The sequence below is a fragment of the Silurus meridionalis genome, chromosome 27 (assembly GCF_014805685.1).
Source record: "Silurus meridionalis isolate SWU-2019-XX chromosome 27, ASM1480568v1, whole genome shotgun sequence".
Lineage (NCBI taxonomy): Eukaryota > Metazoa > Chordata > Actinopteri > Siluriformes > Siluridae > Silurus > Silurus meridionalis.
Window position 1 is genome coordinate 3,874,768 of NC_060910.1, and position 136,656 is coordinate 4,011,423.

The following is a 136,656-nucleotide window of genomic DNA, read 5'->3' on the forward strand; positions in this document are numbered from 1 at the left end:
TTGGCCTTCCGTCCACAAAGAGATGGTGTTTTTATTCAGTGAAAATGTAGCTTTTGAAAAGCTCTACAGACTGGATACATTTCAAAACACCGTTTTTGTGGCACAGTGTGGACCGTGAAAACCGAGGCTTTCGAAAATGATGGGTTTTTAATCATTTCTGCGACATTTCAAAGAGCCGGAAAGTAAATAAACGGCAGGAGGAAATGACGCAGGTCGAAGCGTCTCATGTTTTGCCAGTTTGCAGTACAGGGACGAAAACGAAAGTTTGGATGCGAAGCGTTTTAAAACCGATTAGGATTCGTGTAGACGTAGCGGAAAAATACCTTAGCAGAACCCATTAACAGCATCTCCAAAGTTTCTGAAGCAGTTCCTTTAGTTCTGTTTATCGACATACATGCATTTTTTTTTTTATTCTATTTAAGAAAAGGAAGTGTGTTGTCAGATTTTAGAGATTTGTTTTAGTTACTCCTCTCTAAAACAAAGAAATGGCTGTAAAAATGAATGCTTATTGACAATGAAAAGAGAAGTACGCATTTATCCTCTACATGTCAAATTGAAATTACACGTAATCCGTTCAGTGTTTGTGCCTCAAGTCATATGATGCCTAAATATGAAAATGACCAAAAATTCACCCAATTCAATTACCGTAATTTCTGGACTATTAAGCGCACCCAAATATAAGCCGCACCCACAGAATTTAACAAAGATTTTTATTTTATTTCGCACCTGTCTATAAGCCTACACTGTCTACACTGAAACTAATGAACTTTACACAGGTTTTAATGAAAGACAGTGTCTGTTACACGGCTTGTATCTAAACAGTAGCCTACCAAGAAAGTCATTGTTCACTGTCTTCCTCCTTCCTTTCACAACAATTTCTCTCAGGAGTTTATCTTTTGGCATCGTCGTGCGTTTAAAAATCACCATCGGTGAAGCTTTTCTCCCGATGCCGTGCAGCTCAGAACACAGGTGAAGTGTGTGTTTTCATGCCCGGTTGTTTTCAGCGTGACGAATGATTCGCATTTCCTGTAGACAGTCCGAGTGAGCAGCAGGTCAAACGTCAGAGGAACCTCATCCATATTTATGATGTGGTGCGGCCTGATTCAGTGGGAGCGCATCTGATTTAATATAAAGAGTTTCATTGGGTTACCTGAACCCGTTCGCCAATTTCATTGGTCTAATGTTATGGGGTTCAGTTTTTTGGCTTGAAGGTTGTGAAACCGGGAAAACCCAGAAAAATCCATAAATTAGCCGCTTCGTTGTTTAAGCCGCGGGGTTCAAAGCGTGGCGGCTTATAGCCTGGAAAATACAGTAGATTATTTATTTATAGCTATAAATAAACTATAATCACAAAATGTATTAAAGCTGTCAGCATCTATTGTGCATGCTTAGTTGGACCTGCAAATCCTAATTGGGCAGTTTTTTTTCAAGGAATTTTTTTTCCAAATCAAAGCTAACAAGAATTACAGGAATAAAAACAAGAGCAAAAATGAAATGTAAAATGTTCCGGTGCAGAAATCAGCAGGTCTTCTCTTCTCTAAAGTCCTTAAAAGTCTTAACGATTCTTTCTTGTGTACTTCCTGCAGTTCTGAACACTAATGAAAGCACTCCCATGGTGTTTAAGCATTTTCATGCAAAAAAAGAATTCTACTACATGTTAAAAAAACGAGAGCAATGTCCAAAATCTATAGCTGCACTTTCAGCATGATGGCTGTTAAGTGTTTGAGAAAAAAAAAAGAGACACAGGTGAGGTTACGAAAAAAAAGCTCCAATGACGGCAATCAGAAGAGTCTCGGCTCTTTGCCTGCTGGTCTAATGGGCTACTAGGTGATGCTTTTGCTTGAGACTTCACAGCTGTGTGAAAGGCAATATGATGATTATAGTTAGCCATTTACCGTCTTTATATCCTAGGAAAATGTCTCAGAGCTTCGATTTTATGGCCTCACTTGCTTCTGAGTGTTAAATTTTGATGCTATAATGTGACTAAGAAGTTGCTCATTTGAGAGTGAAGCCTGATCTCTGACTCTGAAAATGTATTGTTGCAACAAGATTCCAGAGAAATAATACAAATTAAAGGAAAGGAATTCACTCAGAATGTTTTGGTAAATAAAAATGTAGTATTAATGTGCCGTCAATGTCCACGTACGTTCTGGTCATTCGGGTTTCATCTTAAAAATGAAAAAGAACCATTATTTATATGTTCTTCTAAAACTTCAGAACAAAATAAAAGGGAAACCAAAGAGGGAAAAATGCTGAAGCCACACGTCGCAGCAATTTCACGACAGTCGCGCTTGGCCAGCAGCTTCCGATCTGAAGTGGGCGGAGCTTATACAGGAGAGCCGCAGTGAGCTAGTCGTCGACCCTAACAAGTCTACTGGACTCGGGCCAAGGAATTTATTTTTTATTTTTTATTACTTAATACAAAATATTGTATACAGTATTTCGATTATTTCGATTTGTTTTAGTATATTTAATTGTTGATTTGAAAGTATTTATAGCTCTTACATCATTAGGAGATATGCGTAGTCAATAACAGTAACAACTTACAAACAAATTCATGGTATGAATGGTCGTTCTGGGATTATTTTATATAATTTTTACTTGTAGTGCACCTACACGGATTTTTTTTTTTTATGTGGACTTTTATTATTGGAATTATGATTTATTATTATGAGTACATTATAAGTACTAAATATATTTGACAATGGAGAAGGTTAAAATAGCAAAAATGTTTTTGTATGTGTATTTTATATATACAGTATATATATATATATATATATATATATATATATATATATATATATATAAAATCACTGTAGCTTGATAATAGAATCAGGGAATGATCTTTGTTCTGCTACCATGCAGGCCCCAAAGCCTGAAGCTGATTATGGGAGCGGGCGTTACGACGTGACTGTTATTAGCTCCTCGTCTAGCTTTCTATTTGTCAGTCACATGTTATCGATCAGCAGCTCGTTGTGCTCTAGGCTGGGATGTTCTGTGTTATCAATGTGCTCAATAAGACATCACACTGCTCTGTACTAATGCCTAGTTGCACAAGAACACGTGCATTGAATAAAGATGATGCAGCCGTTTTGATTCTATCACAGGGTATATTAGTGTTCCTGACAGCTTGGGAGAAAATAAATAATCCAAAGATATGTTAGAGAGGGTTTTTTTTTTTTAGTGTACGTGTAATTTTGTTTTCAGATACGTCACACTTCATTGTCAAGATTCTCTGTGTGCTGCCTTATAAACAACTTTAATCATAAACAATTACGATTGCATACACGTTGAGACATTTATTGTATGCACATAATTATCTCCTAATGTTTTTTTCTGGGAAGCAGGGGTATGGTCAAGTGCTGGCTTGTGAATGGAAGGTGGAGCCAGAGGAACTGGGTGGTCAAACACCAGTGCATCATTTTGTTCATGAATGTGCTCTCTTCCAGTGAGCAGTGCAAAGTAAAAAAAAAAGAGCAACACAGGAGCTGTGGAAGAGGAATCTGAACATGCAACGTGTGTATGTATGTGTGTGCGAATGTGGCGTAATACAGCCTTATTAATAAATAAAGTCTTTTTTCTTCATTTGTTTTCGTGGGTAACGAAATCATCTGCCTCCCATTTCCTTTTCTCGGGGCCAGCAAGCTCTCTACATCGTCGCATATGGCACTTTTGATAAATGGGCCTTACAATTTGAAAAATTTGGAAGAAAAAGAAGGAATGGTAACAAAAAAAATGTTCCAAGGAGTTAACAGCTTTATTATTACTAGTAAGGCACAGATGCAAGAAATTCGTACACACCTCTTCCTCCTTTATTTCAATCTATCATAATCATTTTGTCAAATTCATTCAATTAAATGTAATCTGATTACACAACTGTATGATTTCGAGTGGGCAGAATTATGGATCTAATGATAAAATATGAGAAAAAAAAAATCTAGGCAGGATAAAACATGATTTTTCCATATTGTTTAAAGAAACACACACACACACACACACACACACACACACACACACACACACACAAACCCATATTGCATTTAAAAAGAATTTTGATATAAGCAGCCTATTAAAAAAAAGAAAAAGAAAATAATAAAAAGAAAATCAATAAAGCAGCATGACTTGGCCCTTTTTTGTTGCAATAAACTAGTCTGGAAGATCAACCCCTGTCAGCCATAATCCACTTCTTCTTGACCACTAAACTCTGACAGCTTGATCTCCAGACACTTTATTGTATAACACAGATTTATGATTTCACAACGGCAATACATCATTACATAAAACACTCTCGCAGATTGTAGGTCTAATGTAGACACAATAAAAATGTGTTCTGTTCTTGGCTCAAAGAAGATTTAAAGGCTGTTTTTTTTTCTCTCTCAGTTTTAACCTTGGGCAAGAGAGAGAACAGGTGAATGGGATAAAAACGTAGAAATGAGAAAAACCGAGACCGTCTCGTCTCGCTATAAGGGCAACCTCCCACATCTCTAATCTCATCAATACAATCAGTCTGCTACTCTATGAGTAGGGAAAAAAGCTATGAAATCTAGAAAAAAAATCTATTACATGACCAAAATGCATCATTTTAATATAAAGATTCAGATCATTTTTTCATTCAGTTTTTAAAACGAGTGTATTTTTGTAGAGCATCAGCTTCATGGGAATAAATGCTTAGTTAAGCATGTTTTCTGACGTTCTTCCGCAGCGCAACTAATGAGCTGACAAAACATATGCTGATCGCATGTTTTTAATACTCTTTTTTTCCATGTACAGTCATTAACTTTTAGTCTTCGAGCGTTTTCCTCTTTCTTTTTTTTATTAATCACTCTAATTAAAAATCTGTCTGGTAAATAATAACATGTATTAAATTCAAGAACGTGAAAAGTACTTTATTTCTGGCTAATTTTATCTCTGTGATCTTCAACACAACACGGTGAAATGATAATGATGAACTTATCCAAATCTGGCCACCAGCCAGCACTCTTTAATAGGACCACAACTCCAGCATGACATGGACAGTCTTACATCTTGAGAACCTTTCGCTGCAGATATAGCTGACATGCTGGACCAGGCACAGTCAGTATTGGTAAATAACTAGCCCTGACTGGCTGCTAAGTAATTGACTATCTCAAAATTTCAATCCTTCAACGAAAGATCACCAGTAAAATAGAAGGGGTCAATAAAAAGCCAGATGGTCGCAACTCTGCATGTGTAATGTGACAAAGCTCAGTGTATTAAAATAGTGCAACACCCTATAACTAGCTGTAGATTATCCTGCTTATATTTTTATATATTTTGTTTGTTTGTTTGTTTATTTTTAATTACCTCCATACATATCTGTTTATAGACTTTGAGGCAAGCAACTATAATAAAACTTTGATTTGTAAAAGTTACCAAAACTATAGAGTACAGTATTTAATGTGATGTTTTTCCATCCACTTGCTGACACGCTTGATTTTTTTTTTTTAACTGCATTAAACTTTCTTTCGGCTTCTCCCATTAGGGGTCGCCACAGCGGATCCTTCGCATGTTTGATTTGGCACATGTTTTTACACTGGATGCCCTTCCTAACGCAACCCTCCCCATTATCCGGGCTTAGGACTGGCACTGAGAGTGGCTGGGGTTGGTTCCCTGACCAGGGATCGAACCCGGGCCCCAGCGGTGAGAGTGCCACATCCTAACCACTAGACCACCAGGAAACCTTAAACGGCTTCTCCCATTAGGGGTCACCACAGCGGACCATCCGCATGTTTGATTTGGCACATGTTTTTACGCTGGATGCCCTTCCTAACGCAACCCTCCCCATTTATCCGGGCTTGGGACCGGCACTAAGGCTTGTGCAACCCTAATGGCTGGGGTTGGTTCCCTGACCGGGGATCGAACCCGGGCCGCAGCGGTGAGAGCGCCGCATCCTAACCACTAGACCGCCATAAATCGAGTTTTGGGAGCAAGTTAGTTTTAGTTAGTTAGTAGCCAGTTAGAACTAGCAATGCCTGGTCCAGCATGGTCCAGGACATGCTGGAGTTTTGGTTCTATTGAAGCTGAGTGCTGGACTGTTCTGGTGGCCAGATTGGGATAAGTGCCTCGTTATCATTTCACTCTGATGTGTTTGCCTGGCAACAGTGGTAAGTGTGGGCTGACTCTGGGCCATCATTCATCTGCGATCTGGGCACCCACACATCTAGTTTGTCCAGACATTATCGAACTCAAATTAGGAAATTTAATTAAGTCATGCTGCTTGCATATTCATGCAAATATTGTTCACGAAGTAGACAAAACCTGGTGGCTTCCAAACCATATAGGATCTGATCATCTACTGTACTTGCCTAGACCTAGCATTAAGAATTAGCTATTCTTCATCACCACAACTTTTGTAGCCATAGTCATCCAATTTCTGTAATTAAATACACAGATTTTAAAATGTGATCTGATCAGTGCTTCAAATATACATATCTCCAGTCAAATAGTAGTTGTGGCCTAAAAGTATTTTTAAAAATAAAAAATGACCTCTACAGTGATCACATTGGTAAAATCATGGGGAGAAAATAAATCATAGTTAGAAAAGCCAATGACTTTGTCAGCATGTTGTATAAATTCAGGCTCTGACAGTTTTTCAACCTCGGCTACATCTCTCAAGTTCAAAACTACAGACGTGTGCTTACAAACACCAGTTATACAGTTAATATTATTGAATGAATGAATATGGTCGTTATTCATCAAGCCTCATTAGAGCAAACCAAGTTGCCCATGCGAATGTAACAGATGCCAGATGTAGCAAACTAGCAAACAAAAAAAAAATTGTATCAAGAGGAAATTGTCCATTCTGAACAATGTACTTGTCATTTTCATACTGAGACTCAGTGTGCATAGCAGCTCGCGGCGCTATGGTACATTCCTTCATGTTGTCGTATGTTTGTTCACATTGCTACGTGTTTTGTTTTGAATCATCTTGTCTCCTTTCATGTCTTGTCAATGGTGTCTCCCACATGTATCCTCCTTCCTCTCCCCTGTTTTCATTTTTTTTGCATTCACCCACTTGTCTTTATCAAGCCTTTTGTTTCTGTTTTTCACTAATCCGATTTTGACTTTTTTTTTTTGTACCTTGCCTGGTTAATGCTTTCTGATCTTCGCCGTATTCCTGTTCTCAGTAACTGTATCCACCTCAGCCTACCTCTACTTTACAGTAGTGAGTTATATTCCAATAGTTTTTCCATCCGTGATCACTTCTCTCATAGAAAGACTCACAGGGTAGTTGTTCCAGACCAAGGCAGGATGTCGGATTAGGAGATTTATTTGACATGGCATCAATATATTTGATATAAATATATAATTAATATATTTAAATATAAATATATTATAAGAGTTTTGCAGAAGCACCCACTCACTTTTGCAGATACTCAACGTCAATGGAGTCAGAAGGAATTTAGAATTGGCAAGAGCTTCGATTCTGCAGCTAGGACATGGTTTTGGAGGAAAAAGTCCTAAGGTTTTGCATAGATTTTCTATTTATAATGCTTCCTCTGAATAATAAAAAAAAAAATACATTGAATAGTGTTCTTCCTTTCAGTTTCCCTTCCTTATTACCCCTCGCACTTAATACATGAATTCAATCGATTATTTGAGGTGCTTCAAAACATCTCTTAATCGTCCAATTGTCCAATCGTCCTCTTTCTATTCTATTATAGAACTATTCAAATATATGTTAAATAAATGTTGTATGAAATATATTCCATATAAACCAAAACCTATTTCAAAATATATTTTAGGGTCAAGAAAATTTCAAGTATCCATAAAAAATATTTATATATATATATTCAGCCGTTCCTTCTCTTTTGGCACAAGTAGCGCTGTGCTCCATATTTTTTCCTCACAGCCTGTGCTGTAGGAAGAGCTCCTGGAGGTAGCGATGCTGGCCATGTCCAAGTTAGCAATAGCTTGTTAGCAGTGAGCTGGAAGAGTTTTTACTGTGCCCCACCTCACAGCCTCCATGCCGGGGCCTACCATTCTTCCCCGACCTGCAAACCGAGGTGTCCAGTTCCTGGGAGACCACTTTTCCCCACAAGCATCATCGCTAAGGCCTCGCTACTGCCTACTGAACCATTGAGACGGTGCTAGTAGGCAATGTTTAGGCGCAGGCGGGTCAGGCTGCGTGTTGCCTCCACCCAATGAGTGTGTTGCAGACATACCAGGCTGACCTACTACAAGAGAAGAGGGATTCAGATCTGGGGCTGATCATTTAAGAAATTACATCGTGCTGCGACCTAACCCTTAGGCCCACCAAGGAACGGCACAGGCCATAGGTCAGTCCATGTCAGCTCTAGTAGCCACAAAAAGGATCTGTGGCTCACCCTGTAAGTGGAGATCCACACAGGGACAGGAGTTTCCCTCTGAATGTCCCGGTGGCTCCTTCTGGCCCGTTCAGGCTCTAAGCCCAGACGCTCTAAGCCCAGATTGAAGAAGCCGGCCAACCTGAGGGTGGTCCTCTCCTCGAACAAACAGACAGTGGTGCAGCGGCCCTCACAATCAGAGCCTACATCGAGGAGGGCGGTGTACACCTCATTAAACGGTGCCCGTACGTCCTCAACACCACCAGGATGCCATGCTGTTAGCGCTGCCACAGGATGGGCTTTGGGGTGCAGCCTCCCTCCAGCGGGTGTCTCCCTCCATCTTTGCCCGAGAGATTGCTGCAGATGGAGGAGACCCGCCGCCTCAACGGCTGCAGGGCTGCAGGGCATTGCTCCAGTTGTTCTGAAAGGGGCAGAAACCAGCCTCGAGAGACTTCTCAGACTTCCTGGCACAGTTGGCCAGGCTGTTAGCCCTGCCACTGGAAGCTTCACGACTTGCCTATTGGCCGGATTTCACACGTGATTCAGAAAGTGGACAACACAAGGTGTTCCTAAAGCGTTGAGACGCAGTGTCCTGTTCCCTCAGGGACTAGGGTTACATACGTAACCTAGAGACAGTTTTTATTATTGAGGGAAAACAAAATCCAAAACTACATATCCCTGTGTGAAAAAGTGTTTGCCCCCCTTTTAAAACTGTGGTTTATTACACCTGAGTTGAATTTCTCTCACCACACCCAGGCCTGATTACTGCCACACCTGTTTGCAATCAAGAAATCTCTTAAACAGGACCTGCCTGACAAAGTGAAGTAGACCAAAAGATACTCAAAAGCTAAACATAATGCCGAGATCCAAAGTAATACAGAAACAAATGAGAAAGAAAGTAATTGAGCTCTATCAGTCTGGAAAAGGTTATAAAACCATTTCTAAGGGACTCCAGTAAACCACAGTGAGAGCCATTATTCACAAATGGCAAAAACATGGAACAATGGAGAACCTTCCCAGAAGTGGCCGGACAAAAAATTACCCCAAAAGCACAGCGACGACTCATCCAAGAGGTCACAAACGACCCCACAACAACACTCAAAGAACTGCAGGCCTCACTTGCCTCAGTTAAGGTCAGTGTTCATGACTCCACCATAAGAAAGAGACTGAAAATCAAGAAGGGGGCAAACACTTTTTCACACCACTGTATTTTAGCAAATATATTTATTATCCATTTTTTGTATATTTTGAAATAATATTTATTTTTTTTATTGTGTAGGTTTCACACACACATAATCCAATGCCAGACAACAACCCAGTTCCTGTCATCGAGTTAATTTTGTTTGTCGTGATTTTTGATAGAATGGTAGGCTGATGATGGTGATAAGATTATAGATGACTGTGGAGACAGATGAGATGAGTGTCTCAGTCCCTCTCTGTCTCGTACGTGTTCCATTCTACTGAAGATTAATGCTGCGAAAACAACTTTAGGCGTTCTTTGAATCTTTCATTGCTTGGGAAAAAATTCTTTATTTGTATCTATAATAAAATAGACAGGCTGTGTCTGTTTGTGTGTGTGTGTGTGTGTGTGTGTGTGTGTGTGTGTGTGTTAGTTAAAATAAATAACTGCAGCCTCACGCTTACCATGCACATGATGTTGATGAACGCTTTTGATTACTAGCACATGTTATAGTGATCAATATGTGCATTTCAGACAATTCAAGCTTGAGTTTTTAGAAGTTGTATCTCAGTGGTTGACTTCTGATTGGAAGGTAATGAGATCAAATCCCAGCACCACCAAGCTGTCACTGCTTTTCCTTAAGCATTTCCCTAATCATAACCCTAATCATGTAACCAAAAACTAAAATATAAAGAATTTCATTAAAGTCTATCATATCAGTATATTTACTTATTTTGGTGCTTGAAAGATGCAGACGTAACATAAAAGATGGAATGTAAAGTAAAAGCATATTAAAGGAGCATTTAAAGATTGATCGGGTTTGTGCCTTGTTTGAAGATTTGGCTCATGCAGCTTTGCAGTGGGAATATGTTCTTAGCACTGTTGGAAATGCTATGCTGGGAGTGTGAGTCTATTATCAGTCGATTTTTCGGTTTTTTTTTCCTGTCACCTTTTTTTGCCCAGTGCACTTTTATTTGATCTCTATTCTAGGGCTTTTATCTTATATTTCTTAGAAAATGTATATGAAGAACCTAAGGCCCAGCTTTGAGCTTTTTTTGTGTGTGCTAATAGCAAGGGAAAAAAATAGGATCTGGGTATTAAAAGACAACAAAAAATCATTAATTATAACCTTTTTTTTTTTCTCACACATATCTGAGTCAGTAGACCGTGACCCTTGCAAGACCGTCATATTTTTTTATCCCTGATCTATCTACACTATATGGGCAAAAGTGTATAGGCTTTTCCAGCCATATGAGGTTCCTCCTCCAAACTGTTACCACAAAGTTCAAGGTACACAATTTTATAGGACGTCCTTGTCATGCTGGAATAGGATTGGGTCTCCTGGTTCAAGTGAAGGGAAAATTCAATGCTACCACATCTAATGATCCTGTGCACGAAGCCATCCAAATGAAGTTTTACGGTGGAAGATCTTGAGTGGTCTGCTAAGGAGTCTTGACCTCAAACTTATTGAACACTTTTAAGATGAATTGGAATGCTGACTGCAACGTAGTCCTCCTCACCTCATCCACGTTAGTACCTCACTTTACTCATGCCCTTGTGGCTGAATGAGCACAAATGTCCAGCACCAGACTTCAAAATCCTGTGGAACAACTTTCTATAAGAGTGGAAGTTATTATAACAGTGAATGGAAACTAAATGTGGAATGGAATGTTCAAAAATAATTTGATGGTCTGGGGTCCACAAACTTTTCTTCATGTAAGGTATATTATAAAAATCTATATGTACAAGTTGGCTAGATAGACCCCTTGTTTATTTAGTTTTTTAGATTAGTTGTACATAAATTGTACATTTATAAATTAGACTTTAAGTTCATCCCTAATAAGTGAACCAGTCACGCCAGTGGCAAGGAAAAACTCCCTGAGATGGTATGAGGAAAAAACCTTAAGCGGGAACCCATCCTCATCTGAGTGACACCAAACATCCATTTATTATTGTTGCATCATTGTTGAGGTAATAAATTGTTGACTGATGGAGATTTAAGTGTAAAACTGTTCATTGTGACCATTGTAGCTAACTCTTTATATACTCTTTACAGTCCAAATCCATTTTCATGGTTTCTGAGTTTAACCGTCCACAGAAACATCCATGAATGTTCACGTGGAAGCATTCTCAGCTGCAGCGAGTGGCCAAACATCACCTTTGTTCAGTCGATTATTGAAATGTCTGATGTTGTGTGAATCTTATGGAGTAGAATATTTATAAATAAGCAGAGGTGATATAACGAATGCTGTGTTTAAGCAGTAAAGTGAAGTGGAGTTCTCAGGTTTTTAATGTTGAGAAATATCATTGCTGTGGATAAAGAAAAGGAAAAAAAGGAGAATAGGAAAAATATAGCAGGAAAGAGAACAAAAAAATAAAATGGTTTGAGAAGTAGAAGAATGGAAGCAAGCAGAGAAGAAAAAAACAGTGACTGAGAAGATGGTGCGTAGAATTACCTCAGAAAATTCACTTATTAATGCTAACTCAATTTTAGTCAGTGTGAATGGAACATAAAATCTAACAAAAATGATGTTTAGCTGGTGTAGTGTTAGCTTTAAAATCTGATTCTGTAGCATTACTTTAGAATGCTAGTTCACTAAAAGGCTAACAAAATCTGAGAGGAGGTAAATCTTTACTTGGTGATGGACAACAAAATAGATTTGTATCTTAATTCATTTTAGGAGAATTTTTGATGTTTTATATGAAGATTTTTAACTCTGAGGAGATCACATGTTCTTCCTTACACCTCCTTAACAAGGATCTGTATTTTGTATTGGTGATCATATTCATACTCATCGTGATAACTTCCAGAATCTTCTGAGGAAAATGATGGAGTATAATTAAATTATACCATTTATATATATATATATATATATATATATATATATATATATATATATATATATATATATATATATAATAAACTATTTACCTTGACTTCATTTGATCTGTTAATGCTAATCAAATAAAAATTTACATCCCAACAGCAGACAATCAAAAAACATGCAGATTCTCAGTAATTAAATTTCACGACCCAATCAAAATAAAGCAGTTACCTACTGAACGTCTACACTTCGGGTGCGAAATGTCTGACACGGTAGCGACAGATGTGCTTCGCACAGCCAATTATTCGGGTACCGTATCTTCAGTTGAACATTCTCCGAATGACGTATAACATGAGCGTTGACCTTTCATCCGTTGAAAACTGTTGCAGGGGTTATGAATGTTTTACAGCAGAGAATTGCGGATGTATTTCCTGTCATTTTAAAATCAATAAAAACGTACTTGTCGTATTTATTAGTTCTAATCTACAATTTGTTATGGGATTAGCACCTGGACATATCATTAAAAAGAAATGAAAAAGGAGTACAAATGTCAAATATTTGAGTTTCCCCCCTTTGAGTCAACACTGTCCATGGTGCATGTATCTAATGGAGTCTGGGTTCTGGCCTGATTTACAGCAGGAAGGTAGGTAGCAGGAAGCCAAAGGAGAGTGCAGCGAACACCCACAGCCCTGACCCCTGGGGTCAGGTAAACACGCAGTACACCTGCATTTCTATTCTATCTATTTCTCAGTCACCAATTGCAGCCTCGACCAAAGGCACGACTGTTCTCGCTCCTGGGCTATTACTGCGTCTGCTTATCTAGAAGAGTTCACACAGAGCCTGCAAACACGGGGATGCGCGAATGGAGAAGGCTTCCAGCTTATGAAGCTATCTGAGCTGCCTTTAACAGACGGAGCTCCTGAGAGAAGGATGCGTGCGACTGTTGAAGTTTTTTTTTTCCTTTCCAATTCTCGTCAAAGATAACGGGAAGAAAGGCTTACTCCCATGCGTCAGATGTCTGTCCTTTTGAACAAGCTCGAACTCCAACTCCTCGAAGACTGAAAGAATGACATGCAGGAGGGTGGAAAGAATTTGGATGCATTATGTTTGCCTCTGTACCTGCATACACAATTTACACACATACACACAAATACACACTCCATCCTGTATTCATATCTACCTACACCAAAGCTAAATTTTTCTTAATGAAAACTCAAAATAGTCATGTGCTGCTATGAGACCGTTTAGCCCTTATGACATTAGGACACAATAGATACATGATATGGGCAAATGTTTGTAGACACCTAAGTTTTGGATGTGCTTTTTGAGCATACTGTTCCACATTTAGTTTACTTTTAGAATAACCTCCATTCTTTTGGAAAGATGTACCACTAGATTTTATCATCCCAAAGGTGTTCAGTAGGGTTCAGGTGACTCCAGGTTTTCCACTCCCAACCCATGTAAACTGGATTTTCATGGAGCTGGCTGCATTGCGCACCAGAGCATTGAGATGCTGGGACAGGTTTGGGTCTACCAGTTCAAATGAAGAGAAACCCTCCAAGGGTAGTCTATACACTGTGGTAACAGTTTGGCTGGAAAAGACAGGTGTCCTAATACTTTTGCCCATATAGTGTATAAAGACCGAAAGTCGCTCAGAGATAAAACACTAATTGTATTGGACACAGTCAGATTTGTACCAAGACAATTCACCACTTGCTGTTTTTTACAGGAAATGAAAATACAACCAGATCTTGTGTGCACAAGACGGAGAACGTGAAACAGATGCAGTGAAACAAAAAGAAAACATGCCTTGTGTGTAGCATGTGACAGATTTTCAAGCATCTAGCCATGTGACAGTGTGCTTCTTCCTGTGTTGTGTGTTAGGAAATTGATGTCTCAGGGCTGTAATCCTGTGTGCTACATTTCTCCTATTCATCCTACAAAATTAATCCTGATCAACCGATGCAACACATTCACAGTCCTGCTTGAAACTACTGAAGTTTTTCCAGTAAAAAGCTGGAAAACCAGGAGTGCCCTCTACTGATGTACAGCTGTAGTGCATCTATGCTTCCTGCACTATGGTGCAGGGATTTACTGTGTGTGTGTGTGTGTGTGTGTGTGTGTGTGTGTGTGTGCTTGTGTGCTTGTGTGAGTGTGTGTGAAATCACACGTATGTGGCACGTGTAAAGGGGATTCAGCTGTGTGTGTGTGTGTGTGTGTGTGTGTGTGTGTGTGTGTGTGTGTGTGTGTGTGTTTGTGTAGATGTACCCGGAGTACTTGAAAAATAGAGATTATATACAATCAATGAAGATTTAGAAAGCATTAGATCACCACTTTTATGATGGATTTCACTTAAGCCATAAGTACTATGAGAAAACACACACACACACACACACACACACACGGCCTTTTGCGTTTTAAAGCAAAAGGCATAAGATGCAGTATGACCTAATAAATGGTATATTTGAGGATTAAAGAAATACTAAAGAACCCGGGTTTTTCAATCTAATCTCTATCCATAAAAAACTGCAGTGTATATTTGATTGCTCTGGACATATATTTCGAAAGAAAGAAAGAAAAAACTACTATAGTAAATGTGAAGAAAGAAAGAAAGAAAGAAAGAAAGAAAGAAAGAAAGAAAGAAAGAAAGAAAGAAAGAAAGAAAGAATAACTTAAAACCCACTATATAATGGATGTCTATGGGGAGTTTAAAATGTGGGTATATAGAAGTACTATAATAATTGTATTATTAAGACGTTCCTTTAAACATTTATGATCAAGTTTATTTAAAATGTCTTTTTTTTTTTTCAAATAAATTGTAACAGAATTTTATCATGTCAGAAATTAAGCATAAAACCTAATTAATCAGAGCCTAAATTGGTCCAACTGAGGTTTTACTTTATATTATGCTTTATGGTCAACCTCATTATCTTATTATCAAGCCTCCGCATCCTTATGAATGATAGGTAGAGGCTCATTTACAAATCATTTTAACTGAAGAACAGAAGAAAAATTTGCAAGTGCCCCCTAGACATCCATTACAGGTAGCTGAATAGATTATGGGTTCTTGTCTTGGCACAGAAAAAGGTGTCAAGTTTCTTGTGTCGTTTAATCACACATACACTATAGATGCAAGAGATAAAGATTAAGTGTAACAAAAAAAAAGGAGAAAAAAAACAGTATTCCTTCAATGGCTCTGCTGCAGATTCGCTTGATGGATTTAGTTGTTCCTGTTTTAAGTCACACACCCAGTTTGTTTCAATTTGTCAAAAAGCCCCCATAAGAGTTGTGTTTGAGCACGGGGTCCTGATGCTGGCTCTCTATCGACATGGCTCACTGCGGGTAAAGCCGCATTAGGTCAGTCGATAATAAAGGCTGCAGTTACAAACGCCTGACCTGTTTTAGCCAATTTACTTTTCACCACTGAATGAAAGAAGGTTGGAGCAAAGCAGGTTGGAAAAAAGTCATTTACCACATCAACAAACGATAAACTACCTCAGAGACTGTGGTGTACAAAAGCTTGACTTGTCCTCAGCCTCTGCTTTGCTAATAATGACATTTTATTCAGCTAAATATAATAAAATTCAGTGAAGTTTGTGAAAGAAAACAACTTGTCCTGAAGCATAAATGTGAAGGTTTTGAAAGGATTACCACTTCTCCTGAAGAGGAACGTAAAAGATAGCAAAGGACAAGTATTTTTCATAAAGCAAAATATGAAATTTATGATGAAATGTTAATGACTGCATTATCATATTCAGAATTAGCAGTATATTTTGCCATCTTAGCATTAGCTAAAGTAAACAAACTAGCATCCAGTGAAACAAAACAACTTTACATAAGAGGAATATACATTTATTCGTGTATTAATCTCATAAATAAAATCCTCAGCTATAGTTTTTTTCCTCAGTGTTCCCAAAAAAATGTGCAAGCACACTTGCTAGTAGCTCTTTGCTGCTAAGCCTAGCACATGTATAGTAGGTTGAGTATAGTTTCCTTTTCTAGATAGCGATGGCGGTTATTTATACTTTAGCTATGTAGCTAAACAAGGCTATATAAAATAGAATGCTAACTAAATGTCACAATCAGGGTGGTTTGTGCTACAGTGCTTTATGAAAATTAGCCTCCAAAGTGCTAAACTGGCTCAGTTAGCATCTCAGTCACAGCTTCATATCTACACACCTGGTGTTTTCTCTCTTTTTCTCTAAACACCTTCCATTTAAATAAAAGAGAGAAAAAGAGAAGCCATTGAAAGACCCACACAGTCGAAAAAAACTCTTCCATGATGAATAATAAATGAAAAAACGAACACCAGACTGTTGGGGGTGAAACAGATTTTCACACTCATTGTTTTAGCATTCCTGTCAGAAACGGCTGAGGTGGCCGGTGAGCAGAAATCGAATTATATGGGGTAGCCTCAAGTGTCTGTCGAAACTTAAAAGAAAATAAAAGGTAATTAATTCTTGAGAATTCCTTTTAAAGACCTGCCTGTCAATGCTAAAGAGAAACAGAAGGAGGGCTGTCGAGGGTTATATTGTCAGCAGGTTTGGCTACCAGGTTTTCACACGCCAGGTTCTCTTCACAATTGTTTTTTTTTTTTAGAAAATGCTGCACTCACCCTCCAATATAACGAATACCACCTTGGAACATTTCTTATAAATACACTACAGTATACGGACAAATGTATTAAGTCATCTGGCTTTTACAGCCATACTCTATGTGGTTCTTCAGTTACCATAAAGATGGAGGCACATGATTGTAGTAAATATCTTTGGATTTGTTAGCAAATGCTAAATGCTTCACTTAAACTAGGAGACCCAAACATGACAATGAGCATGATTATGCTCCTGTGCACAAAGCCAGCTCCATGAAGATATGCTTTACATAGGTTGGAGTGGACCTCAAACCTACTGAACACCTTTGGGACCCCAGGCCTCTTCACCTCACCTACATCAGTACCTGGCTTTAACACCCTTGTGGCTAAATGAACCTCCACAAATTTCCACAAGCACGCTCCAAAATCTAGAACGTCTTTCCAGAAGGTTATTATAACAGCAAACTGTGGAATAGCATGTTCAGAAACCACATACTATACCAGTCTTATGGTTAGATGAGATGGAATCTTGAGTGTGACATATCATATCATTCAAACCAATGCCAGCTTCATTTTTTTTTTTCAACTGCTCTTTTCCACATGTATCATTAGAATGTTAACTTGTACATGGTCTTACCCTTCAGAGAACTACATTTTCTAACTATTGTTCCTCATCGTTGCTCTTTCTCTTTTTGTTTTTTCATTGGTTTTCCTTGCAATTATTTCCTACTTTTTTTTTTACTTTATTAAATATTGTCTGCTCTTGCATCCACTTCCTCCATGTTTCCACAGCTGTATCGAAACCATTCCGCATGTCTGAGGTACAAATGGTGTACCATCACTATAACACCTTTTTCCTCTGTTTTCACCGTTTCCTGTTTTTTCTGCAAAGTAAAGCGTACAAATGATATTTTTTTCTGAATTGTATTTGTTTGATGAATTTAACTCCACACATCTGCTTGCTACTTGCAGAAGAAAACACCACAGTCCCTCAAAATACAGTCTTAGGACTCCACTGGTCAAAGATCATTTCGATAAAGTTGCTATGAAAGCAAAAGAACTGCAACCAGAAGCAATAATAATAAAAAAAATCCTTTCTCGCTCGTCCTTTACACTTCAGTGATTTGACTATAATCTTTGCTGGGGGAATTTTATTCGTAAATTCGGTCAATAAAAACAGCATACACAGGTTTCAGGTGTATCACATAGCAAAGACTTAAGAATCTAAAATGCTATAGATGAATCATAAATGTTGGCACCCATTTGATTTTGCAGGTGTGCTAGCAAAATGTGTTTGGATACATCTGTCAAACTCTATGCACAGACAATATGTGCAAGAACCAGTGATGGACAGTTACGAAGTAAATATACTTTGTTACTGTACTTACTTTATGTAAGTACTTTAACTTTACTACATTTCAAAGTCAAATATCGTACTTTTTCCTCAACTACATTTTGAGAAATCGGTCGAAAAAATTAACTGGTAAAACCAAAGCAAACCACCAATCAGGGTCGAACGTGCACTTCTGACTCCACAACACGTGGCCTTATTTGTTGTTTTTTTTTTTTTTAGTTGTCCAATAAAAGGTTTTGGGCTCATGATAATTTTAATAGAAATCAACCAGTGTTTGAGTCATTAATATCATTCAATTAATAGATCAGTGTGAGAGTCACATTCGAGTCTTTTCACACAAACTGAGTTGATGAAGTAAAGAGTCTTGTGATAAAAATTATAATAAGAACATTCTAGTTATAATAAATCATAGCACTTTCGATACTTAAGTACGTTTGAAAGCAAATACATTTTGTACTTTTACTCAAGTAATTTTTTTACCGAGTGTAACTCTACTTTAACTCAAGTACATGGTTTGTGTACCACCACTGCCAAGAACATCTTGTGAAAGCAGACAGATTTGTTTCTCAAAAATTAAACTGTTGGCAGAAGCTTTGGAAGTGAAACAGTGCCATGTTGAAGGTTAATTCCCTGAAGTAATGCATCAGGTATGTAAACGTGTGCATGTGTGTTTATGAGGGAAAAAAAGAGCGAAAGAGAGATGAAGAGAAAAAGAGTGAGATACTTTGAACATTTCCTTTTGGTTTTTTCCTGCACCTGACATCAGTTCCTGAGGTATGTGTGATTTATTGTAATTCAGTTGTGATGTCAGGAGCGTGACACTTGGGCCATAGGGAATTCTGATGATGACAAACTGACACACACACACACACACACACACACACACACACACACTGTCTTTAGCAATCAGGGCACTAAACAGAAAAAAATGGTATTATGTTTGTTATTTTGTTTTGCAGCCTACTGTAGGTTTATAATTATATAATACTATACCCACGGGAAAAGACGATAATTAATGTCTTGTATGTATTGCAACCATGAGCATGATGTAAGCTGGGAGAATGCGACTCATAAAGGCCTTCCACATGCTGGACAGCTCAGTCATGGAGGCGGCAGATAAATTTAGCATTTCCACCTACACCGAACATGCATGCACAGTGATGGGGAATGTTATTAGGACACACATGATGAGATATTATTCATATCACAAAATTGCTCATTTCCCCCCCCAAAAGTTGTTATATTGCTATTTTTAATATTCTATTCATACTTTAGAATGACTACCAATTTCCATGGATCTGCTAAAACTGGTTCCTGTTTTAACCAGATGGAAGACAGTGTGAAATGAACATTATTAGTAATTCTTACTTTTTACTTACAATCTTTTACTGCACGCATTCACGTGTGAGCATGAGAAACAATTCTTCAGACAAACTAGTGAAATTTCGAACCAAGGTAGCTGTGGGTCCTTTGTTTGGTGTACGCCTTAATGGAGCACTCAAGGGAACATGACAAGCCGAATTCCTTGGTGTTCACCTACCGGAGAACCTCATATACATTTATTGCAGTTTGGCAGACGCCTTTATCCGAGCAACTTACATTTATCTTATTTATACAACTGAGCATCTATGGGGTTAAGGGCCTTGCCTGGGGGCCCAGGAGTGGCAGCTTGGTGTGACTGGGATTTAAACCCATGACCTTTGGATCCAAAGTCCAATGACTTAACCACTGTGCAACCACCTCTCCCTCACCTCACTTGCTTCCTCAACACCAGCTCTATAATAAAAACCAATCAGCATAAGAAAGATTAGAAACGCCCAGCTCTCATCACCCATCCTCACCACATTCTGCAGAGGGACTATCTAGAACATTCTGAGCAATGTTTGGGAATCGTGCCTTCTCAGATCACTAGACTCTACTGTTGATAGTAAGGAGAGATGTTATTGAGGTCTCTCTTCCACATATAAAGGACATTTTCACCACACAGTGCATCTGAAAAGCCAGCAGAATTGTGGCTCATCACACATACACCTCTCACACACACTTTTCATCCTCCTAAAATAAGGTACAGAAGTATTTGGGCCTTAAGTCTAGACTGTATAACAGTTCCTTTCCACAATCAACAGTGCAAAGGGGACTGGACTGGTGTGCACAAGCACACACACACACACTTAAATGAACACCTTCATTGAAACTCTTTGCACAAATAACTTCCGCTGAACTACCAAATCTTTGCATATAGAATACTTAGACAACTTGAATACACTAACGCACATCAATTGTAATGTTTTGTGCTGCACTGCCACTGTGTTTGTCTTGTGTTGTTTGCACATTTCTTTTGTATTAGTTAGTTTTGTGTTTATCTTTTGCTAATTTGTGTTTTTTATGTAGCACCTTTGTCCTTGGTGTATTGTACTGCATAAGGCTGAAATGACAACAAAAAGCCACGTGACTTGACTTAATTGTCAATAAAACACAATTGCGCAGTTATACAGCAGGTAGAGATTCGATGTTGGTGCTGCTAACTCAGTACCAGCACGTCTTCACCATTTATTCTTTATATAACACAATTAATAATAACAAGGCTGCAAAGAAAGCCTGCGGAAAATAATTACAGTGACAAAACAGGACAAAGGAAGAACTTCAAAAGAAGTTCGCCAGCCGATGTACAAGTATCACATACGCCCACTTTGACCGCCGCATTCATTACAACAACCCGCCGATACACTGAGCCCATTCCGGCACGCTCGCACTGGACGCTAAGCACATCTTGGCATGACAGACATAACAGACTGTGAAGAAGATAAAAAAAGTACATCCATTACATAAAACAATGCTGTTTACTGCAGGCCAGAGCATCTCGTCTCGTCCTGCTGCTGATAACAGACCAGGCTTTATTTTAAACAAACTTCTATAAACACTGTTTTTTTTATTTTTTCAAAAACACAAAAAAATATTTTTCAAGCTCTTTGTCTCCAAAATTAATGAAACTCTGCACTCTGAATACAATCCTCAATAATATATTAATAAATGTCATTTTATTGGCACACAAACTCACGATTTAAAAAGTATTTTATTAAGAGAATCTCTTTAACAGTGGTGTTAAATTTCCAGTGATTGGAAAGACATAAAGAGGCATTGAAACTGTAGATCACAATAAAGAGGTCACTACTTGTGGAGGAGGCGTGGTCTGTCTGCTTGTGTCAGTGAAAGAGGCGTGGCCTATATACCTTTCCATGTGTATCCTCTCTGACTTTCAGTCACAGCAAGAGAGGCCTTGAAGGCATTTTGTCCAGTGTAGCTTCTCTCCTTTTCAGTCGAAATTCAGTGAAGGAGGCATGGCCTGTTTAGCTACCTCAGTCTCAAAAACAGAGGTGTTGCCTCTGGGTCAGTCTCAGAAAAGGGGGTGTGGTCTCTAACAATCAGTAAAAGGGGACAGGCTTCTACAAAGGTCAGTCTCACTATACAAGGCATGTCCTTATTCCTTATCATTCCAAAAAATGTTCACGGTGTGTATTATTATAGTCGTAAAAAAAGCACAAATCAACATGTCATTCATAAGTCCATTTGACGAGTGAAAACTAGTGAGCAAATGTTATGGAGTGATAACAAAAAATACAACAGTATGAATTGAACATCTGCTACATCAGTGTGTTTAAAATGAAGGAATCATTAGCCTGCTCACACCTTATACGTACAACTCATACATATGATATACAGAAAAAGCAGATATACTTATGTTCATGATTTTTTCTATACAATCAGTAGTGCAAAAGAGAAGGTTACCGAACACCAAAAAGCACCTTAATAGTAAAATACTTCTAAGCCTTTGGCCTGTAATGTGCATCAGTGCAGTACTGAACCCTAATACGTAGTTACCCTTGAATTAAAAATACCATTATCAGCAAAATATCGACGGGCGTTCTCGCTGCCGATTTCTTTTTATTATTTTGTATTATTGTTGTCGCACTTGATGAATGATGGCAGCATATAAAAGTTAGCTGCAAAACTCGTTGGAGCGCTCTGACATTTTAGGAAGCCCTCTCAGCGTCATAAAGGTGCCGGAGAGATGGATGAGGGAGAAGGAGCTGTGCAGGGAAGAGTAATGAGGCACGGACGAGGAGGGAAGAGGATCGAGGTAGGAAAGTCGGAGAGAATTAGGTTGGGAAGGATGGGAAGAACAAGAACTCATTCGAGGGAAGATGGGAAGATTGAATGACTGAGAAGTGTACATTGGTGTGTGTGTGGGGGTGTCTCCGATAGAATTGAAAATACAGTAAATACAATAAATACAATCATTTTTGCTACAATTCTTTTGCACTTGAACTTGTATGTTTTGGCCAAAGAAAACCAAAAAAACACTTAAAAGACAAATCTCAGCTTTGAATAAAATCACAGGTATATCTAATGTGCCAATATTATTGTTACTATATAACTACATTGTGACGTTTTCAGCAGAAAATCTGTTTTTTGATCCAAATGATGAAACTCGTATCACGGATGTTCCACGACCTACAATGTAACTATCAATAAATAAAATCTACTGTATGTCAACATTTTATAAATAACAAAATATAATTATTGACATTGTTTCAGTGACCGTGTGTAATTCTCCAACAGCACATTTTAAATACAGCCTGACAACATCAACAACAGAACAGTGGGATTAAAGCAAAATATATTAACCAGGAAGTGATTTCATCTCTATTTGTAAAGTTTTGTTTTAATCTTAGACAGAATTTCTGCTTCTCTGTAAAAAAATAAATAAATAAAATAAGGAAGGACGGAGAGGAGGTGAAAAAAAAAAGAGAACAGACGTGTCTAAACCCCCCGAGATGTTGAAGTTTATTCAGTAACTGTGTAGGTGTCTAACTTAGAAAAAAAAAAAAGCAAAGACGGAAGAAAATATCCCGAATAAACCACAGTGTGTTGGTGTCTTTTACACAGAGGTGGCGAGAAGTTCTCCCCTCCTGAGTCTGCGTTTTAGCTCTTTCCATAGTAGAGCTCGGTCCATCTGGGCTCCCTTCATTATGCCTCGGTTCTCCTCAGCACGTCGAGACAGGTATGGCATCACCTCGTTCACCGGCCCGTATGGTACGTACTTGTACACTGGGAAGCCTGCCTGACCTACACACACACACACACACACACACACACTGAAAAATCTGTAGAACCAGCCAAAATAACATTTAAAGTCATGTGTGTGTGTGTGTGTGTGTGTAAGTCTGGCTTCAATGTTACACTTGGATTAAAGTCTACTTTCAAGAACTATATGTTAAAACTGAGGTCATGTGATGCTCTGATGTCATAGGAAGACAAAAATGGCATGTGATAGAATGGTGTTGGAAGCTGGGGTCAGATACAGGGTCAGCCATTAAACAGCACCTTTGAGGCAATGAGGTTTAAGGGCCATGCTCAGGGCCCGAACAGTGGGGGCTTGATGATGCTGGTGCTTGAACCACTTAACCACTGATCTACCACCTCCCCAAAACACCTGCAAGCTTCCAAAATATATATTCGAAACAATTCATAATCTAAATTCTATATACATCATGCATGTCTATATGCAAGCATTTAACTTGAACGCTTAAAGCAGTATGTCAGCATTTCTACCACAATATTAAAGGCCCTGATGTTCCAGAAGCACTGAACAAACATTTCTTGCTTCATCAAATACATTGAGGAGCATTTGTACAATCATAAATAAATGTGTGTTTGTACCTAATGGAAAGCTGATCTGGTCACACATCCCGAGCAGCTGCCCGAAAGACACCTTATTGTCCGCTGGTGCAAGGTTAATTTCGTTCATCCTGCAAAAAAAAAAAAAAAAAACAGAATGTAACATAATTAGAAAGCAAACAGTGGGCTGAGATTACGTCCACGCATCAACACCGCTGAACTGGCGATACGTCAGCTGTTGCCGTAAATGTTAAAATGACTAATGCCCTAAATACGGAAGTCGGAGTGGCAGCCTTTATCTGTTTTTTGTAAACACTCCTGACTTTGTCATTGACATCTGCTCTGGTAAATGGAGTGGAACCCTTAAGGAATGATGGCGCCACGTTTAATAAGATTACTCGGCAGCGGGGTTTATTTTTTTTTCTATGGACTATAAGTCTCTCGCCAGGGAGCATCAATCACTGGCCTTATTTTGGAAATTGTTTGATCTAATAGCTGCCGCGGGTGATGGATTGTCGTATCTGATTGCTAAGACTCGGGCTTAACTACTTCACACTGAATAAGAGAGAGAAAGAATGTTAGAGAGGAGTGTGTGTGTGTGTGTGTGTGTGTGTGTGTGTGTGTGTGTGTGTGTGTTTAGTGGAGCACATCATTCTGGACTGAGACCAGGTCAACCTCCCATTTATTACGCTTCAGATCCAATTCAAATCTGCTGCTAAGTCAGCGTACGTGCGCTACCTCCAGAGCCTGTGTTTTACCATATCTATATTATGTATAAAGGAAATGACCATAAAATTTAATCCTGATTGCTCACCAGGGGGAGGAAAACTTCTTGAATTTTAAAAAGAAAAGGAAGCACACACCGATGCTCATGATTTCATGTGGTAGATTTGGGCAGATCTGTGCAAGATTAAAACCAAAATCTCTGATGCAGCATTAAATTATCTACTAATTTAACTAACAGTGGGAAAAATGTATATATATATATATATATATATATATGTAACTTCAGTGTGTGTGTGAAACTTTTATCTGTCAAGGTCAGAAAAGAAAAGCACAGCTGCCTATAAGCCGTGTTTCTGAAAAGACTTCTCGAGTGTGCATTATGTTCTAGTTTTTTTGTAATCATATGCTAGACATGACGTGGGCAGAGATATCATTGTGTTTGTTGTTCAAGATTAAAATGCCATAATAATGCAGCACTTGCCCTGTAGAACTCTGTGCATATACACACTATACAATAGCACTTCATTCTAGGTCTGGTTTGTATTTGAAAAAAAAAGTTCCCATTAAAGATCACCATTTGCTGGCATCTGTACTGAAAGCTAACGGATGATAACTAGATACATGTCAGCCAAGTCGAACATGCAGGAAGATTTCGTTGCATCCGATCACTTTATACACGTTTTATTTCTTTAGAATGCAGACAAAACGCGAATGCGCCGTGTCAGCGAATATTTCGAGGTGAAAAAATTTGAGAGGAGACGAGAGATTACTAATATGAGACTGGGGGAAGGAAAAAGGCTTCCAAGAGGGTCAGTTAATATCAGAGAGTTCAAAGCACTTATGCAACTGTCAATCCGTCTAGACTCATGTCAGGTGGCTCATCTGGGCTTTTTATTAGAGTGGAAAAAATAGACAGCTTAAATGTTTTTTCGTAGGTTGGGGGGGGGTTTAGTCCGATAAGAAAAATGGCAAATACTTGTGCAAAATATATTATATGGACACAACTGCTGGCACCTGACTTTTACAGCCACATGTGGTTCTTCCAATGGTACCACAAAATTAAAGGTGCATAATTGTATAGTGGATGCAGAAGCATTAACTTTTTCCTTCACTTGAACTAGCAGACCCAAACCTGTTCCAGCATGACAATGCATTCACGCCATTTGGAAGACGCCTTTATCCAGAGCGATTTCTAACCAAGCAGTTAAGGGTTGAGGGGCCTTGCTTGGGGTCTGAACTTGTGCCCTTCCGATCCAAAGTCTAAGTTACCACCTCTCTTGATGCCACTGTGCACAAAGTCAGCTCCATGAACATATGGTTTGCATGGTTGGAGTGGAAGATCTTGAGTGGCCTGTTAAAGAGCTTTGACCTCAACCCTAATAAACAACCTTTGGGATGAATTGGAATGCTGACTGCACCCCAGGCCTACTCACTTCAACTTACATCAGTATCTGACTTTACTACACCCTTGTGGCTGAATTAACACAATTCTCCTTCTTCTTCTTTGGCTGCTCCCATTAGGGGGCGCCACAGCAGATCATTCGTCTCCATACCCCCGTCCTCTACATCTGCCTCTTTCAAGCCAACTACCTGCATGTCTTCCCTTACCACATCCATAAACCTCTTCCTTGGTCTTCCTCTTTTCCTCCTTCCTGGCAGCTCCATCCTCAGCATTCTCCTACCGATATACCCCATGTCCCTCCTCTGCACATGTCTGAATCATCTCAATCTCACCTCCCTCACCTTGTCTCCAAAATGTCCTACATGCGCTGTCCCTCTAATAAACTCATTTTTAATCCTGTCCATCGTCGTCACTCCAACGAAAACCTTAACATCTTCAGCTCTTCTACCTCCAGCTCCACCTCCTGTCTTTTACTCAATGCCACTTTCTCTAAACCATACAACATCTCAGGTCTCACCACAGTCCTATAAACTTTCCCTTTCACTCTCACAGATACCCTACTATCACAATGAGCACAAATCTCCATGAAATATAGTGGAACATCTTTCCAGAAGAGTGGATGTTATTATAACAGCAAACAGGGACTGAATTTGGAATGGGATATTCAAAAAGCACATATTATGACCAGGCGTCCATAAACATTTTTCCTTAGAGTGTACATTGACTCAACATTGATGTGTCAATGAGATTGAACTCTGGACAGTAGTAGTATAATTGTGTACATACAGCCTATTACTCTGTTAAGTATCCACTCAGATATAAATAAAGTGTAAATCCTTTTAATCATCCATTAAATAGTGTATTAAACCGATAGCCATTTAAACATTTTATATCTGATTACTCACGTTACTGGAAGCCATGCGTGCATTGAGTATTTGTGCCCAAGTCACAAAGTGCAAGCAAGCAGTGCTGCAAGCAACACAGTTCAATTTACACATTTGAATGTATATCAAACAGATGTGACACTGGAATGGTGCTGGGGCGGGAGGTGATATAACGAGTGTCAAACTAGCATTCTTTTGTAGACAGGGTACGGATTAAGCCCAGTAAAATTCAATATTCGCCATAAATTTTGCGAGGATGCAGAATATTCGGTTTGGCTTGTTGCCATAGGAACTGTCGCGCACAATGGGGAAGCTGTTATAGAATATCAATAAGAAGTTCTATTTTGCGAGAGATGTAACCATCATGCTGAGCCTACATGTCTTGTAAATGAAAAGCTAATAGCTTGGATATATGATCTGTTTGTGCTTAGGCTAACGATCTGCCCATCCCTGATAATACCAATAGGTTTACTAGAGATTGCATTTGTACCTCTGGATTGTTTTACAGTGTCTTTGTTGTGTGAAGCCACCATGTGGTTTTCTGAACTAGTGTGTCTTTATTTGGGGGAATTTGGGCAAAGTCTTGGAAACATTTTGTTTATGCGTGTGATAAGTGGACAAGCAGGAACCATCAGGGGAAAGTGGAAAATTGGGTCTCGGCTATGAATGGTTGGTCAAGTTTTGGCTACATTTGCGGTGAGTCTATGGTTAAGTCTCGGCTACACTTTGGGGTAGTGGATGGTCAGGTCTTGGCTACACTTGGAAGTAGTGTATGGTCAGTTCTTGGCTACACTTGGGGGTAGTGGATGGTCAGGTCTTGGCTACACTTGGGGGTAGTGGATGGTCAGGTCTTGGCTACATTTTGGGGTGGTAGATGGTCGGGTCTAGTTTACATTTGAGGGTAGTTGATGTTCGGGTCTTTGCTATATTTGGGGTAATGGATGGTCGGGTCTCAGCTACATTTGGGGTAATGGATGGTTGGTCTCGGCTACATTTGGGGTAGTGGATGGTCGGGTCTCAGCTACATTTGGTGTAATGGATGGTTGGGTCTCGACTACATTTGGGGTAGTGGATGGTTGGGTCTCTGCTGTATTTGAGGGTAAAGAATATTCCCAACATTTGGGAGTAGTGGACAATTGGGTCTTCGACAGTCAGGAAAACATAGAAAAAAATAGATGATAGCTTTGGCTACTGTATGTTTAAAGAAATTGGATAATTGAATCTTGGCTACATGTGGGAGAAATTTACAATCTATATGATTGCTCTGGATAAGGGCGTCTGATAAATGCCTCAAATGTAAATATGACCATCATGTTAAATTTACTTCTCTAACTATATATAGATAAATAATATTTTGTGCTTGGTTGAACAATCTGCCCATCCCTGATATAGCCATTTGTTTACTAGAAATTGCAATCTTACCTCTGTATTGTGTATTTTACAGTATCTAGGTTGTGTGACGCCACCATGATGTTGGCTTTCCTGTTACTGTTGATCTCCTCCAGTAAGTAGTCCAAACACCTGCAAAAATGTAGAATGTAATTCAACTACTTAATAGTTTAAACTATTTAATTGTTCTACACAGTATGACTTACCTTCTGCAATGCAATGAAAAAGCTGATACATATTTCTACCCCTATATATAACTCATGGATTGATTGGTTTTAACCCAATACAAGGAATTATTGGACAAATCTTATTGTCAGAAATGATGCTAATATGAGACCTGTGGTACATCCGGGTTGTGGCTTCATAATCTGGGTTGATGGGATCCTCGTAGCCGATCTCCTGAGCTCGGCTCCTCTCCTGGTGCATGTACGCCCCACGTACAAGCTTAGCTCCTAAACACCAGTCTTCTCTCTTTGACAGCTCGACGTCTATGCACACATTCTCATATGCTTCCTGAAAAAGACAAACAGCTGTGCTCAGATTCAATACAACAGCTGGTTTGTCATCGTCAAGTCGAGACATGGACGCTACGAACAAAATATCACGTCTGAATACCACAATTCAAAGCTAGATGAAGGGTGTCAAGAGTGAGACAGGAGCTGTGTACAAAACTCGTTTTCGGTATAACAGGTGCAATGATGCAAAGTGAAGTAAGTGGTACTACAGCGTCGCTGGAAAACAACAGATGCTTAACAACTAATGAACCACACGATTGGTTATAACTATACACACTATCTAAATGAATGGAGTATCTGTGAACTTTGAAAAAATCAGCGTGCCTTAATGGTCTAACGTGTGTGTGTGTGTGTGTGTGTGTGTGTGTGTGTGTGTGTGTGTGTGTGTGACTCGCCTTCAAATAGCACTGGAAGGTGTTAAAGACGACCGGTTTGTCTTTGTTAAATATACGCTGCATCTCCAAAGTCAGGCGGCTGATCGAGGGTTGGAAATACGTTTGTTCTGCATCCATCAGCAGCCGGACATTGTTCTCCACTGCATGCTACACACACACACAACACACACAAACTTAACATTACACACTGCTGAAGACACTTAAATCTATAAAACGCTATTAATACTAATACTGATAATGGGAACGACTAAATGTTAATGCTACCACAACTACTGAATCTATCAGCATGGTTATAAATTATTAAACATTAAATTCATATTTTATGCTTTAAATATATTGTTATTTTTATAAAAATGTAAAGTTTAAAACATTTGTATATACACAGCAAGTAAAACTATTTCAAATGCTGATTCACTTAAATAAGCTTGAAACTAATATTTTTTTCAAGGTTCATTTCAGTAAAAAAAAAAAAAAAAGATTATTGTATATGACAAATGACTATATTCGCTTAAATAATATTGAATAAATGTGGTAATAAATATATTTTTTGGTATGTTTCAAAAAATATTTATTGCATTTCTTTTCCTTATATTAGCCAGTTCTATTTTTTTTCAATTATCCCCCCCTTTTTTATGGATCAATCTGGCACTATCTAAGCGTTAAATAAGGAGGTAAAAAGTGTTAATATTAAAGGATTCCCTAAAGCCAAGTCTGGAGACGAGCTCGGGGTCAATTCCATTTCGGCTAATTCGGTTCAGTTTCAGGTCTTCCGAGGAACTGCAATTCATCTGCCACTGACTTTTACATTTTTAATCAATTTTTAAATAATTTATTTTCATCCGGTGAATTTAATTTAGCTCCAGTGATGAACTGCAGTCTTGTCTACAGAAGTCTTGTCTACAGAAGCCACTCTGTATTTCTGTATATGCAAAAGGCAGAGTGGTGACTAAAGCTGAACCCAATTTCAGCCTTAAATACAGTGCACCTCGACCCTGTGACCTTCTGGTGGAAGCCTGTCACTAAAGGATCATTAAAGTGAGCATTAAAGAGGTGGTGCTTAAGTGGTGCTTTCATAAAGACTTACTTTTGCAAGTACATCGAGTCTCTGAAGCATCCTCTTCATCTGGTTTTCCTCTTCATTAGTGAATTTCTTCAGCAAAGGCTCCAGGTAGCATTTCTATACAATCAGGAAGAAGAAAAAATTAGACTGAGACATGTTAATTTTAAAACAACACAATGTTGTCAGTGTAAATAAGTGGACAGTGACATCTTGGCTCGATTTAGGGTAAGTGGGGAATTGTGTCTTGGCTACATTTGGATAAAACAGTGGTTTTCTTTTTTTTTTTTTTTTTTCTGCCATTCCTCACTTTAGAGGTTTTAAGCCCCACCTGTCCTCTATCACCCAAAAAATAGTAATAAATAAAATACAAATAATGTCAAATTTATGGAGATTGACACTGAAATTCTAAATCAATAACATCAAATAGAAATAAGTTCAAAAATAGAGAAATAGAGAGAATGTTTGTTCGTGGTTGCTTTGAGTGTATTCACTTTATTTTTAATAGAATAAAGATAAAAATATATATTATATGATTTTATTTAAATCCTGCTGATCGTTGCAATAAAAAGGCCATGTTTTTATTTCCCACACTGAACCACTAGGTTAAAGTAAATACAGGTCTTGGAAAGAAATACATTTGGAGAGAAATAAATCATCGATTCCTGGTTGCATTCGGGAAAGTGGACAATCAGATCTTAGCTACAGTTAGGGAAAGTGGAGAATTAGGACTTGGCAATATTGGGGAGGAGTGAATGATCGGGTCTATGTTACATTCGAGGGTGGTAGATGATTAGGTTGTGGAAAATCAGGTTTTGGCTATGTTTGTGACAATATTCAATTAAATTCAAGTTTATTTCTATAGCGCTTTTCACAATGGTCTCAAAACCGCGTTATTTTACTATTTAATTATAGAACAAAAATGTGTGTATTTATCACCGATTAGCAAAGCCTGGGGCAAAAGCAAAGCAAAAACTGGTACGAGGAAAAAACCTTGCGAGGAACCAGACTCATAAAGGGGGAACCCATCCTCATTTTGGGTAATAGACACTTGGCAACATGCCTTGGAAACATTTAATGGAACCGTCTTCTATACCTTTCAGAAAAATGGACAGTTGTATTGAATATCTGGGGTTGTGTAGATGATCACATTTTGTGGTCATTATTGGGGACTGTAACGATCATATCCTGGCTACAATAAGGAGAACGAACGATCATATCTTTGCTACATTTGGCTAATTACGCACCATCTAGATGAACTGACCAAGTGTGTCTTTGCTATATTATACATAACTGACCTATTGTGTTTTAACTACCTGTGGTGTAAGAAACCACTTGTAGCTACGTGTTGGTATATTGCTAACAGTTGTGTGTATTAAACTTTAACTAGCATTCTGGAATCAACAAGAGCATTTGGCACTGGGACCGAAGAGGCCTTGCCAAATGCAGAGCTCTAAAATTCAGTAATAAACTTTCAACATAGTATTGAACAGAATCCAGTGAAGAAAAGGCTACTCTGGGGAAGATTCCGTACCAGGCTGTAGGTCTGTGGGTGTTCCTTTCTAAAGGAAGTGTTTTTGTGATGAATGATTGATGTCAAGGTCCGCTTACTCATGCCGGGTTATGTAATCTTAAAGCGAGGGTTGTTACTCATTGAAGCTTGAATACCTTACAAAAGATTGGACCTTGGCTTAAACACATACAACACGACCTTCATTCAAGGACAATCCAATTCAGTAAGTATTCAGTGAATTGGATTTCCAATCTGAAGCTGTATCTACTGACTGCTCCCATTTAAACTCACCCGTACATAAAGTCCAAAACTCTGTATTGCTGTCTTAATTTGGGTAGATTTAAAATTATTGGCACCCTCCATTAAAATAAGTGGCAATGTTTAATTCTAATACTTCCAATACAGTGTAGTTTGAGCTGAAATGATATAATAACGCTGCAGTTCTATTTTGGTGTGGTGTCTTTTTCGGAAAGTAGTGCACTGTTTGGACTATTTCAACCTTGCGATGTGAACATATTTTTTTGAGGCTTGTAGCACTACCAACACATTCCTCACACCTGGCTTTTTTTTTTTTTTTTATGCAAATGAAAATGTACTGATGAACCCGGAAGACTACTATTTCAGTTTCCAAAACAAAAAAAGAACAAATCCGAGGACTCGCCATATCAGTAATCAGACCACATCAATGTGATTACTTTAAAAGTCTTAGAACTGTCAGATGGCTTCCCCAAAGGCCATTACATCACCAAACAAAATCGATGATTCTCTTTATTTCGAACGCACTTAAGATATCAGTGTTGCTCGTACCTCAATATTGGGCACCACAAGAAGATCGGATATCTTGGTCCTCTCGTCGATCAGATTGTTCCAGTCCAGAATGCCGACGCTGCTGATGTGAGAAAAAAGGTACATGGATACACTTCAGTTTCCGAACAGCATTTTTGGTAGGTGAAATTTAACGTTTGTTTAGTAAATTGTAAAAAAAAAAAAAAAAAGGATAGAAATTATTTTATTTGGGTTCGGAATAAATTTTGATCTAATCTACTCTATTTGGACAAAATTTTATGGACACCTGAAGATTTAAATGTGATTTTTTTGGAACATTCCATTACACATTTAATCCCCATTTGCTGTTATAATAACCTCCACACGTCTGGGAAGATTTTATACTAGATATTGGCGTGTGCTTGAGAAGATTTGTGCCCATTCAGCCACAAGGGTGTTAGTAAAGTCAGGTACTGATGTAGGTGAGATGAGGAGGCCTGGGATGCAGTCAACATTCTAATTTATCCCAATGGTGTACAATAGGGATGAGGTCACCACTCTATAGCAGGCCCCTTGAGATCTTTCACTCCAAACTATGTACATCATATCTTCATGGAGGGACATCCAATTCAATTGTATACCTCCAACCTTGTGATAACAATTTGAAGAAGATCCACATACGGCGGGAAAAGTCAGGTGTCCCAATACTTTTGTCTATATAGTGTAACTGGGAATCTAAAATATTTGCAATGCTAATCAGATAATGCTGATTTTAAATGTGTAGAACATATTCAATATGCACAGATATTTTAATACACATGATTCTTTATGATGTGGAATTATAAATGCTAGGAATTTGGAGAGAAGTTCTTACCCTGAGGAGCACTGCTTATAGTTCATCAACCAGTTACAAATGTTCCCTGTGGCTCCTATCTCTGTCATAAATGTCTGTAAGAGAAACCCAGGATCAGGTTAAAACCTCAAACAGAAATGTCTAATTTAAATTTATTTATCATATTCCCATTCTGGGTGCGTTCTCCTTCATTCAGAGGAATACCTGCAGCTTCTCGAGGTCCAGTTTCTGCTTTAGCACATCTTGGCCATTTTCCCCCAAATGCTCTGCCAGGTATCTGAAAAAGTTTTTCCATTTCACCAGCACCTCAGAAAATTGCATCTGGATGACAAAAGTAAAAAAAAAAAAAGACATTAAGATTCACTGAGGTGAGAATCTATGAATATATGTTTTTTTTTTTTTTTTTTTTATAATATATTACCAGAAATTGTGGGCGTCCTAGGGCAGTCATCTTAATGGCGGAGAAACCATTATCAGAACTTTCACCTGAGAAGCACAGAAGTGTAAACGTGAGTTTTCCTTTTTTTAAGTTCAATCTTATGTTAACCAGCATCAGAAACCATAAGCACATGTCCCTTATCAGGAAAAGCAGAAATGTAAACCTATAGTGAAATATTCAAATCCACCGACTACAGAAAACTAATAAATGGATGAAACTGGTATATAACTGATGCTCTATCTGTCTGTCTGTCTGTCTGTCTGTCTGTCTGTCTGTCTGTCTGTCTGTCTGTCTGTCTGTCTATCTATCTATCTAGGAAAAGGATTTCCAACAAGTGTCATTTTTTTCTACTGTTCCAAACAATTACATGTTCAGCAAAAAAACAAATGGAAATCAAACAGTTGTTCATTAGTCCTTGTCATCACACCATTTTTTTTCCTTCTCTTTCACTCTGCAGTCTCGCCAGCATTCTCTACTATGACACAATTTTAATCATCAGATCAATCCAATCTCTCAGATCAGGGTTTTGGGCGTTTCCAATTGCGTGAGATTATCCTGGCAGTTGTGGTACAGCCATCTTAATTAGGGTAAATGCATCTTTTGCTATGTTTGGTACCATGGATCTATCTCAAAGAAGGTGCATGGTGTATTTTTTTTAAATGCAACCTCAGATTAAAACCGGCAAAACCTACCGAACCTTTACCCCACGACCATTTTTTTTTTTGTCTCCTTTTGAATGGATGTGTTTTGTGAAGGTTCTTAGTTTCAGCGTATAGGTGAGTCGAGGCATCGTTTCCAACAGTGACGGAACTGAACTGCTTACCTGACGCCTTGATGCACTGAAGAAATGTTTCCATGTGCTGGTCACATTTGGCTTCGTCGGCGTAGAAATATGTCCGAGCGCTCGTCACACGGTCCCTGCGATCACCAAACTTCCGATGGGCGGTGTACTTCTTTTCCCGGTGATCCTCTCCTGAAAGCCCAAAGCAGACACACAGTTCACACTTACCGTACATCAGAGAACATTTACCAAACATTTATAATTGCATGTACTGTATTATACACTGTTTGAAAGATCAGAATTGTATTTTTCGGTCGATTCAGTGATTGCTATATTTGACGAATCAGTGATCCTGACTATTCAAAACCAACACGTCCCACTTCGACTTGTATGATGCCTAGTTAAATACCTAAGTACCTAGGTTATGGTTCCTATAGAGGTAAAAAGCCAGTCAAATGTGGCGTCTAGCGTAATTTTCCGATCCAAAATATACCACAAAAAAAAATTTTACTTTACGGTTGGAACCTCACAAATCACAATATCGTGCGGTTCACATTTTTTACAAGAAAGCGAAGTTGTGCCGTGTATCGTGTCTATCGCTCGCTCTGATTCACTTTTCTCGTTGTATTAACAAACTACGGATGAACAGCTGTGAGTACAAAAGTATCTTTTCTCACAGCATCGCTAAATCAATAACAGCATGCCTGCAAGTGTACACATACTTGTGTTAACGTAGGCACAGCAATAATTAGCTATTGTTTAAATAATTACGTTCGATGACGAGTATGTCAATTAATATGCTGTTTTCACAGGAGAGCAAATTGTGTGCGTGTGTGGTGTTTTTTCGTGAATTTGTTAGGAACAAAATGTCCTGATGATTGAATAAAGCGAACGAGAAACACACACACACACACACACACACACACACTACAGACTACTCTGGCACAGAATGCAGGATAATCTTGAGCACAAAGTATTTTTTTCCTGAGGTCAAGGATAGAGTTGGACAAAAATTTATACTACACATACAGTAAATGATTAAAAGCAAACAAGTGCCAGAAAAGCCGTCTTGTGGATGTGCTATTTGTTATAGTAAAATATCTATATCTATCAATGACTAAATGGAAATTTGAATCCTAACACAGCAGTAAACAACCCGATATACGTTTTATCCAGTTTAACAGTTACAGTGAATGTTGTGGATGGTAGTTATTTCCAGTTACTGCTTGTGCTCTAGCAGCTACCATCAGCTGTTCTCTCACATACAGAGTACGACATGCAGTCAAATGCTTGTACGACTGTCCAAAATTTAAGCATAAAAAAGAAACCGAATTTAAGGATAAAAAAATGAGGTAGATAAATAAAAAGTAAAAACTATAGAAAATAAATGAAAATATATGTATATACATGAATTAGTATGGCAGATATTGGAAGTACAAATTAAAGTGATTGTCCATGTGCAGTATGGTGTGATATAAAGTGGCACTGTGCTGTTTAAGTCCAGAGTTAAAGTGACAGTCCAGAGTTAAGGCTTCATAATAGTGCAGAAATGAGTGACGATGGAGAGGGAGGTCCAGTACTAGATCTTGGGTTTCCTGGTTTAAACTTGGTTTTGATAAAACCAAAAAATACATGTCATGTGATCGTAAAACTGTTTCAAAGCACAGAGACTGGTGACAAACTTTTTTCTAACTTATTACGAGGAAGGGTAAAAAAACAGAGACCCATGGGCCAAAAATAAATCACTGATACCAAATATTGTATTAGAATTCAAATGAAATTATTCAAATGAAAGTTGCCGTGGTTCTTCTTACCGTGCTTTCCGGACTATAAGCCGCTACTTTTTTCCCAGGCTTTGAACCCCGTGGCTTAAACAACAAAGCGGCTAATTTATGGATTTTTCCTGGGTTTTTCCCGGGTCACAAGCTTCATGCCAAAAAACTGAACCCCATAACATTAGACCAATGAAATTACCGAACAGGTTCAGGTAAACCAATGAAACTCTTTATATTAAATCAGATGCGCTCCCACTGAATCGGGCCGCACCACATCATAAATATGGATGAGGTTCCTCAAATGCGAATCATTCGTCACGCTGAAAACAACCGGGCATGAAAAAACACACTTCACCTGTGTTCTGAGCTGCACGGCATCGGGAGAAAAGCTTCACCGATGGTGATTTTTAAACTCACGACGATGCTAAAAGATAAACTCTCGAGAGAAATAGTTGTGAAAGGAAGGAGGAAGACAGTGAACAATGACTTTCTTGGTAGGCTACTGTTTAGATACAAGCCGTGTAACAGACACTGTCTTTCGCTAAAGCCTGTGTAAAGTTTATTAGTTTCAGTGTAAACACCTGCGGCTTATAGACAGGTGCAGCGTATTTATGTTCAAAATAAAAATCTAAAAATTCAGTGGGTGTGGCTTATATTTGGGTGCGCTTAATAGTCTGGAAATTACAGTATATATAATTTAATAATATTTTAAAAAATATATACAAAAATAGAAAACATGACTGTCATTTGTTCATCAAATGCAGTTTTATTCTAAAAGTGTTGGTTCAATGAAACGTATAGTATGAGGAGAAAAAAAAAATGTATTGTACAATAGAGTTCAGGGCCTAATAACAGCTATTCAGTGACGTCTAATGAGAGACATGAAGCTGGTGCTTATTTTTCAAAAGTTTTTTCGAATGCCATTTTTCTTACCTTTTTATATTGTACATGGCAGCAGACCAAATTAAAGGTCACCACAGGCCAATTGGTTTTGGCATCTCTGCACTAAATCTTACACATAATCAAAATAGTACATAAGAACAACACTTTTAGCACATTTTTATTGAGAGACAGAGAGACACATGCAATAGCAATGCAATTTCTTCTCTAGTTCTAAATCCGTCTTGTGCCTTGACCCATTATCAAAATCACTGTTTTCACCAGGGAACATGAACGACACAAAAAATAATAATAAATCTAGCTAAAAGTAATTGAAAATGTTTACAATAGCTGTCTCGCTCTGTATGAAACTGTAACTGTATGTTACTATGGAAACGTTTAGTGATTAAACTGATTGTGTGTTTAACGGTTTGAAGTTGTAAATTTCAGCCAATCAGATTCACTCAGGTCATGGAATAACTGAAATGATTGTTCAGTCATTTGTTTCAGGTTTGTGTGAAAATCTTTAAAATTATTATATTACTGTGAATGTTTGGGGGAGAAAAATTCTATAATATTATAACCACTATTTTTATAATGTTTACAACACTAAAATCCTGAACTCTGAATGATTAAGAGCCGTCATTTTTTTCAGAATTGTTTTAGTGAAGAGTTTTATTCATTTCCATGATGCCACGATCACAGTACAGAATAAAGAGACTGATTGAGGGCTCTTTTGCTTCTCATGGCCGTGTGTGATATCATTATCGTGCTCTGTTCATGCTGAGCTGTATGAAAACTCAACACTCGCCAGCGGAACGTAATAATCGTCCGATTTTCGGGTCGAACTGAGACGTTACGGTATCTCCGATTTAACATGTTGTAAAGTGTCTCACACTCACTCACTAACATGATTCATTTTCCCAACAGCACTCTGAGGTTCATTTACACCCGAGTGGATTTTTTTCTTTTTTACTCGAGTGAAAAGTCTGAGAGCTTTCGGCATTGAAAAAAACATTTACATTTTTTGATTAACTTTTTTTTCTCTTATTTTCTTTTGCTGAACTTGCTGCACCTTTTTCTACTGTTTTCTAAATTTTTAGGAAACCTCTACAAATGCTCAGTGGTGATCTAAAAAAAATAAAAAAAAATCACCTTCTAAAAACTTTTTCAATGTTTTAAAGTGTTCTGCTCAGAAAAAGTAAATAAATAAATAAATAAATAAATAAATAAATATAATGTTTACAAAGAAAACATTTCTTTCAAGAAAGAAAGAAAGAAAGAAACAGAGAGATTTTAAAGGGTTTTAAATATGTGCTTTTCTGAAAACACTTGTTATTTAACAGTTTCCTTTGTTTCTATTTGTTATATCTTTTATATTTAATTTGATATTTAATACTAATATTTGCTGTCATAATAACCTCCACTATCTCTGTCTCAATAGTCATTTAGTAAATAAACACTTGTTTCTGACTATTGGTTTTTACACTTAGATACAGTCTAATGGTTTAGACCTAGTACCTAAGTTATGGAAACAATATAAGCCTAGTTTTGCCACATTGCATTCAGCTGTAAAGCATTATTCACACAAGCACCAACAAGTAAATGTACAGAACGTCCGTGGTGTTTCAGCGATGAGAGTCAGTCAGTCAGTCAGCCGGTGAAAATGCTGTGTCTAGGCTGGCCGGCTTGGCAGTCTGGCAAATAATTCAATTGTGTACACTGGCTTTCACGTGAATGAATTGCCATGAATAAACACAAACTGTTTTCATACATCCAACATGATTTGCTTTTGGGGTTTCAAAGCTCTGAATAAAATCACTAAATAAAAAATACTGTTCAATTTAAAGGAGCATGTTTTTCCCAGTGGACGAAAGCAAATTCCTTTACTATTCCAATTATCATGACTTAATAATGAGAAATGTAATCAAACTGTATATAACATGATGCCTTAATACTTAAAAACTATCTTTCTAACTATCTATGATGCCAACTTTTGTATATAAGTAACAAAGTTTAGTTCCAGTTTCTGGCGTTTTCTTTGAGATCCAAACTGACTGCTCCGATTACAACTAGTTAAAAATAGATTTATTTGCATCGGATTTCAATTCAATTTCATTTGTATAGAGCTTTAAATAATTAAAACTGCCCCAAAGCATACTTACAGAAATAAATCAACTGTGAAATTTTTAGCATCATAAACTTGTCCCTATATATTTATCCTAATTATGCAAAAACCAGTGGTGACAGTTGCAAGGAAAAGAACGTCAACTCCTACACTTTTAACAACAATCTGTAAACGTCTGGAAACTGAGGAAACCAGCTGCCGGAGCTTTGGAAGAGAAAATGTTGTCCCGTTCCTGATATAGAATCCCAACTGCTTAACAGTCCTGGGTCTTCTTTGTCGTATTTTTTGTTTCAAGATGCTCCAAATATTTTTAATTGGCGAAAGGTGTAGATAGGCCATTGCAGCACCCGGACTTTTCTACTACAAAGTCATGCTATCGCAATAGATGCAGTATGCAGTTAGCATTGTCTTGTTCAAATATGCAACAGCTTTACTGATATAAGCATTTGCTTCTCCAAAACCTGTATATACTATTCAACATAGATGGAGCCTTTCCAGATGTGCAAGCTGTGCCCATTCCCATTTGTGGATCATGTTCATATATAGCTTCTCCTTTTCACTTGCTAGAGCTTTAACTTGCATTTTTGGATGCCACGGCAAAGTGTGTTCACAGACACAGATTTTTGGAAGTATTCTATTACCAACTTTACTTCTGAGAGACTCTGACTCACTAACATGCTTATTTTATACCCTATCAAGTTACTGACCGGCTGCCAATTAACCTAGTTAGTTGCAAAATGTTCTTTCAGCTCTTCCTTGTAAGTAACACTTACTTTTCCAGCTTTTTGTTGTCTCTGTCCCATTTTGAAATGTGTTGCTGACCAATATCAAAATTAAAAATTTTTCCATAAAATGTAAACATTTCAACATTTGTAATGTTTTCTATGCTCTATTGTGAATAAAGTGTGGGTTTATGAGATTTGCAAATCACTGCATCATGGTTTTATGTAGATTTTACACAACTTCTTTAGAATTGGGGTTGTACAAAGGGTTGCACAATTCTAGAAATTGTCAAGGCTGGAAACTTTCCTGAATATACAAAATTGCAGGTTAGCTTATAACAGGGAACTTGAATGTGCAGGATAAAAATTCACCTGAAATTGCATTAAATCTAGTTGTTTTATCCAAAATTATCCTGCAAGATCTTTACATTTTACATTTACTACATATATCAATCTTATGCACACACTGCATTCCTTCATAAAATAACACAATTTCTTGAATCCTGCACACAAACTAATGTCAAAAATGTCCATCTTTGTGAGTATTCACATAAATTACATAAATATTACACAAATTTGTTTAAAACTTCCCTATGCTGTGTGTAAGTTAAGTCAAAAATGTAATTTTCGAAATCTTGCATGATTGTCGGCATATGACCAAACAAAATGTTTATATTTATGTTTGTATATGATAGTTTATATAAATTTCCTCAGATTTCTAGGTAATAAATTCCTGTAAATTCCGATAAATTACCTGGTAAATTTCTAACTTGGATTATTTACAAAAATTTTGCAATCACATTCCAATAGAAAGTTTTCTGGAAATGTACTGGAAATTTTGCATCCCTAGTTGTACACACGTCTTCATTTGATGTCTTATACAATCCACATCCAGGTTACATAAAGAGATTAAAAAAACTCACCGGGATTTTCTTTTTCTGATGCTGACACACATGATCTGGACAAAGAGAAAAAAGAAAAGAAAGAAAATTAGAGAGGGCAAAACTTCCAGATTAAGCGATTTCATGGTGAGATTTGGTTTTAATAAATGGACAAAAAATGTACGTTTGAAAAGGATTTGTGAAACGAAAATTGGTGCTCTGGCAATCGAACCCCCTGAAGGATCAGTGCAGCCATTTCCATTTTTGTTTGTATTTCACTGAGCTAATGGGCTTCACGCCAAAAACTAATGCGCCACACTTTCTGATGCTCGCTGCCAATTTTTCCGGAAGGTTTCGAAAAGTTTGACTAGGCAATCGGCCTATCGGGTGAACAGCAGTTGACATTTGGGTGCGTAAAAGTCTAACACGGATCAACAAGGTAGGGCGATATCAAAAAGTAACACTAACGCCATCTTCTAAGGAAAATATTTGTACAAATTACAGAATAAATCACCCCCTGCCTCACAAAACAGCCTGCTTTCCCTTAGGTGTAATTTGTTTTGAAGCACGGTTGTCATGGAAACCTGTTTCTCACCTGTTTGATCATGCTGCTTTTCTATTTCTTCCTGCTCCACTCTCATTCTAGTCCCATTTCAAAACCGGCCCCGGAACATAAATCCCTATTTCGAGGTTTCCTCCATTCAAACACGGCTTAAAACGCAACAACAACCACAGAACCCACAAGTCTACGATCATATCCCCCCATCCTTTACTGACACAGGGGGAAGTGTTTGCCAGTACATGTTGATTTGTTGAGCCACTTTTAAGGTTGGGAAACTTCCTCCAGATTAATGCTTGCATTGTAACACCTAGAAACGCTCGATCGCTCATCAAACCTCACTTTGGTTCTCTTTCATGAAGAATAGACAGAGGTTACAAAGTTCTGAAACTGGAAACTCCTTCCATTATTTGGAAACAAACATTACATCAAGAATGTCGTAAGTATCTGATAAATATCTGAAGTGTGACAGATTATTATTAGCAAGCTGCCAAAAACATCACGAACGTGTCTTGCGGAACGTCAATGTGATAAATGTGATGTTTAATAGCATCATTAATGCAAAAAAAAAAAGAAAGCTCATGAGTTCTTTGCATCTGATCACAATGATTTCAGCAGAATAGAAAAGCAGGCCTGGAAATCATAATGCTGCAAAACACAGGTGGAATTTCCACAGCTCAAAAGGCCTGCATATTGAATACCAACTCATGCTCTGATGCCACATCCAGCCTCCTCTGGATATTGCACTCTTGGTAATGCTGAAAAGCTGAGCACTCACTTCCGTGTAACGTTGTTACCCGGTCCACAGGGGTGGACAGTAATGCAATACTGATAGAGGCAGAGACTCTAAAACACACACACACATGATGAACATAAATTAGCTTTTATTAGCCAATGGCCAGCTTGGGTCTTCTGTGGTCGTAAAAAGCATTTCCAATAAATGCTCCATCTCGAGCTGAGGACGAGACGGCAAAGTGGTGGAGGAGCGCCTTCTACAGGCCAGCTCATGTAATGTCACACAATAACTTAACACTATGTCTACACTAAGTTGCTCTTATTGCTCTTATTGCAAAATAAGATACACAAAAAAGATTTAGTGTCTTCGAAAAAAGAAAGACGCTTTATGATGGCACAATGAAATTTTTCCTTCACATATCCCAGCTGGGTCCAGACATTATAGAGCACCCCTGGTGCATGGAGGGTTAAGGGCCTTTCTCAAAGGCCCAAGAGAGGCAGCTTGGGGAACCCAGGGCTTGAAACCTCGACCTTTCGATCAGCAACCCAGAGCCTCAACCACTGATCTACTTACTCATTCTGGCATGTCTTCTGGTAAGACATTAACAGGACAAGAACACACTTGAAAATCTAAAAATGAATAACTAAAAAGAAGATACCATGCACAACAATCATTGAAAGAGACACAAACACACATATATAAACAAACTGAGGGAAGCAATTCATGGGAATTCATGAGATATGAATGAGACATCCAGAGACTTCTTCTGATGCTAAACTGACTGCTGCTATTGTGAACAATTTGCAGGTGCAAAAAAACTCATTTCAAATATACGCATACTTTCTTATATTTCGTATCTGACTTTATTCGTGCAAGTAATCGTAAATAAGAATACATGCGCTACATTTTGCATCTTAGAAAACCAAAACCGTGATGTGAACACATCCTAATCATAAATACTACAAGTACTGTACCGTATTACTACCTGTACGTACTAATCAAACACAATTAAAGAACCTATGCAACGTCTTACATCCAATAGAAAACTAATTTAATTGTAATCATTGAAGTTGGGGCGGAGCTAATTTATGGGCCAGAAAAATGTAAAAGCAAACAAATAAACAAATGAATAAGGTGATCCATTGCATTGCAATATATTGAATCAAGATTGGTCAAGATGGCAACCTTAATATAATACAATTACTGCAAATCTAGAAGTAGTTTTAAAACTCAGATACGCCATTTACGACTTTTGCAGATTGCTTTTGGGTACAAAAGAAGAAAACAGTAACTTGTAAATGAACTGCATCACTAACCTCTCCCTTGTGCACACCATGTGACTGAATTACTAAAGTGTGTGTGTGTGTGTGTGTGTGTGTGTGTGGAGACAAAATGTTCCAGCCAATCAAGCACAATGGGCTTTGACTAGCCTGGCCAATCAGGTGCCAGTGCTTTATTTACTCCTCCAGCTCTCCAGCTGTGAGTCCTAATTTAAAAGCCTGGCTGTTTTTTGTTCTGAGGATAGTGACTGCTTGCCCGATAGCCTCGGATCATTACAAAAACGCGTCCTGAGCACCCACTCCTCCTGCTGCAGATTATACATCTGCACTTCCAGCCTTATTGGAGTGTAATGCTGTTTGGGTAAACGGGAAAAACATCGAGGAATCTTCATAATGGCCCATAACTGCTGTCTGCTGCCAGAAGGGCCTTTTTTCACCACCCCCACCACCCACTCCACCCCCTTCACCTCACATATGCTGTGAATTACCATAGAGTGAAGTGTTAGAACATTTGGAGGCGATGTGCGCCGTGAGGCACTGTTTCTTAACACTTGAACAAACTGCACCCCGATTCTCAGACGCAATTTCCATGCCCTGGTTTCATTGCTTCTGAGACGTGAGTGCTACTCTAGTGTGAAAAACTGCTCGGTGGAACACCTGAGGGACGTTCGGCGAATTACGTTAAAGCTGAAGACCGGTGTACATCAAACCTGAACTTCTCAGAAACCCTTTATGTGATGCAAGCTGCTACCAGAACTAAGCTCATCCTCTCTCACTCAAAGATCTAAGAAGCCATGATGGAACATGTCAAACGTGTGACTGATATTCACAAGAATAAAAATGAGTGGAGGGGCTTACAAAGATAATTGTGGAAAATACCAAATACTAAAATGCAGTACTACTACACACTAGAAAACTATTGGGACACATTACTTTTTTAACCATAGTCTGGTTGTCTTAGGTAGCATTCCATTTTCCCTTCTCAGAGCAAACCTGTACCAGCATGACAATTCCCCTGAGCAAAAAACAAGCTCCATGAAGATATGCTTTACATGGATTGGAGTGGAAGATCTCCTGCTATAAAGCTCTGACCTCAACTATAGTGAACCCCAGGCCTCCTCACCTTCTCACCTACATCAGAACCTGACTTTACTCACACCCTTGTGAATAAACGAGCACAAATCTCCACAAACACACTACAAAATCTAGAGGAACTTCTTCTCAAAAGAGTGGAGGTTATTAGTGGCGGTTGCTGATTCATTAACCAACAGCAGATGAGCACTAAATCAGAAATGTTTCATTTTTTTAATTATACTCAAGCACAAATGATATTTAACAATGAAATATTTTTCAAAATAGTATTTTGATCTATTTGAGTTTGAAATAAATAGGACGATAAGTGCTTTGTTAATGTGTACAGCAGTGCATTTTTCTGCACTGAGAAACAGAACGAATATTAGGAAACTGACCAAATAAAATAAAAAAGAAAGTGAAACTAAAAGAAAATAATTAAGGAAAATAAATTCCCAACTGGAACTGGAAAAAAACCAGAAGAACAAAATACTGTTTTTATACAGTTTTTTTCTATATATAGCTAGTCAACTTTACAGCTAGTCAACTCCGTCACAGCAATGAGTAACGCTGGATTTGACATTTCGCGATATTAATATGTTTTTTAAATGGTATGAGAAGTTCTGATTTAGTTTCGTTTTTTTGCCTTAGATAAAACATAACAAACGTGTATTTCCACTATTTTCTGGGAGAAAAGCTAAGGGTGTGTCTCTAAAGAGTTTTTGCGAGTTGTATGTAACAGATAAGCATGTTTTCTAGAACGATTTTTTTTACTTGAAAGCATGAAAGAAGATTCGGATTTCAGTAGAATGCGATTGTCGATACAAATCACAGGTTTGAGAGAATTTTATTTTAATTACACTTTTGGGACTTTTTGATCTCATGATTGTAAGAAGAATGCTGTAGTTGCATTGCAGTATCTGCAGTTTGATGACACTCATTTCCTGTTTGCTTTGTGTTGTTTTTTTTTAAAGGGTTGCTATGCGGTTTCAGCATGACCAGAAGGAAAATTTACAAAGCTGCTGTATGACATATAAATCTGTCTTTTCTAGCAATATCCATGTTGCATTCCAGTTGTAATGTGACTGCAGCTGATTCTTAGACACGCTAAATCACAATAGGCTGTATTCAGAGTTCACATAAATCTAGGGTTAGTGGGGATCTTATATTAGTAAGGCTCTAATGAAATTTCGGACCTCAAGCCTTTGTTCCTAAATGATCTAGGGAGTATTTTGATAGACAAAATTATAACCGACACATTTTTTTTTTTTGGGTGTTTTCTTTTGCCTCCCACTGTTTTTTCGTCTGCCATCTTTGATTTGTTAGAATTGCCTTCTATATTAAAAACACTTAAATATAATTGCATCCTTTTCAAGCTTAAGTGCACAGAGATTTAAAAAAAAATGCAAATAATGCCACCAAATACAACATGACTACCTCCAAGCTAAGTCAAATTCAGCAGAATAATCTGAATATGCAACCCAAAGTCAACTCAAGCCTGTGCATAACCTGATCCTGAATACGTGTAACTTTCCATGCATCAATATTAATGTATAAACTGGACTTAATAAAAATGACTTACTCCATTTCTTTTGATTCAGCCACTTCTTTTGTGAAGTCTTCTTCTACACTGTAGTCTAGCACGGATCCTACTCCGAAAGCGTTGTTCTTCTGAATCAGGGGTTTGATGGTCTGGATGTCCTCTCCAGCCACGAACTGACCGTAGAACGTCATTTTCATCAACTTCTCAAACCCAGTCTGACCCAGCAGCTTCTTAGTCAGGCCCATTATCTGTGAAGAGAGAACCACAAGACATTAAGGGATTGCATTGGACAAATGGAGGGTTGTGATATTGACAGCTATGTTTGTTTTTGTCTTATAGTTTTTAATACACAATTTATAGATATTAATATATATATATATATTTTTTTTTCAGGTCAGGCCACTTCTGCACATATTCCCATAATTTACTTTAACTATAACTGTATATGTGACAATTTAAAATTTGTAAAAGTCTACATAAAACTTTAAAATTAATAATTGTTTATCAATTTTTTGATATCAGGATGATGAAACCCTTACACGTACCAAATTACACACATCTGATGTAAGCCATTAAAAATATTATGCAAGTTGTTGTCTGTCACTGTGACTACGTTGGTGTCCTATATAAGGTCGTATACACTACAAATCATTTTAACAAGCAAAAATGTCTAAAAAGATCTTAATCTTGTTCTTTTGCTTTCGGTTTCTCCCATTAAAGGTCGCCACAGCGGATCGTCCCTAAACAGATCTTAATATTTTAACTTGATATAATCATTTTATTACTATTTTAAAATAAATACTGTAAATATCTGCCGGTTAAAAGATTCCACCATCACAACTAAATATTAACTCATTATTAATTAGATAAACACGGCTAAAAATAGGCTTTAAGGTCTAATTACATACTTATAATTACAGAATTGTAGACCTGTAATTGTCTAGATATTTTCTTGAATCAAATCTTTTATTGTTTCTATAAAAGCAGCCAAATCACTTGGATTTTATCATTTATCTGGACAGAATTTGCTGATCTAGAGTTCCCAAGAAAAAAAAAACAAGTCCTAAAAGAACACCTTTCATGCACATCTTTTCAGCTCCACTAGAAGTTCTTCAAACTACCAATCATTTATGATGCTTGGCTGATTTTTGGGCCTAAAAGATCACATGACTGTGTGTAAAAGATCAAAAAGAATTATGAATGGCTATATATACAAAATATGGCTTTTGTATGCCATATAACAATTATCCACTGTTTAATAATACATGTTGGAGACAAAATCTCTACAGGGACAGAGCACAAGATGTGTCTCAATTCCAACACTTGGGATTAATACTACTACTACTACTACTACTACTAATAATAATAATAATAATCAGCAGCAGCAGAATCAGCATCATAATCCTAATTCCTAAGGGGAATGGCATGCATTTTGTTTGCATACACAATCATATTTCCAGATGTGGGAAGTAACAATGTACAAATACAGTAATCCCCCGTTTATCGTGGTGGTTACCAAAAATTATATTTGATGTATACAGTACTGTACTGTATTAACATTTTACTTCATTTTACAAGTAATAATTATATTTTTATTAATAAATGTCACTATTTTAACGTAAAACTCCATAAAAACAAATCCCTCTAAGTTTTTTGGTCTGGCCAAACTAATTAGTTATATGGCAAATGCAGTTCCGCGATTAAACCGAGGAGGTGCTATTCCCCGGCATAATAATAGTAATGTTTTGTTTTGTTTTTTTACATTTAGAAATGTGTCCTATGAAGTCACATGACCTCAAAAGAATAACACTTTCTTTCTTTCTTTTTCTCTCTTTCTCTCTGTATCTATCTGTACCTCTTTATTTTTATCCACCAAGAAGTCATAGGAGCACAGTTTGAAGACCACCAGCCCTCTGAGCAGCTCCGCGGTGCTTTTGCTCTTGAAGGCCTCTTTAGTTTGCTCAAAGTCGACCTGGGTCTCCACCCCGACCTGCTCGCGGTCCGCGGCACGGAAATGCGCCAGCGGGCTCTCCGGTGGTCTTCTGAAGACGCTGTTCAGCGCAGTTCGTAGGACGTTTCTGCGGCAGGACATGTTTTACTTTTAGCCGAACCAGTAACAGAAATGATGGTTTTATAAATAATCTAAGCCGGGTGCAAAAACACAAGCGCGCGCTCGTTTGTGTCACTTGTCTCGAAATGCAAAGTGTGTGTGTAAATCCGCCCACTGTGTACACACCTTCACACTAGAGCCGCGCTGATTGGGCCGCCTGTGTGACGTCACAGTGTGTTTACTGAGGTCACAGGCACGTGGTGTGGAAACGCTCCGGATGATGAATCGAGTCCAGCGTTAAGATACTGATACTGAAACTACTCTTTAGAACTTAAATATCATCTAAAGCGCCTGAGACTTCATCATCTGCTGTTTTACAACAAAAATATGAAATAAATAAGAATAATAAGAGGAGATAAGAAATAAGAGTAAAATTAATGCAGCAAATATACACAATACATACAATGTACATATTACATCCTGTATTTAATTCCCCTCATTCTCTACATATATTGTGTCTTCATACATCTGCTCTATTATTAGACTTATGTGTATTCATCTATCTATCTATCTATCTATCTATCTATCTATCTATCTATCTATCTATCTATCTATCTATCTATCTATCTATTGAAAGAATCACTCTTTGAGTCGACTCGTTCTTTTGAGTCATTGTAAAGACTCGATTTAAAATGAACGAATCATTCATGAACGACCCGTCATAGTTCATTCATTATATTAATACATACATTCATATTTATTTCATCTAGCACATTTTCATGATTCAATACCGTTTTATATTTTTATTATTTATTTATTTTTGTATTTAAGTTAAGTGCTATTTTACATTGAGTGTTGTGTGTGTGTGTGTGTGTGTGTGTGTGTGTGTGTGTTTTCTTTTAAGGTTATCGGCAAGTACGATCCAACCTAGCTATCGGTTTGGGAAAAATCCATTATCGGTCGACCTCTACTACAAATCTGCTCTGAAGCAAAAAATAAATAAATAAAAAATAAAAAAAAATAAATAAATAAATAAATTCGTGTGTTTACAATCCTGTCTTTTTGACTCAATGTGAGCGTCTCCTAAAAATCGACCAGTAGGGGGCGACATTGTACAAAACATTTTTGCTACTTTTCCTAAATCAAAGTTAAGAGAACAATCTCAGGAAACACACACACACATACACACACACACACACGTGATCTAATCGCACACATCACACACATCTAATGCAGTCATTTACAGTTTGGGGTGTGTGTGTGTGTGTGTGTGTGTGTGTGTGTGAGCTCTCTGTTGGAGGGCAGTCCTAGGTACAGGACGCGCACTCACGCACGCGCGCGCGCACACGCACAGACAAGGCTGAAAGTTTCTGAGTTGCTCCTCAGGCTGAAGGTAAGCAGGGAGAGAGAACAGAACCAGACACTTTCAACACATTAACAAACGGAGGGGAAAAAACGCAGGATGAGGCCTGATTGCTGTATTTATTCCACAACTTTTGTCCAAAATCAAGTATGACGCACTGGATGCCCTGAAAGCGGATTGTACAGAAGGACATGTTGGAGAACGCTGTTTTGATTTGTTTAGGGGTTTTTCTTTGCTTTTCTTGGATTATCCAAAAAATGCGCATTTTATTTTGTGATGTCAGAAAGTCGGCCGACATCTGGGGCGCGAGCGCGAGAAGATCCTCTGCTGGAGTAAAAACTTTTTTGGAGATTTGCGTCCAGATCTAGTCCTCTCTCTCTCTCTCTCTCTCTCTCTCTCTCTCTCTCTCTCTCTCTCTTTCTTTCTCTCTCTCTCTCTAGTTTTCCAGACCCTTGATTTTTTGCACGTTTTTTTTTTTTTCACGTTGATTTGCGTGAGAAGGCATGCGGTGCGCACGGGGCGCGTGGAAGGATGCTGCTGCTTCTGCTTCTGCAATGGAAATGAAGAGCACTTCAGCAGCAGTGCTTTTGCTTTTGTTTGTACTCTTTTGTCCCTCATTTAGCCAAGAACTCAACCCTAAGGGTCGGAACGTGTGCAGAGTACCAGGGTAAGTGTGCATTTAATGTATCTTTTATTTTTTTGGCAATTGCATGCACTTTGAGTAACTGTTGCGCCCTTCTGTGATACAAAGCATTTAAATCAACAAAATTGAGAAGATTGTATCTCTTCATAGAAAGCCTGTGATCTCATAAAACCTTGCAAACTTACTGATATGTGTCCAGGATTCATTCAGCACAAAAAAATAGTCTTTGTTTGGTTCTTACCATGCGCATTTTCCCCCCAAGTCAGTGGCCTGATCTAGCCTGAACCACTCCACGCAAGTAGAAACCAGATGTTCACATCTGGAGCGGCGCTAAGCCCAGCATCCGATAGAGGGCGTCGATGCGAAGTGTCGCCTAATAATAAGTGGCGACTGAAGTCGTGGCACTAAGCTGGGTCACGTCCCAAACCGCACACCACCTCATTATATAGTGCATCAAAATAGTCTTCCAGGGCAAAACCCATATTTATAGTTCAATACTAACGTTCCTCAAAGCATCCCTCATGGTTTATGGATGAAAAAGAGTGACCATTGTGTTGCAGATCAGCTATGAAACTGGAAATCAAATTGAAAGGTCAAATTGAAATGCTGAACATTATGGTTCAGAACGAGGTTCTACCGAAACTAAACCGTGTACCCTAATTGAAACATTTGCTTTTGGCATAAAAAAATATATATGTGTAGGCCCAAGATTACCTTCCCAAAAAATTCCCGGGAACAGTTCAGACTTATGGTCTGATTTATCCTCAAGGAAGCAGTGTAATTTTATTTAAAAATACATTTAGGGCACATGGCAGATGCCCTCATCCATAGCAACCTCTCTCATTCATACAGTTGAGGGTTTGCTCAAAGGCCCAGAAGTGGCAGCTTAGTGGTGGTGGTACTCAACTTCTCATCAGAAGTCCAACATATTAAACCCTGAGCTCCCCCTCGAATGTATGTCAGTGCTACAAATGCTGTGCATTAGAGTAACTAGAGGCCGAACGATTAATCGGTTTTGCCGATTAATCAGCACAGATAGTTGTTTGCTTGAACTTTTAGTTATCTGCAAAAAATCAATACTGATAGTTTTTTCGGGTTGCGTTATACAGTACGATAGCGGCCTCTACAGGTGAAACACTGACACCACGTGCTGTTTTTATTAGTCTTTTTTAAAATTAATTTTTATTTCTTTCAAGTCAAGTATTCAAACTAAAACAAAAAGTTTCTTTTTTAAGTTTTTCTCTATTTACAAATATAAGTAATACATATTCATATTCATTTAATTGAGCACATTTGCATGAGTTACATTAAGTACTATTAAGTACTTCATTATTATCAAATATGCATTATTTATACCACAATCATTTCCATAAGATGCTCTCCTTGATTGAAAAAAAAAAAAGATATTTAATCCAATATAAAATGTTTTTGGTTAGCATTTCATATTTTCCTGCTTTGCCAGGAGATTAGTGATTATTTGTACAAGTATCTTTCAAAACTATATGCTTTTTACTACATTCATTAATTTATGATATATTCAATAGTATGAAATACACCACCAGTCAAGTATGGAACTTAATTAATTAAAACAATATACAGTGGTACCCCGCTTATCGACCGGCTCGGACATCGACCTTTTCGCTTAGTAAACCAAACTTTGCACCCGCTGAACGACCAAATGCCCGCTTATCGAGCTTTTTTTTACCCCGACCCACGTGGAGCGAGGGAAAGGATCTTCCCAGTCTCGGCTCAGCCTTCGTGGAGAGAGCATCTATCGTAAATTATACTTCGGTTTGTGAACGATAAAGTGTTATTCAGCAGTCATTATAACAATTTAGTGAGTGTATATTGTATATTGCGTGTACATTCGCTCTTCGACCTTTTCGATTTTAAGGAACGGATTAAGGTCGATAAGCGGGGTACCACTGTATGTCTAATTAGATACCTGTAGCAGATATAGTTTATGGTATACACCCTTATCTAGAGACAATTACAACTGAGCAGTTGGGGGTAAAGGGCCTTGTTAAAGGGCTTAGCAGTGGTAGGTTGGTGGTGCTGGGATTTGAACTCATGACCTACAGTACTGTAGCACGACTGAGCTACAGCACCACCACCTCATATAGTTGTGTTACAAATGATACTGACTTAAAATGAACTTTAAATACAAGCTGAGGTTTATAGCAAATGTATTAAAATCTGAGAGTAGATAAAATCCTTAAAAATTACATTTATGGCAATTCGTGTTTTATTTTTTTCCTCCTGTGAAAGCCAGAAATACTTTACATGTTCAGAAATGTTAATTTAGCAGTGTCTATGATGTATAACATGAAGTAAATAAGTATCGCAACATTTGGGTTTATTGCTGATGTCGGTCATGTTAATTTAATAAAATTGACAAACTCAAGTCAGTTTTAATTCTTTATTGCACCTAAAAAGGTAGACTATATGGACCAACCTACTGAGAAACCTGACTTTTACAGCCATATGGGGTCTTTTTGAAATTGTTACCACAACATTGGAGGCACACAATTGTGTCTTGTCTTTGGATGTGGTAGCATGAAGTTTTATCTTCACTTGAACTAGGAGACCCAAACCTGTTCCAGCAAGCCAGCTCCATAAAGGCATGCTTTACATGGATTGGAGTGGATGAACTCCAGCTATAGAGCTCTGACCTCAAACCTACTGATAACTTATGGAATTGATTATAATGCTAACTGCACCCCAGGCCTCCTCACCTGCAGTAACGCCTTTGTGTGGCCGAATGAGCACACCAATCCAAATCTAGTGGAACATCTTCCCTGAAAAGTGGAGGTTAAATCACATACAAATCTTATATTTAGGTGTCCAAAAGATTTTGTTTATACAGTGTATTAAGCTAATAATAACCTTGTCCCGGTTTTCTTTATAGAATTTCTCCAAATTTAGGAGCCATTCTTTTGGCTAAAAACAAAGCGTTTCCTGATGACCTTTATGCCGTGGAAATAGTAAAAGTTTGATATTGACAGTTGGCAAAGCAGAACATGTTTGTTTCAGATCCATAATGAGATGTTTTTTACAAAGACACCATGCAAAGAGATATTACATCGAACAAGTAACATGGCACAGATACCTAACAACAAATCTATACATATTAATGAAATCTCTCTACAGAAACATGTGAATTAAAGACAGTGTTTGTGTGGGTGCTTAATGATTTAGTACTGAAATCTCACAAATTAAATATCTGTCCAATCAATATTGGTCCAATCTATAATTTTTTTGTTTAGATCTTTTTACATTTTTTTTGTAAACTCCAGAGAAATAATTGATTTCACTGATTTTGTCCAGTCTTGACTACCTTATACTACCTCTTAACTACCCACCCATTGGTCACAATTATTACCTAATACACTGTCTTTGAAAAGCTTGTTTCTTAATAGACATGTCAATTCATGTGTCAACAAATTGCCTGTTCAAACCTACACTCCGTACAGTCCACATACATTAAACTACTTCATGGTGTATTAATCTGCCTTAAAGTTTGACACATTGTGCATTCTGAAATGCTTATTTGCTCACCACAGCTGTAAAGAGTAAATATTTTCATTGACCTTCCTGTTTGTTTCGAACCAGTCTGGTGGTTCTCCTCTGACCTTAACAAGCAACAAGCTCTGCCCAGAAAACTGCCTCTGACTGGATGTTGTTTTGTTTTTTTGCACCATTTAGCGTAAACTCGACTTGGTGCTCTGCACGGAAATCCCAGGGGATCAGCAATTTCCGAAACACTCATACAAGAAAAAATGACATAAGCAAAAACATAGAGAGATCACAATATTCACCAAAAAAAGAATGAATCAGTTTAATCTGGATGATGTTATGCATTGCAATGCCGGCTGATTGAGGATTTTATGGATAAGAAGCTGTACAGTATTCAAATGAACGTGGCTAATAAATGTGTTTATGTTGCATAAATATTCAAATGTACTTTTTTAATGACTTTGTAACTCTGCTTCATCAGTACAGTTAATTGTATTGTACTTTTGGATACTTACTGTAAGTATGGAATGGTGGTTTTGAAACAATAAACCACTCAAACTTGCCAGAAAACCATGACCTCTATGAATTGTATGCAAAAAACACTTATAAAGGTTATAAGACCTCTTACAGCATATGTGTGAGACTAAAGATAAGATTAATTTACCATTAGGAAGAACACTGTATCAGCTAACCTTTCGCTAACCAACATGTTTAAAAGTTCAACCTTTGTCTGTTTTGCCCAGCTGCTAAAGTGATATCATAATGACTAATGGCTGCACAGACTATTTTACTATCATTTCCTAAAAGTTATATCAACAGCAGATATGGAGCGAATTTTATTTTTATCCGGGAGTTTCCGTCCTCTTTTGCAATCTGGGCAGATAACAGATCCACTCACACCAGATTTTAATCAGTGAACATGAATCAGACCCCAATGCACTGAAAATAATCTGGTGGGAACAGAATTTACCCTGGCATGAAGTCGAGCGATTTTCTTCGAATTGCTTATAATTTCCATTTCTCGATTCATGCTAAATCGAGACGCAACCCCAACCAAAGTAGTGACTGATCTTCAATTTCCATTCTCATCAGCATCCCTGGTTCCAAGAGAATCAGTGTGGTTTGACTCTCTTCCTCTCTTTTCTGACTGTCTCTCGGTGTGGTATGTGTAGTTTGACACAGAGCAGAGAGCTCAAGGTTGTGGTGAAGCTCATGTCTGGAACACACACACACACACACACACACACACACACACACACACACACACACACACACACACATACATTGCGAAAGGCTAAACAAACCTTGACTTAAGGCAGAGCAAATTTCGATGCTCTACTGGAAGTAAAAGTGTAGACTGGGCCTCTCAGGGGTCACATGTGATAGAGGATGAAGAGCAGCATCTGTGTCATATATATATATATATATATATATATATATATATATATATATATATATATGCAGATATACAGCAGATTTATGAGAAAATCTGGACTACTAAGATTCAGGAGGAATGCAGAAAAACATTAATATAGAACAGTGATCCTGTCTGTTACTGATCCTAAATTCTTATAGAATTCCTATTAAATTCCTAAAAGTAATCAATTTGGGTGTAGTGCACTGTAGTTTGTTAATAGTTAACAAATTACACTACATAGCAAAACAGAGCAATTTACAGTACCGTACTGTATAAACTGTACAGTTTATATACACTTGCGATCGCATGGACGAGCGTCGGTTGATGAGTGGAGGGCGGAGCACATGCTGCTACATTTTCAAGCCACATGAAACGTAAAATATTTAAAAAATTAATTATGGTCATTGTAAATTTAAAAAATCTGTGGGAAATCAGCTCACAAACCTTATTGCCATTTTTCACTTAACCGCTTCCCGCATTACCCATAGTGCAATTTGGCTACCCGCTAATAGTGGTGCTGTGGGATGTGCCTCATCACCATACTCATTTATATTTATGTAAATTCTTTTTTTATTTATATAAAAATTATATAGAAAAAAATGTGTATGTATATATATATATATATATATATATATATATATATATATATATATATATTCATTTATATAAATTTTTCTTGTACTCTAAAGCAGCGGTCAGGACCGGGCTAATGTCAGACAATATTTTCACGGACCGGCCTTTAAGGAGTGGCGGATAAATACAACAATATAAAATGATCCGACCATAAAAACTGGTATTTTCTAAATATAATAATAAACGTGAATCCACTGTGTTGTTGTTTGTTCATTTTGCTCGCTTGGGGGTTTGAATTTAGCGGTAATGTATTATGTGTTAGAGGCCGGAGCCCCTTTAAGAAGGTAGAGGATGGAGGTAAGACATGTGACCGAGGCATCATGACATGCATCAGGAGTGAGTCATAGACAGATGTGGCGGAGAGAATCCGGTCATTTTCCAAAATAAAACATAGTTCAGAATCAGATAATAAATAAAAAGGAAATAATGTAAGTTATGTATTCTTTCTGTGCGGCCCGGTACCAGCAGTTTCTGGCAAAATAATTTCCATCAAAATTAATAAAGTTCTATCTTTCTTATATCTTTTATCTAATCTTATCTTATCATACTGTACATTTTCATGCCTATACCACTTTCAACACCATCATACTCATCATCTCATTGACTGTTAAGCAGCCAGGCCAAGTCTCTGCTTTAACTCAGTACAACTGAGTCATTTGCTGTCATTAACTCATTGCACAGCATTTGCTGTCTTATGTTTTTACATTGGTGTTCATTAATAATTTACAGTTTAATAATAATAATTCAATAATGTAGCTTTGAATGGCATTCAAACATATTTTGTATTTACTATTGAAACCTCTTTTTCATATGTTTGAGACTTATGACCTACTGTTGAAATCCTACTAAACATAATTGCAACTACCATGATACCAGTGATCCCCTGTGATACCAATGAGGCACAGGTCTGCAAACTTCTCACTACAATAACCAAGCGTGTATTAAAACTATATCAGATTACGATCAGGTTTCTACCTAAGAGCTTTCTATTACATCAAAAATGGGGAAAAAAGCATTTGGTGAACTCAGAGATATGAAAAAAAAAGAGACCTATGTTTTTGTTAAATAATTTAAAATGAATTTTGTAAAACGTATACAATATATAGCCTGCCTGAAATGGTTCCAAGTTATTTGCCAATGGATCTAACGTGACAAGCTCTTTAAAGAACTCTTAAATTGTCTATGTAAAACTTTACAAGAGTGTTACTGTGACATCCTAATATAATCTTTTTTTGAAGCTAACAATGCTTTATTTTACAATGAACCATTAAAGAACCACTTATTTGACAGTGCTTGAGTTAAGTCTGTGGTACAAACTCTAAATTATTGGTAATAATACAACAGTTAGCTCTGGTTTACTAATTTGTATGGATGAGTTGCCTTCCACTGTTTCGGTATTCCAGTTATTTACTCCATTTGTCTAAATTTACAATACAACGCTAGCGTCTTTATTCTTTATGTTACGATAGTTACGTGTGCAGCTGAGCTCAACAGGTGGTTTGTAGAGCATCTGATTTACGGCAACAATAACAGGACAAAAACATGCTTCATTTTAGAGTTAGTACAGATTATATAGAATGTTCAATTAAAATGTCAGTACATTAATTTTACACTTTCTCAGAACACAGTAACTACAAAATAAACCTATGTGTTGTGGTTGATCACCAAACCGATCAAAAGATGAACAATGGCATGAGGAACAGTTTTCACAAGAGCGCTAGAGAGATTGAGATGAGCAAGATGAGCCAGAGTTTTCTCCCGGAAAACACTAGTCTCAGTATTCTTTCTTTGGCTTGGCTCCTCTACAAAGCATTTATAGGATATTTCGTTCAATCAGTTCGAATCTGGAGTCTAGGACAGGGAACAGTGAAACTAATCTCACCAGTATGTGGCCTTATCCTGAACCTCTCTGTCATCGTCGCACGATCCCAAGCGGCCATGACTTCAAACGCTGCTGCCTAGTTTACAGGGGCAGCTGCTTAACAGAATAAGGGATCTCTAAGAAACAAGCATTTGCTGTGTGCATGTGTGGCTGTCCATCTGTGTTTCTGTTGTATGCGAGTGTTATTTGAAGCATCCGCCATCATGTTCGAGAGAAGCCACAGATGGTAACCAGACGTCTCGTAGATTCTGTGTGAACCACACAAACTATGAGACGTAGAAGAAGATCACTAAGGGACAGATTTAGGTCAGAGAAACAACAACATCTGCACATGATAGCATTAAAGTTTTTTTTTCCTGCTTATGAATATCGGGAAAGGCAAATGTCTTTCTGATTTGTTTATTTTTATGGCTTTGTCGACTTTAAAGTATTTGTTAACATGGTTTCAAATGCCAAGAACATCTGTGATATTACAGGGCTGTCAAATAATACAAATGAAAAATAGACACCATTTTTTTTTTACCAGATAAGGACGGCATGGGCATATCAGATCACAGTGATTGGCAGTGACATTTCAGTAAATGTGGTGGGGGCGAACATAGGACATGGCAATTTATGAATCGATACGTTTATTTCACGCTTTGTGCATGTTGTATTTATTTTAAATGATATGGCAAAGTGCAAATATGTTTAAAAATTGTTAGTAATTAGATCTTCTTGATATATAGAAGTTGTCAGGCTTTAAGGCTTTCTGTCCTCCTGAAAGAAAAGTGTTTTCCTCTCAGAAAGGGTTTCAAACAGACACTTTTGTCAAGTTGTGATCACCTTATGACATGCTATTAAAGTCCCAAACAACTCTGTTTTTTCTAAAGGTTAATATATTAAATGCATGAAAAGTGTGTGTTTATGGTACATATCTTATAATAACCTATGAGGTTTAAAGATTCTTCAGCTGTCCCTCTGGGAGAACCCTTAAAATGGTCTGGAACAGCATATGGAACCAGTGAACCATTAAAGAACCATTAAATGTGGCAGGAGCTCAAAATAATTTGCCAGTATTTTGGCTGTCCCATAGAAACCGTAAAGGGACAATAACAAGTTTTGCTTTCAGAGTGTTGAAAATTAAGGGTTGTAATGCAGAGGTCCTTGTTGCAGGAACAGCTAAAAGTCTATTAAATGTTGAAAGTTTGGAAAATCATACACTTTATGACCAAATATATTGGGGCACCTGAATTTTCCAGCCATTAATGGCTTTTTTTCCAAACTGTTACTACAAATTTGGAGGTTCAGAATTGTATTGAATGTCTTTATATGCAGTAGCATTACATTTTCCATTCACTTGACCCAAACCTGTTCCAGCATTCCAATACCCCTGTGCTCAAAGCTATAGTTTACATATGTTGGTATGTTGAAACGAATCCTTGAGTAACTCACGTATTCTAAATACAAAAAACATCAAGGCAAATTATTTAGTTTGCGTCGTTTAGTCCATTTAACCAAACACGGAACACTGTGTTTCCACACGGACCATTATTACTGATGCACCACTCGCTAAATCCTGGATAAAAAAATAGATGAACAGGGAGAAAACAGCAAGGGGGCGAGGAGAAAATTCAGGCCAAAGAAAATGATAGAAACTTTCCAAAGTTTTGGGATCATTTTAAATTAAAGCATAAAGAAAACACCATACAGTGCATTTAGCTTTTATAGAGTAATCTAGTAAAACATCTCCCCAGAAGTGTGGACGTTACAACAAATGGGGATTAAATGTAGAATGGGATGTTTAAATCTTATTGTCAGGTGTCCACAAATTCATGTCTATATAATGTACCTCAAGTAGCTGAGCAACAACATGTCTAAAAATGTACAGTAACCGCATTCTCAGACAATGGCGATATTGACAGTTGCTGTATTATTAACTATAGAACAACTACAGCACTTCTAGGGAGATTTATGGAGATCATGATTTGCCCAACGACTCTCTTCCAAATCTAATATATATTTAGATTTACACATACATTATAGCCCGGTGTAACATGAGTTTATTTGTTATTTATATGTTTTACCTTCTATTTTAGGTCTCCTGGGATTGCGTGTTGCACTGGATGGGCGCAACAAGGAGACGAGTGTTTGACACGTAAGAACTTTTTTATCTTGCCTACAATAACAGAAACGCAGAATCAAGATCAGAATGTTTCTGCAGCATGTTGCTTTATTCAAGTGCAAGTATGTTTGAGTGTGTAGGCCAAACATGTGATATATAACTTAACACATGTGGTGCATATGAAAGATTCAAATGGCCTGCCATAATGGAGTGAAATAAATAATGTATCATTTTAAAAAATGGGATACGTTCTGTCATTTTGGACGTAATACTGGAATTATAATTGGAATGTGAATAAAGCAAAACTCAGCGTCTTTGAAAATGAAGCGTCGCTGGAAATCCCTGATTGTTGCTTTATGATGACTTACTTATGATTTACTTCATTTGGAAACTTCATTTGGAAGCAAAATATGGTCTAAATCAGAACAAATGGCTGTTAAAACTAATTCCAGTTCTGACTGGATGTTTGGTTAGTCAACATATATTAACACAGAATAAATCCTTATTAGTGAAGATCAATTGTGTTGATAAAAAATGCACTGTTTTATATATTTATTTTTATTGTTCATTCTGTAATTGTTTTGTAAAATCAGTTTTTTTTTATTGTTTATTTTTATTATTTTGGTGCAAAATTATACTTACATTTATGTAGTGGTCACAAAAAGTTGCCTTTGCCTGCATGAACCTGTCCCCATAAAACCAATGTTCTTTTTAATCGAAAACTTTACACATAATCAGGTAAAAATCAAAACTATATTAGTTGTAGTATTATTGTTTCCAGGTCAGCATCAATCTTAAACAAGTACACAAAACCAAAGAATTAGACCACTTGCTAATAATAATAATACAGTTAAGCTTGCTGGGTATCCAGACTTTAAATCTCTAAAAGATAATTTCCACCCATTTCCTTTTCAAGCTAAATCAAAACAATTGAGGAATCTGTGCAGTAGAATTATACCTGTCTCCAAAAATATTCCCATTCATGTAATTTTTTTGTCTTCAGCTCTCTGCGAGGGCAATTTTACTTGCAAGGAGAATGAGGTGTGTGTCCGACCAAACGAGTGCCGCTGCCGTCACGGATATTTCGGAGCGAGCTGTGACACCAGTAAGAGACCGCTTTGTGTTACGACTTCCTTCCTACACAACATTTTCTGCATTTTTACCCCATGATGATGGACGGCACGGATGCTCAACGTAGCATCCAAAACAATCCTAAAAGAACACAAGTTTGTCTTGTGTTTATGTTTCTATGAGATTTTTGCTCAATAATTGTTTTCATGGAATAGTCAAATCAAATCAAACGTTTATTTGTCACATGCACATACATACAGGGTACAACATGCAGTGAAATGCTCTACACAATAAGTACAACATAGCTATTAAAGTCTTCTTAAAATCTAATTTTTCTCAAATGTTCGAGCTTGAGTTCAGGGGTAGTTCAAGAAAATGTATTTATATAAAAGCAGTTTGAATTATGCATCATGGTTAAATTAAAACCTCCTCCTACCTTCATAGAGTGTCCTGCTCAATTCTGGGGTCCTGACTGCAAAGGAAAATGCACGTGTCACCCTAACGGCAAATGCGATGACTTAACCGGCAAGTGCACATGCCACCCAAATCGCTGGGGTGAGAACTGTGAGAAGCCATGCCCATGCCAGAAAGGCAAGTGTGACCAGGAGACTGGCAAGTGCACGTGCCATGCTGGTTTTTGGGGTCCTCACTGCAGCAACAATTGCTACTGCAGTCTAAACTCAGTGTGTGACCAGAGCACAGGTCGCTGCATCTGCTCTCCAGGGTGGTACGGGCGCAACTGTGGTGCCCAGTGCGCCTGCAACAACTCACCATGCGAGCAGTTCACCGGCCGATGCCAATGCCGAGATCGTTTGTGGGGCACAAACTGCGAACGATATTGTCAGTGTTTACATGGGAAATGTAACCAGGCAGATGGTTCCTGCACCTGCAAACCGGGCTACAGGGGCAAATTCTGCAGAGAGCCATGTCCTGCTGGGTTCTACGGGCAGAACTGCAGGAACAAGTAAGGAGAACAGCTCTATTTTGTTTTTACAGTGTTGTTTAACTTGAATACAATTGTACGAATGATTCAGCTGATACAGTCAGTTGGATTGAGGTCTGCACATGTGCCAATGTGACTTAATCTTCTGTCCTTGCAGATGTGGTCACTGTAAGGGCCAGCAACCATGCAAGGTTACAGAAGGAAGGTGTGTTACTTGTGAACGAGGCTGGAATGGCACCAAATGTGATCAGATATGTGCCCCAGGCTTTTTTGGAGAGAACTGCAAAGATGAATGTCCACCATGTAAAGATGGCCATTACTGCAATCGCATCGATGGGAAGTGCTCTCACTGTAATCCCGGCTGGATCGGAGATCGGTACAAACTTTACATTGTGTTTATGCTTTTGTTTGTTTTTGGTTTTATTCTTAGTTTGAACAACCATAAACAATAAATGATAACTTCTTTGTCTGCAGCTGTGAGGTCCGATGTCCCAATGGCACCTATGGGGAGAATTGCGAGAATGACTGCAGCCACTGTTTTAATGGAGAATGTCACTTTGCTACAGGGGAGTGCCTCTGTGATCCTGGCTTTTATGGGACTTAGTAAGTGTCAGGCTTTCTTTGATTAGTTTTCCTATTGTACTGTAAGATACAATTGTAAAGGTTTTTTTATGTATCATAAAAAAAAAAAAAAAAGCTTTATGTATTCAGTTACTAACAGCTCATTCCTACCCTTTAGCTAGGTCTCCCAGTTGTCAATGACCTAAAGAAAATTCCCACCCACTTAATACAGTAGGTCTTCCAATTTCCAATGTCTAAAAGCAAATTCCCACCTACTAACTGGCACCTAACTTTTAGATGCCCAATTCCACTCATTAGGTAGGTAGGCCCATTTCCATACTTCATGTCTAATATTAGCTAGGATTTTCCTATTGCCCAGTAGATACCTAGAAGACACCTAGATACCTAGTAGACACCTTGCAAATGTGATGATATTATTGGCTCCTTCCCAGCTATACAAAAACAGCCTTGTATCTTTTACGTCTCCTCTTAGACAGTCAGGAGTCCAGTTCATTAAATCCGAATGAATGCTGAGAAAGACAACTTCACGTCAGGAGTGCAGGGGGAAAGACGTTTATAGTTTTAGCAAATGATTTTCTAACAAGAAACAAAGTTTGCTTATCATTCTGAAATGGTTTATTCACATTTCATCACAGAGACACCATTACAAATGTCTTGCCATGTCTGTTTTGGATGTATCCCAGACCACACATCTTATTCAGTATATGGGTGATATGGGTGAAGTTATTTTTTTTTTGGAATGATACTGCCATGTTGGAAATTCTGTAACCTCCATTGTTTGGACACCTCCTTTTGTGGGGCGCTGTGGGATTTCACAAACACGTTGCATATTCTCCACCGAATGTCATAAGTGATAAAGTATAAACCAAAATTGCAGACTCCCAAAATAGTGCTCCAAATAGTGCCAAGTGGATGGTTTCAGATCAACAGGCGGAGCAATTTGATGTCAGACTGCAGGATCTTCACGTTGTAGGTCAAAGTCTATATCGATGAGTGAAAATTAAGTCAATTAATCAATTGACATGAATAAATTGACTTAAATGAATTTGAATTCCAAAACACCAGGAGAATGTAAAACAATTTCCACGTTCCAATAACCTTTTTAATATGGACAGTTTCGTTTCAAACATTTAGTTTCTGCCATCCTATAATTACATGCAAAAATCCTCCAGATTTCCACAAGTATTAAAGTTATTTTCTAAAACACACAGTCATTTTTTTAGGTTTCATAATCTCTGTCAAGTAATCTTGGCAGATCTATCATAGAGCCCCTAAATTAGCTAAATTTGAATCCTTTTATGAATGCCTGGAAAATATTGCTATTCTAGAGCTCCTAAAGATTTTATTTTAGAATTCCTGAATATACATTTATAAAGCTATGAAGATATCTTTGAAAAATTCTTCTGACAAATATCCCTATTTTTTTTTCTTGAATCTACATTATGGTTTACTATTCTATACCCTTTGAAATTCTGTCTAGAATTTTAGAAGAATGTTTTCATTTTAGATCTAATTTGCTGAAGTTATATTTTACTGCTACTTTCTACATGTAAGCATTGGAAAAATCATGTTGTTCCAGAATTTTTGAAATTCACTTGTGTGCAATACAATACATTTTGGGATTTGAATACAATATAAAATCCAGAAAATCCAAATTTAGGTTTTGTCAAAGGTTTAAAATTGTTGTTATAAAATTATAAACATGAGATTTCTATTTATTTGTTTTACAATCTCTTAGTGTCCTCAAAATCATTCTAAAACCTGTTGTCCAAATTCAATGTGAATTGGAATTGAGTTAGTGTGCACAGTATGGGAAGTTAATAATGTACCTAGCTACTTACCAAAGCTATTAAGCTAGGACTAAGCTTTTATATAATAATTCAATGTGACAGTTAAATTTGGTGTGTGGATTTATTTGCAATTTAGAGTTATCGAATGAAATTTTGAATGAAAACCAGAACATTGGGCTGTTTATACAGATTTTTGTCAACATGGTGAACTCAAGTCCATGTGAATGTAGCATAAGATCACAAAATTTTTTCTTCCATCCAAAAATCCCCAAACATTTATTGCCATTTCACAATACGTGCATGTTTTTCCACGGCTACGGAGGCGTGGAATGTTGCATTCCAAGGAAGCTTGTGGTTTCAAATCGACTCAGTACATTAACAGATTACGACCTCAGCCAGGATGTTTGTTGCTACAATGCATGTGAACAGACCATTTCTATTCTCATTTTGTCTATATGTGTAGAGAAGAAACAGACATTAAAACAGGAATAAAATTCTTTTAAATAAACAAATCCAGTATGGATCCAGTGGAAAGATGACAAAAATGTGTAAAAGATTCCTGAAAAAGTTCTGACTCGGACTCTGACCAATTGTTTTGAACAATTAATTGAATTCAGAAGTGAACTGAACTGAACTGTTCTATGTTTGTCCTGGTTATTTGTTTAACAGAAAGCTAATTCATACATACAATTCATAGCACGATTCATACAGTGTGCATACTAAAGTTTACCTTTACCAAATGTTAGGAAATGAGATTATTTTGCCAAGCAACAAAGCAAAGGAAGTTGATTGTAGCAGCAGAAAGTTCATAAAAACCTATGCAAAAATGGAAGGCTTATATAATAAGAGTTTTCTCTTATTCTCATGTTATTTTCATTGTATCTGTAATTTATATGTGATTGATCATTGAAAATACTTTTTGACACATCAGCATTTTTATCAGTAAGGGGATTTTCCCTGTGTCATTTCACTTTATTTATTATGACTCAACTTGTATACTTAAATGTTCTGATTTCTTTGTATGAATTCAATATTTGGCTTGATGAAAATTTTGTCTCAATAGCCCACTTAGAAATCCCCTTACTGATAAAAATGCTGATGTGTCAAATACTTGTTTTGTTGGATACACTCAGTGTAGATATTGTTATACTGTCATATTGGATTTTTTTTCCATCAGTAAAAATTCTTTGAAGAAAAGACTGAGTTGAATGATGTGGTATTTCCCACCAAATGACCAAAGATAACAATGTTTAAAGCATATCATTCTTCACTCTCATTACTCATCACTTTCATTAAAAATTTCTTCTCTTTTCCCTCTTTTTCCAGTTGCAATCTGACTTGTGAGTCGGGCCAGTTTGGGGTGAACTGCGCACAAACGTGTCCTTGCCATGATAAAAACTGTAACCCCGTGTCTGGAGCCTGCAATCTATGTAAGAACAACCTTATCTTCCATCTCTCTTTCTCTCTCTCTCTCTCTCTCTCTCTCTCTCTCTCTCTCTCTCTTCATCTCTCTCTCTCTCCTGTTACTTGTAATCTGTGAGAAAATAAGGCTAGGACACTTTGCTATGACGTTTGTTTTGGAGACAGAAGTATTTTTGGAGACTTGAGACATACTTGTGGGGTCTCACATCACTTGTTTTTTTCCACTGCGTCAAGGGGAATAAAGGACGTTGTGTGTTTTTTAATGCAGAGGGCCGAGCGGATCAGCTGCAATCATTTAAAAAAAATCAGAGGTTTAAACCTGCGAATCAGCAAATGATAATTAAAAAAAGGTTGTAGAGGGAAGGTCTGAACCGATCATTGTGGAATGTGTCAATGAAGAGGTTAAGTACAGTATTGAAAGAAAGAAAGAAAGAAAGAAAGAAAGAAAGAAAGAAAGAAAGAAAGAAAGAAAGAAAGAATACTATGTAGAATAAATATAATGAATGAAAAAAAATTAATTTAAATATTATATTATATTATACACAATACATATACATACATAAAGAAAGTAATATAAAAGAAAGAAATAACAGAAATAAATGAAGAAAATGAAAGACTATAAATCTATTTAAGACAAATAAACTCAATTTTAGTGAAAAATAAATCTGGAAAGAAAGAAAGAAAGTAAGAAAGAAAGAACGAAAGAAAGAAAGAAAACACTGCTATACTAAATAGAAAATCTAAAAAGACAGAATGAAAGAAAGACTCCTATGCCACACATAGATCAAGAAAGAAAAAAACGAAAGACTTGTTATATGGTTATAGTTGATGTTTCTGTCACAACTGAAACCTTTATTAATAATTGTGTAGGTTTAGGCAAGTAGGCACAAGGTATCCTTAACAAACATGTACTGAACACTTTGTGTAAGCATGGCTTCAGTGGCTTCTGTGGTGACATGTAAATGCTAAAGCTGATGTTCCTCGGACAGGTGACACCTTTACCATAGATTTTTTAGATTTATTTGTCATTAAGGCTTTCTGAGGGTGTCATGTTCCCTGAAGCCTAAAAAGATTAGCCGACTACGGGTTCAGAAATATTGACCCATGTAATGTCTCTATAACAATTGGCACCTTTATAAATCCTCTTTTAGCTTTCTATCCGTTGTTATAAAGGTATTTGAAGGTGTCCTGTCGCCTGGTAGATCTGTGTCAAGTAAAGTGTGGTAAAAGTTTAGGTAACTATTAGGAAAATGTACTGGTACGGTAAATAGGCTAGGTGCATCATTGTATAGAAGATACTGAGAGAAAAAGGAAGGTTTCCTTCAGTACACATGAGTCAGGGTTTCTGGTTTTGGTTTATTGCAACAGACAAGAAAAGACAAAGAAAAAAATCAGACCAAATTGGTGATGTTTGGGGTTTCTATGTGTAGTCTACGATGGTCCATAAAGTGCAAACCACATAAACAATCCAAATACACAACACAAAATTTGGAAACACAAATATTACCTCAAAACATAACATGTGCACATGCTGCTGTTGGACTGGACACAGATTAGTGCACAATATACCCTTTCCTGAATCTACTGTCAATTATAAAAATCAGTTTATGGACAAAAATATTAGGACACTTGACTTTTCCAGCCATATGTGGTTCTTTCCCAAATTGTTACCACAAATTTGGAGACACACAACTGCATAGGATCTGTGGATGTGCTAGCATGAAATTTTCCCTTCACTTGAACTAGGAGACCCAAACTTGTTCTTCACAAAGTCAGATATACTTTGGGTTGGAAATGAAGATCTCCTGCTATAGAGTTTTGAACTCAACCCTATTGAAAACAATTGAGATGATTCTGAACGCTGACTGCACCCCAGGCCTCCTCACCTTCTCACCTACGTCAGTACCTGATGACCAAATCTCCACAAGCACACTCAAAAATCTAGTGGAGCATCTTCCCAGTAGAGAGGAGGGTATTATGACTGGAAATGGGGACTAAATGTGGAATGGGATGTTCAGAAAGCACAAACTCTTATGCTTATTTTTCTCAAAATTTTGTCCATATAATGTATATGTGCAATCTCGGTCTTCTCCATTTCTCAGATGATGCACTTTGTAGCCAATCAGCAACAACTTGTGCAGTTAGGGACGGCCTTTTTAATTTCGAGTTACAGCTGTTGGAATGTTTTGCTTTGATTATATAGCTTTGTTGTGGTTTTTAATATTTTTAATCTGCTGTTTTGTTTAGTTTTTTTGAATTTGGGGTTTTTTTTTTGTTTAACATTTCTCCGTGTCGTCATATTACATGTATTTATTGTTGTGTTCTTGGTTTTGTTGCTGCTTATCGAAATTGTTTTGTTGTGTTTCTGGTTTTAGCGTTGCTCCTAAATCCGTTGTGCTTTTGGCATGTTTTTTGTATATCAGAATTTGTGTCTGTGTTGGTTTTGTTGTTGTGTTTTCGCTTTGCTACTACGGGCCTTCGTAGCAATCACACGATCACAATTCTTTGCAGATAACTTTGAATGCTTTGACTGTCAAACATGAGAACTTTTCCGAACACCGAAACCCTGAAAACAAAGTTTTACAGCTGAATGAAACACAGCTGTTGCTAGTAACATGCGTTGTTAGGAGTGTCCGTGTGTGTGTGTCCGTGTGTGTGTGTGTGTGTGTGTTCTATGTAGGTCAGTATAGTAGACAGCTGCAGCCTTTAGCATGGCTGCCCTGATGGCGTTTCCAGAGTGGTGTCTGATTTTTATGGCTGTGTTTTTTGGCTTCCTTTCCTGCTTTAGCGGGAGCGAGTGCGGCTCTCTCAGGGAGGAGAGAAATACTCCAGGAAAAAGAAATACAGGAAAAGAGCATAGAAGAAAAGTGGGAAAACAACATTTAAACAAAGTACAAAAGACAGACAGGCAGAGAAAGTCTAGGATATATAGGAGAGTAGGAGTCGTTGTAGTAAAATCCTGCTATGTATGTTATAACCTCTCTGTATGAACAGATGGTAAAGCTTTCCTCTAGACAATCGTGATCATAAACAATTACACATACTTAACCCTGTGAGACAAATCACCTAACCAAAGATGTGTGTGTGTGAATCATAATCACACACTTTGTATACGATGTACCAAATCGCTTTTTGCCTTCCCAAATATTTTCCTTGTAGCCAGTAGTGAAACCAATTCCTGTCCTATTTCTGATGTTAATCATACAAGATTTATTCCTTCCCCTCTGTCCTCAGATCCTAACCAGCGGATGGGTGTGATCGCTGCAGGCACACTGGTGTCCTTACTGCTCATCATTCTGCTTGCTCTGCTCTGCTGCTGCTGCCTATGTAACAAAAAAGACTACATTAGGTATGTTAATAACCAACATCTAATCAAACGACCAAGCTTTTTCATTGCAGCTGATATCAGTGATGCCCTCCAGGCTGTTATATTTGTCATTTTATGGCATTTGGCAGATGCGCTTATCCAAAACAGCTTCTAATTATCTCAGTTCACACAGCTGTGCAGTTCAAGGTTAAGGGCCTTGCTCAAGGGCCCAGCAGTGGCATTTTAGTGTCGTTGGGATTTAAACTCACGATCTTCTGATCAGTCCAACAGCTTATTGACTAAGCTACCACTTTCCATGTTTCAGATACATTATTATTTATGATGTCATCCAAAGTGACCTACAATTATCGTTAACAAAGGATATGAGGGCCGTGCTCAAGGGCCCAGCAGGGGCATCTAGGTGTTGCTGGGATTTAAACTCATGAGCTTCTGATCAAACAGCTTATTAACTGAGCTATTTGCATTCATATTTATGGCATTTGGCAGTCTTCCTTATCCAGAGCGATTAACAATTCTCATTCACACAACCAAGCAGTTGAGGGTTGGGGCCTTGCTCAAGGGACCAGGAGTGGCAGTTTCATGTTGCTGGGATTTGAACTCAGGACTTGACAGTGATTCTGACAGTAGTACCAACTGTATTCTGGCAACACTTATTTAATATTTCAGGAGCCTCCAGTGTCAGGATTTTGTAACAGCCAGATGTAAAGCAACAAAATGGGCAGATGTTGCATTGTCTAGTTTTGTTTTAGCATGACAAGCTGTTCACTTATTTCAAGAGAGAAAAAAACAGAGGCTGGTATAAGACTAATTGTATATACATATGCATTTGGCAGACACACTTATCCAGTGCGACTTACATTTATCTCATTCATACAACTTAGCAGCTAAGCAGTTAAAGGCCTTGCTCAGGGGCCCATGATTGTGTGCCTGAGATTTGAACTTTATAGCTTATAGAATAGAATAGCCTTTATTTGTCACATATACATTAGAGCATATTAAAATTCGTTCTTCGCATATCCCAGCTTGCTCGGAAGCTGGGGTCAGAGCACAGGGTCGCCCATGATACAGCGCCCCTGGAGCACAGAGGGTCAGGGGCCTTGCTCAAGGGCCCAAGAGTGGCAGCTTGGTGATTCCGTGGCTTGAACCCCTGACCTTCCTATCAATAACCCTCCACCTTAACCACTAAGCTACCACATACCTTATAGGGATATGTTAAAGTGATCAAAGTATCTAACTTTTTTTTGCCAGCTTTCCATATCAAATTCAAAGTAAATTTAATTTTGTAATTACTGGTCCCCATCATTAAATATTTTTCTATAAGAGAATGGCCTCAGGTCACCTTTTTGGTTGTTTGTTTGTATTTCTTTTTATTTAAATTCTAATGAAATTAAAAAAGCTCTTTGGACTCAGAACCATTGGACCACACAGATGCAGAACATACAGAGCCTGAAGTGTAGAGATGATTGTTTTGTCCATCTCTGTTTACAGTTCAGACCAGGATAATTCAACCAGCAGTAAGAAGGCCAAAAGGATCCTTTGTGGACGATTTAGCCGGATCAGCACCAAGCTTCCCAGAATCCCTCTGCGCAGACAGAAACTTCCCAAAGTCGTCGGTTAGTCTATGTTTTTCATTTGAGAAAATAAAAGAACCTGGATAAAAGTGCCTAAAGCATTTGTCATTAGAAAACAACAAGAAGTGTATTTCTTTTTGGGCCTGTGCTAGGATCCACTTGTCTGAGTCCAATGTCAGTGGGCTGTTTGAGCCTGATTTCACCCAGATGTACCAGAAAGCATACAAATCAAGGTTCATTTATCTAGCATCATTTATGGCAATAGGTTGCATAAACAAATGGAGTTGTGAGGTTTTAAGTCTGAATCCAGGTGATTTAACAGACATTTGAATTTCAGGGTCGAGAGAAAAATTGAATGTGGTATCAGGATGGGAGGTATGGCACATTCTGTCTCTCTCCCCCCATGTTAATCACAAAGTCACTAGCCAATCATTGCCATCTGTGAGCTTATGTATGAGGAAGAGGGCAGATAGAGCTTTTGATAGGCTCAACAAGATGGATTCTAAAGATGAATGTCTTAGCCTGTTATACTTTCTGGATAGATGTTTGATAGGCAGGAACTGACAAATGACCAAACCAGGAAAAAAAAATTGCTAAAATTTGGTTGTAGCATGCTAGTGCTCATTGCTAACTTTCCAACCTCTGGTCTCCTGATACAAGATACATAATTTTAAAAAATTGCAATGCATTTTAAATAGTTTCTATAAGTATTATATTTTTATTTTTATTAGTATTAAATTAGTATATACAATGAGGTAAAAATGACAAAATATACCCCATAATCAAAAAACTGAGGTAAAAATTTATTTAGACAGCCGTATTTTTTAAATAGTAGGCCTTAGCATGATACTAAAATACATGTCCAGATGTATATTGCTGCTACTTTCATATTACACAGTGCACAACAATCGCTTTCTGTCAGGATTAATGATTTACACCCCGGCTAATCAGCATTCTATTTTCCTTCCTACCGCATTTAGGAAAGAATAACAAATGTGTTTTGACTTCCAGTTACTCAGAACGGGATGTCATCTTGGGTGAGAAAGATCTGGCAAAATTGCGTTAGTTTTTCATAACTGATGAAGTGAAAAACAGTACACTCAGAATTTGGATTCTACCGTAAGTACAATGTGTCGTTTTTCATAACAGTTAGCAGCCCATGCTTGGCTTTATTGTAACTGCTCTCATTTGAGCCTCTATATAAATGGGTTGTATTTGTGATGGACATGTTGTTTTACTTTCTTAGGCTTAAGTACGCAGTGCTGCTTTTATTAATAGCTGTCCACTGTGGCTCTTCAGCATCACTCTGGACCGGGGTTATTTATATAAACTGGATTAGTTTACTTGGTTTTAATGTGCATGTTTGTGGGATCTGGTGTTCTCGACTGATGTGCTTCCACAAGTCTCCTTACCTTATTGCTACCAAACGTTAATGCTTGTCTTCTCCGTATGTTTGATTTGAGACCAGCATTAAAGTGCTGTCGTTGGGTTAATAAATGAGCCATGGCTACTAGATCATGGTTCTGTTGCTTTCATTTAAAAGGAATGCTCTCGGTACCGGTCATATTGCTCTTGGCTCCCTGTAGCGCCGCGTGTCTGTATTATTGAGTCCAAATAGGCACTTTTTCTCCTCCAGTTTCTTCTCTCATTTCCCTATTCCTTATTAAAACCCCTGTGGTTCAGAGCTCAGGTTCCAAGTGAATCTTAATCAAAGACGGTTTCTGTTTTTGCCAAGACAGAACCCCTGTGGTAAGCTCTTGTGGTCTGTGCAATGCCGGCAAGCTGGCTATTAAGAGGATTTTTTTTCTGGGCTGGTGGTGATGAAGGTGTCCAAATAAACACCTTGGAAACACTATCAGCAAAGCTAATCAGTGTGTAATCAGCACTCTTACCCTCTGAAGTTGGGGGAACCCATAAATGTTCTATAGAGAACCCAACCCTTTAAAGGTCTATGTTTATAAAAGTTGGTGTGACATTGAACTTCACCAATCCTACCATCACAAGTGTTTACATTAGGAGTATTGGTTTTTTGAGCGGATTTTTGTGGAACCAACAAAGTTTTCAAGCAGCCATATTGCAAGCATATATAAAACAATGTAATTCAGTGTCATAAGGAACCACTTCCGGCTGGCACTTCTGGTCTCCTTTCATTGCAGCCACAGCCAAAGCAGAAGCATCAGCAAACAAACCTTTGGTCAAACTTACTGCAAAAACCTACCACTTTAATTTCTATTGTCCCCTAACTGTCATGGAGAATCCTTTGATTGTCTTCCACTCAGTCATACAACCATGGGTAATGACAAAACATTTAGTTTTCATTCCATATTTATCATAAATAATGTTATAGGAAACAATTATTGACCTCAATATTCACTATGACTAAAAATTCTTTTTTAAGGCAAGCAAAAGCGATTATTTTATGACTAAAGGACAATTTTCAGGATCAATTGTTTTCCAATAGACGGACAGACAGACAGACAGACAGACAGACAGACAGACAGACAGATTACTTAATTCATCCTAGAGGGGAATTCACATATTACAGCAGCACAATTTACATTGTAGATAGAAAAGAATAAATACAAGAAGAAGGATAAACAGATACAGTGTGATGGTTTGATTGGTAGTGCTGATACAACAGCAGATTTAAAGTTAATTTAAGTAAAATTGCTCTTTTATAAAGGGATGCTGTTAATGTTTAGGAAGTCTATGAGCTCACTGAGAACCCTTTTTCATCCACCACCTCAAAACTGCCCAATAAGCTTCCAAGACAGAGCCAGGCTTCATGATCCATGTTGATAAATGTTTGCATTATATGAATATTTTGTGTACACATAATTAGTTGGTCATCGTGGGTCGAAAAAAGGTAATTCACCTGAAGATTCTTTTAGGATCATTAGTTCTTTAAAACAATTAAAAAAAAAAAAAAACAGTCTAAGCAGCATTTACGATAATATATAATATAATATTTTTACAAAGGCTTTATTATACAGTCATGCATTATTTTTTAGACTATACTATGGTGTGTGTCATTAACATTCTCTTAGACATTTTGTTACTGTAAAGCTCTCCACATTGTGCATTGCATTTACATCACATTATGGCTCCCAGCCTAAAAAGATAAAACTCTTGAAGTCAAAGTGGGTAAAAGCCCCTGTGACACTACATTATGTGCCCAATTATTGTGTTTAGTCATTTACTTTTTTCTGCATGAACTATTCCCCAGTCAAATGCATCATTATAAGAAGGTTTGGTTATGATTAAAGTTTCGACTCCACAAACTGGGTTTCGTTCAAAGTTATGTTCATGTGTGGCCTGTGGACAAATCACGAGCCAGTGCTGGTTCTAAAGGCCAGGATTTGCCTGAAGTCATTTCTTACCCTATGAGAGACACATGCTTCCTCACGCCAATTTACCCCATTATAAGTCAAAAAGTCTGTGTAGAAATTCACCCCAAAACAATATTTTTCTCAACTTGAATAAAGATGAAGTTGAAGTTCAATAAAAATTCCTCAAGCTGCAAAAACCTAGAAAAATATATATATTAAAAGCCAAAAGCAATAAAAAAATTGGGCAATAAAAAAATAATACATTTTTATTTATTTATTTTTATTAAATGTGTTAGTTAATTAATTAATTATTTAATTAATTAAGTAAGTATTGTATTTTTTTATTATTATAATTTTTCTTTTTTGGGGGGAGGGGCACTTTTTTTTGAAGAAAACAAGTCTTACGTCAGCAAATCACGGTGATGTTAAATTATGACTAGCCAAATTGGAGACACAATCCACCGAAAGTCGTTTGTGGAGTATGTATATGTTTATGGTTTTCCCCTAAAACTCCTTCGTTCTTTTTTTTCTTTCACAATTTTTTGCAACCTTCTAGTGACTGCTTTTCTCACAGGCTGCATGCTGCGCTATGGTCTAAACCCCTCTCCCCACACACGCACACACACACACACACAGTTTTTCCCTCTTCTCTAGTTTTTCCCCCTCTATCCTTTTTGTAACCCTACCCTCAGAGAGGATGCTGCATCCTGAACATTCCAGAAGAGTGGGGGTTGGGCCAAGCTGAAACAGGAAGTGACCGAATGGACCTCATTTTTCTTTGGTGTGGTGATTTATCTGCTCTAGCGTGGCTCGTAAAGCAAGAGCTGCACGGTGATCTTTCATAAAACATGCTAATATCTAAAAAGAGCAGATCGACTGTATGGTTATATCGAATCAGGTTTACTCAACCGACAAGCAGCCTTTCGTCTGCGCCTTTTGACAAGGAGCAAATTGGCACTGATATCACGAACGGGAGGATGTAGGCAGTGTTAGGCAGATTTCCTGTAGAACAGAGGGCGGAACTATTTTACCATGCCGTGTGGGAAAGAATTTGATTGCATAATTTGATTACAGAACATTTTTGAATGTACAGCCAATAGTTATAAACCTAACCATCAAATTCTTGCATGAGCCATGAACCATGAGCACAGCCACTCTTTTCCCTCATGTTTGTTTGTTCCCACAGCACAAAGTACATTCTTTAGCTCATTAAAGGACAAATATTTCTCTTATTTAATTAGATCTGGTTTAAATCTGCTCACAGTCATTGGCTTTAGGAAAGGAATGTAATTTGAAGATTAAATCTGGTTTAAATCCCTGGGATCTTCAATGATATACACAAATGTCCAAAATGGCTGTAATGGGAATGGGATTCCTTCCCAATCATGAGCGATACTTGATTGTGTTTTATATCCTAGGGTATAGCAGATAGGTTACATCTGGTTTCATCTGGATCCTTTTTATATCAGATGGATTGGCTGCTTTGGTATAAATAATTGTGTGTTCATGGTGCCCTGTGATAGCCCCCTAAAGATGAATGAAATAAGAGTTAAATGTTAAATACGATTACAACTGGCCAATCATAGCTTAATATTCGAACTCTATCCAATCACAGAAGGCTGTACTTGCCTACTTTCTTTAACTTTCTCGGTTGCTCAGGCAAAGAGGCCATTCAAATGCATAATTCCTATCTAACTACAGTAAATTTAGTTTTGTGATTGATCAGGGTGGGCTTTTATGAACTTGGGACTGGAGAAAGATTGGTACAGCCCACATCAAATTAAAAGTTTTGTAATAGAGGTGTGTAAGATTGGAAAAAACATATATCTCAGTTTTTTCTTTGATTGTGCCGATAATCAGACGATATTTTGCATAATTTAAACATTTTTATTTCTTATATCATACCAGCTCCCTTTTACAATGTTAATAGTATACTAATGAATTGAAACAATATATTGAAAAACAGGTTATTTATTATATAAAACTGAAGCATTCAAGTGAGTGAGAACAGTAAAAATCACTATTCTGCTGTAAAATTGAACTGTGCAGTACAAACAGTGGTGGACGAAGTACACATATCATGTATTTGAGTTAAAGTAGAGAAATATAATGCAAAATGTTACTCCTGTAAATGTGTCCCTTTACAATTTCACTTGAGTAAAAGTACAAAAGTATTTGCTATCAAATTTACTTAAGTATCCAAAGTAGACTTTGGTGGTTTGCTGGGTGTTTGACCAGTTAAGTTTTTATCCAATCATAAATAAAAAGGAGAAACTGATTTACCAAAATGTAGTTGAGTCAAAAGGATTTTTGACTTTGGTTACTGTACTGAAGTGGCTTTTTCACGTATTTGAACTTTATTGCATTTTTTTTACATTTGGGGAGACATTTACTTCACATTTCAATTACATTTACTAACATCCGACCTTTTAAAACCAAACCACCTCCATGCTAGTGAAGATCCACGTATAGGAATTAATTCTTGCGTGGATTGTGAGTTTCCGGTGTTTGAAGTTTATTTTAACTTCTGTCAAACTTCTGTCAAACTACAGTACACCATGTTCTGCATGTGTAACACTCTGTGAATTCGTTAACACTCGTGCAGCGTTTTGATTGGTTACTGAAAATAAATGACATGCTCGATAATATGATTTTAGATCCTTAAAACATCTAAAACAGTCACTTGATAAAGGACTGTAAATTCAGAGTTTATACAGGGTGACTAGTTGTGAGACAGGGATTCACCCTGTATAGCATGCCACCCTGAACAGTATCAATCAATCAAAATGATTTAAAATGTTAAGGGGTATTTAACTTGTCTTTGCATTTCAACCAACTGCAAGTCATCACTCATATATCTCTGGAACATTTCTTAGAAGTTCTAAGGTTCGATTTTGCTTAAACCTGGCCTGGTATCTCTGGGGGGCATTTTATAGACAGCTGTGCAGGCTAGATGTGCCAAGAATGCATTTCGGTCTAACTTGCATGGCAGATTATGGGTTTGTAGTGGCGTCGAGGCCAGTCTGGGGCTGTCTCCATGCTCACCAAGGCCTGCAGTTGTCAGCCTTCCGCTAACCCCACAGGAACAAAGCCTTCAGTCTGCTAGCACATAGTTATCACATGCATGTTGTGCCAGTTTATAGTGTGACATTCCCAAGTGAGTTAGCAAAATGAACGTTTTTGCTGTTTGAACGTCTCTATAGCAAAGACCATTTGTTTGCATTCTTTTGTATGGACAATATGTTCGAAAATTGGTATGGGTCTTTTCTTTGAGTTAAGTCCCGATGTGTATGTGCTGTTGATTTACACTGGCCATCTGGTTGGATTGCATTTTTACCACAGATGCTATTCTTTTTGGCTTTGTACGTTGATTTACTCACTCTGTGAATAAGTCCATGTCCTGGTGAAAGCGAGTATTAAATACGAATGATAATGAAAGTGCCTTTTGAAAAGGCTCTATCCATCTTCAGCTATGAATAGAGCCTTCTCGAAAGGTTCAGAAGAAAAATTGCTTGCATCATGTCAGAGGGCTGTAAACAGGCCAGTCTTGGGTATTTAGCATCTTCTCCACCTCTTCCTGTTTGAAAGCAGATGTGGAAGATAAACCACAGGCGTCCCACAGATGTCCTTCTTCTCTAGATCAGCAGAAAACAATATCAGCCACAAGCAGGAGAATCGGACAAGGAGTCTGGGCTAAAATAAACACTCTAAACCTATATTAGGTTTGGAGACCTGTTCTCAACAAATCTATCCAGTTTAAAAGGTTAAATAATTACATATATTTCAAATGATTTTTTTAAATACTTAAAGATTATCTCTTATTCTAACTCCTATTTTCCAGTGAGATTGTCAAAAAGAGGCCAATTTATCAGATATGGTCCTGGGTGATATCTGATAAATCAACCAATAATTAGTAAAAAGGATACTGGATAAAAAAACTAAAATTACACTCCATGTAAAACAGCCCTGAACATTATTACAAAAAAAAAAAAAACTGAACTGTACTGAATTATGAAAAAGTGCTAAATTAAATCAATATAAATATATGAATCATAATAAATATTATTATATAAATTATCAAAAATAATTAATAAATGTCATGTAGTGCTCTCCTTGCAGCACGCAGTCTCGCTCGTAAAAACAAACACCATGTGGGATCAGTGATTCGCCTCTAGAAGCCGCTCTCTTAATCACAGCGTCAGCCTCTCAAACAAAGGACACAACCCGGAAAAACTATCGGTATGGATTTTTGCTGCAAGTTCCAGCAATCGACTTTCGAGCCTTGATTAATCGGCCCACCTTTAATGTCAAATAATAAGAACATTTTCTTAGCTATAAGTAAATCATAAATCATATGATTATGTACTTCTTGAATAGTTATACTTTTATGTAAGAACACAACTGCATTCTGTTTTCTTCTAATAGAAAAGAATTTGAAAGAGTATGATGGCTGTATATTATATAAGAGTATTAAGGATTATTATTGCCTAATGCATGGAAGACTTTGTTTGCTTTCTGACCAAATGGCAATATATGTACAAACCTTCCATGACATTTGCTCATTTTCCATTCATGTAGCATCCACTCACTTTAAGAATCTGTTTTTTTGTAAATCGTAAAAAGAGCTTTTGTTTCGGTAGTGCCTGCCTATCATGACCATGAGGTTTTTTTTTCTCCTATTTTTTCAGTATCTCGCCATGACCCTGAAAACACATTTGACTGCAGTTTCATAGAGCCTCCGTCTGCCATCGAGCACCAGACTTCGTCCTGGTCATCCCAGGAGTCCTTCTCCTCTTTCGAGACAACCGAAGATGGCCCAGTTTACTGCATACCCAATGAAGGTGAGTTATTGTCAAAACCAGCTGCCTGTTTGCTCGACAGGAAGCAGCAGTTAGGGAGTTGGGGAGTCTCTGAACAATTTTAGTGCTAACCAAGGCTGATGGAAAGCGATTGTGAAAACAGACTCACTGTTGTGGTAATGCCAGGCCTTCAGGCTTGTGCACTGTGTGTGCATTGTGAAAATACAAACAGGAAATGGCCTGAACGGTCGAGTCAGCATTGGGAATGTGGCCAAGTCATGAATCATTTTCTTGTGTAAATAATGGAGCAGGAGGGAGAATAACAATTGGTGTTTTTTAAAGCAATTTGGTTCGATGGCAGAAAAATAGACGGAAACAGTTCCCAGGCAATCTTTTTTTTTTTTTTTTTAACAGTAATGCGTGAAAGTTCTCTGGATAGACCCTGATGTTGATAGAGTAGTAAAAATGCAGAGATTGAGGCTTTTTCTTTTTGTTTAACCATTTATTTCTTATGTTTCATTTAGATACCATGAATGAAGGCAATGCAAAACCAAGCCCCAGTGCCACTACAGAGAATCTAATAGCTGTTAATGAAGATGATGCTGGAGAATATACCTCCCTTAAGGAGACAAGATTAACAACAAAACCTGTCAACGATGGCAGTGAGCAGCCACTGCTGAAATCAGACAGTGAAGGCTCCACAAGTGGGTCGGAATCAGCTATGGGAGCTCTTTATGCCCGAATTGCCCGCCTCTCTAAAAACTCCAAAGAAGAAGAGGACAGCAGCACATTTGAGACCAAACCCTGTGATAAGACAACATCTTCTGAGAAGGCCAAACCTCGGCCTCCGGACCCGTCAACCAAACCAAAGGTGTCTTGGATCCATGGAACTTCTGGAGTCAGCCAAACAGAAAAGGGACAGGCACCATCCCCACCAAAAGAAAAGAAAAGAACCACAACAGAAGAGAAGCAGCGATCAAAGGAGAAGTCAAGCAAGAAAAGTGAGCAGAGTAATCATGATAGCAAGGGTGATGGGAATGATTCTCCAAGCAAAACCAAAGCCCACAAAGTTTCTGACCCCATCGAGCACATCAATGGCGCTGTCCAGAATGCATTAAAGAAAATCGGAAACTTCCACTCAGATAGGAAAAGTAGTGACACTACCAAAGAGCCACGCATGAGTCCAAATATCATGCATCCTCATATAAACTCAGAAGCGGCCACACTTCTTGCTGCCCAGCTCAAAGAAAAGACCCAGAGCCTGAATCGCAACGAAGGCCTGTCGGTTGGAATCAAATCAAACGGGGTTTATACCCCTCAGGCCAACAGGGAGAAGCCCACGCCACCCCAGAAGGCCAAGCGATCAGTGACTGGTGCCAACAAACAACTTCTACCAACTTCCAATAACCTTCAGAAGATAATTTCCCCTGTAACAGACTCCACCAACCCTGAGCCTCAAAGCCCAGAAATGCAGGCCATAAATGGGACCCAGATAGGAGATGCAGGAGATGCCACACCGAAGAAAACACCTATTAAAAAACCACCTAGAAAGAAAGGCAAGGAGGCAGTGTCAGAGACAGAACCTAAGACCACTCCAAAGACAGCTATTATGCCACCTCAGATTGTCAAATAGACAGGTGATTCAGAAATACCTGGGCTGACCATGCAGTGCTTGCCTGTAATGAATGAAGCCTCTGATAGAAACGTTCCTGTCTCATATTCATGATAAACAAACTGTTGAATAGCTTTAAAAAGGAATTGCTGCGTCCTGGGTGTAATGTTCTGCAAGATGTGTAGTTCTTTAATCTCTTGATGTCCAGGACTATCTTGGGGAAGGAAGAGTCACTGGTTACCAAATTGCCTTGAAAGAAATAGTTGTACCGCTTGTACAGTTTTCAACAACATTTTGAGTTGTATAGGAGGTGAGATTTTATTTTAGCGGTTTTTATACATGAGCAAGTCTGCTTTTACCAAACAGATTTTTATATCGAACCATGCTCTTTTTTCACAACGTTATGCCTTTTAGAAGCAATAATATTATTCAGAGTATGACCAAAGGTAGTACTTTGCATATGCAGATATAGTGGTACTATCACTATCACACTCATAGCGGTGTGCAAACCACATTCATCCTATAAGGGTTCTGTGTTGATGTCACCACATTTCTCACACCAAAGATGAAATGATATCAGGTGAAAGACACCAAAAACATATGCTAAAGATCTTGTTGCAGCTAAAAATTTCGTTTCCATGTTGTACTGTGGCAAAAACGAGACATTCTAGCAAACAGTGGGGAGTATATAAAATGGCATGTTTGAGGAACTATTAATACCTTAATGCTGCTGTTAAGGAACATAGACTGTTATTTTATTAGCTTTGCTCACTCTTCTGTTAATATTTGAATTGCTTATACTTTGAAGGACCTCGAGGGGGAATAAGCTACAGCCCCTAGGTCAGATGTCTAGGTCAGACTATTTGTGGTGTTTCAGTTGTAAAGGAATCAAAAGCAGCATAGAGCAAAATGTAAGTTTTTTTTATTTTTTGGCCTCAGCTCCAGTCACAGCATGTGGACAACAGACCACGGACTGGCGAGAGATTGATAGATGGGTTCGTGTTACAGTTACACAAACAAGTCTGGTGCTATGTTTGTGGGCGAACCACCAGAAAGAGGATTAACAGGCAAAAAAAATGAGCTAGTGATTATTTACTGTAAAGTTTTTAGTTGCGTGTGGCTGTTCCCTGGGGTCCACATTGTTCCTTGACTGATTCCCAGGACTGTCGAGCTCTTTACCAACAAGTGCAGCTTACTACGTTTTAATGGATATGTAATACATAGTACATTGACAAATGCATTTACTCCTTATTACACATCCAAAAATTCACTTATGGGTTGTGTATAAAGTAGTGAACAGTGTTATATGCCAGTATCTTTAGTTCTCATATATATATATATATATATATATATATATATATATATATATATATATATATATATATATATATATACACACACACACACACACACACACACACAGGTAATCCCTGACTACCTACGATTTTTTTTTTTTTTCTTGTATCGTCATTTGAAAATCCCAAATAATATTAGTCGAACCGTGTAACTCGAGCACTATGTGTGTGTGTGTGTGTGTGTATATATATATATATATATATATATATATATATATATATATATATATACACACACACACACACACACACACACACACATACATATACACACACCAATTGTTGTATAAGCATCATCTATTCAGGGTCAAAACTGTAGTTTTATTCAATCAGTTAATTTTTTATTAATAATAATAATAATAATAATAATAATAATAATAATAATAATAAATATTTTCTATTAAGTATTTATGTGCTGTAAAAAAAAAAAATGTTCATTTGGTATGATTTTGACTAATGCTGGTACTGTTACCACCCTGAACATGATTTTCATATAACAATTTATTATTCCTATTCCTAAACAGTACCACAGTAAACACCAGATTTTTTTTTTTTCAGATTTATGAAAGTATATTACACATCATGCTATTTATCCTGGAGACTCCTTCAACAATATTAATGAGGATAATAATAATAATAACAGACATACTGGTCATACTGATTTTATTTATAATTGATTAAATAAAACAGTTTCTTCAGTTTGAATAAAGCAATTAAAGCTTTTCTTATCAATCCTTGAAAAATGAAGCAAATACATTATAGATTTATTTAAATATTTCACAACCTTTTGCCTTAAAGCACTTGTAGGTTATTCTCGGATCAGACTAGGAGTAAAATTATCTAAGAGACGATGGTGGCAGAAAGAAGCATTTTGTAAAACTGGACAGTTGTGGAGTTTTATATGTAAATGTATAGGCTCTGGATGTCGTGTTGGATGTGTAATGAATTCAAAACAATATTATTGAAATTTGATGTACAGTAAGGATTTTTTTTATATACTGTCAATCATTCTATTAAATGGTACAACAAATTTCTCATTCTTATAATGGTTATTTTTCTACATTGCAAGGTATTGTATAATAATATTGATATCTATGTTTGTAAGCTGTGCTTATATAACGTATATAATATTTTGCTCTCTTTTTATTTTTGTTTCGTGTCAAATGAACTGGCTTTCAAATTTGATACTGTTCTTTTGTAACCGCTTTTTTTTTTGTTAACATTCAAGCATCAGGTACAAACATATACGTCTGAAATTCTACTTGGAATGTGTTGTTTCATCATTTTTCTCTGTGGATGGTATTATTTTAAACGTTAAATCATATGATGCAGAGGCCGGTGAGAGATCAGCTCCATTTACGCTTCAAACCCGAGGTCCAGTGATCGATGACAAAGAACACATTTTTATGTCTTTTGCACAGAAAATGTTCCAGCTGCAGTAATAAGCCTGAGATGTGTGTCAGAACTGCTTTTCCGCTCGGACCGTGGCCTCGTCAAAGCGTGACCCCCGAATCGCTCGGGAGCTCTCACTTCGTTTGTGTTTGTTTTCATGTTGTTAACGTGTGCTTGTTCAGTTACCTTGTGTTGAAATAAAACCTGTAGCTCCTGAACATGAAGGATTTGCCTGAAAAAAATCTGACTCGTTTTATTTATTGTTGTCATCAAATCTTTCCGCCATATGGCCTGAAAAGTACAATTTGATTGAGTTTGGGGGGTTAGAAGAACAGATGTTGCCACAAAACAGCTTTACAGCAGTCCAGATGTGGATTTTGATCCATTATGAGCAAGCCAGAGGCAGAAAAAAGCAAGAAACAAGTTTTTAAGATGAGAAAACTAAACATGGAGCCCATCCTTATCTAGGTGACACCAGATAGTGTGAGCACAAAGGACCATTAAGGGCCTTTGCTCAAGGGCCCAAGAGTGGCAGCTCGGCAATACTGGGGTTCAAACCCCTGACCTTCTGATCAGTAACCAAGAGCTCCTGCTTCTCCCACAATAATTGTAAATATTACTGTACACAGGTTTAGAAGAGTAAAAACGAGCAGTACTGTGTGTTAAAAGGATGTGTAGGTCTACAATATTCACTTGAATTATATGGAGATCTTTATGGTATCCATGTTGGACCATCCTTAGCAGAAGAAAATGAAGTGGAAATGTGTCAGGATCTGGTGCAGGATTCCATCATATTACTTTGAATGGTGTTTTTTCTTCCAGATGGTTCTTTGAATTGGTTAATGGCTGCCCTCCTAAGATCCGAGCATTCAGCTACACAATGAAGCTTTGTTCAGGTTGTAGCAGTGTCCTAAAACATAACAGAAAGATTCTGTACCTGAAGTTTTCTTCTGTAGCAGCAGAGCTTCCTCCTAAGCTAGCTAGCTAACTCAGATAATGTTATAAATATAATAAACAAGGTAACTGTGTAATACAGAAATACATTTGACAGGATTGTTTCATATCAAATACAGAAATAGAAAATGTAATACTGAAAAACTAGCTTGATTGTTAGCACTTAGCTAGCTCGTTTGTTAACTTAGCTTGTGTTAATGAACCAATTTGTGGTTGTCATGCTACATCTTGACTAATTTACATTTCAGATTTATGTATCAACAACTGAATCAGGAATCTTAAGATGAACATAAATGAACTAAAAAGAAAAGCTTATTACTGTATTGTTTTAGACAAAAGAGTTAGCTACTTTACTAGCTGTTAAGCATCCTGTTGTTTTTTTTTTGTTTTTGTTTTTTGGAAAAACATGGAGTGGTTTTAAAGTTTGCAATGCATAAGGACAGATCCTGGAAATGCTAAATGTGTGAATCTGTAGACATTCTAGTTAATTTTTGATTATACAAAACAAACACTTAAATGTTGTGAGGTAAAACAATTCTTTCTGGGTTAGCAACATTAGCCTAGGAGTGCCATGTTCACAAGAAGATGGGATAATTTTTTTTCCAAAATATACTGACTGAATTAAAACATTCTTCTGTGCTATTGTCATCTCTGCTCTTTATTCAATAAAAACACACATTTTTGAACATTTTATTACCGAACTGTTTAATGTTGAGGAAATACACCTTGACAAATTTGCGGTAGTTCTTTACAATCGATGAAAAGACCCAGTCCTTTGACTTGACTTTGTCTGCACCTTGACTCCCCCACCTCTCTCCCACTTTTCTCCATGCAGTAATGGATACTTTATGGTTTTCCGCTGACTCCTGGCTGCCTTGTGCGAGGCGAGGGTCCACTAGAGTGATGGCAGTGATCACACGCTCGCATTCTCGCCAGAGTTTGGAGGAGCCTGAGGAGCCGGCTGGCAAAAAACGCAGCCGAGACACAACAGGCTCTTTCATGCAGGAACAGTCGGGAGTCTGTGTGAAAGGGGCCCAGGAGTTAAAGCATCATGTGCTGCGTATTTGCCCTTGTTTTTCTTACCTTCTTAAAAGGCAAGGGATTGGGGGCTAGGGCCTAGGGAAGGAATGGTATGGCATCATGAGAAGAAGGTTTTTGGGGAAGGACAGGTGGGTCCAGGTGACCACGGATTAGAACCAGAGAAGTGGGCATAGACTTGCTACTTCCACCACTGGCGATACCTCTGTCGAGTGTGTGCGACAGACTAAACAAAAGCCAAGAAGTCATGACCGTGCAGATCTGCTCACGAGTTAACCAGATTTCAGAGTGCAAACATTTTCTCATACGAGGGCGGAAAACTTTTCCCATAACACAGCCGTCTTCATTATGTCAGCAAGTCTCCGTTGCAGTTTAGAGTCATATGAAGTGCTAGGTAAACATTATGATAAAAAGATTCAGCATGTGTACTCTCAGGAGTCAAGCGTTTTTTTTTTCTTAGCATCTCGTTCAGAAGGATTTTCTCTCGAGTACCGAGCGTGTTTGCATGAAGCGGCCACACATGGAGGATGTGGAGTGCTAACATGACATACTGAATGCACGTCGAGCTCCAGTCGGCCCCCACAACCCCAAACCCCAAATCTATTCACAACCCGGACCGTCGTTATGGCGACAGGACCAGATTGCTTTCACATCTGGTAGCAATTTCAGGCCGTGAGGAAAAAAAAATGCAGCAGAAGAAAGAAATTTATGAGTGAAGGGGAAAAAAGACAAATATTTTCTGCAATGCAAAGCAGAAAGGAGCCTAGGCTCGAGTTACACTTAAAAGGGGTTTGATTTTTTTTTTTTTTAAGACGAGTCAGTAGCGACGTGTGATGTTTTGCTATGTTGGCGTGCACCAGGAGATAACATGCTAAAGAACAAAAGCAGAAAGCCTGATATTAAACAGTTTGTAAAGCAGATTCAAAGTTTCCTCCTCCATGCAGAAAGCATGATTTTGGCTCTGCAGAGAGACAGGAAGAAGCAACTGCCAACATTTTTGGCACATGTCATAAGGGTTCTGCTCCACTGAAGTCGATCTTATATCGAACTTAGGTCTTTCTTTACAGCTGGCACAGAGCAGCGGACGTGTCACCCGTGAGAGGAAAAGCGATGTTAGTGAAAAGGCGTTCGGCCCTATCGTGGGCCTCCAGTCACAAAACGCTGAACTCAGCACTTTACCAGGCAGAACCACAAGAGTGAGTGTGTGTGTGTGCGCAATGTATTATTTCCAGCAAAATAGACCTTGCACTGTGATTTAAAATGTAGTGATTTAGCCTAAAATACATTCGAATTAACCAGGAAACAATGTAAGCCAATGGAAGCTTTGGTTTTGGTTTTCTCCTCATTAAAAATGTTGCACTCTGGCAAGGATTGTTAAAAAAAATTACATAATGCATAAAAACACAAAGTACAAGAATCTTGATTAGGTGCATAAATAATGTATAACATTCGCGTTATATCACGTTGGTTATAAGATAAGATATACCTTTATTCGTCCCACAATGGGGAAATTTCTCTGTTACAGCAGCAAAGAAAAAAATTCATGCAAATATATAAAAGAATAGACACATACTATAGTATACAGTATATACACAAAACAATGTATAAATACAAATAATGAAAAAATAAATTTTTTATTAAATAAAAAATGTGCAAACCAAAGGTATATAACGCGAATGTTATACATTATTCATGCATTTTATGAAGACATTGTTTAAAGCAGCAGTGTTGTGGAAAATGTTTGATAGAGCTACACCTTGCTTCAGAATTTTACAGCTTGAGCATCATAGTATTTAACCATATAATCAAAATGAGGTCAAAATGTTTAATCAAATCAGTAGCTGTACTGAAAAATGCTAAATTTAGCTTGTGTACCCAGTTTTTATCTAGCAATAGTTAGTTCCAGTTTCAGGACAGTTTACAACCTGAAACTTAGTCCCAATTTGTAAACATACTATATGGACAAATCTTTGTGGACACCTGACCAAGATTTGTATGTGCTCTTTGAACAACCCATTTCACATTTAGACCCCATTTGCTGTTATGATAACCTCCACTCTTGTCACTCTTGTCTAGGAAGATGTCACCTAGATTTTGGAGTGTGTGATTTGTCTGAAATTCATTCAGGCACAAAGGTTTAAAGTCAGATATTGATGTAGGTGAGTTGAGGAGGACTGGGGGCCGTCAGAGTTTACAATCATCCCAAAGATGTTCAATAGGGTTGAGATCAGCAGGTGAGGGACATCTTCATCTTTCAACCCATGTAAAGCATATCTTCATTGTCATTCTGGAGTAGGTTTGTGGTAACAGTTTGGAGAAGAACCACGTATGGCTAGAAATGTCAAACACACAATACTTTTGTCCATATGGTGTATATTTAAGGATGTTATTTCTATGATATCTACAGTATGAACACTCTTTTTTTTGCTCTATTTTTGTTTGAGGATGAATATTATAAAACACATAGAATCTAAAACATTTAAAATTCCATTCTTTGAATGACGAAAATAATATTGTGATTGTTGAGATCTGTCGAGAAATGTAGCTTTGTTTAGCTTAAAAGCAAAGACTTAGTATAATAATAGTTCAGGTATAATAATCTCGCTTACCATTTTTAAAGATTATGAGTTAAAAAAAATCGTTTCTTGAAATAAGGTAATTATACTGATTATAGAATCAGTTTGAGTGCAGATCAAGAAAGGTTGAGGCACAACATTGTCAGCACATTGTGGTCCAGGATGACATGTTTGTGTGACATCTGCAAGACACCTAATCTGAAAATAGATACACATAGAAACCGCATGACTCCTTGACATGATGCACATATCAGTTTTATTTAGTCTAAATAGAAAATAAGTAAAACCATATAAAATAATTTTGTATAAACACGAGTCAGTTCTTATCCAATTCATATTGATAGCTGTTATTATTATTATTATTATTATTATTATTATTATTATTATTGCTGTTGTTGAGGTTTTTGTTGGGAGTGACGAGGATGGACAGGATTAGAAATAAGTTTATTAGAGGGACAGCACATGTAGGATGTTTTGGAGACGCAGTGAGGGAGGCGAGATTGAGATGGTTTGGACATGTGCAGAGGAGGGACATGTGGTATATCGGTAGGAAAATGCTGAGGATGGAGACACCAGGAAGGAGGAAAAGATGAAGGCCAAGGAGGAGGTTTATGGATGTGGTGAGGGAAGACATGCAGGTAGTTGGGATGAAAGAGGCAAATGAAGAGGACAGGGGGGTATGGAGACGAATGATCCGCTGTGGAGACCCCTAATGGGAGCAGCCGAAAGAAGAAGAAGAAGAAGATTGCTGTTGTTAATATTATTATTATGACAATAACTAGTAAATAATAACTATTATTTCTATCCATCCATCCATCCATCCACCCATTTATTTATTTATTGGTTTCTTTAATTCTTGTCTGATACATGACTGCAACCAGAGGTGGCAAAAGTACACACATTCTTCACTCTAGTAGAAGTAGAGTAGTGGTCCTCAACCACCTCAAAGCCTATCTGCAACTATAGTCTGTCCGACTGAACTTCCTCACCTCCTCCAGTCTTACCCTCAGCACCGAGGTTCCTCAGGGATGTGTATTGTCCCCTTTTCTATACTCCCTTTTCACCTATGACTGCAGCTGCACTGCTTCGGACTGTAAAGCCCTTCAGACGGTGTTCAAAACTGCCCAACGAATCATCGGCACTCAGCTTCCCACCTTGGAGAACATTTACAATAAACTCTGTGTTCAAAGGGCGAGGGGCATCATCAAAGATACCTCTCACCCCAACCATGGACTATTCACCCTTCTTCCATCGGGTGGACGCTACAGCTGATTCAATACTGCATTGTCACTTCCTGTGTATTTTGCACTGCTTATCCACTACACATTTCTTTACGCACCATCCTTAACTCACATTTGCACTACTGTACATTCCACCCATATTTATACTGTGTATACTGTATCATACATACTGTACATTCATACGTTTACATAACTATATCATGTCATTTAAGTATATTATCTTCTGACATGTTTATCTATGCATAATCTTTGCACAGTGTATTATATATTACTATATATACCATATATTATTACCTACTTCACCTTCTGTACATTATTCACCCTCATCCCTGTATATATGGACCTTATACCTTATTTATTGTTATCTATTGTAAATAGGCAACTAATGCACTTCTGGTTAGATGATAACTGAATTTTATTGGCTCTATACATGTACCTTGCATAATGACAAAGTTGAATATAATCAAAGAAGAAGTGCAGATACTCATGTTTTTAAAAGACTCTGGTAAAAGTTGAAGTACTGACAACTTTTTACTTAAGTACATGTCAGAGTCCAAACTTATTTACTTTAACATGAGTGAAAAAGTGTAGTCATTACTAATACCTGTTTTAGTGTCACGCTGGTAACTGGACCTCACATCATAATAATAAATTGTTATCTAATAAACATATCCAGGCTGAAACACCACCATATAGAACACAAGCAGAGAAAATATGATGATGATCAGGAATGTTCACAGTCATGTTTACATCGCTGACTCCCTCTGTCTCATCCACGTTAACCCCATACTGTACTTCTTGTTGCCTTCTGCCTTGTTTATTGTGAGCTTTGAAAAGTAGACTACGTCCGTTATGTGTGAGAGTCAGGAAATGATATGACAGGATATGAAAACAGAGCACAGTTAGAAGAAATGTTATCAAATATATTAAAACTGTCAAAAAAAATGTAATGAAAATGTATTTAGTAAAAAGTACATATATTTGTGTAAAAAAAATGTATTGAGTAAAAGTAAAAAAAATGTCTGAAAAATAAATAGTGAAGAAAAATACTAATACTAGAAAATTCTAAGTATTTAAGTATCAAAGTATTTGTACTGCATTACTTCCCACCTCTGACTGCAACAATAAAAAACATATTTTTTGTCTCTGTCTCTGTTTCTCTCTCTCTCTCTCTCTCTCTCTCTCTCTCTCTCTCTCTCTTTTCTCTAAAGTGTGAGAAATTAAGAATATTTGCAAACAGCTGTCTGCCTCCTTTCCGTCACTGCTCTCTTTTTCTCTTTTGTCAGCATAATTTGTGCCGAGTTTATTAAAGAGGATCTGGCTGTAACGGAAAACAGGCCTTCATCCGTCTTTCTCTCTCTCTCTCTCTCTCTCTCTCTCTCTCTCTCTCTCTCTCTATCTCTCTCCTAGTCTCTCACTTTCTGTTTCTCCCTCTTTTTTTCCCTCCCTCTCTCTCTGTCTCTCCACAGAGGAAGTTGTGTGGCCAGTGTAGGTTTCAGGTTTCAGAGTCTAACAGAGAAGTCCGATTTTTTTTTTTTCTTTACGCCTGTGTTTTAAAAAGTCACAAAGAAGAGTGTGTGTACTGTTTGTATAAACATAGAACAAAAGAAAAATCTCTATGAAGAAACATTTCTCTTTTAATACACACGTCGTCCTACAGGGTCGTCCTGTATGGACCTGGTGCAAATCCTGGTGTGTGTGTGTGACCTGGACCACCTGTGACACTGCAACTCAAAATACGCTGATGATTAATTAGATGCTTGGGTTTGAATTGGGACAACCTGAAAATCTGTGCAGAGAAAAAGAATTGGGTCATTATGAAACTTTTTCTTGTGTGTGTGTGTGTGTTTTTCTGTCTCTCTTCATCCCTCCCACTTTCTTTTCTTGGCACTTGTACTGTTCGAGCATGCATGTGTTTTTCATTATCAGGGTGAGATTAGAGCTGTAGTGTTGCTGCTGTAGTCGGCTCTCTCTATATCACCTCTGATGTGGTCACCTCTGGACCTTGGTGTGTGTGTGTGTGTGTGTGTGTGTGTGTGTGTGTGTGTGTGTGTGTGTGTGATGGAACTCTAACCAGGGTACATCCGATCCCCAGTGTGGTGATGTCATTAGCTCGAAATTTGTAAACACGATTCCTTTTTCGCCTTTTTTTTTTCTCTATTCGCTCTTTCTCTCTCTTTTTTTCCGTCTTTCGCTCTGGAGTTTCAGGTGTAGCACCGAGGAAAATGACGAGGTGCGACTCTACGATCTAAGTGAGAAATAATATGTACGAGGAAAAGGAAATTAGCCCTCGGATCCCTTATCTAGTACTTCAACTGCAAACTTGGGTGCATACTTCCTATCCAAAAATGGCAGGATCTGATCCAAGTATATGTGTATATGAGCAGCTGAAGGTTAAAGGTCTTGCCCAAGGGTCCCATTGAGGCTCTCAGGTTCCAAAAAATGGAGTGAATACTGTGGAATCCTGCACTTTTTTCTTCTTTTAATCCATAAAAAGGTTCTCATGCCTTTTAACAACCTGCACGGTTACAGTTTTTCTCAGCTGTTTTGCAGCATTTCAAAGATCAGAAATGAATTCTCAAAACTACTTGTTCAACCTCCACATCATGTAATCACTTGGGCACATCATAAAAGCAATTTCTCGTTGCTTTGAACAGATTGCGAATACTTTGGAACATTAATTCAATTGTCTGCTTGTTTGTCATGTTGATCAAAATATATTATATTGGTTCTTACCTGAATAGTATCAACCCCCAAAACCTCTAGGCATCAGTTCATTAAATGCATTAACTGTCATTAAATGCAAAATAGTGCAAAAATCTTCCTTACATTTTTATTCAACTTTTTTGTTTTTGCAAAAGAGTCTTGAATTGATAAATTGTGCATATGAATGTCCATGACCACTCCGGTGCTCATGGTATTTCTCTCTCTCCAGTGTTTTGTATTGTTTTTAGATTTAAAATCACACTCGTGATGTCACCCAAATGAGGATGAGGTTCCTCTTTTGAGTCTGGTTCCTCTCCAGGTTTCTTCCTCATATAAACTTTCTTTCGTCTTCTCCCGTTAGGGGTCGCCACAGCGGATCCTCCGCACGTTTTGATTTGGCACGTTTTACGCTGGATGCCCTTCCTAATGCAACCCTCCCCAATTTATCAGTGCTTGGGACCGGCACTGAGAGTGGCTGGCGATGGTTCCCTGACCGGGAATCGAACCTGGGTCGCAGTGGTGAGAGCGCTGCATCTTAACCACTAGACCACCAGGGGACCAGGTTTCTTCCTCATATCATCTAAGGGAATTTTTCCTTGGCTGCTCATCAGGGATTAATACACATAATTACAATTTCAATCAATATCCCATATTGTCAACATGAATAAACATTTTGACGATCGTGTTTGTAATCGATGACATAACGACTCTGATGACGCAATGAGATGTTCACTGACGCCAATAATTAATAACTATTTAGTGTGTGGTGCTGTTTGTACAAATTGTTTTGGGAAATGCACTTATTGGTTTGCAAATATTAAGGATATTTTGAGAAAGGCTTCTAAGCAACTGGTCTCTTGCAATCAACATCCCACATACAGTAATGTGGAAATGTATAGATGCCATACAGAAGAAAATCAGCTTTGTGCATTTTCAGTCCAAACCATACAGTAGTTTACCTCAGAAAATACTGAAATACTGAAGGACTTGTCATTCTGATAGCAATGAAATGTTCACTGACACAAACGATTACTTTTGAAAGATTTTGAGAAGAATTTTGAGAGAAGTACAGGCTAGCACTGCAAAACATTAAGAATGATTGGAGAAATGATGCAAAGCCACTGAGAAATCTGTATGATGTTAAACATTGGAATTGATCAGAGTTTTAAGTCATAGTTCACAATTATTTAAGAAGATGCAGCCTTAACCTAATTTGACAACCTATTAACCCCAAATGGAAGAAAAAAGCATTTAAAATAAGCCTGAGCATGAAGCATAACAACATGGACGACAACAGTAAAGACCATTGAAGAGAGCTGAAGAGTGCAGTGAATCAGGTATGCTTTTATTGTAAAGTAATACATGTGATTTTAATTTGTGTGAAGTTCATATTTAAAGTTCTGTACTTTTTATGAATTTTTGGCTACATTCATTGTTGTGTAGGGAAAAAATGGCTATGGCTATGACTTATGTTATACCTGCAACAAACACCTTGTTAGAGGTGTTGAGACTGTTCAACATCCTGATGACTTTTGATGTAGAAGTTCAAGCTTCTATCTATCTATCTATCTATCTATCTATCTATCTATCTATCTATCTATCTATCTATCTATCTATCTATCTATCTATCTATCTATCTATCTATATGTGTATCTGTATATAATAATGCAGTATGGTCACTATTGCCATTAAATCATATATATATATATATATATATATATATATATATATATATATATATATATATATATATATAGTCATTCTACATATATATTGTGATTATATACATAAGTAAGTAAGTGGTAGCTCAGTGAATAGTGATCAGGTTCAAGCCCCAACTTACATGTGGGGCCCTTGAGTAAGGCCCTTAACCCTTTTTGTTCCAGGTGCGCTGTATCATGGTGGATCCTGCGCTCTGATTCCAGCTTCCTAACATTGCTGGAATGTGTAAAGAAGGGATTTCACCTTTCAAAAAAATGCAGCTTTTTTTTACCTTTATTTAGGCTTTCAAGGTTTCTCCCTCATGTCATTGCAGACGAGTTTGTTCTATGCCACGGTCTTTTGCTCATTAGAGATCAATTTAAAATGCAAACTTTTTTAAATTAAAGTAATAATAATTCAATTTCATTTGAATGTAACTTTCCCACTGTTTCCACGATCTCACACTGGAGACTCTTTCATGTAGCATTTATGCAAAATCTCCCCACGGAAAAACAGCATCGTTTCAATGACTCTATATTAAATTTTTTAACTTTATTGTGAACTACTGTGAGAAAAAGAGCTGCTGTTATAAAAAAATAATCAACACCTATCGGCCAATCAGAATCGAGAATACAATTGTTCACATATAAATGGTTATTTCTCCATTTCGGAATAAACAACTACAGTTTCTTTACTGAAAGTATAAGATGTGGTAATAAGATTAGACTGTGTGTGTGTGTGTGTGTGTGTGTGTGTGTGTGTGTGTGTGTGTGTGTGTGTGTGTGTGTTAATGAGCACCCTGGGGGACTCGAGTTGCAGGATCAAACAGCTTTCATTATTCAAAGGAGGAAGCTGCACCTAAATGCTGAGTTTGAAGAAAACAAAAAAAAAAAATGATGAAGAGGAAAAAGTGGATGAGAGCATGCAGGCTTTTATTTCCTTAATATGCATGCCACGGAAGAGCACATTTAAAACAGGGACAGGGTTATAGTGTGTGTTTACGTGTGTGTGTGTGTGTGTGTGTGTGTGTGTGTGTGTGTGTGTGTGTGTGTTTGTGTGTGCGCTAGGATGTCCCACTGTTAAACCAGAAAAGAGGACAGGATGAGCTTCCTAAACGTTCTGATTGATCGTAATCCAGGCGTGAGTCACTCAACAGGGATGAAGGGATGTTAGGAATCGGAGGTGTGAGACATCAGGAATGAATATCAGGAACATGAGAGGAACCTGCACAAGCCACATGTGAAACAATGTGAATTTGTTTCACAGATGTGACTATAATTCTTGCGTAAGACTGAAATGTTCCTGCTCATGCACACGGAGTCCTCTCGTCTTTCCTCACACTTATTCATCTGTCTGTCTCTCTCTGTCTCTCTCTCTGTCTCTCTTTTCAGACTTTGGACAGAAACTCAGACAGTGATACAGAGAAAGAAAGAGAGAATGAAAGAGAGTAAGAAGGAGAGAGGACAGGACAGGAGAGGACAGTGAGAGATTGGTATAGTAGGAAAATGAGAAAGAAGAAAAAAAAAGAGTGTGATGGTTAGAGTAAGGACAGGGGAAGAAAGTGGTAGAGAGAGATAAGGAAGCAAGAAAGACAGGGAGTTTGGGGAGGAAAAACAGGGAACTAGAAAATAGTAGAAAAGAGAAATATTTATAGAAATGTAGAGAGAGGCATGAACCTTGTGGAGGAAGGAAGGAGACTTAAGGGCAGCTGGAGGGATAAACAGAGAGAAAGAGAGAAGAATTAAAACTGAGGTAGACAAAGTGAAGAAGACGGGAAGAAATAACAACAAAATAGAGGAGGGATATAAATACAAAGAGAGGCAAAAATATAAAAAATCGAGGAGAGAGAAATAAAAGAGAAAATTGGAGAGAAGTTGAAGGAGGGATAGTTTGTTGAGGAAGAGCATGAAACCGAGAAAGGTAGGAAGAAAAAGAGAAAGAAAGGCACAGAAGGAAAGAGAGACTATGGGGAGAAAGAGCTAAAATTAGAGGTAAAAACAAGAGATAATAAAGAGGAGGATAAGTTCGAGAAAAAGGTTCAGAAGCCAATATAAAGAGAGAGAGAGAGAGAGAGAGAGAGAGAGAGAGAGAGAGAGAGAGAGAGACAAATAAGGAGTGATATGAGATGAGCACAGAGGAAAAATGGAAGCAGAAGGAGGAGGCAGTGGAGAGATAAATATTAAATAGGAATAGTATGGTATGGTGTACATGGTATAGTGAACTTACATTCAGCATTCCTTAGGACAGTGGTTTCCTTTTACTTCTTATCTGTGTGTAACAGGAAACACAGCGCCATCTGCTGGCTGTATAAGAGTAACGCACAACCTCAGTGTTTATTGTACTTAAATAAAACTACATAAAAATACATACAATGATCTTAGTTTGTTTAATTCAAACAAATTACTCTCTACAGCTACAATACTTACTTTTTTTAATTTCCATTCCAGCTGATAATGTTATAGAAGATCTATGATGTCCATTTATAATATAATATAATATTATATTATATTATATTATATTATATTATATTATATTATATTATATCTTTTATTACGTCAAAATGCACAAGAAGGTATAAAGGTTCCATTCTTCTGCAATGTTTTTGTTGTTATTTATTGTAGTAAAATTTTTATCACAATCACTGACTTACATTTCAACATATTTTTTGTACACAAATATGTAATAAATTATTCCCAATACTCTATTCTTATCATTATATAGTGTTATACTCAGCAGCAACTGTGCACCTGAGAGAAAGTCACGGTTAGAGATTCTATCCAATCCAAATTTACCCAGTACATAAAATATTGCTGTAAAACCAACAGAAATGAAAAGCGCTGGCTCTTGGTAAATTCAAATCCATGATGCTTGAAGCTGTTGATTTGACCAATCAGGCTGCGATTTGGTCACTTTGGGTCCATCAACAAGGCGTCGAGTCACATCAGAATTTTCACGTACTTTGTATAGTCAGAGAGCAAATTAGTCAGAGCTCACCCACATCTGCAGCAAACAACACAAGCTCAAATACATTTATGTGTTTGGCAGAGCAGAAGACTTACAAGGACACCTACAAGAACATCTGGACATCATGAGGAAAGTTCGGCCAAACAGTTTAAAACCGTTGTTTAGTTTTTCGTGAACCATTTATAATTTAGTGTTTTTTTCCTGTAGAATCTGCACAAAAACATTCAGTTCGGCTTCTTTTTAAATCCTCAGGAAAACTGTAATGCACTGAAAAAAAAATACACAAAACAACGTCATTTTATCGATGCTTCTGCTAAAGATGATGTACAGTATGCGAGAAGTGCAGCTGTGGCTGCAGTGAAAGGAGACTTGAGAGTGGAAATGTGTTCATTGTGTTTCTTGCATTTATAATTGCATTCATTCTCATTGTGTGAGATTCCTGTCAGTGATGCAGCGCTCTGTTATACAGCATTTCTGTTCCTATAGCTGTGGCATTATAATGATAGTATTAAGAGGTGGATTGGTTCGAGTAGGACACCATTGAAGGCTTTGGTGTGAAATGCACGGCCTGCCACTGCTTTAAAGAGTGAAAAGTAGAGTCCTGTTGCTTTTCCCAAAAGAAAGGGAACAAAAAATACATTGAAGTAAATATTCTACAGAATTGGCCTCTGAAGACCTGTTTTTTATTGATGTCAAGTGTATTTTTGCATTCCAGTTGCATTCTGATGTTTGTTTAGCCCTTAGTGTGGTTCACATCAGTCTCTGTTAAAACAACACCACTGAACAAAATACTTAAAAAAAAAAGATTCTCACGCTCTGACAGAGACGTGTAGATTCACTGAACAGTTAACAGTCTCAGGTTTTAGAGGTCATGACTGCTGACTTATTCAAAAGCAGTACCACTACTGACAGAATTATGAGCTTCATTGACTGAGTTATGAGCAGCGTTTGTTTCTGTTGCAGTACATTAACATGTTACAGTCAGTGTTGTGTGATAAAGACTTGCTGGGCTGTGGGAAACTCTGATAAAACTTCAGGTGCACTTTTACACCAGAAACTGTTGAACTGAAAGTGTTGGTAGACTCGTACATTTAATTATATATAGGCTTTAGAACTGAAAAAAAGTACAAATATCTTAAATGTAGTACAGGTTATCTAGTATTTCTTATTAGATTAATATTTTTGGTATAGTAAAACTATTGACAGAAATGAATATCAATATCAGTATATAATATGCAATATGTAATATATAAATAACAGTTGATTTGTAAGATTTTATTTACAAAAATACAAATTGAACACAACGGCCTCTTCCACATGCCAGAATGAAACAAAGATCAAAGAAGTGGGTCAAAAAAAAAAACAGCGTAGACAACAATCTTTCTAAAAGGAATCTTCAATTACCAAATAAAATAACAGTATTATATCACAAAGTAGAAAACTTTTAGTTTTCAACTGACAAATACAATTAAAGTAAATATGTTTAGATAATAGATATACATATATTACATCATAAATGTAGTTGAGTAGAGAGTAAAGTTTCCTATATCTTTAAAACTTAGTAAAACAAGAAAGTAGACAAAAAGTAACTTAAGTACATACTTTACACCAATATATATGTGTGTGTGTGTGTGTGTGTGTGTGTGTGTGTGTGTGTATATATATATATATATATATATATATATATATATATATATATATATATATATATATATATATATATGTATATATAAAGAGGTGTAACGCTACACATATTCGCTTCAAAGTTTTTAGGTTCAGGGCTTTCGGTTCGGTACACAAGTAGATGCAATCACTTTATGTGCGTAAAATAAAATATTTTCCCTCAGGAACATATTAAGTGGCGGACTGCAAATTTGTTTATACTTCGCCTCGCACTTTGAGAGCATTTTTAAAAAAAATTATTCTTTATTATATTATTATACTTGACATTTTTATATATATCCCTCTTTATATATTATGAGTGTAACAGATATATATATATCTATATTCAGTATATATTTATGCAGTTTCTATATAAATTCACCAAAAGAGACATAATTAAAAAAAAGGACACTGAGCGAACCAATCCGTCTTTGCCACATGATGACAGTTATCAATGCACCTGTATTTCTCACAGACATTTTCCCTTACTGTGAGATTTCACCATGTGGTTCTCACTGCTGGTCCTCCTTGCTCTCTGTGCCACGGGAAAAACAGAGGAAAACTATTTGTAAGTAGTTTTATAGAGAATTGGGACGGGTATGTGGGTTTGTTGTTAAATGATACCAGGCCTGAATATACTTTAGAAACAGTCCACAGTCAGAGGAGTTGTCTCGCACCAATAAAAGTGGACGTTGGCTGTAGGTAGACAAAAAATGGACATTTAGATTTGGTTAAATTTAGTCTTGTAGCAGCAGTAGGAGTAGAGTGTATTATTTAAACAAATCGATTTAAAACTTCTATGAAGATGTTTTACTAGACTTTGGAGTAATATTTGTTGAGATTTATTCAGCCATAAGGGTGGTAGTAAAGTCAGGTACTGATGGAGGTGAGGTGAGGAGACCTGGGGTACAGTCAGTGTTTACATTCATCTCAAAGTCATTCAATAGCGTTAAGGTCAGAGCTCTTTAGCAGGTGATCTTCCACTCCAACCTATGTATACTACAGTATATCTTCATGGAGCTGGCATTGTGTACAGGGGCATTGTCATGCTGGAACAGGTTTGGGTCTCCTAGGTCACGTGAACTGGAAATTGAATGCTACCACATGCAAAGACTTCATAGACAATTGTGTTTTTTCAACATTTGTGTAAGAACCATATACCTGGAAAAGTCAGGTGTCCTGATACTTTTGCTCATATAGTGTACATGTACTTGTGCATGGTATAACAATAATAATACAAATAATGGCAATTTGTGTAACACTGTAAACTCTCACATCTAAATCTAGTGACTTCTGCAATTTCGCAGAATGCAAATACACAAGTAAAAGAAATACAATAGCTGTATGTATAATATAATATCTGTCTGCTAATGCCATGTTGTTTTCTTCTCCAAGGCTCCAAGCGTGGTGGGATGATCCATAAAGAAGATGCCTGAGCTCTACAAGTTCCTCATGGAGCACTGGGCACTCTAGTATCCTCACATATTACAAATATATTACACATTTTTGCACAGTCATACTGTATATTACTATATATACCATATTTTATTACTCACTTATGGTCAGATGCTAACTGAATTTCATTGGCTGTGTACATGCACTTTACACAATAACAAAGTTTAATCTGATCTAATCTAATATTAGCATGAATTAGCAGCAAAATGGCTGTTCAGATAGACAGAATTTGTTTTTAAGCTTGACACTTAAATGCGCAACTAAAGCATTATTACGTTGCTGTTTGCTTTAACCTGTGTGTCAAAGTCATAATCTTGAGTACGATTCGGGAGAAAACAAAAACCCACGTCTTATTTTCTACAATGAGAAGGATGAGGAGGTGAAGGTAAGATGCATACTATTTCAAATGTATACAGCCAGATATTATGCAGATGTTCCTATAGCATTGCAGTGCTACAATACACCAGGCAATCAAAACAACTGTGGTTTACATTTGATTTTACCTTTGTACATGATAGTAACTATAGTTACTATCATTACCATACCATAGTTACTAACATTTGATTGTTAAGATTAAGAGTCTGGTTGCCATGGTTCCAATTAACTACTTTAGAATAGATTTTTCAGTTTTCAGGATTCAGAATTTGGTAACCATGGCTACCTTTACGTCCCAGAGTAAAACCATGTAATTGTCAAGATGAGGAGTCTGGTTGCCATGGTTACAATTAATTATTTAAGTAAACTTTTAACTTTTTAGGATTAAAAATTTGGTAGCCATGGCCACTATTACATACTAAAGTAAAACCATTTAATTTTCAGATATTTGGTAACCACAGTTACCATCTACTATCTACCACTAATTTGATATCCATAGTTATCAAATTAGTGGTAGCTAGTAGATAGTAACTGTGGTTACCAAATTTTAAATTTTTAAAAGTTTCCTGTGGTACATAATCATGATTACCATATTGCAAATCCTGAAAATGTCAAGCTTTGATTTTTTACTTTGACGCAACTGACTAAAATGCTGTTCTAATCTAATAGACTAACATCTAAACATTGTGTCTCACAAGTTAGCATGAACTAGCAATGAACTAGCATGAAAAATGATCAACTCTTTCAAGAAACGCTTTATTTTCCACAGATTGTTCCAGTGAAGAAGATGAAGGCAGATGAAATCTGTGAGCTTCTGGACTCTCTTGGATTCTACAAGAAGTCACAAAAAGGCGAGGATATCCCTGAAGAATTTAAGAACTTCCCCCTGCATGCACAACGAGACGAACTTTGACCCCTTGTGGCCAATGACTGCAACTGCACCAAGCAAAATGATGACGCTTAGGACCTCAAGGCCTCACAATCAGGCCAGGTTCTGGGCTGAGAAAACTTTAGCTTGGTGCAGCAGCTGTTTGCAACCATTCACTTAAACATGATAAATTTCATAATAAATGCTTTTGAAATCTTTGTTTGTTGCACCAATCAATTATGGAGAAGTGTTCAGTGCTATTACATAGCGGCTGAAGGAAGCAGCATGAAAATAGTCAGGGTAATGAGAAATTCTTGACAAGCCACTGACTCTGTCTGATCAAATGTCTCTAAACAAAGTGTCTAATGACCACAGTCTAGAATCTGGAAGGGTTACTGTTAGGCACCTGGTATATAGTTGGCACATTTATTCAGAATCCAGACGAGGCATATGCAGGACTAATGCTGATCCCCTGTCAAGGGGATTTAATCTGGTTAGCGTTTAGCCATCTGTGTCTAATCTCAGCCGACACAAGATAAAGCCTCAGAGGACCGAAGTGCGGCATGGCTGAGTGCTCTTGTTAGGCCACCATGCCAGTGTTTTACACCCCAATACCCCAGAATCTGAGAGTGGGTCTGGCCCATGCCAGTGGTGCCATATTCATCAACAATAAAACAAGAGATAGCGGTTACCCGGGGGGACACGGAGTAGAGAATGAAGGTGAGCGCTAACCTGAATCTTAGATTTAAAAATTTACTTGTGGCTTTGTGTTGTGTAGTTTTACTGCTTTACTTTACAGTAAACATGTTTTGAAAAATCTGAATCTGTTACTGTGGATCGACTCTTATGGGTTTAAGATATTTATGTTTACCAAATTCTAAATCTGAAAAATATTTCCGGTATTCTATAATTTATAAACTTTTTCAATCTTTTTATATTTTAAATCTAAATTCTGAATTTCATATGTTGCATGTTAGCGAATTACAGTAACCATGGAGACTCTAATTTTACTATGGTAATTTTTTTCAATTAAATACAGAATTCTTTAATAGGTATGTTTTTAAACAAACAAAAGTTGGCAGCATGGTAGTATTTCTGGTTGTGTCTCATTAACCTGCAGTAGCATCAGCACTAAGATAATTTCAGTTGTGGAAATCAGCAACTCGACTTCTCGATTATACCTTGTTTTCCTTTTAAAAGCAAACTTGAATCGATATTTTGTTTGGGTTGTAAGTTTGTAAAAGCAAAAGCCTTTCAGTGTGTTTTTTGCAGTTAGAATTTACATCCAAAGCATCAGACATCTTTAAAACTATCTCAAATACATTTGCAGTTTACAGCAAGGCTTCAACTCACCTGCCTCTACAGATGCTTCTCCACTTCAATATGTTCTTCTTCCCTTTCTGGTCACTCTCCGAGATCGTCATGCTACATTTAAAGGTGTGTCTTAATCTGTCAATTTTAGTTTTTCAAAAATGTTTTGCCTCAGATAATATTTTGGAAATTCAGAAGCTTCCATCTAAAGCGTTGTTTAATGAATTATGAGACATTATGAACTTAGTAGGTCACAGCTACCATCAACCATTCCCCACCAGACCACCAGAGGCGCTCTGACGCATTTCTTTTTTACACGTGTTTTTCCTCATTATTCATCCTAATTACGTTTTTTTTAAAGTAAATTTGGTCTAATCTAATCTATAATCTAATCTGCTTTAATCTTCTGCTTTTTTTAGTTCCTTGTTTTACTCATGCAAAGCATGGTAGCTACCTTGGTGGCACTCTCTTAGTGCTGTTTCGTTAAAGATTTCTGCACTCAAATCCCTTGATTCCTGAACCTCTCGATAACATAGTGACCTGGGGTTTAAACTATCATTGGATACCACAACTAGCATTGAATTTAGCTGGACTGCTTGCTAATTAAAATATATATAAAAATATATAATTATGACTAAAATTCTTCCCATCAGCCTGTTTAATTTATGAATTGTGCTGAAGCATGGAACCACTGAGGTGACATGGTGGTTATTTTGCAGTGAATTGAAGCCACAAATGAATATGTTGGGACCATGAGTTAAAATTGTGAACAAGTAAAAATTGTCCCGATCCGTTTATTGCCACAAAGTACATAAAATAAACTAATGGCAACCATAAACAATGAAATCAGATTGTTGTGGTGAGAGTTGCCAGTCACTTTCGAAATATTATACACTTGTAATGACACATTAAAGCATACCGGTGCCACTGGCATCACCTTAAGTGACTTCTCAAAGCAATTTTTTCCCACCAAATAATGAACTCCATGCAACATGGGAGTCCCAAAGATAATTATATAGTACATTGGCTCAAATTGCACAATTTGTGGACACAACTTGGGTAATAATTATAATAATGAATGGTCATCCTGCCACATTTTTGTGATAATTATTGGTGATACTTCATTGCAAAATAGACATGACATCACCCCAGTGGCTTCATTCTGGAGCTGTGAAGGTAATTTTGAACAAAAAAAGGTAGGAGAACTTTATAAATGAAATTCAAACTGAATTATTACTTACTAATAATGGTTTTAAAGAAATGTATAGTAATTAGTGTAATAAAGTAATTATCTTGTTTTTATTTTTCCAGTTTACGCTCCTGCCTGGATACTACCAGTGTCTCATGGTGAGTGGAATCATGATAATTAGCATACTTGAGGTTCTGCGTGTGTACCTTGGATACATTGGGAACCTAAAAGAGAAGGTAATATGTGTATGATTAAGGTATAGTGTGCATGTGTGTGTGTGTGTGTGTGTGTGTGTGTTCTGAGTCCTTCCTGCCTTTTTTCTCCTGTCAGGTCCCAGAGCTTGCTGCTTTCTGGCTGATCTCTATAGCCTTCCAGCTACCCATCCTACTCTTCTTTCTGACGGATGAAGGCCTGATAATCCTCCCTCTAGAGCGAGCAGTGCACTCTCTGTACCTGGCCTTTATCCTGGGCGAGGTGTTTTCCTCATTCTTGGCTCTGAGGGTCATGGCACGAGAACTCACAATGCAGTTCCACCTCAGGCAGTTTGGGCATGTAGACACATCCACTATGTTTAGCTTTTCTTGTGGAAACAGGAGTGTGTTACCAGTTCCTATAGTCAGAGATGTCCATTAACTTATATAAGGCTTTTGCACATTCTTGATTTAGAGGTCCTACAGTAATGCCAAGATTGCTCAAAGTTTCAACGTAGGAGAACTTAGGAGAATTTTTTTTATTTCAGTTCAATAATATATAATTGTATAATTGAAGTTTCTTCGTTATTCTATTTTAGGGGTTTCTTAGATAAGTGCATTCAGTATATTTTAGGTTTGAGACCTCTTTTGTGTTTTATGGCGTTGAGAAAGTGCAATTTGTTTTTTATTTACCTCAGGATTGAATTTATGTGGTGGGGGACCAAAAACTAACCTGAAATTCTCACAAATATTCTGCAAAAGATTACCATTTGACGTTCCACTGGTTACAGGGGTATAACTTGATTGAAATATTTATATTTGTAAATGATGTCTAAAAAAATGCATTTGATATTAACCAGAGTGAAACATGATCTATTATAGGGTTCCTCAAATTTGCAGAGTTTCATTCGTTTACATTTCCAACATTTGTCAGATGCCCTTATCCAGAGTGTCTTCAGTGGGGTTAAGAGCCTTGCTCAGGGGCCCAGAAGTGGCATCTTAGTGTGGCTGAACTTGCAACATTTGGAGCCAAAGTCCAATGCTTTAACCACTACCGCTATCACCTCCCCAGTCCATTCATTCCACCCAAATCACCTCTGTTTAAAGTTTTAGTAATCCTGAAGCCCTTGGTTAGGTTCCTCAGGTGTTTGTTTCGGTTTGGAGCAAAAACTTTGCAGGACAGTGGACTATAAAGGGCCTTAATTTGAGAATTTGAGTCATCCTTCATTTTCACTCTGTGACTGTGACAAATGATTCCCAAGGAGTTTTTGAATATTAGATGCTTTGAGGTTTGTGATTTGGTTACAGAGCAACCCACAAATAGTAGGATTTGATCTTTTTTTTATGTCCTGCCTTATATTTTAAATTCCTGGTTTAAACATTGGGTGCCACTATTATGCAACCTGACCAGCTTCCCTTTACTTCTTTCCTCTTTTCAAGAAATCTTTAACATTGATCTTACTGAGGTTCTAAATAGACATAAAAATATCAAGGGAAAAAAGTAAGAAAGCACACATTTGGACACAGACTTGAATATCTACTGTAGGAATGAAGCAATGACAGAATTTAAGTAGTAAATGAAATCTATTATAAATTCTTGATGGAATATACACAATTTCCTGCAAAAATCTGCCTTGAAATTTCATCACACAAACCTAAATATTCAATTAAACTACTCAATATTCAATAACTTGGCCTTTTACTTGTTCTGTACAAATAACCAGTGTCTCAATATTATTTTGGAGAAAATTACTGGCACCCTTCACTCCTGCTGTGTAATACACATCACGATCACATGGTGGCGCAATAAAACAATTACAAACACTGCTGCCAGTATGCGTTCATCGGATGACTCATCACACTAGTTCTCATGCGGCACACACACACATAACTGCAGTAGGGAATACCACTTGGGTCTGTGTTAATTAGGGTTAAACCTCTAGTAGTATGAGAGAATATTTTTTTTTCAGTACTGTGAAAAAAAAACAGGCACACTGAATAAATATAAAAATAATAATCCTTATAAATTTTCTGCAGTTCCATTTGAGCTGGCATAAACCCTTATGACACTTTTTTTGTTTGTATTAGTAGAGTTTCCCATGCTTACGGTAATGGGATTGCTAACGGTAATGAGGGTCTTTAAAATAGTAGTTGCTACCATTGTATTTCTGACATACAAAAATCTGATTGGTCAGAAGATGCTGATTCAGTTTTTTATTCACAGCAGCTCTGACTATGATTTAAATCCAGTAATATATATATAAATGTGCTTGTTCTAATTTGTTATCATTTCTATAGTAACAGCTTACACAGGGTACTTGTATAGTAGAAGCTCTACATGCCCAGGGGGGAAAAGACTGGTTTTATGGAACAAGGAAGCTGTTTAGGCCATGTCCACTCTAATATGTTTTCATTTGAAACGCATATTGTTCTCTTCGTTTGGCCTTCCGTTCACACAGAAACAATGTTGTTAGTCAACGAAAACATCGCTTTTTGAAAACGCTCTCCAAAGTGAATACATGCGGACTGTGAAAAGTGAGGTTTACGCATTTTTACTTATGTGACGGTGCCTTTCCTCGACAATGCCGCAATGTTTCGAAGATCCCTAATTTAAATAAATGGCAGGAGGCGGAAATAACGCTGGTTGAAGCATCTTTGAAGCAAGTTTTCCTGATGTGCAGTACAGGGCGTAAGCATTTTCAGATGTTTCAGTGTGGATAAGCAATTTTGGAGAAATGATTGAAAACAATAGTGTGAATGCGGAGCGTTTTTTAGACGATGCCGTTTTTAAATTGATCCAGATTAGTGTAGAGGTAGAATTAGTTATGAGGAGTGTTGGTGTTTTCCACCTTGGGAAAGTCTTCAGAACAAAGGACAAAGAACAAAGGTTCCTATACGGGTTCCCTTTAGCGTTTAGTTCCTCTCAAGTTTTTTCGAGTTTAGTTCCTCATGCCATCTCAGGAATTTTTTCCGTGCCACAGTTGCAACTGGCTCGCTCATTAGGGACAAACGTACAATTATAAGGAACAAACTTATATATACTTTTATAACGGCCTCATCTCTGAAAAGCTGCTTTGAGACAATGTCCATTGTTAAAAGCTCTGTGCAAATTAAAATGATTTAAATTGAGGTTATTGGGAAGATAACCTCCAGATACCTAGCTGAGTTTTTGTTATATTTACTGAAGAAGTTAAAAAAAAGAGAGAGAGGGTAATGAGAGGACTGATGTTCACGGATGCTATAATGTAAGCAAATACATTACATTTCATGGACGTAAAACATTAAACTGATAAAAAAAAACACATCTCTAGCACAAGTGTTTTGCCTTACATGATAAATGCAACTTTATTAGTGCTCAACATCAATCATGCTGTTCTGAATACACTTTAGTGCATACTGATGATGATGATGATGATGGTGATGATTTTATGGTAGGTTTTGTTCTCTCCTACAATAATTTTGTCCCATCTGAAGCTGAGGAGCTGAACTGTGGAAATCTGCTGCTGCTGTTCCAGATGTTCTGTCAAATTCAATTTGCATTAACTTGTTGAATCCAGAGCTTCCTACATCATCAAACAGCATAAAACATTTCAATTGATACACAGGCTTATGGACTTAGAATATATATATATATATATATATATATATATATATATATATATATATATATATATATATATATATATCTCATTTTTAATATTTCATTTTTAGCAATAGGTTCTTGTTGCTTTACTGAAATCCACGATTGTACATACACGTGTAGCTTCACGGTTTAAAAATAAATAAATTATATATATATATATATATATATATATATATATATATATATATATATATATATATATATATATATTTTTTTTTTAAGTATTTTTATTCATTTGGTGCCTATAAAATGTCAGCATCTGTAACCAAATTTTCATCTTCCTATCAAAACCTTTATGTTAAAGCTAAAACTCGTGGGTGTAGGACAACTGACTTCTATACAGGTAGAAACATCAGACTGTCATTTGTACAGGAGTCCATTTTTCTAGCCCAGTCTTTATTATTCTCTGTGTGTGTGCAGTAAAATATATCTCTCTAATTACTACATTACAGCTGCACCAGCCTCCGGTTATGGCTCCTTTAAAGGTTTGTAATGAGCACTTTGGGGCTTTGTTGGAACTGTTGCAGCACCTGAAACAAGCCACCCATAAGCAGGATGCTATCTTTGGAACTGCTTTAGGGAACAATAGGGTTGGCAGATATTTTAGTTTTACACATTAAACAAGAAATAAAGAGAGCTCCATATTGTAAACGATCTGCTTTTTTTAGCACAATAATGTGGAGTAGGTATATAATGAATACTAGTAACAGCTTTGACCAAATGCTTCAATTCTCCATTCTGATTGCTTAGGAACTGTTGATTTAATTTTCCAGAACTGCAGCTCTGACATTAGTTCTGACTACTGAGCTCTTGGCTATTCACTTTCTTTATCTCTCACGAAAATTGTTTTATTATTGATTATCATTATCTATGATCATAACATCCATTGTCATTGTCAGTAGTTTCTTTTTTTTTTTTTTTTGGTAAAACCTTTTTTTTTTTTTTGTAGTTTGTTTATTCTTCTCATTTCCAAGGTTGAGGTTTGCTGTGAGTTAACTTCTTTTTTGTTTTTATCCATTAAAAGTTGCATTTAGTGTTTGCAAATTGCTGCAATTGTATAGTTACTCATAAATTCAACTATATTTGATTGTTTTAATTTGACATTCTAGAGACATCATTGGTTATATTTCTCTAAGAGCATGCTTTGTCATATTCTTATTCTTTACTTATTAACCACTTTGAAACTTTGAAACAGTTTGACATGAGGGGAAAAAAAATGCCTCGGAAGATTAAAAAGTGTTTCACAAGGGAATTATATCTATACGTTTGCAGGCGTATTACAGAAAGAAACTAAAGTGTAATCGTATTTCTCTCTCGGGTAAGTAATCATGAGACCTCACCCCCCGGTGGCCTCTTGTGGCCACGGCTTAATGACTTTGCCCTCCATCACTCGGAAAGAGATAGAAGCTACAGAAAAGGGAGACAGAGAGAGAGAGAGAGAGAGAGAGAGAGAGAGAGAGAGAAAGATGACGACAAGCAGGCTCGGGAATGGAAATGCACTCTGGAGAACAGGGCTCTCAATGCCCAGACCTTGTATGCTTGAAGAGTGAGATGAATTAATACATTTTAGACAGGGAGAAATGAGAAGGAAATGGAACAGCGATGGCACACTGAAATATACTGATTCACCAATGATAGAACCGACAATAACACCTTGCTCTTCCTGCTAACAGAACATTGGTGTATTGCAGCATAATAAGTGTAAATGGCTTGGTGGGGTCTGAAAAGAAGCTGTAACGAGGACAAATTTCAGACCTGATTGTGTAAAGCGAGTCATTTCTTTTTTATTTGATCATACTGTAGTCTGTATGTACAAATGGGATGATCAAGAGATGATAGATTTCCTGAAAAGTACATGAAATGGAGTTATTTGTAATAAAAAATATAAAATTTATATATTTCTAATTTATTTGAAATAACCATTTGCCCAACACTAACCCTAGACTTACATTCAATCCGTGTAAGATACCATCACGAAAGAAAAACAGGAATCCAAGTCCTGCTGATCACAGCAACACCAGCTAGTCATGGACTTCTGTGAGAACATGTAGGTGGTAATAGGGCATAAAGTACTTTTTTGGTGTTTATAATGATGTCCTGCTGTGGAACATGAGCAGAAGTTGAAGTTTGAAATGATTTTGAAATGTTGAAGCATCTGAAACAAGCCACACATAAGCAGGATGCTATCTTTGGAAGTTTTAGTTTTACACAATAAAGAGGAAATATAAAGTTGGTTGGATTCATGTCATGGAGGTATTAATCTACACTCTACCTGGTTGGCAGATTTCTATCGTAAATATGGTAAAAGCTGTTTAGTAATTAAGTATTTGCAAATGAACAAAGTTGGTGGAAATAATGCATAAAAACAGAAAATTAGCATTTTTTGTCAAGTTTATATATATATGTGTGTGTGTGTGTGTGTGTGTGTGTGTGTGTGTGTGTGTGTGTGTAGTGAACATCTCACCATGAGAGGCATCTGTGATTTTTTTTTTAACAACCAATTTCACATTACCAATTTGCAATCATTACAACACTCCATTTTGGAAACATGGCCGACTCCCAAAGTGTCCACCCTACAAAATAGCATTTCAATTGTCTTATCCATTCTCTGTGCATAAACACACGTCTGTAACTAACAATGCTGCTCTTTTCCCCGCTGATTAACTCAAGTCTCATGTGCAATAGGCTGCAATCAGTTCTCTAAAAGAAATCTATCAGCAAAGTGTCAACATGAAATGAAGCCATCAATCCAATGGCATCAATCACGTTTTCTTTCCCAGTGGAAAGCTATATAACTTATATAGTTGTGGAAATGTGAATCGTTGTTGTGAAATTGCCAGAATTCCCTGCAGGCTGACTTTCTCATTTGCTTACACTCATTGCATTTATAGTTCTCTCCATTAATGATGCTTAAATAATAATAAGAATCTTATATATATATATATATATATATATATATATATATATATATATATATATATATATATATATATATATATATACAATCTGGGAGAAAATACCGTGGCATTAATTACATTACATTGATTTGCCATTGTTGTTATTAATTGGTGTCTTTATATTTAAAAAAAAAAAATATATATATATATATATATATATATATATATATATATATATATATACTAAACTGTCACTGAATTTTTTAATACAATTTACTACTATTTATGGTGTAATATTTTACTTTTTCTCCATTGCACTGAATTTCAGAAAAAAATTTTAAGAAACAAAATAAAGACAGTGTTAAATGAAAAGTTGTGGCAAAAGCATAACCCTATAATTCCAATTAGAATGTGTGGATTAACACCCTCATTGTTTGTCTTTGACTATAGAAAACTCTGCACTTATGAAGGTCTGATGTGCAGGAGAATAGAGCACTGATCTGCATCCATTATTCATAGAGTTCTCATGGATAACTACTTTTGGCAGAATCATTTTTTACTTTCCTAAAGTAGGAATGCAAAATGAGTACTTTTACTTGAGCTGGAGTCATATTTGTACTTTTACCCAAGTACAGGAATGTCATCCGTTGTCCAATACTGTTTAATGAGACCTTATAAACACTGGCTTGAAACACAATGGGAATTTGGCATATATTTGAGTTCTGATACACTTTTGCAACCACACATTGAGTCCTATTTTCAGCCTCTGTGCAATGTTCATACATCCTGGCGTGCTTTATTGAAAAAACGGTGACATGCAAAAGTTTTATCAGAACTCTCAGCTCAAGTCGAGAGCTCTCGATCCTGTAATCACAGCATGAGCCTCCTCCTTAAAAGTACTGTAAAGCAATTCAGAATCTTTTCCCTCCTGACCTGTGGACTTCATTTAATTTAGCCGGAGAAGTATTTGGTCTCATTTATCTTGCTGCATTTGCCTTGCCAATGCTGCCAGACCCTCAATTTAAGGCATCACATTTTCAATTTGTCTGCCCGTCAGTGTCTGAAGGGGAGAAACGCCGATCTGAGCTGCTGCAGGTGGTGGAAACGTGGCTCGGGACGTTGATGAATATGGCGTAGCGCATGTGTAGCTTTAATCTCAGAGCTTTTTTTGACAGCAGCAGCGAGCAAGTGAGCGAGCGACCGCCTCAGCCTGTTAGCAAGCTGGTGCTGGCTTTAATGACTCAGGCTTCGGTGTGGATCCTGGAGCTTCAATTTCACAATGATGAGATTTGTGTAGCAGGATTTGGCCCGGTCTCTATTAAAAGTTTATTTAGCAATCCTGTTTGTTAGAGTCAAGAGGGAATAGATCAATTTATATTGTGGTGCAGGGAGAATTGGTTTACATGAACGCAGTTAATGAAGGAAAGGAATCGGTTGCATGGCTTGTGGCAGCAAAAATGCCACAAAAACAAAGAGAAAAGTAGTCTGTAAATCTTTTCTTTTTTATTCGGCAGCATGGAAATGCAGTGACTGCATTTCGCTTAGTCATTCCACTCGTCAAGGTTAGGCCAAAAATCCGAAGCTGTAGTTTATATACGCGATATTCTAAGGTTTTATGGACTGATGAAATGAGAGTGAGTCTTGATGGGCCAGATGGATGGGCCCGTGGCTGGATTGGTAAAGGGCAGAGAGCTCCAGTCCGACTCAGGCGCCAGCAAGGTGGAGGTGGAGTACTGGTTTGGGCTGGTATCATCAAAGATGAGCTTGTGGGGCCTTTTCGGGTTGAGGATGGAGTCAAGCTGAACTCCCAGTCCTACTGCCAGTTTCTGGAAGACACCTTCTTCAAGCAGTGGTACAGGAAGAAGTCTGCATCCTTCAAGAAAAACATGATTTTCATGCAGGACAATGCTCCATCACACACGTCCAAGTACTCCACAGCGTGGCTGGCAAGAAAGGGTATAAAGAAGAAAATCTAATGATATGGCCTCCTTGTTCACCTGATCTGAACCCCATTGAGAACCTGTGGTCCATCATCAAATGTGCGATTTACAAGGAGGAAAACAGTACACCTCTCTGAACAGTGTCTGGGAGGCTGTGGTTGGTGCTGCACGCAATGTTGATGGTGAACAGATCAAAACACTGACAGAATCCATGGATGGCAGGCTTTTGAGTGTCCTTGCAAAGAAAGGTGGCTATATTGGTCACTGATTTGTTTTGTTTGGTTTTGAATGTCAGAAATGTATATTTGTGAATGTTGAGATGTTATATTGGTTTCACTGGTAAAATAAATAATTGAAATGGGTATGAATTTGTTTTTGTTAAGTTGCCTAATAATTATGCACAGTAATAGTCACCTGCACACACAGATATCCCCTAAAATAGCTAAAACTAAAACTACTTCCAAAAATATTCAGCTTTGATATTAATGAGTTTTTTGTGTTCATTGAGAACATGGTTGTTGTTCAAATTAAATCCTCAAATAAAATTAATCCTCAAAAATACAACTTGCCTAATAATTCTGCACTCCCTGTATATATATATATATATATATATATAATCTGGGAGAAAATACCGTGGCATTAATTACATTACATTGATTTGCCATTGTTGTTATTAATTGGTGTCTTTATATTTAAAAAAAAAAAAATATATATATATATATATATATATATAAATATATATATATATATATATATACACTGAATTTTTTTAATACAATTTACTACTATTTATGGTGTAATATTTTACTTTTTTCTCCATTGCACTGAATTTCAGAAAAAAAAAATTTTTAAGAAACAAAATAAAGACAGTGTTAAATGAAAAGTTGTGGCAAAAGCATAACCCTATAATTCCAATTAGAATGTGTGGATTAACACCCTCATTGTTTGTCTTTGACTATAGAAAACTCTGCACTTATGAAGGTCTGATGTGCAGGAGAATAGAGCACTGATCTGCATCCATTATTCATAGAGTTCTCATGGATAACTACTTTTGGCAGAATCATTTTTTTACTTTCCCTAAAGTAGGAATGCAAAATGAGTACTTTTACTTGAGCTGGAGTCATATTTGTACTTTTACCCAAGTACAGGAATGTCATCCGTTGTCCAATACTGTTTAATGAGACCTTATGAACACTGGCTTGAAACACAATGGGAATTTGGCATATATTTGAGTTCTGATACACTTTTGCAACCACACATTGAGTCCTATTTTCAGCCTCTGTGCAATGTTCATACATCCTGGCGTGCTTTATTGAAAAAACGGTGACATGCAAAAGTTTTATCAGAACTCTCAGCTCAAGTCGAGAGCTCTCGATCCTGTAATCACAGCATGAGCCTCCTCCTTAAAAGTACTGTAAAGCAATTCAGAATCTTTTCCTCCTGACCTGTGGACTTCATTTAATTTAGCCGAGAAGTATTTGGTCTCATTTATCTTGCTGCATTTGCCTTGCCAATGCTGCCAGACCCTCAATTTAAGGCATCACATTTTCAATTTGTCTGCCCGTCAGTGTCTGAAGGGGAGAAACGCCGATCTGAGCTGCTGCAGGTGGTGGAAACGTGGCTCGGGACGTTGATGAATATGGCGTAGCGCATGTGTGGCTTTAATCTCAGAGCTTTTTTTGACAGCAGCAGCGAGCAAGTGAGCGAGCGAGCGCCTCAGCCTGTTAGCAAGCTGGTGCTGGCTTTAATGACTCAGGCTTCGGTGTGGATCCTGGAACTTCAATTTCACAACGATGAGATTTGTGTAGCAGGATTTGGCCTGGTCTCTATTAAAAGTTTATTTAGCAATCCTGTTTGTTAGAGTCAAGAGGGAATAGATCAATTTATATTGTGGTGCAGGGGAGAATTGGTTTACATGAACGCAGTTAATGAAGGAAAGGAATCGGTTGCATGGCTTGTGGCAGCAAAAAATGCCACAAAAAACAAAGAGAAAAGTAGTCTGTAAATCTTTTCTTTTTTATTCGGCAGCATGGAAATGCAGTGACTGCATTTCGCTTAGTCATTCCACTCGTCAAGGTTAGGCCAAAAAAATCCGAAGCTGTAGTTTATATACGCCGATATTCAGCGTTTCAATGTCAGTTTAAAAAAAGCAATTTGGACAAACATCACGTTTGGCACTCTAGCGCAACTGTAGAAAGACGTCCCTCTAGATGAGAATACGTCCCGCTTTTCTCTGTGGAGAAGAAACCTGGACCCAAGTCACATATTAATGAGCACTTTGTTACCAGTTAGCATCTGCTTAAGCGTTCCAGGACTGGGATTTGTAGCAGAGACAAGGACAAAGTGAGCCGAGTGTAGCATTTCATATTAATCAGCATACAGAGACTGGTGGCTTGGTGGCACTTTTAGGCTGTGGGGGGGCACTTATTTATCCCGCCGCCATGATTTTGGTCTATTTGTTCCTGTAGAGAAAAGTATCACTCCAAATCATGCAGATGTTTTTGATTGATATTTTGTTCTCGTTTATCCTTTGAGACTAGTTCTGAGTCTAGATGCACAGGAGTTAGACAGCTGAAGATGGGTAGATATTTACATTTATGGCATTTAGCAGACGGCTTCATTCGGAGAGATGTACAAAAGGGCTTTGAAGTCTCTAGCTATGAATAAATCAACACTGGATCACTAGGTTGCAAACTTATGATACCATCAGTCTAAAACTCTGTTGAGAGGAACATTTTTTTATTTTAATTTTATGTAAAGACATAAACCTAACAGGGAAAACAGACCATCTCTTGCACTTTTCCTCTTTTTTCTTCAGCTCTTGAAGTTTGGATATTCTCTACCCATGATAGTGTCCGATTTCTGTATTTAATTACATCTAATTCATTTTAATTTGTATTGCGCTTCTAACAATGGACATTGTCTCAAAACAGCTTTACACAAATAAGGTTAAAAGTATAGTATAACGCTATGAAAGTATAAAAAACTTATAATTGTAGTGCCTTCAAGTTTGTTTCTTATATTGGTAAGTTTTTCCCTAATGAGTGACCCAGTGGTGACTGTGACAAGGAAAAACTATTTAAGAAGGCATGAGGAAGAAACCTTCAGAAAAAAACAGATTCAAAAGGGCACCAAATGTCCATTCATTACAGTTCCATCATCATTCAATTCATTTTTATTTGTAACAATAGACATTGTCTCAAAGCTTTGTCTACTCAAACCAGGACATCTACAAAAGGCACTGAGATCATTCTGCCCTCTGTTTATGTTCATTGTGAACAAAGCCTTGATTTATAGCTGCATTGATTTATTTAGTTTTTTACATTTTATTGCTTCCTCATGATTGGCTGATACCTTCTTGAAATAAAGGCAAGAAGAGTTCTAACAGTTTCCTACAACCAGAAATACCGCTCTCATATGGCCTCTAAAAATATTAGCGAAGTATTCAATTCTGTATCATTGCACTGAGATAAATTTGTCCAAATAAATCCTCTAAAATGTGTTCCGCCTTATAAATAGTTCCCTCGCTCAGTTTAACTGTAAAAAAAAATCTAGATGAATGTTAAAGCTGATTTTACAGATAACTTCTCACTTTATAATTTTTTCAGCCAAAACTTTATAACCGCTCAGGAGTATATCTACCAGACTTGATCATTAATACATTTATTTCTATTATTATAGATTTCATGTCCGATTCATGAGAGGATTCTTGATTTATTCTTGAAACACCATCCCAGTGCATCATCAGTTTCTTTTTTTTTCTTCCTCAATCCCTCAAGCTTGGCCCACTGGCAGTTCTAGGAAGATATAATGCTTCATTTTGTTATTATTAGAAGCATTGACAGCATCATGGGGTTTCATTTCCTGTTTCGACTTCGCATTTTACTTGGCCACGCTTCACTGGACACTCATTTGGCGAATGGGAAATATTTTATGATACAAAATATAAGCAGTCGGAGTAGAACACAAATTCTATAAATGGCTGTAGCAACTGCAAGTTCCAAGATTCGGACATGGATGTCCATACAAATGACATGATGTATAATTGTATAGTGTCTATAATTACAGAAAAAAATAAATACAAATTGTGAAAATATTTTTTTATTGTGTACATATATATATATATATATATATATATATATATATATATATATATATATATATATGACTAGGGATGTTGAAACATAGAATGCTATTAGAATGTATATCTATCTATCTATCTATCTATCTATCTATCTATCTATCTATCTATCTATCTATCTATCTATCTATCTATCTATCTATCTATCTATTATTGTGTGATGAAAATCTTTTGAACAGTATGTTATTCTATATTAAACTGGCCAATAAATACAATTGCTAATTTTTTCATTTAAAGTGCAAAATGTACAAAACGATGGCATAAAAAGCAAAGGGTGAATCTTTATACAGCACTTTGTTACCAGTTAGCATCTGCTTAAGCGTTCCAGGACTGGGATTTGTAGCAGAGACAAGGACAAAGTGAGCCGAGTGTAGCATTTCATATTAATCAGCATACAGAGACTGGTGGCTTGGTGGCACTTTTAGGCTGTGGGGGCACTTATTTATCCGCCGCCATGATTTTGGTCTATTTGTTCCTGTAGAGAAAAGTATCACTCCAAATCATGCAGATGTTTTTGATTGATATTTTGTTCTCGTTTATCCTTTGAGACTAGTTCTGAGTCTAGATGCACAGGAGTTAGACAGCTGAAGATGGGTAGATATTTACATTTATGGCATTTAGCAGACGGCTTCATTCGGAGAGATGTACAAAAGGGCTTTGAAGTCTCTAGCTATGAATAAATCAACACTGGATCACTAGGTTGCAAACTTATGATACCATCAGTCTTAAACTCTGTTGAGAGGAACATTTTTTTATTTTAATTTTATGTAAAGACATAAACCTAACAGGGAAAACAGACCATCTCTTGCACTTTTCCTCTTTTTTCTTCAGCTCTTGAAGTTTGTATATTCTCTACCCATGATAGTGTCCGATTTCTGTATTTAATTACATCTAATTCATTTTAATTTGTATTGCGCTTCTAACAATGGTCATTGTCTCAAAACAGCTTTACACAAATAAGGTTAAAAGTATAGTATAACGCTATGAAAGTATAAAAAACTTATAATTGTAGTGCCTTCAAGTTTGTTTCTTATATTGGTAAGTTTTTCCCTAATGAGTGACCCAGTGGTGACTGTGACAAGGAAAAACTATTTAAGAAGGCATGAGGAAGAAACCTTCAGAAAAAAACAGATTCAAAAGGGCACCAAATGTCCATTCATTACAGTTCCATCATCATTCAATTAATTTTTATTTGTAACAATAGACATTGTCTCAAAGCTTTGTCTACTCAAACCAGGACATCTACAAAAGGCACTGAGATCATTCTGCCCTCTGTTTATGTTCATTGTGAACAAAGCCTTGATTTATAGCTGCATTGATTTATTTAGTTTTTTACATTTTATTGCTTCCTCATGATTGGCTGATACCTTCTTGAAATAAAGGCAAGAAGAGTTCTAACAGTTTCCTACAACCAGAAATACCGCTCTCATATGGCCTCTAAAAATATTAGCAAAGTATTCAATTCTGTATCATTGCACTGAGATAAATTTGTCCAAATAAATCCTCTAAAATGTGTTCCGCCTTATAAATAGTTCCCTCGCTCAGTTTAACTGTAAAAAATCTAGATGAATGTTAAAGCTGATTTTACAGATAACTTCTCACTTTATAATTTTTTCAGCCAAAACTTTATAACCGCTCAGGAGTATATCTACCAGACTTGATCATTAATACATTTATTTCTATTATTATAGATTTCATGTCCGATTCATGAGAGGATTCTTGATTTATTCTTGAAACACCATCCCAGTGCATCATCAGTTTCTTTTTTTTTCTTCCTCAATCCCTCAAGCTTGGCCCACTGGCAGTTCTAGGAAGATATAATGCTTCATTTTGTTATTATTAGAAGCATTGACAGCATCATGGGGTTTCATTTCCTGTTTCGACTTCGCATTTTACTTGGCCACGCTTCACTGGACACTCATTTGGCGAATGGGAAATATTTTATGATACAAAATATAAGCAGTCGGAGTAGAACACAAATTCTATAAATGGCTGTAGCAACTGCAAGTTCCAAGATTCGGACATGGATGTCCATACAAATGACATGATGTATAATTGTATAGTGTCTATAATTACAGAAAAAAATAAATACAAATTGTGAAAATATTTTTTTATTGTGTACATATATATATATATATATATATATATATATATATATATATATATATATATATATGACTAGGGATGTTGAAACATAGAATGCTATTAGAATGTATATCTATCTATCTATCTATCTATCTATCTATCTATCTATCTATCTATCTATCTATCTATCTATCTATCTATCTATCTATCTATCTATTATTGTGTGATGAAAATCTTTTGAACAGTATGTTATTGTATATTAAACTGGCCAATAAATACAATTGCTAATTTTTTCATTTAAAGTGCAAAATGTACAAAACGATGGCATAAAAAGCAAAAGGGTGAATCTTTATACAGCACTTTCATCAAAACTCCAATATGCTTTATAAATAAATTTGACTGGCTGGCAAACAAGCTACACTAATTGTGGTGTGAGTTTATATTTTTTCCAAGAAATACAAGAAACAGTGATTCAAGTGCAGACAGGCAAGTGACATGAAACATGACAGTGCAGTGGCTTATGGGGATTAGAGTCCTGTGGGACAAATCTCACGCCAACGCTTTAAGCCCTTAACAAATGAATCTCCTTTCATTTTGTGGAGACGGTTATAGCAGATCACAGAGAACAATATTGAAAATCGATTTTATTTGTCATAAAAAAAACTGCACAGATTTAGAATATCAAAGCTCCAACCCTAAAAGTGGATGTGTAACCTTACATTTCCATCTTCATGTGGCATATGAGAATTAATGTTGCTTGCCTCCTTTAAAACCCTGTAACCTGGCAGAGGGTTGTGGTTTGTACTTTTTGTCTTTCTATAAGGTTTCCAACAGAAGGGATAAAAAAAACAAAAAATTATCTATCTATCTATCATCTATCTATCTATCTATCTATCTATCTATCTATCTATCTATCTATCTATCTATCTATCTATCTATCTATCTATCTATCTATCTATCTAATTTAAGGAGACAGTATTTTACTCTAGTTGTATAAGCATTAACCCTAGATAACAATACAACACACTGATATTTAACATTCACAAGTAAAACTGGTCTAATTTCATGCAAAGTGCCCAAACTAATGCATAGTCAGTTAAAGGCTCTTAGTAGGATTGATTCTTTACAGAAACAACAAGTTAGAAACTAAGTTGTGTTGTTTGTACTTTAAGTGTCTTGTTTGTATGCTAATTGGTTCTATTATCTTCCACTCCCCCACCCCCCCATCCGACCTCACCAATAATACCAAGGACCCACCATTATCTCTAACCTCCTTAACACTAACATTACAGTCATACAACCCCCACCCTGAACATTTCATATACTGTATGTTACATTAACACAATCAACAAAGACCACTATATTGCAACCCTGCACCTTGGCTTTATTTGGGTGGGAAAAATGGTCATTGCACTGCCTCACTTTAAATAACTTTGCACAAACTGTAAAGTATAATGTCTTTATCTTTATTAATTACTGTAATATTTTATTTTACTTGTTTTTTTTATATATAGTTTTTCATATCGTTTTATAGCGCAGCACACCATCACAAATTCCTTGTACATGCAACCTATGATACTTTGCAATAAAGATGATTCTGATTTAGATTCTGATGTTTTCAGGAGTAGTTTTAGTTTCCCTTAAGGTGTGATTTGTGGGCAGGACTTAGTTAGATATATTGTTCTTTCCCACCACTCCACTGCTTCATTCCCTCTACTGGGTTTCTGTAGTTGCTGCATCAGATTTAGTCAGGTCTACCTCACAGCACTTCAGAGGTGGAAAGTAACGAAGTACAAATACGTTCTTACTGTACTTAAGTAGATTTTTCTGGCATCAGTACTTTTTCACTATTTATTTTTCTGACAAATTTTTACTTTTACTCATTACATTTTTACACAAATATTTGTACTGTCTAATTCTTACATTTTCAAAACAGACTCGTTACTTTAGTTTTAATCTATTTGGTGAAATGTCAATAGTTTTTCTTCTTATTGCGTGCCGTTTTCAACCCATCAACCGATTTCCTGTCATTGCACAGTTTTTCAATCTGCCACTGGTCTATCATTTCCTGGTTATCACACAAAACAGACATAGACTAATTTACGAAGATAACAATGAAAAGGCAGTAAGAAGTCTGGGGTTAACGTGTATGAGACAGAGGGTGTCCGCGATGTAAACATGATGAAGAAAGAGACATTCCTGATCCCCTGATCATCATCATCATCATCATCTGTTCTCTGCTTGGTGGTTGTTCAGCTTGGATACATTCATAAGGTAGCAATATTTTTTTTACAATTATTTTCTTTTAATATATTAATTAAGGCAGTTAAAATGCAAATTAATTTGAATGACAAATACATTTTATTATTAAAGAAATTAATTCAGTCCACCAGAAAATCGAATGTTCTTCTGTGGCAACCCCTAACAGGAGCAGAGAAGACAAACTCAAAATCCATATATCATGCAATAAAGCTTAAATGTATCAAAAATAATATGGATAAGCATATACATCACCACAGGGCCTGACATTTTGGTGATCCACTTGTCTAGCCATCACAATTTGGTCCTTGTCAAAGTTGCTCAGTTGACTTCTATGCTTGGTCATTTAGTTGTGTTAATTGTAAACATGTTTAAATTAGTCATACCTGTATGTTCAGTGCAAACTATTGGTTTGCTCTAATCTGGAAACAAATTTCTTGTACAGTATGTTCAGGTTTATTTGGGCAATAAAGCTGATGATGCATCGGATACTCACTGACATTCACTTCACCTGCCAGTGGTTTTACTGTTATGGCTGAATGGTGTATGGTACAGTAAAAACATTAAGAGTATTTTAAAATAGAAACTCAAAATATATCAAATGTGTATTATTACTGGTAATATCTGATGTTTGCAGTTTTGTAGAAATCATAAAAAAATGGCAAATGCTCCCACTTTTCCTGATGAGTTCTTACAACATTCATTTGAATATTAAAGGATCATTTAATAAAAAATGTTATCATCCTACTTGCGACCCATTTGTCGAACGTTCACTTAACGCTGCTGAATTTCGTGGACATTAGGAGTCCTGACAGCCCTTTTAATGTCACCTCAGCCAAATTCTGAAGTCAGTGCCATCGCCATCGCCATCGCCTCACCCCACAGTTAACGCTCATGCTGCACTTTCTAGAAGCCGCAAAGCTTTTCAGAGAGTCGTCACGCTTTACGCTGAATTACTCTAGCAAATTGGCGGTCCTGTGGATGTGGTGAAACGCAGCCTGGTGTCTCTGGAGTGACACGCACTTTCCTTGGCATCCATAAAAATGAAGAGCGCTGTAAATAATTGAACTATAATGAGATGAAACTTGGATGCATTATTCAGATCTGCAGACAGTTACAGCTTGGAAAGTGTCATTTAGAGCAAACGATGGTATTATCCTCGACATTAGGCTGTAAAATCTGTTTTTATAGTGATAGCTAACTGTGAAGGCTTATTGTCACTGTAGGCTCTATACTGTAAAGACAATTCATCAACCCAATAATCACATAAATAATGGATGGGTTTTTTCTTTTGCATTTGGATGTTTTCAGTTGTTTTTAATGGGTTTCGATATAAATATTATTATCATGCTCTATGAAAAACCATGAACAGTTAAATAATAGTGCATAATAATGAAGGGATTTATTTTCTCTCATATCACATTTGCCCAAAAGTAGCACCCCCCCCCCACCTTTTTTTTGTTATTATTATTTTTATTTTATTGCTAAAGACCATCCCTAAAACCAATCAAATTCTTTTTCCACTTTCATTATAGCTGCTATTAACTTAAACATACAGAGTTTGTAAAGTTTGGAGAGGGGATGACTGTTTATAAGACAAAATTAGACAGAATCTTTTCAAAAAACTCAATAAATGTCTGACATTTTTTTGTCGTTTAGCTTACTGGCTGATTCAAAGCACTGGCAATAGAGACTCCTTCCATATATTATATATTTCTTGATTAAATACAAAACATTTTTTTATGTAGTTATTAGCATTAGATTTGCAATTTAAGTCTTTCAGTGTTATACACTGATATGATACATATATACAGAAGCGATATGAATCTCCATAACTACATTTATTTAGCATCTTAATCCATAGCCAACAATACGATACATTAAAGATACATATGAAGCAGCTACCACTGCAATACGATTCATCCCTATTGCGATCCAACGCGATTCGATTTAATTCTACACAAAACGATGCAATGGAAAAGAAATGATGCTGTATATGGTACTTGGTGGTAGAAATCAATCTATGTGTAAAATATTGTTTACAAACTGTTGGTCACTTTCTAAATTATAAAAGTATAGCACATCTACAAATAATTATGTTTTAATAAATGTACAAAGCCCTAGACAGGTTAAGAATAACAGGGTGTTGTTAAGGGAGAAAAGTGACTATGCAAACAGAGTTGGAATGGCAAGAAAAAATACCAGGCAGTTTAAACAATACATAAATCATATTTATAGTGATTTATAGTCAGTATAAAGAAATTATTATAATCTCCACTTTTCAGTGAAGGCTTTCCACTGAATTTTGAAGCATGGATAAGGGGATTAACTTATTCAGCCACTGGAGTATTAGTGAGATCAGCTACTAATGCTGTGCAAAGAGGCACTGATGATCATCCCAAAGGTGTTCGGTAGGTTTGGGGTCAAGGTTCTATACAAGAGATCTTTCATGCTATCTTTGGTAAAACAATTCTTTATGGACCTTGCCTTTGTCTGGAAATGGTTTGACCCCTGGTTAGACCCCTTGTTCCTGTGAAGGGGAACAAACAAATATGGATGTGATGTTCCATCCCTTTCCTTCAAGCAGTATCTCCATTCTCCTAATAGCAGTTTGTAGGGAAATTGTTTTGGAAGACAATCTTGACAGTTGCCTACCAAGTATATATTATTAAAATTAGCCATTTTTTTTGTGGTCACTCACCAGGCCAGATGATAAAGCTATGAATGCTAATTTCTACTCAGATTTGGACAAAGTTATAGGCACTGCCAACTTTTGTGAAGTACTAAGTACCTCAAAGAAGTGTATTTTACTTTGATACTGTTGAGTCCATAGTCAGTCAATACATTAGCGTAGCCTCTACTCTTTCTTGTCTACATAAAGAAACTTACTTCCATGGGAATATTTAAGGATCAAACATATACTTGTTCAAGAGCTTCATTGATGTAGCCTTTCATGGCTTTATGTTCAGCTGGGAAAAGAGGGTAATGCCCAGATCTAGGTGATATGGACCCTTGTACTTGTTCAATAGCAAATGAAAGATATTGGGAAAGTTTGTGAGCTTTTTTGCGCTAGATTTAGATGCTATCATGTCCTTAATGCATGGTTTTGAACATGAAATTATGCTTAGTTTTCTCCCAGCAAATATAAGCGTTGTGTTTTCCAAGCCTAGGAAGACGTAAGATGATTGCGTACCAAATATTATTTAAAAAGGAAAAGGGTATTTCTTCATGAACACTGAGATTCATATTAACATGTAATGGTCTAGGATCCTACAGGCAGTTAAGATATTGGTGTGATGAGGATCTCTGTTTCCTTGATGATTTGACAATTATTGAACGTTCTAGCAGAATTTATTGCAGCTGAAACTGGGTTTTTTTTTTCAGTAGAAAGCCTAAAGACAACAAGGGGGAAAATGAGAAATGAAATCTTTTGAGTTGACAGTAAGAGCATTGTCACACAGAGTAATGTGTGTAGGTCTCATGGAGATTTCTCACATGGTCACCTCAGTATTGCTGTTTCTGCTAAGCCTTTGGGTTTTGCTCTTTATTCCATTACTGCACACTATAGAAATCAGGCGTTTACTTCTTATCTGATCAAAATAACCCGATTAGAAAAAAAACAACTTCATGGACCCAAGCCAAGCTTTTTACAAGGTATCTGTAAAAAACCTGTAGAAACTGTGAAAATATTTCATCCACTTTAAATAGTAAAAGAAAACAAATCCATATAATCTTAAATATACGATATGTGCTGGGTTTTATTTGTTGTTTTGTGCTTATATCCTGTCTTATATCCTACGTCTTTTAACTCAACCCCACTGTTTTAGCTTCTGTACTTTTAGTTTTTTAATTAAGTTTGATAGTTAGAAAGGCAACTTTTAAATGAAATCATCGTGCTACACAGTATGAACTAATAAACTGAATTCATTGGGAATTCTTTTGACACGTAAAGAAAAAAAGGCTTTGAGCTTTACCACTATAACAAGCACAGTCTTTCCAGATCTTGCACACATCCCTGCTTAGAAAGATGTCCAAACAATGATGCTGCAAAGCCCATGAAATTAACCTCCCCTGTTTGGCAGATAAAATTGGACCTTTTGAGCTCTCTTACGGCTAAAATCTGATTCTGCCTTGCACAGTCATCGGCCAGTGGTGCAGTGGCCTTGCTTGATCAACTACAGAGGTCATGTATCTTTTGGGATAAGATGCTTTCGAGGATTCTGAGTAATCATAGAAAGGTCTTGCAATGTTCAGGATATTGGGAAAGTAATATTGAGTATGTATGGAGTAGATTTGAAGGCATAAAGAGTTTCCAATGCCTTTGTTTTTGATCTGTATTTGATTTTATCAATCCTTCTTTATACCTTCATTCACTCTTCATCCAGTCTTGCAGGTAAGAGTGTTTACTTATTCCTTTTACTTTACTTTTTCAGGTTTTATTCCTTTTTATTTTATTCCAAACAAAAAAAACCCAGAATGCAGTTCCATTTCTATAGGTTGGAGTGGAAGATCTTGACTGGCCTGCTTTAGAGCTCTGACCTTAACCCTATTAAAAACTTTTGGGATGAATTGGAACACTAAAGGCAACTCAGGCCTCCTCACATCACCTACATCAGTACCTGACTTTAACTTTTAACACCCTTGTGCCTGAATGAGCACAAATCTTCACAATCAAACTTTATAATGTAGTTGAACCTCTTCCCAGAAGAATGAAGGTTAATTATAACAGCAGCCGAGACAAAATGTGGAATGTGATGTTCAAAAAGCACATACAAATTTAATAGACAGGTATTTACAAACTTTTGTCCATATAGTGATTTTTTCTATATAGTAATTATCTTCTCTATTACTGCAACAATTTGCCAATGACTGCATTTCTGGTAATTCATTTCTATAACAACATAATGATACATACATGATTTAATCATTTACAATCAATTCAATATGACTAATTATTTGTGTATGTTTTTGTACATTTACATTTACATTTACATTTGCAGCATTTAGCAGACGCCCTTATCCAGAGCGACATACAAAAGTACTTTGAGTCTCTTGTACTTCGTACACTCATGATGTTTCTGTCAGGATGCTTTTGATCTTGTACATGCTCTTTTCTGTAACCTTGTCCAAGATCTATAGTATGGATTCAAGTGTCATTTGCACATAAACATCAATATAAACATAACATTTTGTTTAGACTATAGAACACCCAGATTGTGTTTATGCACCAAAAAAAAAATCTATTTTTTTATAACATGGCACTTTGTTACATGATTCTTCAATCATCTTACTGTACTTCTAATATAACGCAGTATTCTGGTAGTCATCCATAAAGAGAAAAAATTAAGAAATGAAAACTCTTTATGAAATGTGTAATGGTTTTAATGTTTATTTCAGGAATTCTATTGGGTTTAATGAAAGCTGTAATGGTCCCCAATAGGTCTCTACTGGTAATCTTTTGCCTTTTTTTTTTTTTTTTGATGCCATATCAAGTCTGATGCTATTCATTTACCACTTTTAGCAAATTTTTGATGACATCTTGGTATCTTCCTGGATTTAAACAGAAATCAAGATCATAGAAAATCATAGAAATTAGAAATCATAGAAATCTTAGAAATTCAATATAAATCATTTTGACATCATTAAGTAACCCAATAAGGTTCTCCATTGGTTTCTTTGGTTTGAGTAAAATTACTTAATGATGTACACAAACACACCACTTAATAGAAACCTTTCAGTAATGGTTAACAGAAGATGGTTTCTAATGGTATTTGAAGTGGGAACCATTAGAGATTATGTGATGGTTTCTACTGTTATTTACTGTTATTTAGCAGGGTATTGTTACATTTACTGTTTTAGAACATTCAAATTACATTATAGCAGCAATTAACAGCCATTATAGATTATATATACCAGCCTCTATATATTTTTTTGCTAAAGAATGTTGCTTTTCAGGTTATTAAAAAAAAGTTGCAATTGTCTGTCCTGAGAAGTTTTTCATAACAGGAAACATACAGATATTCCCAAAAAGTTTGTCCTAGAGACTCCTACCATAAAAATATTTTCACTATATCAGCAATTATTATGGGATGTAGCTTGATTGGTCAAACTATTTTCAATAATGTTGTAATCTAGCTAGCTTTCGCTAATTGTATTAACGCAATCTGGATAGCTTTTTAATATGATAGCTGGATATGTGTGCAGTGTATTAGTTTTACACCAAAAATGCTGTTGAATGCTTAATTCCGATTGTTGCTTCCGAGTTGTGACAGTGGCTTTTTCGTAAGGTTTAATTTTAGGGGACTTTTCTGATATATTAGCATTAAAACTGGTGTAGTCGTTATGTTTACATGTGTAGCAGCTGCTGTTGCGATTGCTTGGACTGGATTGGACAGCTGTACGCTGAATAGCAGTCATTCTACTTTACAGTGAGCTGCATCACATCATGCTCCCACTGATCTTTTCACATTTCACACTACTATTATTTGACATGCTTATAAAGGATTTGTGAATTGCTGTACATATTAGCATTGAACACTTTTCCTCCCGTTTTCCATCAGTAGCCTTTGTCTTTTGTTGACACCATGAGGAAAGTTAATCATCGCATGTAGAACAGTCACGGAACACTTGTCTGCTCTTAAAGACCCGCAATCACTGCTCGATACGTGCTTCGCCTTCCTCATAAATCACCCAAATAAACCCTGACCAGCTTTCGAGCTTTAAGCAGCTTCAGTGTGCAGAGTCAATTACGAAAGCGCACCGTCTGGACCGGAATAAGGCTCTTGAAATCTAATTGAGTCACGCTTAAAATATGAGTGACCCCACATGAATAATTAATAAGGGCCAAAGTCTGATCATTATTGATGCCGATAGGCAGAGGAACATCGAGTTATGCAGAAGGATTCCGATGCTTGTTAATGTGCTGAGCTGAGCTCCTTGCTGTGAGAACCAGCATGTGTTGGTGTAGAAAATTCCCATTACTGCTTTACCCCATAACACAATTCAGGTGGTGGTTGGAAACGAGCTTACTTTGTATGCAACATGCAGCAATCGTTTATATTATTCTTGTTAGATAAAGTCGGTTTCTTGAACAGAGCAGGCATGTACAAAAACTTCTACGTGGAGCACACATGGACAAAACAGTGAGATTTTCGAAAAGCACATATAGTGAAAAATGTCATTCGGAGGGGTGAATAGAACAAAGTTGCCTAAAGCCCTAGGGGTCTCAAGTCAAAGAGATATAAGCCACATAGTATATACTGTATGAATATATACACTATAGTTCCAAAAGTATTGGGTCACCTGGTCATAAGTACGATATGTGATTTTTGAGCATTGCATTCCACATTTAGTCCCAGTGTGCTCTTATAATTCCCTCCACTCTCTTCTGGGAAGATGTTCCACTAGATTTTAGAGTGTGCTTATGGATATTGTGTTTATCAGACACAAGGGTATAATGAAAGGCAGGTACTGATGTAGGTGAGGAGACCTGGGGTGCAGTCAGCGTTCCAATCCATTCCAAAGGTGTTCAGTAGGAATGAGATCGGAGCTCTATAGCAGGCCACACAAGATCTTGCTCTCCAAAGTATGTAAACCAGCTCATTTTGTGCACAGGAGAATCACCATGCTGGAACAGCTTTCAAATTAAAATGAATGCAAATTTTATTATAGCGCATCTAAAGACGTACAATTGAACGTCCAGCTTTGTGGTAACAGTTTGGAAAAAGAACCACATATAGCAGGAAAGGTCAGGTGACCCAATACTTTATACAATATATATATATATATATATATATATATATATATATATATATATACTGTATATATATATATAAACACACACACACACACACACACATACATACACACACACACACAGACCTGTACTTATTCTCTTGAATGATCTGATTTTTTATTTTTTTGGTTTCAGCCAGTCACGCTATTTTTCTTAGACTCTCTTTCTGTCAGTCTCTCTCAATTCAATTAATGTCAGGCTAGTGCTATTCAATTACATTGAAGAGGAACGTTTTTCTGTTAAGTATATAGAGCACTCCTGGGGAAAAAAAAACGTGCCAAACTCCAAATGACAACAATTTAAAGAGGACGTAACACACACAGTTTCAGTTAATCTTATGTATATCTTGAGTACCTATAGAGTAGTATTGCATCCTTCAGATCTCTGAAGCATAATTGGTTTTTAATCAGATTTATAAAAGAAACATACAGCTTTATGCTTCTCTCTGAAAACAGTCAAGCTCCTTAAGCCGTGCCGTGAGTGGAGCTAAAGAGTTGCAAGCATGAGCAGACTTTGCATATCAATCATCTAAAAGCTGTGAATTTACAAAAATGTTTAAATCTTAAATAAACTCTGGCTAACAATCAGATCCAGTTGTACATATGTGATCTAGAATCGGATTCCGAGTCTGAAACATCAAGAACAGCAGCAGCAACACTGGCTACAGCAGGACGTGTCTATATGGTAAATACTGAACAAGACAAACAACACAACAAGACAGACAACATAAAACCAAACAGTACAGAACAGATACACAAAATAGTGCTGACCAGTATACATTCTGCATAATACAGCGGGGAAAATAAGTATTTGACACATCAGCTTTTTTATCAGTAAGGGGATTTCTAAGTGGGCTATTGACACAAAATTTCCACCATATGTAGCCATCAATCCAAATATTGAATTCATACAAAGAAATCAGAACATTTAAGTATACAAGTTGAGTCATAATAAATAAAGTGAAATGACACAGGGAATAAGTATTGAACACATGAAGATAACAAGGTGCAAAATGGCATAGAAAGCCAGGAGATCAACTAAAATCTGTCAGTATAGAGAGATAAACCCTGCCCCCTATCAGTACTAATTGATATCAGCTGCTTTAGTCCTAATTGATGGCCTATAAAGGCTTCTCATTACCCAGGAGGCACACAGAAAAGACTTCATGATGGGTTAAAGCAAAGAACTCTCTCAAGAGCTTCCTAATCTTATCGTTGAAAAGCATTTTGATGGGGTTATAGGTGCATTTCCAGAATGCTGAATGTTCCTGTGATCACTGTGGGGGCCACTATTCGGAAATGGAAAGAGCATCAGTTCATCATAAACTGGCCAGGATCAGGTGCTCCACGTAAGATCCCTGTCTGAGGAGTCCAAAGAATAATCAGGAGAGTTCGCCAAGAGCTAAGAACCACTCGGGCAGAACTTCAGGAAGACCTTGCATCAGCAGGTACTGTTGTTTAAAAAAAAAAACTATAAGCAATGCACTGGCATTGGCACCATGGCATTCATGCATGCTCACCACACAAGACTACTAAAAAGCTACTAAAGTACCATAACAAATTACATTTAACAGTGAAATACTTTTCTTTACATATGCCAGCTTGTTTGAAACTTGGGGTCAGAGAGAAGGGTCAGCCAGCACCCCCTAGAGCACAGAGGGTTTAGGGCCTTGCTCAAGGGCCCAAGAGAGGCAGCTTGCCGATGCCAAGGCTTAAACCCTCATCCTTCTGATTATTAACCCAGCGCCTTAACCACCAAGCCACCACTCCCCCAAGTGTTTCTGTCCACCACTGCTTACCCACTGTACAAACCAGAAGTTTGAACATGGATTGGATAAAAGAGGGCTGCAGGGTGTTGCATCATCTCTAAGCTGTTTAAAAATAACTATGAAATGTGGTGGCTCAGTCTGAAAGCTCTTATTTTTTGTATCTTTAGATTCCACTTCATGTACAGTTTTAACATCGGGCTTCTTTAAACAATTATAGGCTTTGACATGGAGGAGTTGGTGTTGGATCTATGATGATCTCAGCTATTTTATGAGTTGCTCACTAGCTCCTGGTTCCACAACGTCTATTGACTGTAAGACTATAGAAAGGACATTATTCATAATTACACACTCCGGTGCTCCTGTTAGTTCTCATTCTCCGTTTTTTTGTATTGTTTTTTAAGATTTATAATCACACTCTTGATATTACCCAAATGAGGAAGAGGTTCTCCTTTTGAGTCTGGTTCTTTTCAAGGTTTCTTCCTCATGCCATTAAGGGAGTTTTTCCTTGCCACCGTCACCCCCAGGCTGCTCATTAGGGATAAACACACATCAGTCACTTATATAAATACTTTTTCTTTTGTAATTCTTATGTTCTGTAAAGCTGCTTTGAGACAATGTACATTGTTACAAGCACTATAGAAATAAACTTGAAACTTTTCATCCGTGAGACCACTGTACAAGCCTCACCTAGTTTTTTTTTCTCTGTGTTGCCTGAATGCTGACCTTCAGAACTAATAATATAAATGTACAGGATGAACATAAAACATCAGTGGGCCAGTAGGTTAGTGATCTTTTTTTTTTTTTTTTGATGGGATTATGTTCAATTTTGGCTCAGTAGATTTGTGTGTTGGTTGGTATTAGCGTGGTACTGTGGGGTTCAAATCCCAGGTGTGGCTGAGGTATTATAAAATTCATTAACAAAAAAACCCATGCTTTTTATCCATTTGTAGTTACATGTACTGTTGTGGACTGTCCACAAAACAAATGAATTATTACTTACTGACATAATAGCAGTTTTACAGGTGTTCCCTTTATTAGCTTCCTAATTTTCTTTCTTGAAGTTTATAAGACAAAAATGTTTATTAAAAACAAAAAAGCTCCTCTATCCCATAGACCTGATACTGAACTTTCATTTACAGCTTTCCCTTCGGAATGATGATACTAAAGACTCCTTCCATAAACGTTAGCATCTCCTTACAGAAAACTTCAACATGTTAACATTTTTATGGGTCTTCTTTTTTTTTTTAAGATAACAGCTTCTTTCTTAATCCATGTTTTTCCTCGCTGTTACTATAGAACCAATAATGAATTAGAATGAACTAATGCAAGGCTAAATTACTTTGCTTAAATCTCAATGTCGTCAATCACAACATGATGAAGCCCGCCGCAGCAAATTCATCCTGTAGTAACTGAAAGTCAGAAGAATATAATTGCGGAGAGGAAAGAAAATGCTAACAAGATGGATCGAAAAAGAAATGGGAGTGTCGGAACTCGATGCATCATCAAATATTAATCTAATCTCTGCATCCCACTCCATCTGTTATCTACATTCAAATCAGGTGAACGGAGGAAACGTTCCGATGCAATTTCCACATCTGTTGCGTGGCCGTGCCTGAGCGCTGATTGCTGCTTTGTCTTCGACAAAGTCGCAGCGTCCTCCACGCGATACGTGTAATTACGAACTGGTTTAATGGATGCCGTGGTTCATTGTTACAGAACATGTCAGCGCTTGGCACCTCTGTCACCTCCATTTGCTGAAAATACCCTTGTAAAAAATATCACTCAAGTGCACAGCAGGTTTGGCCAGAAACTACTACTATTGATTACACAAATCAGATGCTAAATACAAGTGAAAAAATAAAACAACAGTGTTTAATTAAAACCATTGTATTGCCCTTGCCTCTGTTTATTCATCTCATGACTAACTCAGTTCAATTATTCTATTAATTAATCTATTGTTCAATTAATCTATTTGACAGAATTATTCATTTTCATTTATTAGTATTGTCTGGTAAACTGCTCAAATCCAAACATAATCCTGAAACTTTAAATGTGGAAATGAATTGATTATTAATAAATAAACTTTTAATTAACAACACATTGTGATATCCAGGCTCACACAAGATCCAAAACATTCCAGTAGATCTTTAATAAAGTTATGGGGGCAGGCCTGCCAGACTGAACCAGTATCTGAGTGGCTTGTGTGTGGACAAATTGTTGTAGAAAAAGAAAAGTTGTAGAAAATTGACATGACACGACTAACAATGGCAATATGAGATGTAAAGAAATGTTGCCCATGGCTACTTTAAGGTTGAGTCCACTGACATACAGTGATTATATAAACTGAAATGTTGTGTATTGGTTGCTGTTGGGTGTCAGAATCATCAAAGTGGTAATAAATACTACATATTTAACAAGTTATCTTTTGAATGACCTAAAATTAGTATATTTCATGGCCATTTATGACTAGATTCTTTGTTAAAATTCTTCCTTGTGTGTTCCTTGTGTGTTGGTTCAATGTGTTAAGTCATCAGAGAGCACCATACTTGTGGTGAAGCATGGTGGTGGGAGCATCATGTTGTTAGGATGCTTGTCCTGAGCTGGTACTGGTGCTCAATGATAGATGGAAGCATGTTTAGCTTGAAATACTGTACCAATTCATTTTGAAACTTTGCAAAATTGAAACTTTTTCAAATTTGCAGCTGAAAATAAAAGAAAATTTTACTTTCCAGTACAATACCAACCAGAAGAACAAATCGATTTCAACAATGGAGCAGCATCAGAAGAAGATAAATGTTTTTTGAACGGCACAAATTTGTATCCTGATATGAAATTGCCTGTGTACAGAAGATCCTCTCTAGATTTGTTAGACCTCGAGCATTCTTGCAAGAAAGATGATATAAAGTTGGTGTTTTTCCACATACACCAAATATGTTAAGCCAGTAGTTTAAAAAAAAATCTGAGTTATGATTTGTGAAAGGCTTGTGCGAAGATTCTTCAACTGCAGTTACCATCAACTTCTAAAAATCAACACCAGTCTCTAGGATTCTGACTCATTGTGGCAGAAAGTCCAACACTATTCTTGTAATGTTGTAACTTGAACCATTGAAGAAAATCTGTGATTATGTAAACATTTTAAATTTGGACTTTACAAATCCATATAATATGGAGAAAAAAATATGAACAAACACGAGAGTTTATTATATTATTCTTTTGTTGTATGTATAAAAAATACCTTGTATTTTACATTTCCTATTCACATATAATATTTGATTTCTAGCCTGTTGTGTTTTATTGCTTCTCCACACAGGAAGCCAGGTAATGGGTGGGATAAGCAAGGTTTCAGGTTTATTGTCTCTGCTGAAAACTTTCAACATAATTGTTTTTGAGCATTCACTGAATTGACTTTCATATTGATCCGCTGTGCAGAGACTCTTTTGGTTCTTTCAATAGACACTTCTGTCGCTGTTATCAAACTGGCCTGAATACCAAATTACTGCTGTTTCAAAACAGTGAAACAGTATCATCGTCATGATCACCGTCATCATCACCACCATTATTTTTTTCATATATCTTCAATTTGTTCAAACAAAGTCTGTGCGATTTTGTGTTTTGGTGTTTTCATGATGATTATGATTTATGATGGGGAATGTTTTTTTTTTTGGAAATGTTTCGAAGGTCTTCAGTTGGTTGCGATCTATATAGTGTGGAGGTCATAACATGATTTACATCATTACCATCCTTATGAAAGTATTCAGCAATCCCTCATACCTTGTGGGTTGGGGTGGGCCTGTTGTTGTCACCCTGAAAGAGACCACACCCATCAGAATAGCAATGATAGGAGTAAGATAAAAAATAAGTACTTTGTATTGATTTGGAGTGATGTTTTGCATTAAGGAGACAATTGATGTCAAACCATTTGAGAAAATAAACAAATGCCCCCCTCGCAGCATAACAGAGCCACCATTTTATTGTTGTCACCCTATGAATTAGATTGTATAAATAGATGGTTTTGTGGGTGCATTTGAGTTGCGTATTGTTTTGTATGTACATCACATTTAGCTTGTTCCTCAGAAATGTACCCCAAAGTTCATACTTTTTTTTTTTTTACAGTGAGTTAAAATGTGCCAGATATAAAATAGCCTGAACCCATTTTTTATTTTGTGTTATAACAAAAGTGTATATCACTGCACAAGGCCAGTTTGGCTGGCCTTCTTTTATTCTTGTCAGATACAGTAGTACAGGAAGACGCAATAAACACACTTTACAGGCTGGACCCAACACGTACATGTTACATATTAGATTTACCCAAGCTTAACAGCATGTTGAATGTGCCTTAACGAATATGTTTATGATATAAAAAAAAAGCAATACAAATATACATATACTATATTTCAAAAGTATTGGGTCACCTGACCTTTCCTGCTTTATGTGGTTCTTTTCCAAACTGTTACCACAAATCTGGAGGCACTCAATTGTACAGGACATCTTTAGATGGCGCTATAATAAAATTTTGCATTCACTTGAACTTGGAAATCCAAACCTTTTCCAGCATGGCAATGCCCCTGTGCACAAAGTGAGCTCCTTAAAGATCTGGTTTACATGCTTTGGAGAGGAAGATCTTGCTGATATAGAGCTCTGATCTCATCCCTACTGAACACCTTTGAGATGAATGTGAATGCTGACTGCACCCCAGGCTTCCTCACCTACATCAGTACCTGCCTTTCGTAACACCCTTGTGGCTGGCTGATGAACACAAATATCCATAAGCACACTCCAAAATCTAGTGGAACATCTTCCCAGAAGAGTGGAGGAAATTATAAGAGTTAATTGGGACTAAATGTGGAATGCAACGCTCACAAATCACATACCAGTACTTATGACCAGGTGACCCAATACTTTTGGCAAAATAGTGTATGATGCAAATTAGATCTAAAATGATCTGTGTAAAATACAGTGAGGAAAATTTTGAGTAAATAAACAAAAAATGAGTCTGTGTAGGGAAAATAAAAAATGAGCAACATACAGCACAGTTTTAATCTCAAGTATTCAAATATTTAAACCAAACACTGCCTTTGACGAACATTGGTATTTTTTATCCCACAAAACTACACAACAATAAGCCGTACATCCAAACCTCTTAGGCCCGCTGTATATATTGCAATTTTTTGAGCAAATAATCATTTTGGACATGTACATATATTACCTACAAACATTTATATATTAGAAAAACTCTTAGTATATACATATACAGTATATGTACAATAATCATTGATCCAATGACAATATGAATTCATTAAACTTGTGTATAATAGTATTTTAAAGTGCAATAAGAAAATAATATCCCACTGGGCTTTTTTCTTTTATTAGCTCTGGCACCTTGAAATCTCAGATAGCTCAGAGATTTTTACTGCCTCAACAAATGATGGATGAGCTTCAGCGTATATGGAACAGTGATAGGACAGATGATGCAACCCATAAAAAATATACATTAATGGTCGAAATTTGCAGCTGTCACATAGGTTTTTTTTTTTTTTTTTTGGAGGTGCTGTTATTCAAACCTTTGTTCTAACATTTACATATTCATTGTTGTACCTAATTAAAAACTCACACATTTGCCAATTATACCTCAGTGTTCACACACAACATTCTCAGATTTACCACTTTACCTCAGACTTTTACACAAAGCCAAACAAAAAACTTACCTCACGCATTCCCACACAGTCACATTCACAATTTTACCTCACACATTCACACACAGTCACATTCACAATTTTACCTCACAAATTCACACACACACAGTCACATTTACAATTTTACCTCACATTTCCACACAGTCACATTTAGTTCTACCTCATGCATTTCCACACAGTCACATTCAGTTTTACCTCACACATTCACATACACACTTACATTTACAATTTTACCTCACACATTCACACACAGTCACATTCACAATTTTACCTCTGACATTTACACAGTCGCATTCACACACAGTCACATTCACAATTTTACCTCACACATTCACACACAGCCACGTTCACAATTTTACCTCACAAATTCACACACAGTCACATTTACAATTTTACCTCACACATTTCCACACAGTCACATTTAGTTCTACCTTATGCATTTCCACACAGTCACATTCAGTTTTACCTCACACATTCACATACACACTTACATTTACAATTTTACCTCACACATTCACACACAGTCACATTCACACACAGTCACATTCAGTTTTACCTCACACATTCACACACAGTCACATTCACAATTTTACCTCACACATTCACATACAGTCGCATTCACACACACAGTCACATTCACACACAGCCAAGTTCACAATTTTACCTCACAAATTCACACACACAGTCACGTTTACAATTTTACCTCACACATTTCCACACAGTCACATTTAGTTCTACCTCATGCATTTCCACACAGTCACATTCAGTTTTACCTCACACATTCACATACACACTTACATTTACAATTTTACCTCACACATTCACACACACAGTCACATTCACAATTTTACCTCACACATTCACATACAGTCGCATTCACACACACAGTCACATTCACAATTTTACCTCGCACATACACACAGTTAAATTAAAATTTTACCTCACACAGTCACATTTACAATTTTACCTCACATATTCACACACAGTCACATTCACACACACAGTCACTCTCAATTTTACCTCACACATTCATACACAGTCACGTTAACAAACAAAGTCACATTTACATCTGTGTGTATCTGTGTGTATTTGAACATCATTATAAACAGCACCTCCTAGTCATGGTCACACTGTACTTTAGCTACATTTGATCTGT

The 136,656-nt window shown here is 37.0% G+C and overlaps 4 protein-coding genes across 6 annotated transcripts; 3 read left to right on the forward strand and 1 right to left on the reverse strand.

The window, feature by feature from the left end:
• Nucleotides 1-21,328: 21,328 nt before the first annotated feature.
• On the reverse strand, nucleotides 21,329-48,456 carry prodhb (proline dehydrogenase (oxidase) 1b). Of its 2 annotated transcripts, none has more exons than XM_046842191.1 (14): nucleotides 48,102-48,456; nucleotides 46,286-46,494; nucleotides 41,100-41,134; nucleotides 34,715-34,864; nucleotides 33,874-33,938; nucleotides 33,657-33,773; nucleotides 33,474-33,547; nucleotides 32,642-32,720; nucleotides 30,349-30,441; nucleotides 29,265-29,411; nucleotides 28,692-28,867; nucleotides 28,388-28,486; nucleotides 23,996-24,084; nucleotides 21,329-23,401 (listed from the first exon to the last, which is right to left on the reverse strand). In XM_046842191.1, exons 1-14 carry the CDS (start codon nucleotides 48,336-48,338, stop codon nucleotides 23,214-23,216), a joined length of 1,758 nt encoding a protein of 585 aa, XP_046698147.1. In that variant the 5' UTR covers nucleotides 48,339-48,456; the 3' UTR covers nucleotides 21,329-23,213. The 2 variants fall into 2 exon arrangements, with proteins under 2 accessions (XP_046698147.1, XP_046698146.1); XM_046842190.1 differs by having other exon boundaries at nucleotides 32,642-32,723.
• Nucleotides 48,457-49,570: 1,114 nt separating this feature from the next.
• scarf2 (scavenger receptor class F, member 2) lies at nucleotides 49,571-80,788 on the forward strand. The gene is made up of 11 exons (XM_046842088.1): nucleotides 49,571-50,326; nucleotides 59,829-59,887; nucleotides 60,858-60,959; nucleotides 61,370-61,889; nucleotides 62,026-62,244; nucleotides 62,343-62,471; nucleotides 65,567-65,670; nucleotides 68,897-69,011; nucleotides 70,479-70,603; nucleotides 78,579-78,731; nucleotides 79,214-80,788. The coding sequence occupies exons 1-11, from the start codon at nucleotides 50,163-50,165 to the stop codon at nucleotides 80,320-80,322; spliced, it is 2,799 nt and encodes a 932-aa protein (XP_046698044.1). The 5' UTR covers nucleotides 49,571-50,162; the 3' UTR covers nucleotides 80,323-80,788.
• Nucleotides 80,789-98,442: 17,654 nt separating this feature from the next.
• selenoe (selenoprotein e) lies at nucleotides 98,443-100,806 on the forward strand. Its single transcript, XM_046841222.1, has 4 exons — nucleotides 98,443-98,458; nucleotides 99,286-99,362; nucleotides 99,652-99,730; nucleotides 100,490-100,806. The coding sequence occupies exons 2-4, from the start codon at nucleotides 99,319-99,321 to the stop codon at nucleotides 100,631-100,633; spliced, it is 267 nt and encodes an 88-aa protein (XP_046697178.1). The 5' UTR covers nucleotides 98,443-98,458; nucleotides 99,286-99,318; the 3' UTR covers nucleotides 100,634-100,806.
• A 134-nt stretch (nucleotides 100,807-100,940) lies between these two features.
• zgc:112294 (transmembrane protein 17A) lies at nucleotides 100,941-105,103 on the forward strand. Of its 2 annotated transcripts, none has more exons than XM_046841221.1 (4): nucleotides 100,941-101,308; nucleotides 101,919-102,025; nucleotides 103,211-103,246; nucleotides 103,419-105,103. In XM_046841221.1, exons 1-4 carry the CDS (start codon nucleotides 101,179-101,181, stop codon nucleotides 103,719-103,721), a joined length of 576 nt encoding a protein of 191 aa, XP_046697177.1. In that variant the 5' UTR covers nucleotides 100,941-101,178; the 3' UTR covers nucleotides 103,722-105,103. The 2 variants fall into 2 exon arrangements, with proteins under 2 accessions (XP_046697177.1, XP_046697176.1); XM_046841220.1 differs by having other exon boundaries at nucleotides 100,963-101,308; nucleotides 103,211-103,324.
• Nucleotides 105,104-136,656: the final 31,553 nt, after the last annotated feature.

Bases quoted from the DNA above. Each gene is read 5' to 3' on its own strand.
- prodhb (XM_046842190.1), bottom strand. From the start codon at position 48,338: ATGTCCTGCCGCAGAAACGTCCTACGAACTGCGCTGAACAGCGTCTTC. The intron at 41,135-46,285 runs GTAAGTCATTTT...CTCTTTGTCCAG, and splicing joins GCTGAATCAAAAGAAATGGA to ATCATGTGTGTCAGCATCAG. The intron at 23,402-23,995 runs GTACAAACACAC...GTGTGTGTGTAG, and splicing joins CCAGATCAGCTTTCCATTAG to GTCAGGCAGGCTTCCCAGTG.
- scarf2 (XM_046842088.1), top strand. From the start codon at position 50,163: ATGCGGTGCGCACGGGGCGCGTGGAAGGATGCTGCTGCTTCTGCTTCT. The intron at 59,888-60,857 runs GTAAGAACTTTT...TTTTGTCTTCAG, and splicing joins AGGAGACGAGTGTTTGACAC to CTCTCTGCGAGGGCAATTTT. The intron at 60,960-61,369 runs GTAAGAGACCGC...CTACCTTCATAG, and splicing joins CGGAGCGAGCTGTGACACCA to AGTGTCCTGCTCAATTCTGG.
- selenoe (XM_046841222.1), top strand. From the start codon at position 99,319: ATGCCTGAGCTCTACAAGTTCCTCATGGAGCACTGGGCACTCTA. The intron at 99,363-99,651 runs GTATCCTCACAT...TGTGTGTCAAAG, and splicing joins ATGGAGCACTGGGCACTCTA to TCATAATCTTGAGTACGATT. The intron at 99,731-100,489 runs GTAAGATGCATA...TATTTTCCACAG, and splicing joins AGAAGGATGAGGAGGTGAAG to ATTGTTCCAGTGAAGAAGAT.
- zgc:112294 (XM_046841220.1), top strand. From the start codon at position 101,179: ATGCCAGTGTTTTACACCCCAATACCCCAGAATCTGAGAGTGGGTCTG. The intron at 101,309-101,918 runs GTGAGCGCTAAC...ATACATTTGCAG, and splicing joins ACACGGAGTAGAGAATGAAG to TTTACAGCAAGGCTTCAACT. The intron at 102,026-103,210 runs GTGTGTCTTAAT...TTATTTTTCCAG, and splicing joins TCGTCATGCTACATTTAAAG to TTTACGCTCCTGCCTGGATA.